General features: G+C 40.8%; 3 protein-coding genes and 1 long non-coding RNA gene across 4 annotated transcripts in view; 2 read left to right on the top strand and 2 right to left on the bottom strand.

The window, feature by feature from the left end:
* Positions 1-2,352: 2,352 nt before the first annotated feature.
* Positions 2,353-4,818, top strand: hmx2 (H6 family homeobox 2). Its single transcript, XM_034152429.1, has 2 exons — positions 2,353-2,822; positions 3,482-4,818. Exons 1-2 carry the CDS (start codon positions 2,555-2,557, stop codon positions 4,027-4,029), a joined length of 816 nt encoding a protein of 271 aa, XP_034008320.1. The 5' UTR covers positions 2,353-2,554; the 3' UTR covers positions 4,030-4,818.
* A 312-nt stretch (positions 4,819-5,130) lies between these two features.
* On the bottom strand, positions 5,131-90,484 carry LOC117499800. The gene is made up of 4 exons (XR_004557725.1): positions 90,430-90,484; positions 89,089-89,131; positions 66,884-66,958; positions 5,131-5,282 (listed from the first exon to the last, which is right to left on the bottom strand). It is a non-coding gene; the product is annotated as an uncharacterized LOC117499800 (long non-coding RNA).
* A 1,592-nt stretch (positions 90,485-92,076) lies between these two features.
* On the top strand, positions 92,077-95,028 carry LOC117499738 (G-protein coupled receptor 26-like). The gene is made up of 3 exons (XM_034152332.1): positions 92,077-92,830; positions 93,721-93,834; positions 94,752-95,028. The coding sequence occupies exons 1-3, from the start codon at positions 92,160-92,162 to the stop codon at positions 95,026-95,028; spliced, it is 1,062 nt and encodes a 353-aa protein (XP_034008223.1). The 5' UTR covers positions 92,077-92,159.
* A 15,274-nt stretch (positions 95,029-110,302) lies between these two features.
* The window catches only part of LOC117499809 (carbohydrate sulfotransferase 15-like), a 13,655-nt gene continuing 5,691 nt past the window's right edge, over positions 110,303-118,266 (bottom strand). The window contains exons 2-8 of the mRNA XM_034152439.1: positions 117,332-117,952; positions 116,124-116,463; positions 113,943-114,080; positions 112,648-112,804; positions 112,311-112,467; positions 110,840-110,987; positions 110,303-110,729 (exon numbers count right to left, since the gene is read on the bottom strand). Coding sequence (XP_034008330.1) covers positions 110,539-110,729; positions 110,840-110,987; positions 112,311-112,467; positions 112,648-112,804; positions 113,943-114,080; positions 116,124-116,463; positions 117,332-117,778 — 1,578 coding nt within the window. The 5' untranslated portion in view covers positions 117,779-117,952 and the 3' untranslated portion in view covers positions 110,303-110,538. The remainder of the gene's footprint in view (positions 110,730-110,839; positions 110,988-112,310; positions 112,468-112,647; positions 112,805-113,942; positions 114,081-116,123; positions 116,464-117,331; positions 117,953-118,266) is intronic.

Genomic DNA, 118,266 nt, shown 5'->3' with positions numbered 1-118,266 from the left:
CGAGGGGCGGTCGATTTTCTTAATTTCTCCCCGAGGAATTGATGAGTCTATCAGGGCAGTAGATTGGAAAGCCATTAAAACTCAATGGTTAGGTTGTTAATTGGAACTTGATGGATAGGAGCCCGTGGATAGGCTGTACTGATCCAATCTTCCTGACTTTGTGTTTTCCAATAAATTACCCAGTTCATTTCCACACTCAGATTACATAAATTGTACACCTCCAGGGCTCGGCTGTGCTTGCGTTTACAACTCTCTCTCTCCCCCTCTCTCTCTCTGCACACATACACACGTGTGCGCGCACGGACGCACACAAACGCCTCCTGAAAAAAGAGCAGGCCCAGCTTTCCTGAATGAAAATCGAAACGTAATCAACGTTTATACTTAGAAAATTTATTGATATCATTTTCTCTGGTAATTTCCTTATTCTAGAGTTGGACACGCCATATATCATAATACACAAGTGTAAAGGGTCTTTGTTTAATATTTATCGAAGCTTGATTCCCGGATCAAAGCGCCTCATAACTTCATCTGTCTTTCTCAGACCTTTCTCTGCTGCTAAAGATCTTGTTCTGTTATTGCGGTAGGGCGGCCATACACCACCTATCATTGTGATAGAGCACGAACTTAGGCCCGCTGCTCGCCGTTTGGGCCTCTCCAGACCCCGGTGTGAAGAGGACACACGAGTAAGATACGAACATTTCCATACTAACACTGATCTGGCCTGCACGACTGGCCTTAAACGCCAACTCTGACACAAAAACAGCGTGTAATCCATTCTGTGCAGCACAATAGCAGCCTGTTATGTCCACTATCTCTGTGATGAACTAATCTCACTTTGCAAAAGTCGTCTGAAAGTGATGAAGGCGGCACCACTGACAAAGGTCTTTGTTTGAAAAGAGCGGCATATAAAATAAACCCATTTAACTGTCATTGCAGATTTCACGCCTTATGTGTAACCACCATAAATCCAGCATCCGCCCTGACTGCCCTCATATATTTGCCCCCCTTCAGGAAAGCCTCCCCTGCGAAAGCGTTTTGTTAAGATCGTTTAGCAGCTGCTGGCCCCGCTGCCATGTCGACGATATTTACGCGTGGATCCAGATGCTTCCGTCTGGCTGCTATGAGGCAGAATCTGATGTCAACATCCTCCTCATCGTCAGCGTACATAGCAGTCTTCTTCTCCCTCTTCCAGCCTGGCTTTAACACCGAATGTCGGTTGTGTGGCTACCGGGAAGGCCGCTGACATGATGATTAAAGCTGACCATTTGTAATGTGTCTGGGGCTCCCTTACAAAGCAGTAAAAGAGGGATAATGTGCCCGAACCGCCAGCTCAAGCCCCGCAGCTGTCCCACAGCCAGACACAACCAGAGAGGCGCGCGCGCGCGCGCGCACACACACACACACACACACACACACACACACACACACACACACACACACACACACACACACACACACACACACACACACACACACACACACACACACACACACACACACACACACACAGCATGGGTGGTGGAGGTGGGAGGAGATGGGATGCGCGCCCCCCTCCGCTCACATACGCGTGCGCGCACTCAGCCCCCACCACCTCCAATCAATTAGTCAATCAATTAGCCGGCCTCCACTCCACGCGCGGTCATCACGAGGCAGATTAGCTCAGTAATGATCAAATTAATTCTTAATCGCTGATAATGGACGCCGAATGAGTTTATTATTTTCAGGAAAAATTAGTTGGGCCTCTGTATTAGTTCCAAGGCTGTACGTAGGTTTTTACCGTCAGCCAGGACAATTTAGCATGCATAGGATGATCAAAAGCTCCTGCATGAGGTCATCCTCAGTTGACTGAAGCGTTTCCTGGTTGTACAGGTTGATTGAAGGATTGTAGACACATTGTCTTTTTTATTGATCAGATAAAAAACGAACGAAATACATTACACAAAATACATTGTTCTGCTTCTATAAATGGGGCATATGACTATGATTGAAAGAAATATTTTTTGAAAAAAAAAAAAAAAAACTTACATTTATAATTAAATGTTCATAAATCTCAACATCAATAGACCAGATCCCACGAAAATTCAGTCCAACATTTAGAAACCTTTGTGTGTAAATTCATAAACACACAGGTTTTATTTAGCCTAACTTAAAACAACATTGTGTATGTTTTTTAATATGCACTCTGACTCTCTCGCTCTCCTCATCCCGTCTCAAGACCTTGACAGGAGTTTGAAATTTCCGGGCTTATGTTGAAGGCTGCCATTGGCCCAGGAGGAGCTTACCTACATGCAAATGAAGCAACGAAACCTTGCTGCCTCTGGTCCAGAGCGTGAGGAGGAGGACCAGGAATACACTCACGTTCCCCGAGCTCTAGAAAAAACACCTTCAACTCCTTCAATGTTAAAACTCCACAATTAAACCTGCTAGAGGGGGGAAAAAACAGAAGACAAAAACCGCTTTCGTAATTTCTACGCACCAATCGTGTAGATACCGATAACGGAATACAAGGGGCAGACAGATTCAGGCAATACCTCAATACTGTTATGAAGCGAGAATGAGTGTCGCAGAAGACAGCGGGAGCAAGTGCTCGTCGGGCCCGATTTCCAGCTTTACCATCCAGTCTATTTTAGGGACGCCGTCCGATGCTCCGCGCTCCGGGAACAAGGAGCTCTCCAAGGGGCCGCTGCCTCCGCCGCGGAGGCGCTCTCTGTCGGTGTCCTCCGAGGAGTGCAGCGGCGGGGAGGACTCCGCGGACTGCTTCTGCTCCGACACGGGTCACAGCGAGCCGTGCACCACGCACCGAGCCCACAACTTCTGTTTAGGTGAGTAATGTTTTACTATTTACAGTACACTTTTTAATTATTAACTTAAAAAGGGAACGACCTATTCAACATAATTTAAATGTCATGCTGCATGCACTTGTAAAATACTTTACTTATTAAAAGGGCATGACAATAGGCCTACATTAGTTTATATTTTTTCTTTTTAAAAACAAGCCTCCTATTTCCAATTTTTTTGCACTTCAGCTACAATTTCATAAGCCCGTGTTTGTGACTGTCACACTCATGCAGCTCATCCTCTGCCACTTGTTTGTGTGCACACTATCATCGCAGCAGCGGAAGAGTGAAAGGTCGAATAATTATCCCTCTGTCTTTCCTCTCATTTCAAATTTAATTGAGGCTGCTAATTGATGAAACATGTTTCTAAAATGGCTGCACTACACGTCGTCAATTGAGCGTTAAATAGAGCGGGATTGTATTAATAGCTGACTGTATACACCGAGCGTCCTCATGCTGAATTGTTTATTTAAAAAGTCATCGGCTTTCAGCTGTCGATTTAGGAAGTCAGAGTTCACACTTGACGAACTCTCAAACTGAGTATGCTGGGGAAATAAGTGATTTTTTTTTTTCAATCGTGTTTTTAAATAAATATGTATTTCTCGGTTATGATATCAACCACCACCTTCTCCTCGCGCTTATAGGTCCCGCTAAAGGACTTCTGTCTGGGAATGAGGGGCTCGCGCGCCGGCCGCACCTGCCCAAGCCTCTGCGGCAGGACTATAAGGAGGAGCAGGAGAGACCGTGCCACCAAATGTCCCCTCTGTCAGAGGAGAGACACACGGACGGGGCTGACAAGCAGGGCAACTCGACCAAGAAGAAGACGCGCACGGTGTTTTCCCGGAGTCAGGTGTACCAGCTGGAGTCCACCTTCGACATGAAGCGGTACCTGAGCAGCTCGGAGAGGGCCTGCTTAGCCTCCAGCCTGCAGCTGACCGAGACTCAGGTCAAGACGTGGTTTCAGAACAGGAGGAACAAATGGAAACGGCAGCTATCAGCTGAACTGGAGGCGGCGAACATGGCCCACGCCTCGGCACAGACACTAGTGGGGATGCCGCTGGTTTTCAGAGATAACTCCTTACTGCGTGTTCCGGTTCCCCGGTCTATCGCCTTCCCGACGCCCCTTTATTACCCGGGGAGCGGCCTGGCAGGGTTACCTTTATACAACCTGTACAACAAGATTGAGTACTGAAAGACTCTGTGTTCACCACTGCAGTAAATTACAAACAAAACAACATTCTTATAAGTGTCTCATAACCCCTGTATATTAATTGTATCACTTTATTTGTTAAGGAAATTCTTATTATGCAGCGTCTCACATGAAAGCAACCAAGCTTCCCTAAATGTATAAAATACACCATGTGTATAATTAATTACAATCTTTTTTGTACTTTTATTTCCTTCTTCTGCTTTAACTGATTACATAATGGAGTTTAACATTCATATCACATTCAAGAAAAAATAGATTCCACATCAAAATGCTTTTACACTGTTTTTATTCAGAATTGGTTCTTCACATGCAAAGCATCAGTCTTTTTATTTCACCTGAAAGGAAAAATATAATTATTCCATTTGAGGAAAAATATCGTTGTTTCTATTGTAATTTAGACCTTCAATAATAATCTTCTCATTCAATAAATTTTTCTATTTCAGTGAAAATTGAGCTTGCTTGGTTTTATTTCTTGTAATGTTTTGTGTAATTTAATGTAACTATTGACAACGTTAGATGTTTAATACAGAAGGGAAACACAAACTAATGTATAATAGGTTTTTTTGTAATATAACTATGATCTCAGATATAATCAGAAATGAAAGTCAGTTTATTTTTCTTGTAGAGCTGCACTAATTTTCAACTAGAGGATGTTACCAAGGCACTTCAAACTAAACACCTCTGCTTTAATCATGACTCAAGTGAGGAAAAAACTTGTAATACTCTGGTGTCAATATGACATTTCTGTTTAACCGTTTACATTGACTCACATATTTTACCTTATACTTGCTATTATTAAATCAAATATTACGGTGTAAGCTTCTTGACAGGTGCATTGTAATTGTATCTGTGAATACAGTGTGAAATGTGATGCATTGTTTTCCTTTTTCAAGCCTCACACTGTAGCTTTCATATTTGTTTGATTCTTAAGTAAATAAGCCAACAAGCAGAATATATCAAGCGGTGTTGTGAACTGCAGATTACGATATAATGCAACAATTTTAAAGCCATACTTTCAGATTCATTTTGAATTTATAAATACAGCTCGCCACTGCTTCACTGAGGCAGATTAAACTGAGCAAGATGCCTTGTAGAGCGACCACATTCAGAGGTAAATAAGACGTAGATGCATTGCAGGGTCGAGAAGAGATGCACACCCTCACAGGCCAATCCTGCCTCTGGGCTGGATCTGCTCTCATTCGAAGTCTGCCTCCTGTGGCTCTCTAGCATCAGGCCTTGGAAGGGGAAACATAATAAAGAGGCATATTGTCAAAGTGCAAGACTTGTGCCGTCATTAATCGAAGCTGTTCTCTTGTCTCCATCTTCTAAATGAAATACTGTATTGGTTACACTTACCATACAAACTATGCCTTTTTATTTCAGAAGCTAGTTTACATTTTCAAAGGTCCAGCTCACATTAAAGTGCAATTTACGGTTTCATAACAATTTAATATATGGAAATACTAAACACAAGCCTGGAGAGAATCGCTCACTCCCAAATGCCCATGTGGTTGATGGGGAGCGATAAAACCGTGTCATTTGCCAGCTTTTCTTGGGTGTCACATCATGTGCAGGGACCACCAACACTCAGCCAAACCCTGCTACCCATCCCACCGTGTGTGCTAATGGCTACATTACCTAGCAGAATCATGACTAGCCAGGCTCTGCTGCCCTGCAGATTATGCCTGACCCAATTTCTGCAACAGCCGCCCTGTGTTTCTGGGAAAATGGATAGCGTTAGACAACAGCAGTGATTTATGGGTAACTCCAGCACCAGCGAAGAGGTGAGGCGCAGGGGGATGAATTTGTGACAGATAAGAGAGGGGGAGAAAAGAGAGATAGAGAGAGGGATGGGGGGCCGTAACGCTTATGAAAAGGAGCAATAGCTTTGGTTGAATGAAGCTGTTTATTAGTTTCCAAGTGGTCATTATGTCATCAGGTGTGACGGCAATGCGCTCCTCTTTTGAATGGATGTTTGCACCCCACTGACTTGTGGGAAATCTGCATGACCTGTCACCTGAGGTTGTTTGATTTACAGGACAAGGGGAGAGAGAGAGATGTGTGGAGATGCGGTGACGAGCAAAGGGGAGAATAAGCGAAAGAGAGGAATCGGTGGAGGAGGGGGTTCGATGTAACTATGTATCACTGCAATGGCAGGTGTGAATTACAAATTTTAATAGCAGGGCAATGAAAATGATTTGAAGTGGTTTAAACTGCAAAGAGACAGCGACTGGCATGGTGATGAAGATTTGTTGAGATGATGTGTTGTGCCTTAGGATTCATCAAACCTGCCTGCTAAGGTGAAAAGCAAGTGTAATTCACTCTGAGGTATAATTTATGATGGGAGTAATGGAAACTGTGGGCTACACAGTGTGGAGAGGGAGAGGGAGAGACAGAGAGCACAGGGCAAATTGATTCTCAGGATAGTTTTTAGAGCATATTTACAGGATCGTAATGAATTATACTAAAACCCCTGGATAACACTTCTTTTACACCTTGAGATAAAATGATGAAAACTAACTTAATAGAAACCCCATTAAATGTAAACCGGCTGCATAAACATTTCCTTTTTTTACATTTATAAATCTCTTCTAATATTTGAAGATCTCTTTTTCTTCATCATTTATTTGGATGAGGGCTTTTCAACTGCCTAACATATTTACAGCTATTTGATTAAAGAGGGCATGTGTGGCTTCTTATTAGAGTGGAGGGTTATGAAGTATAACACCACGAGCAGATGCACAGCCTCGGGTCTGCCTCAAGACAAGAGTTTTAAAAGCGATCGCAATGCATTAAGCCAGACAACTCTCAAGACCTGTTTGCTCCCTAAATGAATTTGAGGGGAGCGTAACAAGGTTTTTGAGGCAGGCCCTGTCATCCGCTGGCTTTACCAGCTTCTGTATTTATGGGTTAATGGTTAAAAAGGAGAGCTTGGACCAGAAGTGATTTTTCATGATTCTGTTTTATATCAACTGGAAATGAAAGAGCTGAAGGGAAATTGTGTTTGTCCCCCCCTCCCCAGCCCCTACTCTTTCTCCTTAACAGCAGTGCATATACTGAACCGGGATAAGCCAATATATAGAAAAGTATATTTAATAAAATATGGTAAAATAATAGATTGCAAATGATTTGGTCAAAAACACATGGATATACAAAGCTTTTACCAGAAATGGATTTCCAATTTTATTTCAGTCTTTAATCAATTTTCTTATGGCTTATTTTGAGATGTTTTTAATGGAAGTTCAAAAACAAGAAACTCTGTAATTGTAACTCCCCAAGAACAATATTTAACCAAAAGTCTAGATAAGGGCTGAAATGCCAAAATGCATTATGCTTCATTGTTAAATTACTAACCTTTTCTTGAAGTGGCCGTTTTGAAGTGCCATTCGCTGTCCAATATGCATCAAACTATTACAGGCTGCAGTACAGCGGGGAAAAGTCGGCTATTACTCTAGAGATAAGTCCATTAGCATTACCTTTGACACTATAATGGATGTGAGATACAATTCTCTGCTCTCCATTTTGTATTTGTAAGGATAATAGGGGGATTATCTTGAAGGCCTTATGCTACACACTGAAGAGTGAGACCACACTGAGGAGAGAGAGCTCTGCAACAGTTGTTTTCACATCCTCCCCTCCCCTCCCTCAGCCCTCCCCCTCTGCTCCAAGACCCTCTCAGAGAGCGGCAGGGAAGATAAAGCATGTCATTATTCTATTAAAGACCTACAATTTTTGTAATGGGACTTGCAGCGGTCGGCAGAAGTGCAGGCAGCTTCTTCAATATCCTGGACATTATTTGCTCGTTTAGTTAAATGATGTTTCTAATTCTCTCATAATTACTTGTAATGAGGCTGTCTCCCTCGTTTTGATGCGGCAACATCTTAATACAGCATGGCATTCTTTTTTAGGGATAATTACCTCTCATGAGGCCGGGCAGCAAGGCTGGGGTTTGTTGTGCGCTGCACACGTGGCAAATTGGCTTGTTTCCTGCCATCTTGTCTTCCTGCAAATTGGTAAATTAAGTTTCTCGGCTGGAGCATTAGAACTGTTACGTTTGCTTTCTCGGGTCCTTCAAATGATTGGCTTCACTGACAGAGAGATGGCTGTGTATTCTGTGTTTTGTCTTATTAACCTTGTAGACTGTTTATCTACAGAGTATACAGTTAGGGGGGCTGAATGTTAGAGCATTACAGAGAAAATCTTAAAGTAAGGGCAATTATTTAGACTTGTATTCCAGATCAGAGCTACTAAAAAAAAATACAGATATTCTTAAAATGACGCATTATTTTTAACAAAAGTAAAAAACATCGAACTAAAACCATATTTGAATGTAATTTACTTCAATGTTAGCTGTACAAATTAGGTTTATTTATTGTAGTGAATTATACAGGTCAGGTCATTTTCCAACCGGCTATTAGGAGCGACTTGAAAGTGGATTTTCGTCATGCTCCAAAAACATAGTTCATTTCATTTCAAAACAGTAATGTTTCTGAGTATTGACTTTGGCCAAGCGAAATGAAAGAACATTTAGCTAATTTATTGTAGTGTAATAGATAACAGTAGTACAATAAAACACTGCCACTGTGTCAACAAAGTCAGTGGAGGACCAGCAAGTCCTTTTTTAATCTTAAAGATTATAAAAACTATTTCTTTATATTTAAAAGTTCAGAAGGTTTCAAAATTCAGAAATCTTTGAACGGATTTCCCCTCTCCTGTTTCCCTTCAGCAGCAGAGTGTCTGAGCTGTCCCTCTGAAATGATCCAGCTGCCGTACTCCAACCGCAGCCGTCGCAGGGTTGGCTGAGGGGTTTTTATTTCTAAGTGCTGATGTGTCGCAGACAGTTTGGCTCTACAAGGGCCTGTTATACGCCGATTAAAGAGAGGGAAGGAGTGCTCCCGCAGGGCCGTCTTGTACATTTACCCTGACCACAAAAAGGTCTAACGTTTATGCCCCGGTGCTGACATGACCTTCAAAACAAGGTCCCACTGCTGCCTGGGTGGATACTGGAACTGTCTGGATGAGACCCGCAGTGAAACTAACAGACAGACAGGAAGAAATCATATCTTTTATATCAGGAATTACCAGTCTGCCATATCCTGTGAAGTTAGGAGATATGGCTTTTATTGGGAAACACAGGAAAGGATAGTTATTTTTCGCACTTATAAGGCTGAATGTGATTGTGATTTCCCAAAAGCTTTTGTCAGTTTCATTGAATGTTGGAACATGATATAATAAGTATATTTTCTCCATTAAAATCACCTAGCTTGAACAAACTGACAACCACAAAGGACCACTAAATAATTAATTACCAAATCCAGTCAGTCATCCAATGGTGGGAGACAAACATATCACTTGCTATTGTTTTTATTAGTGAGAGCACAGACAGAATCTCAAGTGATCCTCTTGTCTTTGCTGGGTCAGTGATCTGTTTGTTATGAGATTTGATATTGAGTTCTTGGTAATATGGAGAGTTGGGATCTCTTTGTAAGGACCAAGTGGTCTCTTTCAGCTGCAGGGGTCTGGTGTATAGAGAGATGATCTGTCACTTCACTCTGAGACTGACTGCTGACCACATAGCCTGCAGCGCAGCAGCATGGAGCACAATGAAAGCAGCACACTATCACCTGACAGCTAATTAGGGTCACTCCACCCTGGAAGGGAATACATTCTCTTTGAGGGAATGAGAGAAAGAAAGCAAGAGTCTCCGAAATCCGTGTGATGTGTCATTCAAAGCCAGCAAGCCAGCCACCTGCGATTTCTTACAGTCAATATGTTGGTTAGTCACTGTAGTAAATTGTTAATGTTGGTAGTAAAAATCTAAAACGATCATGACATCAGTTCAAATATGAAGCGTTTGTTTTTGTCTATGAGTTACCCCATGAGTGAACTAAAATACAAACAATCAAGATCTCAATATTAATTCAGTCCTTTTTAAAAATCTTACAGATCAGAACAACCAATAGTCCCCCAATAGTTAATGCCAATGTGCCGACATGTGTGCGAAATGGACTGTGTGATGTGTGTGGGGTTGGTGTGTGTGTGTGGTGTGGGTGTGTGTAGTGTAGTGTGTGTGTTGTTGTGTGTTCGTGTGTGTGTGTGTGTGTGTGTGTTGTTGTGTGTGTGTGTGTGGTGTGTGTGTGTGTGTGTGTGTGTGTGTGTGTGTGTTGTGTGTGTGTGTGTGTGTGTGTGTGTGTGTGTGTGTGTGTGTGTGTGTGTGTGTGTGTGTGTGTGTGTGCCTATCTGCCTATCCAGCACAGTCTAAGTCTTTGGTTTGTACAGGAGACCTGGGATTTCTTTGAAAACACATTTGTAACCATTAGTTGAGTGTTGGGTTTCATGTGCAGAGTGCATCCTCTGACTGGTGTCAGAGTTTCTGCGAGGCTCTGCAGCAGCCTCTCTTGGAGGGACAGTGCTGAGAGGAGGAGGAGGATGGAGGTGCTGGTGGTTGAGGAGGAGGAGGGGGAGCACTGGAGCCTAGGCGTCCCACCAACAATGCATCCCGGCAGCCAGAGTGTAACCTGATCCCCCCCTCTGGCCCTGGTGTGGCCCGCCACAGCGCACTCCCTCTTGGTCCCCTTTGCACCCCCAAGATGCTTTTAAAGGGATTTGGTCAGCGAGAAAACAGTTCTTCAAAAGAAGCGTCGTCACATTAGAAAGTAATTAGCCTGGCCTGAGGCCAAGGATCCCCTGACCTGACTAATTCTGCACCCTTAAACTATCCGTCTCGGTGCGAGGCGGCTGGTGAGGCACGTTCTCGGTGTACTGGGGAGGAGGATTTTTTTGGCAGGGGAGATTCCCATGGTCCTGCAGGTGAGCAAACCCTACAGAGGTCACCGGGAAAGGTTACTGGGTAATCCATCTGAGTAACGGTCTGCAGGAAGATTCGGAAGATGTCTCACAATACACGTACAGGTGACTGTTGAACCCAACTTTAGTCCAGATTTAAGTGAACAGGGCAAATTATAAAACAGAATAACAGTTGGCAAATATATAACACTACTTACATGTTTTGCAATTACAAAACCAAGATAGATTTGTTTAAAACAAACATTTGGGCTGTAGATACGGTATACATCTTACACTCATAGGGATGCAGACCACCACATTGCTTTTGCAGATCAATGCAAAGAAACCATTTCAGCACTTGGCCACCTGTTCCTCTGAGCCTGCAGGCCCACTGGCCACAACCTTTCCTCTCACTATTAGACAAACTAATCTGATTGGGAAAAAGATGGAGCTGGGGAGGGGCAGAAACTTACAAACCACATGCTGCAGGGTAGGACTCGACACCGCCAGTCCTCTCTTCCAATGTCTCTGATGGTTTAAGAGCTACTGTAGCCTTCAGCATTACCAGGCTAACACACAGTGGGAGGTAGAGTGAAAGAGACAAAAGAGAAAACATGTGAGAATCCCAATGGAACACACAAACACATAGGTTTCAAGCTATTTGAAATTCCCAATTGTATACATTTACAAGATTGTGTTTTCATCCATGTTTCTGACCACATCAACCTTTTCGATGCATAATGATCCTGTAGACTTCTTTATAATCGATATCATGCGCTAAAGAAGACTCACTCCGAAAAGACGTGAGTACTGATGCGGTGAGAAATTGGAGAGTGGGAAGGAAAACATACACTTGTTAAACCAGCAGGACCCAGAAAAGTCACTGAGCAATTGGCCAATTAGGAAGTGGCGCATCATGTCAAACTCATTTGCAAAGGGAAGGCTTAACCCTTAGGGTTCGAAGGTCGGGATCAAAGGGTGTCCCCCATGGGATCGCACAGAGATCCTTGAAGAAACGCTGATCCCTAGCTTTTGTAAAGGAATCTTCTAATTACAATAAATCTCCACTGCAAGGTAAAGACAGCAGTGCTTGGTACAGTGGCTATATGATAGCTCTGTCCTGAGGGCCTGCAGTAGCCTATAGATGTCTGGATAGAAGACTGATAGCAGATAGTGGTTGCCACTAGGGTAGTGGCCTCTCATTTGCTCAGGTCAGAGCCTTAGAGAGTGATCACAGCTTTGACGGCTCAGGCTGACCAGCACCTCTGAGCCTTTATAGCCTCTGGTGTGTAACCGGGTCTTTGACCTTGCCCACAGATTAGTATCAGTATCAGTATTAGTACTGGATTTACCTCCTCTATTCTTAGCCCTCTTTCTTTGATTGTCTTGTTTTCTCACAAAGGCGTGTCACGGTTGGGTTTCTTTGAAAAGATCACCGCTGTTCAAGTGAGGTGTTAGCCTTTTACTAGGAACTTTTGTAACTGGTTTCATGTTGCACTCTGATCTCTTTGGTCAAAATGTTAGACTTTTGAAAAGTGCATTAGATTCGTTTTTATAACTTTTTAATTTGTGTTTAGAAAATCATCTGCACATTAATAATTGTTGATTGAGTAAAATCATTTTCTTTATTAGGTAAAACCAGTAGCAACTTGTGGGAAAGTGCTTTCAAAGGCTGCCTCTTGAGAGGAAAGCAAGATACTGTATATGCCGTGTAGTTTGAACAATTGCCCTTACCTAAAAAAAAAGGAAGATTTCCACCTTGTTGGATGAAAGTTAGTGTACAGAAAACGCTTTTCCCTGACAAGAAAACGCCGCATGAAGACCATGGAGAAAACACGGATTGTATGTTCAACAGTGTTTTCCCTCAACATATTGAATCTCGCTTGCAGAACAACCCTCTTTGTTCCAGCTCTAAGTAAAGCTGTATGACACTCTCTGTGCTTCTCAGCGGTCTCTACTGTTGGCCAAAGGGGGAGGAGAGAGGAAAAGGAGGGGAGACTAGTAGTTTGTCCTTCCTGCAATTAGCATTCACGGTTAGCTAAGCAGAACTAATGCAGCGAATCTCTGAGTTTCACGTTACCTGTCCTCCACCGCCGGAGTACCTGCAGGCCAGATTAAACTGTAGCGAGATGACAAACCCCCTCCTATGTATCCGTTACAGGCCTTTTATTATTAGCGGTGTTATTGGTAATTCCCTATCAATGGCCACGACAGAGGCTAAGGAGGACTTCTAAAAAACAGGATACCGCATGGGTGTGGTATTGATACTGTAATTTTGAAAACAAACAGAGCGAGAATTACGCCTGCATTAGTGTGGTATTGTTTGGCAGCGCTGAAGGAAGGCATAACTCCCAGCGGCACATTTTGATCTGACCCGTTTTAAGTGATGGGCATCCCATGACAACAGTTAGCGCTGTCACATGTCAACAAAAGAGATATCTGCCCTCGAGCATCTCTCCCTTATTGACTTCATTCATATTTCATGCACCCACATCTTTTTTTAGCCAACCAATAAAAGGTTGTCTTCATTCAAATGTTCTGCGCCTCAATTTAAAAATCGTACTTTTTGTGTCTAGCGGGGTCATATCCAGTATGTTCTTCAACATCTAGGTCAAGACTGAATGATCTCATGCCTCCCTTTTCAACTGGGGCCGGATCAGTATGTGGGCTCACCGTGTCACCATTATGGGATGTGGATGAAACTGCAATGATCTCATGAGTGTTAAGTGACACAACGACATGGCCACTTAGTAGTCCTTGTCACGCAGTCACAAGAAAACACCGCACTGTGGTTCCCAGCTCTTTAGGTCCTTGTAATGCTTTGTCACAGACATACATAGGCTACCAATATATAATTGGATTCATAATTATGAACAGGTAAGTAAAATGATATGGTACTCTAGTCGTGTAAAACAAAGGACAATCTATTTCTTCCATATTTACATGCTAATTTGTTGTGTTTGTCCTCAGCTAATCATTATCAGTTCTCTGAAGTGTTGTCTTATCAGTTACAAACAGGTACAAGCAGCGAAAGTGCTCCCGATTGATCCACTAAAGACTCCCACAGTGATGAGGCCACTGTCTAGTCACACAAAGCCCAAGGAAGACACTGCTCTGAATCAATAAGTCTTACTGCTGTGACACTGGCGCTGCTAAAGCCTACACTTCTAGTAGCTCATAACTGTGAATATGAGCAGTGTGAGAAATCATTGAAATAGAAGTGAAACAATACAGCTGCATTGATGATTTTAATTGCACAGGCTGTTTTCAAGAGATTTGAAACCGGCTGTAACCGCTGGAAACATATTTAGAAAATCTGTCTGGATTGTGAAATATGTACTTCATTTTTTACACCTCTGCTTGAACATGCAAATAAAGATTTTCTCACAAATGTATCTCTGCTCTAAAGCAATTCTCCTATCAGCTATCGTAAGATGCTAAAATGTCTGTTTGAAGAAAAATCAATGCTTGGTAATTTCTGGAAAAGGTAGAGGCACATTGTACCATAGTGTTAGAGGACCTTTAATTCAATTATTGACATAATTGTATGTCAGTTTTAATCTACATGGTTTTAGCACACAATTGATAATGTCGCTGGACAGCCAGGCTCCGAAAAACACAGCTATTAGCAAAAGGAATTTTAAAAGGGGAATATCATTGCAATGTATTAGTTTAGTTTAAATCAAAGCCAAACTGAATTGTCTTAGCTAAACAGATATTTTTGACAGGTATTAGTATTTCAGGAATATATTTCAGCTTGAAATCAAGACTGAGGTACAACTCAAAGTGCTCTAATATTTCTGTTTGTATCACCCTGTATCCTTGTTGAACCACAGCTACTTGCCTCTACTTGATGTCCAATCTAAATAAAAAAGATTGTAATATAATAAAGGACCCATAGTCCCTACTTATGCAGTACTTATTGAGTGGAACATTGAGATTTATATAACTCCTCTCAATGAGAGAGAAAAGGAGAGAAAGAGGGAAAGAGAGTTTCTCTATGATTGCGAGGGGGGTTTAAGGTTACCGACTAATTTCCCAGTCGTTACCTGTCGACAGCGCCACATCCGGTCTCCTCAGTGTTTTTCAACAGGGAACAGTACAATCTGTTATACTGTAGTGATCATCAGCTCTTCCTCGACCAATGATTACCAGTAATTACCTGTTTTTCTCTCCCTCCATCCACCCCCCTCCCTCTCTCTCTCTCTCTTCCCCTTTCTCCCTTGAGCTATTACCCTAACTGGCTGTTGTGGAGCAAAGAGGAGGTGTGTAGAGAACAAGGCAGGCTTTTATGGACTCCCCACCAGCGCCACTCCACACCGCTCCATTTTGAAATTATCGGGTCCCCTTGCTTTTGAAGTCTCTGTAAGCGCACCCTCCTATTTACGAGATGGCTATGTACTTAAAGGTCACAGATTGATCAAGAGGTCCTAAAGATGGCCTTTTCCCTGAAAGCACCGCAATACTGTGGCTTCAACAGGCCACATCTGTGGGAGAAAGAGGGAAAATAAAATGCATCACTCCCCCAAAGTCAGGCATATTCAGACGTTAATGCACAATTCCATTTACCCTGGAAAATGCCACAATTGAGAATGGAATTCACAATGAGCACAGCGATTTATCACGGCTTTTTTGTCCATTTCTGTTGGCTCTGGCTTAAGCATATTTTACTTACTGATTACCCACGGGTCAGTTTATGAATGTGTCAGAGTCTAACTTTGTTTGAACATGAGACCTTCAATACATTGTTTTGTCCATTTCGAATAAATACATTTGACACACATACAAAAACAAGAGCAGCAATATTTTAACTGCATCTGCTGGAATAAAACAACCAACCAGATATTTTAAGAGATAGAGGTTATAATAAAGGGCCCCAGTGACAGTACGTTTATTTACTTTTTTGTGTATATTTCTACTTTAAAAATAAATCTTCTAATTTTGAATAAAATTTAAGGCACAAAAAAAAAATTCATATACTTTTACCTGAATGTATGGCAGGTTACTATCTACCACTAAAGCACACCATTTGCTCTGTAACTTATAAAAGATGATTTTCTATATTTGATTGATATATTTTTCTTTTAAAAAGACTCATCACACATGACATCACTCCATTGTTTTTTCAAGGATCGTTTGTGATAAGTTTTGTAATCAGTATTGCTTTCACTTTTCAGATTTTTTCCAGAGGTTTTACTGCTTTTTACTGAGTGAATAAATTGTGATAACATTGGATCAAATTGAGAATGTCCAGCATTGTGTCATTAAAGTGAAAATAAAACAGTTTCTCTTTTCCACGTTTCAGTTATTGAGTGAGGGCACAACATTAGAATTGTGCAAGACGTGATGACTTGTGTCACAATATTATAAGCATAAATATCCCCAAATATTAATTAACCAGGACTAGTACATGACAAATAATACTACCCCTTTATACTGTTCAGTCCCACATTAAAATGTTTAATCATTTGAATCAAAGCCTAATAATGTCGTTTTGTAAATATAGGCTAGTACTTTATAATTTCACCTAAGCTTGTTTTTATCATGACATGAAATATAAAACATTTGTTAAATATTGTTTTATTGCCTTATTAGGATACCATGTTCTAGTTATAATGAGAATGTAATATTGTTTCAAAGGGTAGGTGAATAAGACGGCAAGATCCTTTCTTTTCAACAAATATGAGTGGAATACTGAACGGGGACTTAAGACAGATTGCCTGTATTCAGATGGATATTTGTTTAACTAATGTAATCCCCTGAATCAAAGCGTTTGTCTTGGACTTACTCTCTCAGAACAACAATGTGTCAGCCTCAAACAAAGCTGTACCAAACCACGCCGGCTTCATTCATCATAGGGTCCCAAACTAAACTCGCTCTGTTATTATTATTGATAGTCAGTGCCTTCAGCCTGTCTTATTTATTAGCAAACTGGGGATGAATGGGAGACTGCCAGAACGGCGGCATGCGATGCCAATTTGACCCTTTGTTTTAAAAATATGCACACTGTGAATACCAAGACGGGGCAACTTAGGCAGCAGCACAGACTGAGACATTTTATTAGATTGCATCAACCCGGCCAATAAGATGAAGCATGTCACATTTGACAACACTATAAGAAGAGGGGTCAGAGCGCCAGGACTAATGAAACAGTTTTGAGAGGGGGGGGGGAGCGGAGAGATGGATGTTGTTTTCTACAACATTAACCTTGCAAATAGCTGCCAGAGAGCAACACACACACACACACACACACACACACACAGCACACCACACAGCACACAACACACACACACTACACACACACACACACCACCACACACACACACACACACACACACACACACACACACACACACACACACACACACCACACACACACACACACACACCACACACACACACACACACACACACACACCACACACACACACACACACACACACACACCACACACACACACACACACACACACACACACACACACACACACACACACCTTCCTGATGGTTGACATTAACACCAAGCTAAAAATCTCAATGCATTAAAAAATACCTGTACTCGATGCAGGGAGCTAAGATGAAGTAATATATTTACAAATAAATGAAAATCGTATTAGCATCACAACAGCGCTCGTGGCAAAACACTGGGTGATTTGAAAAGTGTCCCCTCCTGTCTGCTACTGGGGATGACAGATGAGGTGAGGACGATGTGAAGGGATTGGTGTGGAGCAGGCGTGGTGTTGGGGTGTTGGGAGCGAGAGTTAAATCTCTCCAAAATGAGTAATCTTACATAATAATATCCTCATGTGTCTTGATAAGAGCAAACCCTGAACAAGCCGACAGCATCCGTCAGCGCGGTCTATGAAAACTCACTAACAACCTTATGGATCCTGAAGGCAGCTATTGCCCCGGAAAATATGCTCTGTGAACCTCTAATTTGGCAGCTATATCTTCTTTAACGACACCATTACCAGTGGCTATCACCATAACCGCATCCACAGCAACAATCCTCACAAAACCCATAATGTGAAACCAGGTTAAGATGGCTCCCGTGGACTCTTATTGGAGCGCTGCTGTGCTGTTACACACATGAACAGGCTACAAACCACACAACCACAGGCGTTAAATGCTCTCTACTGACTACATTAGCTTTCTGCTATTGTTTTAACTGGGAAGCCATTAACTGACTTGGTCAATAGGTGGGATGGAGAGCCAGTCTGCGAGGTGTTTATAGGTCCCGAGAGTCATGGCGGGGGTGAGAGGGCACGACAGAGCACATCTATCCAAACTCAATGACCTGACAGATCCTCCACTAACGGCTCACACTTCAATCAATTATTGATAAGATAAAAGAGTACTGCTTTTACCCATAACTACAGATAGGATGTGCCCGTATAGCTCCATGTTTGTTTGAGAGTATGTGTTTGAATGTGCAACCGTGTAGGTGTGTGCTAATCAGACAAACTGAATGTGCTCCCTTTTTATTTTTTAACACGCTGTGCGGAAAGAAGCCGCGGATCGGTAAATGGCTCCCTTCGCTAATCATCTCTGCTGTAGCGAGGGAAAAAGGGAGAGATAAATGTTTGAGTGGAGAGGTTGAGGGCGTCTCTTTCAGACCTGCCCCTACTGTCTGCGAATAAAAGCCTGAAAAGGAGCCACAACGACAGGCTAGAAGTGAGTCCAACTGGGCTTTGAAAACGCTGCCTCTTCTCCAGGCCTTGGTGCTAATGCATCTGACTCAAAGGCTTTAAGCCGGCGAGAGAGAGAGAGAGTGGCGGGAAGAAAGAAAAAGAGAGAGAAAAGGGTAGAGAGACAGAGGACTGGTGCTACAGAGGACAAAGAGCTCCAAGGTGTGCACTCGGTATTCAGTAATTGGTAAAAGAAGCTTCATTTCTTACAGTGATTTCCTGTCTTTTTACCGTCTCTGACAATCCTGATGCTTTTAATAGGGGTATGAGTAGGGGCTATTCTGTGCGCCCACACCCCCCTCCTCCCCCCCGAACACCAACCTGTCTGGCTGCTCAGCTCGACCACCCCTCCCGTCTCCTTCTCTCCTCACAAAATGGAAAAAGAAAAAAACCATTAACCATATTCTTTCTGTCGTTCTCTCTCTTTGAATACCTCAAACCCCTTTAGCTTTAATCATTTCTGGATCAGGCTCAGTCCAAATAAGCCAAGCCATTTTCTGCACTCAATTACTCCCTTAACAGCATCAAAAAGAGAAAGGATTCAGGTATAGTGAGGAGAGAAAGAGGGTGAGAGGGAGAAAATTGTGAAGCATCTTCATCCGCCGAAATGCTTTGAATGCTTTGAAAGGCTTTCTTTTTTAATGAAAAACCAGTAATAAGAGATGGTTCTGACTATGACAAAATGTTTACTGTCTGTTCGCTGGCTGTGAGCTCTTCACTCTCCCTAGATAAATCGTTGGAGAGGGAAGGGGTGAATAAAGGCTTGAAGAAATGGGCCTTCTGAAATTACTACATTTTCACCGAAGCCTGCTTTCATTACCAAGGAAAATATATCTGAAGATACTTCACTCCGAAAGGTATTTTAATAATACATTACTTTTTTCTCATAACTACTCTTAACCTTTAAATACAATGCATTTTGGATGAATGCCGCTGCCACGACTTGGTGTTCGGATAATGAGACGTCTGACTCTTATTTACTTGTCTGCGTGAGAAGGTTTCACACCTCGCACTGTCTGGCTCCTATGAGACATGCGTGTTCACTGCAAGCCGGTCCAAACTGTAATATTCTCTGATGGGCCTAAATAAGGGCAATGCCATCCAACGCTTTCTGGGTATTTTATCAAATGTATGCAGAAAGTGCATCTAAATAGGTTGCTCTTTTTCATAGAGTAGCACTCAATCCATAAGCACGGGCTCCGGGCTTGTAAATGCTGCCCTGTTTTTCCTCATTGCCCAAATTGCCCACATTGTTCTAAACGCCCGCCAGTAGATACAAATCAAGTATGAAATGTGTGAACACCAACAGAGGTCAATAAAGCATGTCCACAGTAATATAATGTGATTGATTTTTCTCTGCAGCTCTTTCCATACGGGATTCTGCTGTGTGCACATTGCCGATGATTACACAAAAACTGCTGATGGTTAATCATAATGGCTCAGGGTGAGCACTTTACTTTGGTGCTCCCTCCTTCTCATACCCTGCGCTCATTCCCCCTCTTAGCCAGCCGATGGTCAGTAAGGTCACGGTGACACGCATGCATCCCAAAACGCCATCCAGAGTGGAAGCCACTGTTTGGATGCCGCACCAAGAGCCTCTACTGGCATCGGTATAGTTTCTCTCTACAGTCTCATTATATCAGTAGTGCTACAGTGGGTGTCGGGGTCGAACACAGAGCGAAGGGTGGTTGCTTCTCTAGGGTCCTCAACAGAGAAATAATATCTTTGCCTGCCAGAGGAATGCAAACAGTAAACAGAGAAAGTAAACAGGTAGATGTGAACCTCTTGTGTTGCAATAAATACTCGGGTCTGGACTGCGGAAGGAACAATTCCATGAAGTGTCCACATATTCTGATTGAAGCTTTCATGCTCTGCATAAATAAATCCAAGAGCATGTTATTCTTGCCAAGAGCGTTGCAGTGTCATTAGAAAACTTTGCAATCTTCTGTATTATTTCATATTATTTATGGAGGCAAGAACTTGTCTGTGTGTTGCTAAAAAGATCTCTGCTACAAAAGTCCTTCACCTAATGAAGGCGAATAACAAAAAGTATGTCGTTGAGTAAAGACATCTTGTATTGTGGACTCCAATAGGTTACTTTTGGCATCAAAGTGGGCAAAGAGAAGTCATGCATTTGGGCTTTGAAAAGAAAAAGGCATCTGCAATGTCTCTACAAAGCACCTTTTAAAAACATACTCAAATTATAACTCTGCTCTTTGCTAAGATGATCATTTACAGCACATGAACAAAGCTGCCCGCTAACTAGGGTGTTAATTAAATCTAGATGCCTTTTAATGCATTTAAACACCCACTTTATATTTTCCACTTTTCATCTGTCCACAACACATTTAGACTATTCCCTTATTATCCTCTTTAAAGAAGAAAAATCTGTGCCAAATGAATGTTCACAGAAAAGAACAGAAGCTTTGACTCTTAATGGGCACGTTAGCTCAGCGAAGTCGCTAATGGACGATGCTAATTAACACAAGCTTGGAAGGCCTCACAAAGGAAGTGGATCAATATGTGACGCGGCCCGCTCCGCTCATTCATAGATGTTGGATGATGACATTCGCTCGAAACATGGCACTAGACAAGAGTGCATTGTAGGGGTAGGATGGTGGTAGGAAACGGGGAGGATGAGGACCAAGAGTGTTCTTTTCTTTCATATCCGATGCGTGTTGGCTCAGAAAATACCAAATGCTTTCATAAAGACAGACAACAGGCGAGGGGAAGAGCAATGTGTGCTGGTGGATAAAGGAAAACCAGAGGGCCTCAGTGTCATTGAGTCTGGTTGTACTGGAGGGTTAACAGGTAGTTCCTGGAGACGAAAGTGGTAGAAATACTGTGGAAGAAAAGCCAGTGTACTACAAAATGCTTCATGAAAATGTAACTTGTGAGGAGTGATTCAATGACTACCACAACACACAGTTGTTTATAGGACTATGATTACAAGTAATCAAAGCGTCAATCATTGTATCATCATAATCAACGACTGCGAGGTTAACTACTAGTACAATTAAAAGTTAGCTTTTTGATTGCAAATTCGATTGGGCCACCGGTGTTTTGTGATTTTGCATTTTATTGCGGTAAAGTTGAGCGTTTTTGAAAGACAACCATTTGCTTATTTATGTGAATTCATTGAAATGAATGAGCAGGCACTAATGTCAATCTGAACACAGCCATCCCATCAATGTTTAAATTGTAACTGAGATTTAATTCACTGACAATTCTGTAATAACGCATCCGTTTGAGTATATATTAAAAAACAATGCTGTTGATAAACACTAACAGTGTGGTGCCTTTGACAGGAATATAATAGTTACCAGCAATCACTAGTATAGTTTGGTAGCATAAGTAAAAACCTTTATTTTAGCAAATCAAAACGTTTTATCGATAAACACTTCCATTCAGACCCAACACAAAGATGTTTAATAGTCTGTTAGGTTGGTTATTTCTTAATCACAATGAATCTGTTTCAAATGGCTTAGCTGCAAAACCATGTGACTTTATATGCCTTTGGATTTTAGAACATAATTATCTCTGATAGTAGTAATTTCATCTTGAATTTTAACCAAAAAATATGCAAAGTACAGGTAAATAAGAGCTCTTCAATAGTATGTTATGAGGTCGAACAGAACAAAGCTTGTTGGGCAACTCTGTGCCATTGTAATCTGTAATACTAGTTCCAAAGCCAGAACCTTGGTAGGTGTGGCACGGGCATACAGCCAAAGCAGGCAAGTGAACATTCAAACTCAAACTTCTGAACAGGTAACAGGATCCCCCACAACTTTGGAGGTAATTTGGACACAGCGTGGCACACTTTCTTTGGTGCAATATCCTGCTTTGGACCCCTCCTCCTTCCTTCTCCTCCCCGGAGAGACCCATTGATCCGCTGTCTGGTGAGCACTGTGTCTCCAGTATCAGGATAATTCCAGGAGGGATTGGTTTTCCCTTGTTACCTTGTAGTTGGGAGCCCTGTTCCTGCCCCTTCCTAATTCTCCCTGCCTTCACTTCCCAATGGCACTGGGCACGACCGGCAGACAAGGGTCTCTTTGTCCCGCGTTTCAGGCAGGAAATGGAAGAGAGGTAGCTGAAAGGTCTGAAGATGCGTCTCTTCCTCTATCAACACCAGGAATGAAATAATAACATCTCTAATGTGTTCCATATAAAGGCATGCTATTGTATGTTTTCATCGTGAAAATACAGGCTTTATTTAATACTCCCTAACATGACTCTGGTTTTCTTTTATGTGCATATTCATTACGCTCTTTGTTGAAAATAATTACATCTCCATCCATAATGTCCATCCACTTTGTACCGATTTAAAAAACTTGACCATCATCCTTTTTTTCTACATTTGCTGCCTTTAAAGGTAATTATTGGCCAATGCTTACATGAACAGAAAACATGCTAATTTGACGTTGTCGTTGATGTTAAAATTTAAACATATACCATTTAAAATACTTTGTTTATCACAACTGGCTTATCCAACCAAATTATAATGTGTCCTCTTGAGGAAGCATGTATGAGCACAAACACTGCAATCATAAAAAAAAAAAAAACCTTTCTTATTATTCAACTAAATGAGAATGTAGGCTGTCTGTGACACTGGACATCTCTTTCATGCAGCCCTGCTTCCCTCTTGCCCTGAAATAATGCCACGAGAGCTGCCTCTACAAAAGTTCCCGGCACACAGGCAGTTCTTATTTTCCTTTCATTGTCCATGCTGGACAAGGCAAACAAGCAAACAAGGCTCGAGAGCGCTTCATTTCATTTCCATATAGATGAAAAGTGTGCGATGAAATAAGCAAGTGTCCATTTGTACACAAGGCACAATGGTTTTCATCTTGATGCTTCCGTATTGTTCGAAGTGCTCAATGAATTACCTGAACAAAAACACTCGATAGGATGATATTACCTGCATTGTAATTCTAAAAGGGTACTAATAGATTTTGCCAGTGTCCGAGCACTTGAGATGTGAAAGAGGTTAACGCAACACGGGAGCCGAGATGATAGTGCCCCTCTTCAATCTTATTCACACCAGATGTCATTATTATCACTAACCCACACTTGTGACAACATCCTGTATCTTTTGGGTCTTAGCTGAATTCTGAATCGAGCATATTGTAAAACTTCACAGACTGTTTATACCCAGCATTCAGGATATCTGTACGACCACAGGTAACCTTTTACAGCAGTATAAACCTCAGAAAACAGCTAATAATGTGTGGTTTGTACCTTGCTTGACACAGATGTACATACATTATAAACATCAGTTTAACAAAAAAAAGAAATTGCACAAAATATTGCAACAATTTGAGACTACCATCCCAAGACAAAACAAGCCTGTGTCTTGGTCAAAGGACAAGTTCTTAATATTATAACAATGTCAACCGAGATCCCTTTACCCAAATAAAGTGGCACATATCAATCACTCAAACTTCATTGTTAAGCAACTTTGATACACGTTTTTGCAGTTCAAAGTGATTTTTAAACTGACTGACTGTGTGGGAAAATATGACGGAGGAGAAATAAAAGAAAAGACAATGAGATTACGACTATTTAACAATTTGAGATCAATGCACAAAATGAAATTATAACCCTAACAATGTACATTTGGTGCCGAAACCTAACTATGCCTTAATTACCAACAAAACAATATTTGCATTTCTCCAAAAGTGATTTGTAATGGCTTTGATAGCCACGGATAAATGATGACGCCATGTGGTGCTGGATCAGAAAATGCTTGTATGTGTTGTTAAAAAGGGCGATGACGAAGGTGTATACATTTGAGGGTCTTGTATGTCTGAGACATAGCAACTAAAGTTCTAATGTAGTGGTATAAACAGTGGCATTTGAGGCCTGAGTGGTGGATACATTTGCAAATATCCAATAGAGTAGAATAATGCAACCAAATAAGCACTTAACCAAAAACATTGGAGTACATCTTGATGATGATGATGATGATGTTTCTCAATCCGAAGAAAAAGGCTGACTATTATCTATGAAAGGTGTCTTTAATCTGAAAAAGTTCAGAGTACAGGAACCTATACGGAGCACTGATAGATGCAATGATCAAGGTTTATATTCCTTTGATCTGGACAACCCCAGTTCTTTACCAAACCTCTCAAGACCAGTTCCCGGGATTACACACATCAGCATCTCTCATCTTCTGATGAAAAAGCTTGTGCGGTACACACAGCTAAACAATATTTCACTCCCAGGTTCCAGGTCCCATTTGAAGAGATCACATCGGGACATGAAAGCATTCTTTTTTCCTTATATCCAACCCCACTCATGTTTGCCTGAAGCCTCGATCCTCTGATGGTGGTAAATGAGTTAGCGACAATCCAAGTCTTGGGTTAATGGAGTAGTGAGCTGTTAATGCTGCTCGAGTGGTTGTAACAAAGCACTGAAGAGACATAAAACGCAGAAATCGAAAAAAAAAACACCATACTGTCTTAGACATGTCGGATGATTGGAGATAAGCACAGACAACACATTTGCAAGATACTAGGAACTGAAGAAAGCCAACCTGCGCTTCATCCATTACGACCGAACCCTAAACGTACTTTGGTTTTAGGATCCGAATGTTAACAACAGTTGTTAGTCAGTTGTCATGATTATTGTGGCAATGTCTAATTAAGCATGCCGGGATAAATTATGCTAATGTCACCGTTGAATAACTTTTCTCCTCTCATAAGAGGTTAGTTGTTTTTAATCTCGCCCAATTAGCACATTAAACACAAAGTGCTACAGAACCGAGCAGCACTGGAGCAAATGAGCCCACCAATCTAATTGGGAATTAATGAATGCTTTAAAGTGCTAGCAGCCAGTGCAATTGTAATTCAAAACAAGAGAAAATTAATCACAATAATTTCTGGGAGAGAAAGTTAGCATTAACATAATTGAAGCAGAGAGGATAAAAAGGCCATGGCAGCGTTGGGGAGCTTGACTAATCAGTAATCCACCATGGAGGAAATTGTTTGTTATTCCAATTAATTATCCTCTGTACTTAATCACCTAAATTGCAACCGAAAACAATTTTTATCCTTTTCACAAGCTTTCATATCACAGAAGATAAACTGTCCAAAGGTTGTTGTGGGTGGGTGGGAGACGGGTCACTGAAATGGCTGCAATGGGTGCCAAAGGAGTTTGGGTTGTAACAAACCCCTGTTTAAGCAGCAAGGTTTAGATTTGGAGTATTTTTCTCATTCGCTTCCTTCAAAGAGTTACTGCCTCTCACCATTGTATTGGGTAAGAGACCCATTTTTACACCCCTGGTTCATGAATAAATGGCTTGAAAAATTGGAAATCATTGGCAGTGATACAGTCTGCTGTATATCTTTGTGTTTTACAGTCCCATTGTAGGTATGATAGTCCTGTACAAGTAGAAACATTTATCCTGGACATGGGCATGATTGTAATGATGTTGGGAGAGAATGTATCTGTTGCTTTCAGAGCATCTGTTGCCAATGCAGGCGCAATGGCATTAGCAGCAAAAAGCCATGGAACATTAACCGCTCCCAACAGAACTTCCAGATGGATTTTGTTCTAATGGCATCATTATACGCTAAATTAAAAGGCGAGTAAATGGAAGTGAAAAAATTTAAATGACTGAAAAAAAATCTCTCAAGCTTGAGCTGTCTTTAGTGGAGGGCCTCCGACAGAGAGATTGGGAGCTGAGCCACGCAATGAGTGTTAATCATACGCATATATAAAATAGTAATGAAGGAATGAATAGTACAGTAGGGTGGCAGTACACATTACACTCTGTTATGTTTAACGCACCAGCTGAGACTGAAATGGCTGCTTTGCAGATGATGCGTTCAGCTTACATCTCACTTGTTAACTCTTGAAGAGATTACTAAAGCTAATGTGATGATTTTTATGTAATAATACCCCGTATGATGGTTGACATTGGCTACTCTTTCTCATTGTAAAGTAATGACCATATTTATTGAAAGTTAACTTCAAATTATTATAATTGTTTTAAATCAAAACCTGATATATTTAAACGTATTGAAGCTGTAACCTTTCTTTTAGCTTCAAAATTAGCTTATGTGTTAAATAAAGGTAACAAAATGTAATTATTTGCCTTGTTATTATACCGAATAAGGAAATGCTCTAGAGGGATATGTTTGAACAGATTTCCATTTGCTGGCTTAAAAAAAAGAAGAAATGTACAATATGTCACTCAACTGTACATACTGTAGTGACATTGGCCTACTTATGTTTAGAGTCAGGTCTAACTTTGTAATTATTGAACAAATAATTGTAAAACTCGAGTAGCAGAAATTCAAATAGCTTTACCCTTTGAAATGTTTTACCAATTATTAAATTAATCGGTGTGATAGTACTGTCAACACCAATCATAGATATAGAGCATACAGTACTGTACAAGCATGCAGAGTCAATTGTCTTCAGGACACCAAACAGAACTTAAGGGATAATGTCTTTCAAAGTTTTCAACATAGAGTCTCACTCACTTTCTCCTAGTGACCCACACTGACAGTGCTGCATAGTGCACAGAAACATGAATGCAACTGTGAGCGGAGACTTGGGGTCACCTGGGGTCCTGACCCTGACTGAGACCTTCTGACCCGTGTCTGGGCCTCGACAGACACTCGTGGCCTTAACCTTTACCCTTGGACAAGCTGTTGTGTCCGAAACCATCTCTGAACTCCCTGCTTAAGGTCTGCTCCTCCACTGGATCGATCTAACACAAGGAATGAACTTCAGTGAGGAAAGAGCGAGGTCATCGGCATCCAGGTCATCAGATGTTACGTCTTGTCTCATTTTCTTATTTGGAGAATTCATTCTCTTCAGCTGAACACTTCCTATTTGCAACTCTTAAAGGGCAAGTTGTTGGTTGAGAGACATATAATTACATCAAGCAACACCTGATTTATTTGCTTTCATGCTATCATCGTATTTCTTTGTTAAAATTGCTCTCCAAAAAGAGATTCAACAGAAGTAATTGAGGCTGTGTTTTACACTGGAGGTACAGAGTGTGCTGTTTTGCTGCGGGAAGGGTCGGCAGCACTCACTGTTGTGAAGAGGTATGAAAGAGAGGGAGTTTGAGCTGCTACCCTCTGACCCGATAATTAAAAAGCAGAGATTCGACAAAACGCTATTATCAAAACAACTCTCCTAAACCCATTCAACATGACTTATTTCCTGAACACATAACAGCTAATGTAACTGAGCAACCCTCTGGGTAATGATTGCTACTAATGTGCATATTGTCTACATTTAGCATGTTTTTTCTAATTGTGTGGGTCACTTTTTACTCAGCACTCTCATGTGGCAATGACTGCTATCATTCCCTCTTTATCTCTCCCAATAGGCACATTTCAGGTTTAGTTTTTTCCCTGAACCTTGCATTACAACTCCGCTGCCTCTAACATTAATGTGAATTTAACTTTTACGTAAAAGATAATATTTGAAATATTTGAATTATTTCGCCTTACCTCCTGCTTCTCATCCCCTTTTTATTGTCCTTCTACTATGTTTGTCCGCCTTTACAAAAGCTTCATCAGAGAGTCCAAGCCATCACGGTAATTGGACCCATTTATTTCAAAGGTACATTTAATGGTGTCTCTTATTTTTTAGCAGCGTGCTGAGGATTTAAGTAGATCACAATGCCCCCTTTCTCATGGTTGTTTTTTCTTAATTTTAGAGGTGGTCAATTATTGAATTATTTTCACTTTTTCTTTCATCTGCAACAGACAATACATTTCCCGAAACCTCTTTAGTTAATGATGGAGGTGGCAGTAGGTGTCCATGTGAGTGTGTGTGAGTGTGTGCGTGCGTGTGCGTGTGTGTGTGTGTGTGTCCTGTATAAGCATGCAAACTCAAGTCTGTATTTGTGCATTTCATTATAAGTGTCTTAATGTATTGTGTATACAGTATACTGTAAATATGTAGTTTTCTTATGCAGGTCTGTACTGTATTTAATGCATTTTATGTTTTTATCTTGTGCCTTTACTTTTACGTGTGTGTGTTGAAAGGGCATTTCCATATCTACTGTTCCCACTGCAGCAGAGGGGGGTCGTGCCAGACACCCCTCAATCCTTTTATTACACACCACAAACATCAAAAGCAACGTAAGCAACCAAGGTGGAGAGAAATTACTTTGTGTGTGATTTCTCTGCCTCGGACTCTCATGTCAGCTCTCCCCTTTATGTCAGTAATTGCGGGTGATTATTTTAACTGTGAAAAGGGTAGCAGGTAATAGAGGCTGATTAAATCCAATGGACAGCAGCCCAGACAACCCTTAAGACACAGCCGTGTAATAATAGTGAGAGCCAGCATCACCTACACAGCCCGTCCACTCACCTTATTTTCAGTGACATGAGGCCAGATGCAATTTAATGCATTTATTGTGGTGTTGGTCCCTATATTGACAGCTGTAAACAGTTGTGGTTAAATTGAATCTTGCAGCCCTGCTACGGTTCTCTATGGCAAAGCTTATATTTCAGTGACAGAATGTGCTGGCGTACTCTAAAATGAAAAGAATGCGCTCACACAGACACACACACATGTACAAGGAGATGATAGACTATAATTTGGCAACCACAGACTGACACAACAGGGATTAGTGTCAGTGCCGAGACCTTTCTTTCAAAAAAGCTAATATGAAAACTATCACTGCCAAGAAGCATGAACTCCTCATTTTTCATTCCAAAACAAGACACCTTGTAATCTCAACTCCAGATATCCAGTTAAAAGGCCTGTTGGAACAAGTGCAATACGGTCATAATAGATAGCCAAAAAACACCTTTATGCAAGTTGCCACTGATGTGCTAACTTATGATTAGCACATAATCATAAGTTTATCTTATTTAGGGGTAACGTTTACATGACAGATTACACAGTGGGAAATGTGTCATTGTTCATATGTTTAGTTAATGTAACATGCTGTAAGAGTATGGAAAACATTTTCGCTTTACACTGCAGATAATGTGATTCATTTAAAGGTGGGGTAGGTAAGTTTGAGAAACTGGCTCGAGATACACTTTTTGTTATATTCCATGGAATGCTCTTAACATCCCGATAGCAATGAATATCTTAAGTGCTTTGACAAAAAATCCATTAAAAAATGTCATCTGTGGAAGCCGTAGTACTGTAAAAAGCACGACCAATCATTTTAGCCGGCCCGGCTAAAATAACTGGATGGCCTACCTGCCTGTCAGCCTTCCATCTGTGCACAAACTTATCTCGTGCCCTCATTGGTCATGTGCGCGTTCGTGTGTGTTGGAGGAGGGGCTCTGTAAGGAAGTGGCAGATTTTCGCCGGTTGTGTATTTTCAAATTCTAGCGATCTCGAGCCGGTTTCTCAAACTTACCTACCCCACCTTTAATGACAAGAGATTGATGATGTTTGTGAGTTTAGTTTTATGTATTCTTTTTATTTCAGCAGAGTTCATTGAATCAAAATAAATAAGTAAAGTGTTTTGTGTGAAGCTTCAAATTTGGGTCTAAATATGAAAGTCCACATTTTTGTTTGAATGGTCAGTTGACATTCAGTTTTACTCAGCTGTATTGTTGGTTACAGGGCTTAAAACAGATTGTAACTTCCTCCAAAAGTCCCTCTCAATGTTCAGTTTCCTTTCCTGCATAAATATCCAAAACCTAAAATGCTGAACCCAGTTAGTTTTATCTAAACTCTGACTCGTCGCATCTCTAATGCAAAAGTTTTACACCAAGAACAGTGACATTTCAGTCATCTAGCCTGGAGTTATTTCCGAGGCGTGGGTGACTATTTATTTAGAAAAACTCTCCAGAAATTAAATCACACACTGAGTTTGGAATGAATTCTAAATGTGATCTTTATTGATGAACAGGGCTGGTTGAAACGGCCATGAGCACAAAGAAGTCAGTCTGTTGGTGGTTCCAAGGCTGATATAAATCACATCTCCTCTATGCTATTAACTTTTGGCGCTATAGAGAGGTTAGGAGGGAGGCTGCGACAGGAACATCCCCTACAGAGACCCTTGGTGGATGGGGGACTTTACACCCAAGTAAACAACTCTCCCTGCCCCGAGGGCAGCACCAACAATAGCACATCCATTACAAAGAGTAGAGAAAGAAAGAGGGTGGGAAGCAAGGAAGAAAAGAAACAACAAACATTTATTTACTGTCGCTGGTGTCACTTTTTCAGCCATTTTTTTCATGATTTACGATTGGCTCAGAAAAGCTTGAGGTGAACTGATTGGGTCAGGTAAATTTAAGAAAGAGGTATTGGTCCTGGTGTGAAAGCAGCTCAGAAGTACAAAGAGCTGTAATAAACAAGAGAATAAGAGATTCAACTAAACATCATATTACATGACAAATTGTGAAAAGTCGCTTTGTCAAAATCTTGCAGCACTAGGATACAATAAACAAGAGGGAAAAATGCTCTCGAATATCCCAGGTATTACCTAGAAAGTAAAGACTGCATCAACACCTACTAACCACAAATATATGCTCTTTTACAACAACATCTAACCACAACTATCATTACAGAGAGGGAAAAGCCATCTTGGAAACAAAGTTCTCGTTATTTGTGCAAACAAAACCCCACAGAATTCCTCAATCAAACACAAGTCTTCTCTTTCAAAAAAGGAGAGGCACCTGTCATCTCCTCCGGCTCATGTGAGCTGTGAATTATGTCTCGGCTCCTGTGGGTTTTACGATAATGGGAGTCTGATTATTTTAACTACTGCTGTCCAACGACCACCTTTGCCTGACAAACTCACATTCCAGAAATGTCTGTACATATACCACAACTTCTCTGAATAGCTAAAAAACCACGGTGACATTACATGACAAAACATGGATTAGTCATTAACTGCATGTATTCCTTTGCCTGAATGAGTAGGGGACACCAAACTATATAAGACAACCATGTACATACATTCAGAAACTAACAATAACGTTCTACTGACGTTTCTTCCCTTTTTAATAAAAGGACTTTGATCTTTTCGTCATGCTTGGCGGAGATGTAGTTGTGTCTGGTGGCACAGAGCATGTCTGGGATTGGGTTCAGTAAAAGGTAACCAAGTCTTCCAGCTATGAATTCACCTGGATAACATGACCTGATGCAGCATGTCTCATCTCTGCCTTCAAAGACCAAAGGAATCTTTTTTTATATTAGTTTAAAATGATCTGTAGATCAGGACTCTGGCTTTAAATGTACTTTTGTCTTTTAAATATCTTCTGTAAGTAAATATAACACTCGATTGTTTTACATTATTTCACAATGTATTCTTGTACACTATTGTATCTGTTTTATTGTGTTGCACTGTTGGAGGAGCCTGTGACCTAAGATTGTAATCGACATAACTACACTTCAGCTATGTACGAAGGACAATAAAAGCCTTGAATCTTGAATATTCTTTTACAGACAGGTGTGTAGATGTTTTCTTTTTTATCTTAATCTTCTTCACTGTTTCATTTAAAAGCATGTGTAGACATATAAGAAGATGTGCTTATTTAAAAATGTAATGTTTAAGCAAGAATCCTTATTGGATAATGAAAAGATGCCTGCCCCTATGATTTCACTCGATTATTTCTAGATCATTTTCATCATTCAACGGTATTAGAGAGCAAATTCCACTGCCTGTTTTATACAGTAATGACAAGGCATTCACTTGGGGTCTCTGTTAGAAAAGTGCTTTGTTGTACATTCATTTGTTCATTTATTCAGCAGAACATATAGTAATTGTTTAGATTATAACAGGGGTTGTCCTCTTTTGTCTCAGTTACAGAAAGGAATCTCCTGGACAACTCAAAATCATCTCTTTCGGATAGTTGCAGAGTCTATTTTGTTGCTTTTATTTTCTTTGTGCACCCAAAATAAAACTTTGAAATTAGAAAAATACATGTCATCAGCCACTCTTTATTTTCAACTTTGTGTTGCTACAGCCTTTTCATTAATCTGTTGGCATTTCATTTTGTTTCAGACACAACACCAGTATGTCAAATACCCATTAGAATGACGTTAGCAAGGTGCACGTCTAAAAGGGCTTTATTGAAATTCCAGATAATAGAGTACATTTTTTCATTTTTGACGCCTGAAGAAAATTGATCTATGAGCTAAAGTTGCAGAGAGGATTGGAGAAGTAAAGGCAGAATGGCAGTGGGGAGAAAAGGAATGGAAAGAAGAGGTACAGCAAGTGATTATTGAGAAGACAAAGACCCCGCTGTCCTGGCCCTGACAGCACCCTCTACATCAGGTGCCCCCCATCCCTCCCTCCAAGCTCACCATCCAATTCCATCCAGACAAGGGAATTTCCTCCGACCCAGCACCCACCCATCATCCATTTATCCTTCCATTCTTCCCATTTTTACCCAACGAGTAGAAATAATAACACACAACACAACAACAACCGACAAGTTTGCCGTCGTTCATTTCTTCAACCTCGCATCCAAATCTCAGCTCTTCAGGATGACAGTTCTTTTGATCAGACCTCTCCAGTCGGTCCCAATGGGTGGAAAGAGATATGTCTGAATCACGCAAAGAATGTAACTGGCAGGTTTTGGTGTGGTCTAGCCATTCTGTCTGCCAGCGAATTCCGCACAGTGCGGGCCAACAGTCGAGACGCCGGCGTTAGCGTAAGTATTCGGTGTCGCAGACAAAGCTGGTTTTGCATTACATTAGATTAATCAGACACTTTGAGACAACCGGACAACTCACAATAGAATTACAGATGAAGCGCTTGCTTATAGAGGTTTACATTCTTAAGATAAGCAAGGACAGGAGTTGTTGACTGTGTGCCTAAACATTGTCTGGGTCGCTTCCAAGGGACATGAACTTGATGGCTGACTACTCCATTACCTGTGGATTTCCCCATGCCTTCAATCACAGCTCGGCTGTTGTTATTGAATAAGGTGTTTGTGAGGCGTGAGTCACATGAGAAAGAATTTTGACTCAAACACAAAGTTTAAAAGGTGAAAGCAGAAAGCCATTCAGTAGCGATAGTCAACGGCACAGGCGATCTTTAGAAAGTAACATGTGGTTCTTCATCACTCAGCATGAGGCTAGATGTAGACAGATGTATGCATACTATGGAGTCACATTTCTGCTGTTCTGCTCTGTTAATAGTAGGGATGCTCCGATCGCCAATTTTGGGGCCGATCGCCAGAATCAGTATCTGCCGATACCGATCGCCGATCCGATCGAGTGGGCGGGGCCTAAATGGAAGATTTAAACATTACTTTAAATCTTCCATTTAAAGTGATGTTTAAAACTCAGTTAATGGGGCTCATTCACTGGAGCTTCCACAAACAACAATCAACTTAATTATTACATTCAAATTATGTATATTATTCAAGTTTACATTCACTTTGGATAATAACACGGGAGAAATGAGCAAGCGCTCTCTTTTCCTCTCTCTCCCTCTCTCTCTCTCCCTCTCTCTCTCCCCCTCTCTCTCCCCCGCTCTCCCTCTCCTGACAGCCCGTCAGTATCGTCTCATGCAGTTCGCTGATCCAGTAATGTGTGAGGCCGACAGTGAAGAATAAACATATTTATAACTAGTTTAGCTTGTTCCAGAGGTAGATAAAATAGCTAAGTGTGTTAGGTCTAACTCTTGTGTGTTTCGCTCCGCTCACCGGTCCGTCACAGCGGGTGGAGCTGCAGGATTTCTGCTTCACACACACGTTGCATACCGCTATTTTACTGTCTTTATCGGACACCTTAAAATAATGCCAGACCGGTGAAGCCATTTTGGCGAGCTTGTTTTGCCGCGCACAGAGAAAATTGTCATGTATTTTACGTCATGCGATCGGCCCTCGCGATCGGCATGTTTAGAGAGCACCGATCGATCGGTAGAGAGTGAGTATCGGCAGATCTCGATCGGTGACCGATCGATCGGAGCATCCCTAGTTAATAGACTTCTTTGAGACAAGACTGTTATAAAAATGCATATCTTCTGTGGGAATGCTTGAGACCATCAAATTGTGGATAATTGCATATTTTTCAGGAATAAACAAGTCTTTGTTGCAACGTATTTGCAACAGATCGGTTTACAAATACAGTGTTTTGTACAATGATGTCTTGATATAAGACTTTTTGATGATGTAGATTGAGTCTTTTTCTTTGTTTGTTCAGTTATGGTTCATGTTGGACAATGTGTTGTTGCTGCACTTTCTGTCCTGCAGATAATCTTTGCAACACCAAATGCAAATGTTACAAGCTTTGAAAAAAACTGAGCTAGACTTCTTCAAAAACACAAAACCCTGGTGACATCGTACTAGGATTACTGCCATGAGGTATTTTTTTTAATACCACCGCAGTTAAGATTCCAAGCGAGCTAAGGCTGTACTACAAGGTGGAGTTATAACACTGCAGACTAAAGAGAATTGCCACTTGTGTGTCAAAGAACATCCTGAACAAGCCCAGCTTTTTTTAGTAGCTACCAACAATTGTGATCACAGTTCTTTTAATTCAATTGACCCAAAATGTTTTAAATGTCAGCCAGAAATACTATGTTGCCTTACAATTGATAGTATTGAAGTGCAGACATGTCTTTGTTTGTTGCAGATGAAAGACTTAAGTCACTGCCAAGTTCCCACGGCAGTTTCAAGCACCGGCGCTTCGGCAATCACCTGATCATCGCAACTACACTACGCAAAAGAAGAAGAGAAAAGCACCTGCCAGCAAAAGTGAGCTGACTCTCGAGTTAAGAAAACAAACCAGTGGAAACACGACAGTGTGTCAGATAAAAAAAAAAGTCAATTGTTTGAGATGCTTGATCAATAAGCAGAAAGAACGTTTTTGCCTCACATGACATAACAGAGAAGTTGACCTTTGTGATATAAAATGTAATCACTTTACATTTAGATACAGTTGGGCACTGTAGTTTTCATTAAACTGATATCATATTGTATTATTTGAGTATCATTTTCAGCTGCAGACTTAGTGTACTGGTGAGTAATGTGAGGCGGCAGGATGGTGTAAAGCGTCAACTCAAAATAAACGACGTTACTCATGTTCCTGGTATTGAAGGACATTGTCTCTCCACGCTACAGTGTGACTCACTGATGTGTTTTAATAGTTTTTTGAAAACAATGGAGGTGTTTGGCACAGAGGAATGAGCTTTACCCGGCTTTGGTTACACAGGAAATACTTGTTAGTACTGTAGGATCAATTAATTGTTGGTTTTGGTCTTTTTTGGGGGATTTGTTGACAATAAGAAAAGCATACTATCTCACCGCGATGATCCTTTAAGTAAAAAGGGTTACAAAGATCACTCCAGTGTAATGCAGCTGAGCCACAGGCGGTGTGGAGGTAAAATAAAGTGTTAAAGAAAAATAGCGCATTGGGATATCTTTCCCTGCCAGGAGTTGGGAACCCTCGGGGCACAGACATTGCACAAAGAGTTTTAGCTCACACTTGTGACCCAGTGAGCTATGTGCCCTGCAGCGTGTAACACAAAGGGAACAACACAGGTGATTCTACACATGCTCCTGTCCTGCTTTTTCAACACTTGTACTCTCTGTCTCTGTCACCCTGTGCTACTTAGTGACATCAACCTCTGGCACACTGACAACCAAGTCAAGGTTTCCATTTACAGAGCAACAGCGAACATCCAAGAGGTCTTCTTAACTTACTTTAAAGAGTTCACAGGTTCTGATTAGTACGACTCATGATGGTGTCTACAGTAAGAGACAAAGTGTCATGATCTGTTCTGTTGTAATTGACAAATAGAGCCTTTAATTGACAGACAGATGCTTTCCAGTTCAAGGGGATTTCTTGAACAGCGGTGTCACTTTCTTCTACTCTGAATTTAGTTTCAATTGTACCAATGGACAATACAATGATCTCTGGAGATATGGCGATAAGAGGTCGGGACCTGAAACTGAAACCATGAGCATAGAGTTTCAGGCTTAGGTAATCTTTCACTTTATTTTCATCCTCCACACCCAAACAAACCATCTTCGGATCACTTCCGCAATGTCTTAAATGCTTCCTCAACATTTCCTGATTTGATTGCCAGTTACAAAGCAATGCAGGCAATGACAGGATAACAGTTAACGTGTGAGTGAATGCTCAGATTGTAGAGAAATAATACAGACGGTAGTTGGACTGACAATTGAACTGGCACTGAGTAATGGCACATACTTTGTGTGTGCCGGGGGATGTGTCATCACCTGCATGTTTGCCATTCAATCCACACAGCCTTTTCCTTGTTAATTTACACAATAGCTGAACATGAGCATGCATGGGGCCGCAGTTTTACCTGGAGCCAACAGTGCCGAGTTACAAGTGAACCCAGGTTAGAAAGGTAAAGCCACACCAGCAAGTTCTTAGAAGCAGATAGTTCAAGGAAGGAAATATGTGTGTTATGAAGTCAATGTATTAGAACATCTAAGGTATGTAGTATGACATTAAAGTTGAATTTCAGTCCATCAGGGTTCAAATCTGAAGGTAATGTTACAGAGAAAGGCAGATACGTCACAAAGAAGTGCCCAGAAATGCACTTTATAATTTTAATATCATCATGTATGATGTATAACAACATTACACTGTGTGATATGGACACTGTGTTTTTCCCCTCAAGGCTTTTGTCAGATTTTGGGAAAGACACTGTCTTAATTTAATCCAGGTTTGGGAATTCCCAGAGTATTTACGGCTATCATTACCGTCTGGGCTGTGTTGTGTGATGAGCTACCTGATGCAACCAGACAAACAGAGAGCCTGCACTGACAGCATTAAGGAAACTGAATGAGGCACACACATGGGTGGGCTTTACGTGTACTCACACACAAGCACACAAACACACACAGATTTATACATTTTTGTCGGGCTAAAGCACTCATAGTCCACATTCTACTGCATTGTTTGGTCAAAAGCCATCCACTCCATCCCACACCTGCTCTGCACCACGACTTAGCATGGAGAGCACTGCAAGTCTCTCCACAAACATCTGTTTTCAGCAAAAGCCCCATTAGATGTGTAACGTGCTGTTTGGTGACATGCACCCTTTGGCTTAATCACCAGATTTGCAAAGTTATGACCTCAATCACCGATTCCAACTTTAAAATAGCTCTGCCTTCAGCCCGACTTGGCTAACAGGAAACCATTAAAGCACCACCAATTACCATTCCCATCCATCTACACGGTCCCTATTTTATTTTAATCTGTTTAAGTGCATTTTCTACGCAAGGTTAAAATATGAATCCCCGCCGCCCCCTCCTCTCCTCGACGAGGCAGGGTTTTTCTGGCTTACTTGAGAGCACAATTTACGACTGATTTAATTTAGCCTCCGCAAACATTTCTAATGACATTAGGCCCGGTGCATATACTGACTGCCTCTCCCTCTTATTCCATTAACTCCTAAATCAGGTTTAAAGACCATACTGATGCTGGATGCTATTATGGGTGATTATCAAAACAACAGACAATGGGGCAAAGTGTTTACTAACTGGTTTAGCCATAATTTTGCGTAACCAGGACAGATGGGAACACTACAAATTACAAATCAATCTTTTAAATAATGAAGGACCTCACAGTGTGCTCACTCGGTCACGTTTCTGTCACACGAAACATCACAACATGTTACAGTTTGTACCATTTTCACCTACATTTTGACTGATTGATTAAACAACCCATACATAATGATCCTGGTTTGACTTTGTGCAGATGAGTACAACAAAATAACACCCTTTTTTGAACTGATCTCAAAACAAGCTAAATGATAGACCTTGCTCAGCTGTTATTCATTCATGAACAAAACCTGAAGTGCTCTCTTAGATCACGCCTATTCAGCTTGTTTGACAAGGACTAATGACGGCCGTCCATCTGCATACATGCTTACAGCTGTCTCCCATCCTCATCCAGGTAATGATTGTGTTATTAACCCTGAACCCTTTTTCAAATTGTTATTAACTGCTGAGGGAGAGAATGAGACTCAAACTGTCTCCGCTCACCTGCCACCGAAGCAGCACTGAGGATGGTTTGATCCCGGCTGGCTATCAGTCATTGTCAAAGACAGAGCTAGAGGGATCACATATACACACACAGACCTCTAATCATTTTTTTTTGTACTCAATGTTTTGGTGAAATCTTGATTTCAGGATGTCATATTTGCTCACATCAATAATAATACACAAGTCATCTAAATGCTTCACTTGGTACAACTCCTATCAAGTCTGCATTGACGTTTTTTCTGCATAATGGTCCAACACTGTCATGCTTGTGCTTGTTATCATTTGCTATGATCCCTTAGGCTATATCCCAGCTGTTGAACAAGATTTTCCTGTTGCGTAACTGATTTAGTCACATGCTGTTTAGGGTACATGTATATTTCACATCCAAAATTGAACAGACAACCTCGTACCAATAAGTCTGTCAACTAGAAACAAGGTAAAAAGCAATTGCATTATGCATCAAAGTGTTTTTATTCTAATATCCGAGAGAGAGACAAAAACCCAGCAGAATACTGTGTTGGTTGTGCCTGAGGATCTGAAAGGTTAGAGTTGAGGTGTACAGCCGCAGGTTGGACAGGACCTTGTGGCCTTTCCCAGTGATAGATATGCTAATACCCTCCATTCACTCCACTTCACTCCCTTTATTCCCCCAATTAAAGCAAACGCCAGTGAAACTGTAATTAAGCCGTGTCCAGGCAAAAGACTGCCTGCTGCTTTTAATGAAGCCCCATTGATTCTCCCTTTATTTGCTATTGGTCTCCCTATAACATCCACAGGCCTGATATAAACACAAGTTAAAAGTGCAGCTCTTCCCATCCAGGCTGTACATTGTACTGGACTGTTTAATTAAAAAACAAGTCGATTGCTCTAAGCACATACAGCATTATGGAGAGTTTCATGTGTAAGCTGTTCCCCTTTTGCTCTAGTATGTGTGCAAATGTGGCTGTGTGTGCGCGCGTGTGTGTGTGTGTGTGTGTGGCTGCAAATCACCATCCAGCTGGTCTTTGGGCTAATGAGTAGAACTACTGCTCCCCTCTCACAAATCTGAATGAGTGAGAGCTATACAAGTTTCCAAACAAAAGCAAGGCAGACTCTAGTATTTGTGAAACAGAGATGACCTCGTGTAATCAATACCTTACAGTTTAAAAAAATGCCGAAACCAATTAGCCAGATTGAGCTCTTGCCGTGGGCAAAATGGGTCTGATCCGAAGTCCAATGTGAGCACAATTAAATATAAAAGGTTTGGTCAGGCGGGAGAGCAGAGTCAAACTGTCAATTGACTAGAATCACAGCTGGAGATACTCTGATACGGCAAATGTGTAACTAAACAGTACTTTTAATTTAAAGAAACACAATCTGTAATAAAAAAAAAAAAAAAAGATTTTGGCAGCTAACAGTGAGAAATAAATGTGTTGCAGCTATTGATGCTGATGGCATAGTAGCTTAAACCTGAAATACACAAATGTGGCTAATGCTCTGTAATCTCTGTTGTAGTTTAAATGCAAATACATTTATGAAGTGTTTATTTAGTGTAGTAAAGTGGACTAGGCTTGTGGCAGTGCCAACATTTTCAAGATCACAATAGAATTACAAATTAAAGCAGTAATGAAACCCTTTCCTTTAGTTCGGGACTATATTTATATGAAAAAACATAGAAAAAATATACATGACTGTTTTTTCAATATCTATCAACGAGACATTGCTTCTTTTTTTTTAACCTTTCACATGAGAGTCTTTTGTTGCAGAAAGTACTTGTGTCAACTTGACTGGAAAGCTGTAAGTGTAAGACAGGTGTCACAGTGAACTCTGGGCTTAATTTGAATCTCTTCACGGGAATAGAAGTGAATGTGAGGATTCATTTGAAGAACTTGCTCACGCCTAATGAGTCATTCAAGTCCTGGTGAGATTTTGTAAAAATCTACCAGTGTTGAACAAATGGAAATAATAGTTTTTAACAAAGATATTCACAAAATGTTATGTTTGCTTGTTGACTACAGGTTCAGGAGAAATGCGTATGCAGGCACATACAAAAAAAAACGAAAGCATTGGTTGTTATAAATGACTTAACTTATAACCAGCATTGCAATTAAAAGGTTTGGTAACTATTCAACTTTATTGGATTCAGGAACTTTCAAAATTCCCATTATTTACTGCAAATTCTGTGACATTACAGACTTTAAATATTTTCCATACAAAACTTGCCCCAAGCATTTTGGCTGCCAGTGTACAGCTGTGTTAGGGAGTGAAAACATGTACAGTTCCTCATAGAGGCCGGACTAAAACGTGAATGAGCTGCACAAAGCAGCAATTCTTACTGGCAATAACTAGCCATAGCTTTTTTGATTGTGTGATAATAAATTGTATCTAACTTGAGACCATTTACTTCTAACTTGCAGTCCATTAAATTGAGTCCGACTTCAGGACATATTCAGCTCTTTACTCGTTAATATGTAAATACAGTTGTTTGTTGGCATACCCAGGTGTGTTTTATATTGCCTCAAAATAAATGATCACTTACAGTAACTGTTACAAAGCACCTTATGTGTAATCATTATTTCAGTGTTGTAAATGTGTAATGTTGATTTTTACTGTATAGCTGTCATCACTTTCATTGACCGTATCACAAATTCTTCCTTTCAGCAAACATTTGTATATGCAAATCACTCATACATGTTTGCAAATTTTGCACAACATGTAGTGACTCTCTGTTACTGCCACAGTGTACACTGCATGCCTTCTTCTATGGTGCGTCCTGCTGCATTCAGTAACAGTCAGAATAATAATGAATAACTTTCTCAGACTGTATGACAGAATCACTTGTTTCAGAAAATGTCCCCAAACGGACCAACATTTTGACAAATGCCCTGTTATATTTTAAAATGTTGTCTTTCACTACAGATAGAGGAACTACTACAGTAGGACTATGTAATAGAGCCAAACATATGCAGAGAAAGGTAGTAACAGGGTTAGGAGTATTCAACAAAACGTTTGAGAGTAGATCAGATTAACAGTCAATGTTGTTCTTCTTTTCCTTGAGCAAGTTACTTTAACAATGAGTTATTATTTGAAGCTTGAACCCCAAAGGTAAACCCTTAAACCTTAACAAAGTCGTTTTTCAACCCAAACCCACAACGTTCCCATCATTAACCAAGTAGTTTTACAAATGCTGTGTAAGATCAAATATTGTTTTCAATGACAACAGATTGTCCAAAAATGGCAACAGATCAGAAAACGCATTCCAATTTAGGATTTGATAGAAGATACACAAACACATTTAGTCAAATATAAGTGACCATGTTATACACCGCACAACTTATTGCTGTGGTAGCTCACTGAAGCCCTCTAAAGTACAGACCTTGCAGGCAAATTACTTTACAAATCTAAGGGCCACTCTCAATTTCGACTTATTTTTCTCTGCTTGCACAAAAGTAATGAAGTGTGAATGTGGAAGATACATGCTCAGAGTGCTTTCACCATTATTTTTCTTCTATTTTTTATTCAGTCAACTGGCATGTTAACGAGGCCAATATTAAAAACACATTTCTCAATACGCCGGCCTGTGTGTAGCATTGTAATGGGTATCACATCAGAATTGAAGGCACATTAGTTTAAATGCAGTGCAGAAGCTTCTTGCTCATGCCTCCTATGCCTGAAATATGGACTGAAATTACCCCAAACTAATATCACCCTCTAATGGATTAATAGCAGGATTTGATAAAAAGCTATTATGAAGAGTAAACCAACAACAAAGAAAGATCGGGATGGTGGAGGGAGAGAGAAAAAACCAGATTGGTGCACCAAGCTTAATGGTTTTCCACCTGGGGAAAGAGTAATTTAAACACGTATATTGTGGTCTTATTGAGTACATTTTGTCTCGCTCACCACAGAAAATGGCTCCAGTCTTTTTTCTTTTACCTTGATTAACAAAAGAAACATACAAAAGGAACAGATTTTTTCAAAAGCTGGCATTATATCTACACCATCAACAAGCCCCCCCGTTCACCCCTCCTTTTCCGCCATTTCCCTAGCCCCTTGTCTCCCCTTTCTCTTCACTAAGTAACCACTCTCGTTATATAATTAAAAGCACAAGTAGTTAATGTAACTGTTGTCCTGCAAGCCTGTCTTCCTTTACAACACAGTAAACTGATTTGGGTGCTAGCCAATGTAAAGAATAGGCAGAAATAACAAGCTTAATCCAAATGCAAACCTCGGGAGACAGATATGAAATGCATTTTCAATAACAAGAGGCTGATAATGTACTTTTGTTTCTCTGCAAACAACCCCTCCTCTGCTGTTTTTATCCTCCTTCCCCCCTTTTATCCTCCCTAACAGATCTTCCGATAAATTAACTGCTTTTTAGTTTGCAGCTCCGGTCCCCATTAATCCATATGGGGGGAAAGTGTAGTCAAGTTACACTAGAGAAAAGAGAACTGGTACATTTTAGCGCTGCAATTAAGGCCCATTAGTCTTGGCTTTAATTAGAAGGCTGGAGCGTTGATATTTCAAGTGCTGGTTTGTGCTGGTGTTGTGTTTCCCCGCTGCGTCGCTCGTCTCCGTCCTGGAGTAGGAGTCTGTCTGGCGCGCGTGTCGTTTTATGCATTTTTAGCCCCCTTTCTATTCTGATGCTGTAACTGTTTAAAGTTCAGACTTTTGTCTGCCTGTCATTTCAAAAAGCAGACAGATAACATGTCTAATAAAGGGAGAAGACAAAGAAAAGTGTGAAAGAAGGTTACAAATGTGGTGCAATAGAATAAATTAAATGTGTCTATGTGCGAAATAAAAAACTGTAGCAGAGGTTAAGAGATCCGGAGGATGAGATAGAAAAAAGTGAGTGAGAGATGAGTGAGGAGTTAAAACCTGAAGCCTCAAAGTCAAATTGATCTGCTTGAGGTGCCACATTTAATTGTTAGCCAACAGACAGACATGACATCTTAGCTCCGCTGCTCTCTCCCCGGCCACATTAGCCGACCGCACCGCTTCATGTTCACAGAGTGGAGGCAGACTGTCTGGAGGAGGAGCAACACTCTCCATCCCTCCATCCTGACTCATCACTGACTCTCAGCCCACAACAGGAAAGGTCACAGCAGACCAAAACCATGGGGTGGAATTGACATTTCTCCCTTGGTTTATATGGCAGATTGTCAAATTTATATATAAAGATGTAAAATCTTATCGTACAAATTAAAGGAGAAAAATGCATAGCCACCCTTCTACACGATAAAAGAGCATGTAGCGTTTAAATTAAAAAACATGGGCAGGATGTTTCCACTCAGATACTCTGTCCTGAAACTCCCACCACTCCACTCGTTCACTTTGCCAGGAATAGTTTATTAAAAACAACTGAGCTCATTACATCCAATTAAGTCGTGATTCATCTGTCTAGATAAACAAGCGGTGGCATGGCATTAATGTGATAAACAGTCTGTTAGCCACACACACACACACACACACACACACACACACACACACACACACACACACACACACACACACACACACACACACACACACACACACACACACACACACACACACACACACACACACACACACACACACACACACACACACACACACACACACACACACACACACACACACACACACACACACACACACACACACACACACACACACACACACACACACACACACACACACACACACACACACACACACACACACACACACACACACACACACACACACACACACACACACACACACACACACACACACACACACACACACACACACACACACCTTTGAGAAGAGAAGCTAAAACAAAATGACTTTAAAAAAGATTATCATGATGACACTTTTCAATAAATACTAAAAATGAATAACAGCTCTATTAATGTATCTGCTGTGTTTGGTTGTCAGTTAAACAACTGACTGTAAATAATAACTTGTTTCAAATAGGTGATTATAAGAGCATCATACATTATGGTGTCTTATATCTCAGCTGCATAGGCTGTAAAACATAGAGCCAACATGCATATTATAATTAAGCATGAGTTACTTTGTGCAGGCCAAATGTTTTTTTAAATTAAGTAGTAAATACAGTTATGTATTTTATCTGCAGCTACAGTACATTAATATTCATATATAGTAGTAGATTTCTTTGAACAGAACTTGTTCTAAGTGAAGCTGCTGTATTTCATTAAAGAGGTATCCTTAAATATAGTTAATTCATTAATTAATATTAATTATGTTAATTAATATTAATTAACTGAAACGAGCTCGCCTACTTCTTTGTTATAAATTAACTTCAATATTAATCTCTTTAAGCCCTCGTTATACATTGCTATTTATTACCAGCAGGGTTACATTACATTAGTGGTCAATAATGAAATAATAATTCCTTCTTTCGTCCTTACACTTGGATTAATCAACGCAAATGCCAAACTCTGAATAATTAAACTCACTATGAGTTGGTAACACACAATAAAAGTACGAAGCAGTCCTTTCAGAGCGGTTTTGTATATGACAACTCGCCACAGCGCAGAACCTGTTTGGTAACTGTAACAGAAGTTATTAGATCCTGCCCTCAAACAAAACATCTGTAACCTTTCCTGATTACAACATACCCTTGACACTTCTCTATCGCCCCATGTAAAACTATTTTCCCATAGAGGTTTTATCTTTCCTCTGAATATGTTGTACAATCTAATCAGACTTCAAACCGCGGCGGGCGGCCCCCAGCAGTCGGCTGTCAGTGGTACACGGACCTGTCGTGGCCCTCATGTTGACAGGCCGAGAGGAGGCCCCAGGGGATGAGGGAACCCAAACAACAAGAATCTATGGTGTCTCGGTGTGTGTGTGTACGAGTGTGTGTGTGTTTTCAAACCAATGGGGGGGAGAAAAAAAGGCTTGGTATTATGAAAGAGAAAACTAGTGAAGACCGTCTTAACATTGTTGAAGGACAATGGCAGTAAGGAATATATTTCCTCACTAATAATTAGTGCGAAGATTTTGATTACCGCACAACTGTTTCATATGTCATTTAATATGGCTGTGTGAAAAAAAAAAGTGTCAGAGTCAGGTGTGTCCATTTTTCAGCGGGTGAATCTTTGGCAGCTCTGAGCGAGGCTGAGACCAGAGCTGCTTCATGTCTCTGTCTGTTTACAGGGCAAGCAAATCAAAGATGCGTCTCATTTCAGAGGCTGTAAAAGTGCGCCTGGGGATGGATCAGGTGTCTCTGATACACCCAATCCTCCCCAAGCAGCCTCTACTTACAGGCTACCAATCCATGTATCCTCCAAATGAACACTGCAAACAAGCAGTGTAATTAAGTGTTCTATGGAATAAAGCGTGCTATCTTTTCAAGTAATCTTAAAAATGGCCTCCCCGGTCATCATGACAGGATAATCTGCTTGTGCTTGTTTGAAGAGTGTTGCATTCCTGGCTTATTACAATCTCCACGGAAGCCGGCCAACACCAATTTTGATTTTCTCACAGTGAATATTGTGAAATCCTAATCGACTGAACCTGGAAGATTTCCGGGTTTACCAGCTATGACATTTTAAACTACAGGAGCACAAACAGGGCATATCAGTTTATCATATGCAGCTCTATTAGTCCTTTTAGTGCATCAGAGCTATGGGCTTTTCCCCCTCATTCTATAGAGGGAAGACAACAAAAATCAATGGAGGTTTTCTGTTGAGTTTGCCTTTCAATATTTTGTTTCTTGTGGTGTATTTGTTTCCTGAGTGGTCACAAATAAAGCCCATCTAATCGAAACATCAATTTATTATCTGAACGTGCTCGTTCAAAGAAAAAAAAGAAAAATGGTCTTTACTGGAAATTTCACAGCCTCACATCCGCTGCAGTGGGCCCCCACAAGCTGCCTGAAATAAAATATGACTTATTGTTTCCAATGCACTTTGGATCATCAAACTTCTCTAGGATTTAATTGTGTTGGCAGAAAGTGAAGGAGCTGTTAGTTTGTCTTCAGTTTGAGTGATTTAAAGATGCGTTGGATGAGACAGTAGGGCTAACATCTCCTGACATTTATCCCTCCTGGTTTTCATTTCCAGCCCTCCTGCTAAACATGGCAGGGTGGGAAACAGCAGCATGGACAGGCCCATTACAGACAGCCAAAAGGCCTCCATTTACAAATATTTTTTTGTAAATACCATATCGTGTTCTTAACACAGCAGTTCCCCTGGGCTGTGCAAACAGCCCGGTGAGAGTATGGGTGGATGTCAGTATTGGGGACTGTATCGAACAGCAAGCATCTGGAGGCTGGAGGTGTCTGTCCCATGTTCATGAGGCCAGAGAGGCTCCATGGAGAACGTCCTGGGGGATCCTGCCTTCTGCTGCTTTGAGAGATTAAGAGACGCAAGTGAGGCCTCTTCTCCCCACCACACACACACAGACAGACACACACACAGACACACACAGACACACACACACACACAACACGTGGCGGCTCCCTTTCTCTCCATCTTTTCCTCCCCCTTCTCAATACATACATGGACACACATGGTCTCACACACACACACACACACAGCCACACACTCCCCCTCCTGATTAGCTCATAATGGACGACTGATGTCCCCGAGACCCTCAGGACCTCCCTGGGGAGCCGTCCAACTCTGACCCCTATCTCCAACCAGCACTCCGCCTTCTTAAAACACACTAAATAATCTTTCATTTGACAGGGGCTTGAATGAAATTCAGCTTAGAGCCGCATCATTTGCCCTAGACCATAGAATATTGATAAATGAATCATTGTCGTGCTACACCCCCACCCATTGCTTTTTTCACCGATAGAAGGAAGGAGATGCATATTGTTCTGGTCAGATCATGCGATTATTACTTATATGATTTGGGGCCATAATTAAGTTGCTGCTGCCTCATATGTTCATGGAGAATCCAAGGGCCTTTTTGAATGATTCTTGGCTGTACAGTTAGCACGTTAGTGGTCACCAGCTCAGGGTAAAAGACTTGAATATCAGTTAAAATGCTGTGCTAACTCCAGCACATTCCATGTTGTAATTATCCACAAAAGGCAAATAAACATGCACTCATAAAGCCTGTGCGATTGGGCCCGTGCCACCATGGAGACAACATCCGGCAGATTCATCAGAGCAGGCAATTAATCACCTCACTCTAAAATAAACAAAACAGGGATCCTAAACATGCACCTATTAAATCCGCAAGCGGGGCTGGATGGCTGCTTTTAGATGCGACGTTTACACGTAATTATCTTCTTATATAATTAAGTGCATTCAGTTAACAAGCATCTTGCTAACGGGCCACATTGCTTACCCAAACGAGCGGCGGGCAGCCCAGAACGCTGAGTGAGTGAGTAATTAGAGCTCAGCATGCCGGTGTTAATGGAAGTGATCTAAAAAAATCATCGCTCGAGCCAGAGGGAGGGAGGGAGCGAAGGAAAGGAAAGGGGGAAAAGATCAGCAAAGGTGAGGCAGAAAGGAAGCTTCAGGATTTATGAATATTAATAGAGTGGGTGTAGTCATTGAATTCTTGGTTTGATGACCCCAAATTTCAACACCACTGAAATGAATATCACTCAACGTGAAGCTACATTTTTTCAATTATGTTGTAATACTCTGCACCAACTACTTCAGGATGAGCAAACATGCTGAACCTTAACACTTGAGCTCAAATTGCAATAAAACAAACAGACGACTGATGGCTTTAGCTTAATTTACTTTTTGAAAATAAAGTGCTGAAAATCATGACGAAGAGGACGACTAAGAAGAAAACTAAGCCACAGTCAATATGGGTGTTTTGGGAAACACCATTTTTCCCTTTTTTCTGAACAACCTTGTTTCCCAGAAGTCACATACATTGTTTTCCCAATTACTTTATAGTGACAGAGGTAATATGCAAAACAAATAAAAAGCTGTAATATGTGAATTAGTGAGTTTCAGGGTGCTGGTACAGTAGGTGCTTTTTTCTATTTCTATAGACAGAGCCAGCATGGCGTTTTCCCCTATGCTAAGCTAAGCTAATCATCCCCAGCATTATAATCAATGACAAATATGAGAGCCGTATTGATCATCTCATGATACATTTGGCATGAAAACCCAAAATTAATATTTTTCGCAGTGTTGAGCTATTTCTCTGAGAAATTAAGTGACGGAGAAGTGCGTTTTCCACGAGCTGTTATGGCGATACAGCCTTTCAAAAATAAACAATGGCGACTTACGAGTGTTTTTCACTGATGTGAGCGCTAACACATGCGACACCCAGGTCCTCCCTCTGTTCAACTTTGCTTTGATTACATACTGCACAGCAATGAGCTCATCCAGCCCGGGGCAACATGGAGGACAAGAGAGTGAACTTTGTCACACTCTACTCTGATATATCACTTACTTATCCGTCTGGGAGAGAAATGTATGGACATGTTTGAATCCAGGTGTATTACTGATTAACAAGACCCTACATAGTTGAAGATTTCTGTAGAATACAAATGGGGGATTTTAGATCTGTAGAAGCCAGGGAATATGTTTTCTATTGTCTCATTGGAACACTTAATTGCATTAACAGATTAAAAGCATGCTTCTTGAATATTTCATTTTAACATCTGTATACTGAAGAGCGATTTGTGCTCCCTAAGATCTTAAAAACTCCAAACAGTCTCTCCAGTTCTTAGCCTGCAGCTCCACATCTCAACAATGGAAAAACACCCTTTACATGTCATGTCAATCCTCCCAGTGCTCAACCCCACCACATGACCTCCTAATTCCACACATGAAACCCCAAATACCCTCAAAGTCAACACCACGGTTCGGGTTAATATTCAAGAGTAACCAGGTGGAACCCACAATACAACCGGGCCGGCTAGGGTTCAAAGAGCTGCGCTGAACGGCTGCCAAAACTCCTCACACTGCGCCGATTGCAGCGGCTTATAGTGAAATTATGATACAAACTATGCAGCAAGTGAGTAAGGAATATCAGGTCCCTTTGTCCCGGTGCTTTCTATTGAGTTCAATAAACACTTATGGACTCTAAAGGACTCGAGCTCAAGAAGGGACAATGGCTCCCTTCTGAACTCGACACCAGACCTTTAACAATACAAAAATACTCTATCCTCCAAAGACTAATTGATGTTATTTGCCTTTTGATAAGTCAGAGGTAGGCAGACGTAATAGTAAAGAATATACGCACTGCTTTTGATGGCCGTAACCGGAGAAACTGGAGTACAAAGAAGGAAGGACAACAAAAATTCTCAGCTTTTGGTTCTTATCACCGAAGCTGTGATCATTTGTGTTTTCAGGGCAACAAGAGTGTAATCTGACTAAGGACATACTTTAAAAAGGGAATCGCCGCTGTGTGCTTATAGGACTTGGAACCGCCGTCCTCTGGCCTGTGAGCATATTGGTTATTGATATTCTCTCTCTGTGTCACACACACTGCATCTGGCCTCCGAACACAACAGCTGAAAAAGCCCTCAGAGCCAGAGTGAAACAAATACATTTGCACTTTTTTCTTTGGCAGCAGGAGCTGGCAGGTGAAATCGGTGGCTGTGTAGCGTGATGACTTGGCTGCAGTGCCATCTGCTGGTGATAGAGTGCGGGGCTGAGACGACCACACTGGAAGCAGGAGGTGGATGGAAATAACAGCAGAACGCGCAAAACGATTCATGCTTTTGCTAAAGAAGTTTCAGATTTTCAATGTCTTTTCTCTTACAGTCAACCTGCCTTAAAGGTAGCGTACTTTTAGAATTGTGTCGCCAAGATCATATCACCCACACATGCTGAAATAGTGCATATGCCATCAGGGACTAAAAGGGAAGGGGTTGCGGTAGAGATATGTGAATCACAAAAGGATATAAACTTTAGTAAACTGCTCGCCCTCCAGGGAACCAGTGTAGTTTAAACTTCACCAAACCACAATACATGGGGAACTGCAACACAAAGCACCATTTAAAAAGGCCTTTCAATGCGGATGACAAGTCTAATTGAGCCCAGTGATGCACCTGGCAGTGAAAAGTAGTCTTTCAGTCATGTGACCCCCCCACTTACACAATTCATGCTCTGTCTATGCATAATACAACATGAATCCCTCAAAAAAGAAAAAAACACCCAAATTTGGCTTCATAGGAAGACTGATGACATATTCCTTGTGATAAACAAATCATCAAAAATTAAAAGGGAAAGACTCAAGCCACTGCCATTTATAAGATTTTTTTTTTTTTAGTATCTTTATTATCTCTCGGTCAAAAGGATTACGAATGTTCTCCTCAAAGACCTGCAATACATCAATGAGCACCACAATGAAATGGGATGTTAAGGCTGTGATGACATCATACAGCAAGCCTCGGGGACAAATATAGATCATGTTTATCTTCAACAGATGATTCATTTGTGACATGGTAAAGAGATCTCCACTGACTGTTAAGGAAATGGCTCTGCAATCAACTGATCTACTGTCGGACGATCAACTCCAATGCTGCTATGGTTAGTTTAAAAAAGTCCAAAATTCAGCTTTTAATGTTGCTTTCTTTTCTAATATTTTAAATAGATGTTTGCACATGTTCTGTCTCGGGTTGTTGGCGAGACAAAATTGTGCATTGATTAACAATTAAACAACCAAGCTGAGAAAACTTAAACTACAAAAATAGATGAGGGACAAAAACCAACGCTATAATGCAATCTTTCTTTTACCTTTTTTTTCACATCATGCCTCCCTCCTCATCCCCCAAACCCTTGGGAAGCAGCACTCCAAGGTCTTTCATTTGAGCTTGTATTATGCCCCTGTATCTCTGCTCATTTTTCATCCGCATTGCATTAAGTATTGATATTGATTTCTTGTAAATGGTGGCGAAATGGATGGCTCGCACTTTTTTGTGTTATTGTTCTGCAGCACTTGTAGGTAATTTATTATGGCTGAAGGTCCGGTGAGGCCTCCCAGTTCTGTGCCCCTCCTCCTGATGGAGCGTGCCAACCTGACTAACAAAACACAACAAGCACTGAAAGGCCACTCATGAGGAGAATGAAGCATGGAGAAGGTGTGTATGCACACTAGCACCAGCGTGCACATGCATGCGCATTGTATCCCTCTCACCCTCAGCATCGCTCACATTCATGGTCCACCATAAACCAGCACACATAAGAGGGTCCCTTGGAAAACACACTGCAATAAACTGAAAAACGCTAACTTTAAAGGCATTTCTCAATCTTATCATGAGAGTTGTGCAGTGGGCAACTATTTTATTTCTCCTTTCCTACTATTTTTGAATATTATTCTTTTTAGTGCTGTAGCAGCACTTGTACTGAAATCCATTCCCAGTTTTGTGACAAAGCGTGGCCTTCTTGACAAACTGGAGTGGTTTACTTGCATTGTCATCCTGGCCAATTTCTTTTCCCTGCTGCCGCAGCCCCAGCAGTCTATTTGCATTTCAATAGCCTCTCTGTCTGCCTCTATATTGCCTGATATTATGTCTGCCTTGTATGAATTTGAATTCAATGTCTGCATCTGCTGTTCCACTCCCAAGCAGTCCTCGTAAAAGGTGAAACGTGAAATAAGACTTGCAAGCAAAAGGCATTGATGGTGTGTGATGATGTAAACCAAGACAAACACATTATGTGGGCTTGTGTATGAATTCCCTTTAATAAAAAATCTGTTTACATGCATGTTCTGTTTTTGTATAAAACTGCAACAGAGCCACCCCATTATATAAGATGATTGTGTGATTTTCATGATCCTTAATAGAACTGTTATTACCCCCACACCAACCATTAAGAATGTAAGTTGCAATGTACAGCATGTGCTCACAATACAGAGAGTAAGATCTGCGCTGAGGTAAAGAAAAAAGGCGCTGCGGTAAAACCGATACGTCCCGTTTACCGTCTCTGTCACCACAAACGGCAGCATTTGGCCACAAACCCTGGCTGGTGCCACAGAGTCGGACACCATTGGTCACATGACCCCCACCAGAGTCCCACAGAGGTCCCTCAGGTATCCCAGAATCCCCTCCTCTCTTTCTCTCGCTCTCCTACAGCATGGGATATATGGGATGTCAGAAGGCCACAGGCAGCTGCTCTGAGAGCCAGGAGTATTTACTGGAATTTCTGCTTTTAAAATATAAAAAGCACCAATGGCTGATTCATCTCCTTTCATGGGATATTAGGAGGATGATGTTAAGAGGAAAATATCAGTCGAGCAGCACATCCTGTGCTCCCTCTGGATAATTGTGTTTTAAATTTCACCTAGGGACCACAGTGCTAAAACCAATCATTTTTCCCACAAAAAATGATTTTTTTGTTGTACTCTGATAATATTCTTATTATCTGATATTCAAATAAAACTCTACCCATGGTTCATTTTTAGAGAAAGGCATGTTTCCGCCCCTCCTCTTAATGTTAACCTCTGCCAAATGTAGCTTCTGTTCAGAAACAATTAATGCCAACCAGTGTTCGGGTGCGCAGGCAGGCTAACAGCTGTGTTTGGGCCACTTGTTGTGCCTCCAGCACAGATAATTACAGCAATCCAAAAGCGGAGCAGCCGCTCCGGGAGTTTAATAATGTACAAGTAGTCGCTATCTCTTTATAGATCATGTTACTGCAGCACTCACTGACGTGTAATTTAGATCAATCAAAAAAGATGGCAGGGCTATGAAACCAGTGCCTTTGATAATAGTTGGCAGGTAGTAGTCACCCCCTGTTGTCGAAGCATCTGATATAAAAGGCTTCATTCCGCCCTCCATCAAGGGGCCTGGTGTGCTAGGATGTGTAACCCAGGCAACAGATACATAAAGCATTATGGGACTTGATTTAATTTGTCTAAATGGGAGCTGGAGTATCTTGGTTCTCAGTTCGAATATCCCTGTTAACCACCACTACAATGTAATGGGCCCCTCAACTTGGGAGCTGCTGATTGTGTCCTGCTGGTATAGGAGGCGTTCCACTATATGCTGTTTTCTGACTGTGTGTGTATATATGTGCAAGCATGCTGCAGGCACACAGCCACAAACACAGATACATACACACAGCATGATAGCATATTTATACAAGTAAAAAGAGAACGTTGGTACAATCAACCATTTACCAAACTTAAATCTTGGCAAATGTCTCACTTGGCAACAAATATAGCCATAGAGTAGAAGTGTAAATATGCTTTAATGATCCTGGCAGGGCTTTGTTTTTCTTGAAGTCCCCACCAGCTGCCTTAACATAGTTTGGGGTCAATCATTGAACTTGAAGCCACAGCTTAATTCAGCATTATTTAGATTTATTTGTACAAAAGTCACTATAGGTAAGGGATTGTGCGGTAAAGTCCTTTGCTGGATTTGATACATTGTGTATTTTCATACCTCCCTGGTTCGACCCATTTTGAAAAACTATTTGAGCCAAGACAATTTAACCGGTAATACCTGGGTATCATTTCCCTCCTTTGCATGGGACTCTCCTTGCCTTTGGCTTGTTTTAAACTATCTGAACAGTTCATGTAGCTTCCTCTCCTTGTCCTACTTCCAACTTCCCCCTCCTCCCTCCTTCCTCGCTTTCAACCCACGGGTCTTTGTTTTAAATGGCAATTCATCCCATTCGTCCGCTCAGCCACATTAAACATCAATTTCCTCACCGAGCACACATTACGACCCAATAGAAGAAATAAAATCTCAGCCATTTATTGTGCAACTCCCTCCTCCCTTTTCTGGCACCGCTATCCACCACTGGCACCCTCATCAAAGCAGCCCACATCCAACAACACGAGAGCAGCTACACAACAAAGCCGATGCCATTCGACTTCCTCTTAAGTCGTTTTATACTTACTGCAAAACAGTAACGATTTCAAGGGCCTTTGAATTCCGGGTTTATAAAACATGCATGAGGTGTTCAGTAAACAATGCCCAATGGTCTTATTCCTTTTAAATAAAACTATTTCCATGAGATGTAAGAGAGACTTTAATATTGCCTTAAATATTAAAAGAGAGAACTGAGCCTCATCAATTTTTCATTTATTGGGCCCGCGTGTAAGGAGTCATCAATCTCAAAAGAAATTACTGACATTTTCATTTCAAATAAAAAAGGGTACACTTTATCCAGCGGTAATAGGGATTGCCACTCTTACACAGGGAGCATTAAATGGCTTCTGGAGTGCTGAAAATGAGAAAATCTTATTTTTTTGTCTCAGAACAGATTGTGGTTTTTAACCTTGTGAAGCAAACATGCATGAAATTGCTAAATAAAATGCAACATATTACCCTGCTAACACTCTTTTTTTCAGGGGGAATGCAGTTCATTACAAATCAATAATAGTCTACCTTAACAAGTGCATATTCCCCTTTTCCAACAAGCCCTGACTCACTGAAGTAATAACCACCTGGTTGTTTTGCTGCTCGTAGATATTGATATCCCGTGACATAAATTCATTGTTTGATGTCATTGCTGTTATGATATATTGTTATAAATGTCTCCATCATTACAGCGGCTCTTAGCCTGCTTGCCTTTAGGCTAGCGGTTTGTAATTACTGCACAATAAACAAATGGTTTGGGTAATGGACGGGAAAAGGGTCTGGGGCCTACAGGCACTGGGAGAGGATTATGGGGAAGGTGTCCCACTTTTCACCCCCAAAAACCCCTCAACCCTCACTACAAGGCCTGTCCCACGTCCCACCACAACTCCCCCTATGGAATCACCCCGGCTGAATTATTAATCACTGAGCGGTGTTGATATATCATCAAACGTGTACATACATTGCAGAGGGGGAAATAAGGCTTACAGTAGGCCAGGATTTATAACAAAAGCTTGACATATGCTGCTAATTCACCTTGACAACGCTGTCACTTCCTGCTCGGTGAAAAATCGTCCAACAAAAGAAGAGTTTGTATTCTGCCTCACTGCCAGGCACTTCCCGACGCACACTGCTCCACCCATAATGGATGAATATTTGTTTATAATTTCTGTACACAAGTCTGGTTGTCAGTCCCCTGCTCACCCCGCGCGCTGCTGTCTCATTTGCATAGGTAGATTGAGACGCCGCGAGCGTAACGAGGTCGGCCTGCGTGTTGGTGATGGAGGACGCTGATGAATAGACCTCTCTCCCCATCATGGCACCTTTGTAAATGTTTGATTAGTTTTGAATGGATTACTGTTAGATTATCGGGTTTGGGGCCCAAACCTAGACATGGCTCTGCTACTCGGAGACAGTCCCTTACGGGTGTCCCGTGACAGAGCGGTGGCTGCGTGTTGACAAAGAGCAAGAAGGGAGGAGGGCGGAGGCCATGCTTGTTTATATGAAGTTGTCAAAATGTTTGATAATGTTGTTCCTCCCCATTGTTAGACCTAATATTTGGAAAACCTTTGTAAAATAAATGGCTGAAGCATCGTGAGGTTAGAGTTGACACAGTATAGAAAGACAGAAATAAAAAGACTTATAGGAATGATCTGATTTTTTCAATCTGCAAACTTTTATTGAGTCTTATTCAATACTCTAAAAGCTTCCTTGTTCCATTGCTCTCATATTGGCTCGGCATTCCAGGGATATTTAACGGGTTGGTGGGAATCTCATCGCCAGACAGCCATAAATTTCCTGCGGCTGCTGTAAGACGCTCTTATATTGCTTGTGTGGCAATCAGACTGGTGATTATATGGGTAATGAAACATGTGCCTCCTCCCGGTGTCTGCCCCTGTCTCTTCCCATCTCTTTTTCTAACTTTTCTTTCTCTCGCTGGTTAAAGCCAGTGATGGATGGGGCGTAACTATTAGAGGGAGCAGTAACCCATCCGTTCCAGGGCCTATTATGCACAGTTGGATGCTGGGTAAAGGGGGTATGAGCCGTGGAACAGTGACACTGTAGCGTGGCTGCCTCACGGGTTAACGCCAACCCCGCCGCCCACCCCTGACGCCCCCCCCCCCCCGCTCCAATCCGTTTGCTCGAAAAACCTGTCTTGATAGCGCCGCTGCCATCATTGTGCTCCCACTCTTTCAATCTGTTTAGCTTCCTGTTGTGACCTTTCATACAGTCAAATATATTAGCGAGTGGTGCACTCTCATTAAAACAGTGCATTAACCAAAAGACTCTTTGGAGTCTAAATGACAGCCGAAGGAACTGAAAGCTAATAGCCGTGGGCAGTTGGGGAAACTTAACTCATGAATCAGGGCGCTAATGCCAGAGCAGCAAGCCTGGAGCGCTGTAAGCGTATGGCACAATCTCCCTCGCCTCCCCCTTCACTCTCCCTCTCCCTTTCTTGATCTCCTTCATTTTCCTCAGTGACTCCTTTTCCCTCTCACTCTCTCCTTCTCCCCCTCTAACTGCTACTTATCTCTCATATTCACTATGTTCACATTCCACTTCTCTCCGACACTTTTCTCTCACTCATCCTTCCCCTGTCCTGCTTTCTTATTTGTTCATTTCATTCTCTGTTCATTTCATTCTCCGTTCCCCTGTTGTATTGTATTTCGTTGGTGCCATCATTTCTACTTTCTGCCTCCCTGCTCTTACAGTTCTTTCCCCCCCGAACTCTTTATCCTCTCTTATTGTTTTCAAAGAGGGGAAAAGAAAAATAAGTATAGAGAGCTTAAGAGAAATGAAGATGGAGGAAAGAAAGACAGAGCTAGTATACGAGAGAGAGGGAGAAGACCAAAGGAGGAGAGACTAAAAGCTCATTACTTTCCCCTTGATGGGAGAAAATGAGTGAGGGGGCAATAATAAAGCTTGAATTTTTCAATACTGTTAAAAATGGGGCTCTGACAGCTCACCGCCAGTGCAAGGGACAGGCGCCGACAACGCATGGTGAGCCACCGAATTAGCAATACCATACATCATAAAATCTAATTAAATCAAGGAGCAGAATCAAATTAGTTTTCTGTGACTCAAACCGCCCGCCAAAAGGGCTCTATTAAATGAACTGTAGAGAGGGAATTAAATAATTCACAGTGAGGGATTTTGCATTTATACAAAAATTGTGCACTTAATTGTCCGTGCTATATTACAGATTTGGCCTTATGTTAACAATGAGCCTAAAGCACACTTACTCGTGCGCACTGGGCACACATTAGGGCCTACATGGTCGACAAGGCTTCAAACTAAGGGGATATTAGAGTAACCATTGGCTCAATAGCACTAGTATAGTACAGCATAGGGGTCTAGAGCAGGCAAGGGGTATACTGATTATACTCTAATATGTTAGAATGAAAGACAGTAGCGTTGAAAATAGTGTGAAACAGGGATTTAGATGTGAATATTAGTCAAGACATTACATGTGATGCTTCAAAACTTGTGTTGGGATCTCCAATGTGATGGACTTATTGAGAAATCTACAGGTAGACCATTACACTAAACATGTCAGATGAAGTTCTGTCATGAAAATGGAGCACTTTTGTTACAGCGCTGTGTGAGCGTTCAACCATTCCAGCTATTCTCTTCGTCTCCAACACCTTTTTTTTCTTCCAATCTCTCCATCTCCCGCGCTTCCCTCCCTGGCATCAGAACAGCACAACTTTATTATAGTTGCTGTCAATACAGTAATAATAAAAGAACGCGGAGGGGAGAGACTACCATATTACACTTTTAACGAGAATATAGCAGATGCACATTGAGTGAATATTGAGTTTTAAAACTTGTCGGCATGTGATTTGTGGCCTTGTCAGTACAAATATTTTTCAATGTCAAGGCAGCAAGACGGGGCTGTCACTTCGGCGGTCAGCTGGGACGGGGGGAGGCAAAACACAATGATCTGGCCCTTAATGGAGAACCGCTGGGACTGGCATGGAGGTGATAAAGCACTGTTTAGTTTGCGGCTGCCATATTTCTGCTTGGGGACGCTATTATAAAACACAGTGTTATTTTGTCAGATTTCAATCATGAGGCAGGGTATTTGTCACCTGCTGTCACTTTGTTGGGGCAAGTCGGCCTGACAGTGAAATATGACCTGTCCCAGCCCAACCCCCTGCTCTGGAGAAGACTTGAGTTTGCTGTAGTCAAAAGGTAAAACTAAAACAAATGGTATAATCATTTGCTCCAATTCCTTGTCTCCTTATTTGAGTAGAGGCGAAAAATGTAATGAAAATCACATCCACACAACATATTCATCATTTGTTACACTTTCCTCTTCTTTCTCTCTATCATTATCCAGTTATCCCTTCCGTATTTCCACTTCTGTTATTTTTCAATTCAGTTATACAGTCGCGGGGAGCCATCTTTTAGAGTAATCACAGGGCTTGGCGCATCTTTGTTCAGCAGGAGTGACAGAGTCAAGTATCCTCATAGAGTTAGCCCCAGGGAGCCATGGTTTAATTCCCTCCAATAAAAAGTGCTTTTAAGGTGGGCTTTATTCACGTATGACCTTATTGTGCTTTTGTATAGGCTGGGTATTAAGGTAATTATAGTGTTCACCCTTTCTTAACATCCCCTGTTGATAACAAGAGGTCACAAACGTCCAGTCAGACACAAGAACATCCAGGTGTGGGTCAAAATCAAAGGCCCCTCTGCTCTTGAAGACATACCCCAATTTCTATCTTTAGAGCATTTGTTTATCGCTAATCCCTTTTGCAACATTTTGTGGTCTAACAACACCTTTCTTAATACTTCAGAGAATGCATTCATTTTTGTTTGAGTACGGATCACAGCATGATTTAATTATGTTCAAGCACGCAGTTCAGTGACATATGATGAACATTATGCCTCTGCACGCTTATCCCTGACAGATCCCATGTAGAATGCCATTTCATTTGCTATTTCATTTTCCCTTTCAGCGGTTACATCTTCTATGTCTGAAATGTAGAGGAAAACAAGAACGTTTGTAGACAAGAACTGCGATTTGCTTATTGACATTGAAGTCTGCTATTCAGTTCACTGTACATGTCAGCTACTCAGACACCCCTCGGTAACTTCATTTTCCAATAATATCAGTTTTATTTCCTTGTCGCCCTTGTGTTTGAACGTCATGGCCTCTACCCAAACACAGAACATCTGTAATTCCCAATATTTAAATGGCCTGCTCGCATGCAACATTACTTGAGACTGTTAGTAAATGCTGTTGAAAACTAACTATCAGCCAATATAAAAACATGCAAATAGAAGTTGATATTTAACACTGGCTTCTGTTGGTTGAGAGACAGGGGTGACATTGTGTACTTTCCAAGCCCCTGAAAAAAGCTGTTTTATTTCCTTGCTCTCTCTGCATGCTCAGTCTATGTTGGAACGTTTGACAAACCGCTTTTGTGAATTAACCGAAATATGTAAAGCGTGAAAAACCTTTTCCTTGTTGCCTGCTTTTCATTTCTTTCTGCATTTCTATTCCTTCATGCATTGCTGGATAAGGATCAGACTAAGCACATGTCATGTAACCCCATGCACTGACATGTATGACACAGTGCAAAGCACATACACATGAAGATGAGCATACACATAAGCAAACACACACAACAACCATTAGCTTTGGCTGACACGATAGCCATTAGCACACTGTTTCTAGTTGTCTGTGTTCCATTCCCAAAGAAGCATTTACATAATGTGTGTTTTCCCAAATCGGTGTGAACAACCAGCACTCTGTGTAGGTTTCCTGCTGGCAAATGTTTCAAACTGACCCTGGGAAACGGTCCATTCGCAAACGCTACGCAGTCACATCCATAATGGGCCTTTTACTTGTTTTTGTGTATATGTGTGTGTCCGCAAGCATGCAAATGTGCGATTGAGAGTGTGTGTGTATGAGCAAGTGCACACTTAAGCATTCCTGTGTGTGTCTGCGTGCGTCTACAGCTGATGACTCTGTGCCAGCCGGACGGCTTTTATACGTATTAATATTAATATGTGCCTGAGCTGAAGCCCATCACATCCCTGCCCCCTGGTGCAGAGTGTCCAAGGGCGGCCATTATCATCCCGTTCTGACTGTCAGCGAACCTGGAGGAAAGTAAGGTAGGCATGTGGATTACCATGGCGGGGTCAAACAGTCAGGCCAATGCGGCTCAAATCACCAGTATTGTGGAGGATTCTGTAAAATGTGCTTGGATGACGTCCATCTATTTGTACTGCAATTCAAAATGAAACGCATCCCCTTATAGATACAAGCGTAAGGCCTACACACACATTAACATGCTCTGAAAAATGCACACCTGCCCTGATATACACACACTTACATAAAAAAGGTATACCATATGTGTGCTGTAATAAAAAAAAATCCCTTCATACTGATGTTTATAAGGCACCTTACCATGTATAATCTATGACAAGTACTATTCTTTTCAGACTAAGTTGGTGTCTTGGTCCCGAGGGCAGTATTGATGATAATGTTAACCATGTCCCATAAAATCAATCAATCAATGGAATATTAAATGTATATGTCTGGGAGGTTGTCAGTGGAGCGCTCAGGGGTGAATCTCCAATAGCCTGTCAAGGTTTATTGCCCTTTATGGGGGATCCACCAATGCACTGTTTCTGTGAAAATACACCTGTACAGTATATCAAAGAGGCTGTGACATCAGAGCTACAGACAGAAAGTGAAGACAACCAAACACTCCCCCATCTCCCTCTTTTTTCCTCTCTCTTCTATACACACGGACAGATACGCACCCCACCACTACACACCAAAATAGATGAATTTTGCTCCAACAAAGGCAGTATGGTAATTAAATGTAAGATAAGGCCATTCAGAATGCCCAAGACTGTGCCAGGCAAATATCCTGATCAGCTTAAAATCAACCAAGTGGGACAGAATAACAAAAATCCAAATTGGTTGGTCTAGATCAGCTTGATATGGCTTTCAATATAATACACAACAATGGCCAAAATGAATGGGAATCAAATTACAAGAGCTGTGATATGGCGTGAAACTGCATGGGGGAATTCAAGCACAATCACTTTTCAATGTGGCTTCCAATATTGCAGCCAATCCTCGCACGATTCATATCCGATCACAAATAATGTTTATCACCCTCATATCTCTCTCCCTAATGGAAAAGGCCTAGTGTTGGGGTTTAAGGAGTGCATTCATTTTTAATGAGGTCTGGGCATTGGCCAGAATGAAATGAACAGGCAGAGAGTTTTGGGCCACAGTCTAGCAGCGGCTGGCAGTAAAAGGTCGATCCATTCCTTCTCATTTGACCAGGTTATGTGCGGCTATAAGTTGACAAGTTGTTTATTACATCCAAGCAGCATTTCACTATAATGTAACAGAACTGTTTGGAAAAAGGCGCTAAAGCTGAGTAGATCTTAAAGAAGATTTTTTTTTCCATGCAGGAACTTTCAAAGGCTTGAGCGATGATAAAAAAGATGAAATACTTCAACAAAAGGCAAAATAGTGTTTTTTTATAGTTAAGAAAAGCCTTGGATGTTACTATGCCTTTCTCTATGTGTTAAATATAATCTGTGCTTATATGATATATTGTACATGTTCAGCTGATTTTCAACTAACAAAATGATGTACTTCATGTACTGTGCTGAAAAATAAAGCTATATCACTTGAGCCTTGTAATTCTCTACAGTGTTTATGAGTCAAAAGGACCGTCACATTTCATGTAAAATAACCTCTTACAAAGGAGAAGACACTCATATTTAATATCTAATTCTGGAGGAGATGTATTTCCTGCTTCCCCAGGAAGCATGATTGGTGTGTGACTGCGTGTCGTGACGAGATCACTTGGCGGGGCTGAGGATAAAATGTCGCTTAGGATAATGTGATTGCCCTTAAGGTACAAGGAGGTGAATTATATTCCCTGATTTATAATCTGAAAATTAAAGACTCACTCATTTTCTAATTTAATTCCACCTTCAATGGAACAATGTTCACTCTGAGCCAAATTGGCGAATAATGTTACTAATTCAGATGCAGATGTAATTTCTATTCGGGGGGCTGCGGCGCATGGTGATGAACGAGTCCCGGATGGATCGTTGCCACTCCTATCTCCCCGTCTCGACAATTCCCCAGCAGTTGTGATAATAACCTGAGCAATAAAGGAGGGAGAAGCAGTGCTACCCTGTTCCACTCCTCATACCCCAAGTCATCTGATACTTCATCTAATAGTATTTCTGTCCTTTCCTGTGTCACTCCGTCTTAAAAAGGCAGCTGACATTGCGCTCTTCCACACAGGAAAACAGTCTATGCCGAATGTTATCGATGTAAAACTGCATTAACACGAAGACTCTTAATAACCTGCATAATTACTGCTGCCTTCTGCAATACAAAAAAGTCATTGCAATAAATCTGCTGTTAAAACTTGATTGAATGCAGGGTAAATGTCAAGGTAATTATGAGGCGGTGAGGGTTAAAAGCAACGTTAAATCCTCCCGCAGAGTGGTGACATTCAAGCGAAGCAGGAAGAGATAGCGAGGGAGTCGGGAGGTGAGCGACGGAGAGAGGGCCGAGTTTGTAAATGTATCAACCAATACGAATCCAACACTTCTCACTTGTCACTGCCCTTAAATTTATGGCAGTGCACCATTTGAGATATGACCTCTGTATGACTGGTTTCTTCCTGCACGCTAATGGTTCCATTAAGGACAGAAATCATCATGTAAAACATCATAATGACACAAACACATTCAATCTGCACATGTGAGTGTTGAATTGCAGATTCCTGAATGTAGCTATTTCTATGCTAGCTCACTTGACCTGGCTAGGGAACATTCAACCTCACCACAAAACTCTCTCCAATCCCAAGGTGCAGGAGGTCACCAAATAAACATAAAAGGGGACAAAAGGAAATGTGAACACCTAGTTATTTGCCCGTTTTGCAGCCTACGCGCTATACTGGGGATTAGCGAGGAAGTCTGCTGCCTGCGTTCATTCATCTCAGCGTCAAGCAGCCATACAAGTATTTAGCAGAGGGGCTGGCAGGGGTCAGGTCATTTACTCACCGCTCAGTCTTGGTGAGTAGCTTAAGGGGTCGGGTGACGGGGGGGTTGGCAGCACAGCTGAGAGATTGTGGGTGCTGTGTCGTGTGCCTCCTCTTCAGAGCCTAATGATCTGCCGAGCATAATGACCCCAAGACGACGGGGCCCCTACAAGCCCTGACTAGGCCTCCTCCAGCCCCTGCTCACACTCACTCACTTCAGAAATAATGTGAAAGAAAGGCTTTTTTTTTCCTTGCCGTTTTGTTCTCCCCCTCTGCTATCAACCCAAAGCCACTGTACAAGCCAAGGCTCTATGACAAAAAGCCAATAGAGTTAGCTGCCAAGGCTTGGAGCTCTGAGAGGGATAACTGGCGCAGAAGGTTAAAGCAACAATGTGCTCAGCCCCATTGAGCTGAGTCTTCTGTGTTGCTGCTGAATGTGTGTGTGTGTGTGTGTGTGTGTGTGTGTGTGTGTGTGTGTGTGTGTGTGTGTGTGTGTGTGTGTGTGTGTGTGTGTGTGTGTGTGTGTGTGTGTGTGTGTGTGTGTGTGTGTGTTGTGTGTGTGTGTGTGTGTGTGTGTGTGTGTGTGTGTGTGTGTGTGTGTGGTGTGTGTGTGTGTGTGTGTGTGTGTGTGTGTGTGTGTGTGTGTGTGTGTGTGTGTGTGTGTGTGTGTGTGTGTGTGTTTGTGTGTGTGGTGTGTGTGTGTGTGTGTGTGTGTGTGTGTGTGTGTGTGTGTGTGTGTGTGTGTGTGTGTGTGTGTGTGTGTGTGTGTGTGTGTGTGTGTGTGTGTGTTGCTCAAACTCAGTGTGAATATGAGGTGTCAAGGGTTGTTAAAATGTATATGCTCTGATGCATCTCAAAGAACACCTGTTCACTTGTGTTTTCTGCAGCTACCCAAATAATGAGGACCTCATTTGATTTCAATCAAACCTTAGTTATGACTTTTAGAGTTTAGGAGTAACTCAATGCATGCATTGTGTAGAATTAAAAAAGGTGAAGGGTAAAGCACACACACAGGCTTTGTAATTGCCTCAGTAGAAATGCTAATTTTATGCTTTTTTCATTTTGAAATGGTGAATAAAATGCGGCCATTTGACAGACTGAAGTGAAAAGCAAATGTCTGGATTTTCAGATTACAAATGGCTTTCTCTCGCAGGTAACAATTTCAAGGCTACTGCCTTTCCAGGGAAGGGACACAGCTAAATGAAAGGTGTGATATCCCCTCTCTGCAAACCATAATGGTGCCTTGTTTGAAAATGACAGGTGTACGAATGAGGCCCTCTCTTTTCCTAAGTACGGCAAAGCGTGGTCATTCACTCTGCTTTGTTTTTAGCGTAATAGCCCCATTTACAAAATGTCGGTGAAATTAATGTGGGACAAACGCGGCGGTAACCGAGCCAACTAATTTTTGCTCATTCAACTTGAATTATTAATAGGTGAGAAATATACCATATGCTTTCAGAGGAACGGCATACATTCATTTTATACAGAATTGCTGCTGTTTTGTGAAAAGTATAAGTAGCTTAACTGCTCTTTTCAAAAGGGGTGACTTATATGGAGGCCTTAATGATGTATAAATCAGCCCGTGTAATTACGCTCCCAGCTGCTGCCTTGAGCCGGGCTGAAACTATAGGCCCTCAGCAACAAGACTGGAGCCTTCATCACCTGAATCCCTTTTAATCAAGCAGCACTAGTTTTCTCTCTTCAGATCACATTATTATGAGTTATGAGAGAGAGGGTGTGGGGAGAGACAGAGCGAGTGTATAGAGTGTACAGAGCTGTATGCACTTATATGTGTGAGTGCATTATTATATAAGTGTGTGTGGAAGTGTGTGCGTGGTTTAACTGTGCCTATATGTGTGAATCTGTCAAATGTATCAGTTTTTTTCTATACTACTACAAGCAACCTTTTGTACATATTTCCTCTGTCCGAAAAATATAAAAGAACAAGTTGATTGAAAAACAACATATATCAGTGCTGGTAACTTGATATTCTGTCACTTACTCTAACGCTTCATCACTCTGCTTGCATGCACAGTGTGGTCATTACAGGTTTAGTGTAGGATTTAGCTGAGAAGTACCACCATGTGGTTTTGTCTTGGTGAAGAGATGGGGCACCACCTAGTGCACACTCACAGCCACAGCTTCCTTTCACTGACATTTGTTTTACATTTAAACACAATATATTAAATATAGATAAAGATACCTGCGACAACTTCAGCTCTCACTTTTTGACTGTAGTAAAATGTTGTTTTGGAGATTGTTGCTTTGATGTGAGCCTTTTCCCTCTTTGTGCTGTGCCTTTGCTATAGATGATGGAGTGGGTTTTATATGTATATTTAAGAAAAGAAACCCTCATAAATGAGCTACTTCTTCGTCTCCCCACCTGAAATTCAAAAGTGGAGAAAGGGCTTTAATTGGGAATTGGGCATTTAGTGAACTAATGTTTAACAATTAGATTAGGAAACAATGTGGAAGCGGTCGTGATGTTCAGGAATACAGTATGTTTGATGTCTTTGTTTGCATGACGTTCTTTCTTTGAAAAGCCATATTCTTTGCATATACATGTACTGTGCAAGCTCCATTTGTTTGGCAAAGAAGGAGAGAGAAAGATGCAAAGCACTGTGGTCACAATGGCATGGAATAAATGGCACTGGAGAACAACAAAGGCCAGCCAATGACTAACTGTAAATGTACAACAATGTGTTTTTGAATCATCCCCTTTCCGGGAATAAGGTTAGGTAAATGTTATTTTAATTTGAAATGTGGAGACTGGAAATCTTTCAGTAACCTTTTGTTGTGTGTCACGCTGCATCAGTTATCATTTACATGTGTACCTTGTTCTGAGGTCAGATTAGTCTAGTTCATGCAAATCATTTCTTTATAACCACGACACATATTGACTCATTGTTCTAGTGATTGGAAACAATGTTTGAGTCAACGAGTAAATATCAAGAAACGTATGAGCACGCTGAGTTTGAACAATTATTTGCGACTTACAAGTGTCCATCTTAACAACTCCAACAGGCCTATTTACATATAATTCAGGATTTATATTCAATTATTTACTTATTTGGAGGAAGTAAACTATTTAATATTAATAAACACACAACCACAAAATCTACCACAAGGCTAACTAATGATAAATAGCATCCACACGTGTCCCTTTCCTTAAAAATACGGATGTTTGTAACAAAGGTGGACATCGTAGTAATGAGCAGAGTGAAACCATATTGGGATTAATGAACGAGCGCCTCCTTGTTAATTGTCACATCAAACAAACAGGTCCTAATTGGCAAAGGTTCCAGCTTGGTGCTAAGTGTGTGTGAGGCGCAGAGTGGGCGCTGCCTCTAGATCGCTCTCTTTGTCTGCTTTCATTAGTTGGTCAAGCCCCTACATTAAGAAGCCCACAGTGGAGTCGTGTTTTCTTTGGTGGGTAATGAAACACACACCTGCTACTCTCAGCCAATGAATAGAAACTTGAATCTAATATCACCGTCATGTGGCTTCTATTAGTGTTCACAATGCCTGTGTTTTGTGTTGATTTTATGTTCGCCTGTGTTGCAGTGTGCAGGCTTATTTCTCAATTTTTGCAGCAGTTTTAAGAAAATAAAAAGCGGAAATGAGAGATTTATAGTTATAGAGGAGAATGAAAGAGCAACCAGGAATGGAAAAGATTTGAAGGGATGAAACTTACTTTCAAGCCGAGAGGTCAGTCTTGGGTTCAACTTCTCTCACAATCTGCAGAGTATCCTCGGTGGCCTGCAGCTGCCTGAGGGAAAATAACATTGAAACAAACCATGAGTCATATTTAAGATTTCACATCAGATACATTCTTTAATTTATAAATTAAACTATTAAATTATAGTCATTGATTGTGGTATACAACTGCAAGAAGATGGCACAATCAGGTTTTTTTTTTTTAAAGGGAAAAAAAGGATATTTGAATATGTCTTCAAATACTCTGAAATGTAGTGAACTGGTGATAAACTATTAAAATTAGATTACTTACATTTACTTTGTCAATCTCTATACATGCACACACTCACAAGCAAACACACACACAAACATGCTGCTCCATCTTGAAATGCTAATTTATGATTAGCATCATTATGCAGAGGTGTAATTTCACAAAAGCCTTCCCACAGTGGTGCACAAAAGACTCATTCACCGCCAGAGCTGCTCTGTGTGGGGAAGAATTATGGCACGCAGATGAATTCATTCATGTGGGAAAGGATTTATTCGATAATTATAGACCTTCACAGTTTTAATGCCACTTAATGAGGAGCTTGCATAGTGTGATTCCTACTTGGCCTGACGAATGAATGTTGGTTTTTATTCTGGTGGTTTTTGTTTTGCTCTCTGCAACATCTGTTAGCCTTTCTATGCTGAGAGCTAGCAGAGGCAGTGCTTGTGGGGTCCGATTTTCCTCTCTATGGATTCGACAATAAGTTACATTAAGTACACAATTAACTAAGAGCCTGGTGGTCAGTCATATCAATATTATAATAACAGTAGTAATACAAAAATAAATACCACTACTCCCATTCTACATAGATTACTATCATATACACTTAGTATTCTAAAAGTAATTATTACTTTTTTTTTTACATAATTAAAAGAACAATTTTACAAAAAGAACGTTGTTAATTTACACCTGACATTATGTGCTTTGTTTATTTCTGGTAGCAGCTGGTGATAAACTCAGACTCATGCATCACCCAGTTCAAGGCCGTCGCTCTGACAGCAATGTTTACCATAACGCCAGTCTTAATGCCTCATAGCCATGTTGTTGTGAAGAGGTAATTAAGTTGCCAAAGTTTAATTGCTCAATCACCGGCAGTTAACAAAGAGGCGTCATCGGCCCCCCTATACTTTCCACGTACTATATTTATAATGGCTAACAATTACAGCAAGGGCCCTTTAGCTGGGGTAGCACTAGTAAAAGCTGCTGGCACTAATGAAAAGCTATAATCACTCCACCCACAGCAGTTATTAGTAGCAAATTATGGGTCAGTTGAAGGGCTCGCAGTTATATGCATTAAGATAAATAACGCTGCTGCTTGTGGCAAGTGCAGCAAATGAATGAGTAGCATATGTACCTCTACTTCTAACCATAATTCGTTCTATGACTTTTATTCTTAGGTGTTTTCAAAAGTGTCACTTTATTTAAACAGATCAAGTTTTGTGCTGTTTTTAACATGAACAACATTTTTGTACAGGTTGCGTTAGCTGGAACAAAACTATAGAGATACTCTTAGTCACGTTTGACTGCTGCAGATAAAACAAAACTATATATATATAAATATAAATATAATCAAATATTGTATATATTATATAAATACATATATGATAAAGGTAACATGAATTCTTTATTCACGTTGGCCCAGTTTTTAACCATTAAAAAATAGTTTAATCGACCATCGCACACCAACCCATTTTGTCGAGCACTTTCTCAGTCTTGATGGCCATGCTTGCAGATCAATGCTTTTCTTTTGCAGCCGAACTATGCTTCACAAACTCTCTAATTGCAGCATTGCTATGCAGAGTGGACTATCACCCCTTTCTCCATATCGCCCCCTCATCCCATCTATTCCTTTCTCTCCTTGTCTTGCTGTCAGTCTCTCTCTCTGCCTTTCTGCCTCGCCCTGTTCGGTTGCTCGGCCAGGCCCGCTGGAATGCTGCATCTCTTTGATCACGTCTTCATTATCGGTGACTCTGTGATACTCGGCTGTCTGAGGCTATGGGGGCTATCTGAGGGAGAAGCGTGGCCTCCATGTGCAAGAGGCCTCTCCACACAAGACTGAACAATTGCCAGGCATCCCGCCCCCATTAATGAGAAGCATCCCCATCCACTGCGGTCCCCAGGCAGGCTCCACCAGGTGGAATGCTCGGCCCCTGTCACTCACAGCATTGCTGAGGGCTATTAGCAATTCATTAAGTGACGGACTGACCGCCTAGCTGTATCAATTAGGAGATAGTTGATATGTCTGTTATTGTCAGCCTCTGCTTGAGATTGCGCTGCTATTCATTCAATGTCTGCTTTTGGTTTTGTGTCGAGGAAGAACTGATGCATTTGTAGTTTCTGTGTGCTTGTGTGTGGTCTGGGCAATGGCAATGGTGGTCAATAAGCTTAAGATTATAAAGACTCAACTAATGAAAGGATACATACTGATCAACATATTGGAACACATTAATCTCTTTGCAGCATCGATTAAATACATGTATTAATATTTTTAAAACAAAGAACAGTTTTTGGTTTTGGTTCCTGAAGTTATCACAAAAAAAGGAAAAAAGGAAAATTGTTGCCATCTGGAGGTAAAATTAAGTATTGTCAGAATCAAATGTATTTGACATATAACGAACATCAGTTACTTTTGATGCAGGTAAACTATAGTTACAGTTTAATCTCAAACTGCCTTTGTTTTATTAAATTCAAAACTCTCTCTCTGTAACTGTCATTTCAGGTAAACAGGTAGTTTGGGCTTTCCATAGGACCAACTGGCAACCGAAGGGCAGTAAATCGGTTATTTTATGTATTCATGAATGAACAGGAACAAGAAATAAACAGCAAGTATGCCCACATCTAAAGCAATTACTGTTAATATTTTAACAAGGTGTAATACAGTATAAATAAAATTTGTTTAACAGCCAACATGCTTGTTAGCCTGGCTAATATATAAAATGTCCCCAAAGAGTTGACCGTTGTTTGGCATCAGCTAGGCAAATCTCAGGCAAATTCCCCTTGTTGTTCAAAAACTCTATTCCTCATTTCACAATATGCTTTGAGATAAGAGCATCCTTCTTTGCATGGATATCTGATCAGTCCATATGTAGATTCAAACTGAGATGACCTCCATCACTCTTGTCACATAATAAAGAAGCGCTCTATGAAAAAAAAGGATACAAGCGTTGAAAGTAGCCGTGCACATGTATATTGACACACCTAGGCCTTATTTGCATTAAAAACAGCGGTAGTCAGAGTTGACATCCCCTCCCTTTTATTCTCCTTTATGTGACATTCAGCTTTGGCTGTGCTTTCAGTGTCACACCAAACATGCCTGTGACTTTGCATGCTGAACTTAGGCTTATGTTACATTTGCTAAACGGCTAAAAGTAATGGCGTTAAACTTGGAATATAGGATATGTGCTGTATGTTATGTTAAATTATTTCTTATCTATATTCTTGATTTTGTGTTTCCTTTGCCCCCTGGCTGATTTAAAAATTGCTCCACATGTTAAATACATTTGTAATTTAAATGTTAAGTGTGAACACCTGTCCCCATAAAAAAAATCAAGTTCAACTATCTTTGTTATTTAATGCATGGAAAGCAGCCATTATCAATCTACTGGTAAAATATACTTGTAAATCTTGTGAGTGTACATTAAAATAAATAATAGTAGTAATAGTAACATGTTTAAAGGTTAAAAATAGTTATACAATCCTTTGCAATCCAAAAAAAGTATGCAGATACAGCATGTCATACCTCATTGGGTTCAGTCTGCAGTGTAAAACCACTTGGGTAGGTGACAGCAGAACACAATCAAAAACTGCATTCTGATCAGAACGATAAAGGAAAAAGCAACAAAAGACATGCTGATGATAATAATGCCAATTATCACATTTTGCTCAGGGGTCAGAGGCAGCAGCATTAAACCAAGTCACCATTACATGATGAATGGCTGAACAAAACTCTTTTCTCTCCTGTGAAATTGTTTGGAGGCCATTAGCAATGCAGTGTAATGCCAATGATTGACGTTGCTGTCTACTTAGCATTGACAAGAGATGTGTGTGTGTATGGGGAGGGGTTAGAAGGCTGCTGGGGGGGGGGGGGCAGTGCAGGGGATTGATCGGGGTCTGCGTTGTTGCCAAACGGGGGGCGAGGGTGTATTGGCGCGTAGACAATGAGCCTCGGCCAGCGCTGAAAGGCCCATTCTGCGGATCCCTGTTAGCTGTCTATTATCCACGGTCTCCAGGGGGCTGCTAAATAGAGGGCATGTGTTAGGCAGACATTTATCATGTAATTACAGCACTAGGATCCGTTTCTGATGGTGTGTGATGATTACTAATAATTACTGTGCATTTCACGCCTCCAAAGGGCCCAGATGGGGTCCCAGGGCGTCAATACAATGGAAGGGAGGAGGGCAGGGGGAAAAAAGAGGGAGGAAAATGTAAGGAAATAGAAAGACAGATGAAGAGAAAGTGAGGAGCGATAGTGTCTCGCCGTAACCATTTAGAGGTGCTCATTAGCTAAATGAATTGAACCATATGTGTCCAATTCCTAATTAACTGCACGAATGAAAAAAGAGCAAAGGAAAATAAAGGAAGGGAAACAAAACAAATTGAACACACATATTTATTATTGTGATTGTTTTACACAGCACTAGACTTTTTTTATCCACTTTAAAATGTTCCACCTAAATATGCATGTATATGTATATGCTGAATCTTTACATACAGAAAAGCCCAGGAAATAGGGAATATAGTCCTTTTCAAATGCCAGAAGACAAGTATGCCTTTATGTTTTTATAGGGTAAAGATTGTGAGATCTCTAGAAATGTACAAGAAATCCAATCAAACAGTAAACTAAGCAACAAAAGTAGAGGTAACAACACAGTTTGATATGTGCTTTCCAGTAGGCGCCCACCTATAACCGTGTCGCTTTGTTTCATAAGCAGTATACACATTTACACTGCAAAAAAATAATAGCAAGGTTTCCTGTGGCTTGATTTGTGGTACCATGACTGATATACAAAAAGGTACTCAAAATGTTTCATAGCTATAGCAGGGACTAAACGAATGGGCTGAGACCGGGGTTTAAATAAAAAAGAGAAACACCCTCTTATGAAAGCAGCCATCTTGCCTCTGTCAAAGTGGGGGAATGAGTCTGTGCGATATTGGAACCAATGCCGGTGAAATACAGTGGCTCACTGTTATATTTCTGCCCTCTACAGGAATCCGGATAAATCAAGGAGGTCAAGCTGCCACTGCTGTGATGTAGTAAGGAAGCATAGGGATGGGTTATGCCGTAGTGTGTGTGTGTGTGTGTGTGTGTGTGTGTGTGTGTGTGTGTGTGTGTGTGTGTGTGTGTGTGTGTGTGTGTGTGTGTGTGTGTGTGTGTGTGTGTGTGTGTGTGTGTGTGTGTGTGTGTGTGTGTGTGTGTGTGTGTGTGTGTGTGTGTGTACAGGGGTTGAGTAGCTGTGCATCACCGAGACCTGCAGCCATGAACTGAAAAGGACAGATCAACAGCGCCAGTACGCCATTTCCCTGAATGCTGCAGTCAAGTTTCCATTCTCTGAGCAACCTTTAGGGTTAATTTTACCTGAAGCCCCCTGTGCCCCCCATGAATACTCACATAAACCTGAACAACAAAATGAGGGGTCCTGTTTATGTCCATTCGGGGGGCCCCTAGTAAAAACTAGAAGGTCTCCACCTGGTCAAGGTGAGCTCAAATGAAACCCATTGACAAGCAGGGTTTTACCTGCAGCACAAAAGCCATCCAAATCAATATGGGTGGGTGGGGAGGGGAGAGGTGGGGTGGAGGGGGGGTCGATTGGGGAAGATGAGGACAGTGCTGTTTAATAGAAACAAATTGCTCTCCACTTCCCAGTGACACAGATAGCAGACCATTTGTGCCTGCTGGCCTTTGTTGGGAACAACAGAAAGGAAATGTACTCATCCTGGCCGGGGATAAAGTTCGGGCTTTTTGTTACACGCCAGTTACCTTAGCCTCCGTGCCCACCCCCTTGAACAAGCACAGCGGTTAAGTAGTTCAGGTGCTTGCTACATTCTGTTAGATTAAAGGTCCCTGCTTTTGGCCCGAGTTGAATTGCCTCAGCTGGAGTTGAAGGGAGAGGAGGGTGGGGAGGGGGGCTGCGAAGTTGTAGAACCATGGCACATGAATGGACATCTTGTGCGTGCTCAGAGAGGCGAAACGCTTTGGGACAGCCGGACGGCCCCTCTCTACACCAAGAACCTGAAAGAAAGTCTGTAGGGTGGGTTGGTGAGGATGTGTGGAGAGGAAGGAGGGGGGGTGTAGCCCAGCCCCTACTCACCCTCACTCCTTTGCTCACTCTATATCTTCACCGACATTTTCCCCCGGTTAGTGGAAAGCTGTACATTTGTTTACAACAAGGAGCAGCACAGGTGGGTAGAATCTCAAAGGCCTTTTTGAAAGCTTGAAACACACATACTGTTGCCCCTATGGAACATGGACCTAAAGAAAATGGACACAATGCACACAGGACATGAAGGAGGGGTCTATGTAACTGTGCGCCAATGTGCACCTGTGCTAGCCATTCACTAATACAGAGCGGCAGTGGATTCAGGGTTCGGAGAGGAGTGGGTTGAACCCCTGAGGACATAGAACAAAAGGTGATTGACATCTGACACACTGCAGGTTTAACTTACACACCAGATATTGATTGGCAGTTGTGCGTTTGATTCCTCTAGATTATACAGCTGTGTTCAGAGACGGCCCTGAATGGATTAATGTTTGATTTTTAAAGATAAGATTGTAATCTATGGTTTGGGTCGTGTGTACTGTAAGGGTGTGTAAACAGTCAGTTATTAAAATCTCTGTCTCCATGTCACATGTTCTGTTATTCTCTTTCTACAGCCATGTCTCTCAGATCAAGCAGAGATTGGTCAAGCAGAAATGCAAAACAGTGTCTGAGCATGTCTGACTTCCACAAACTCATTCCCAAGGTACGGGGTCAAGTACAAGAGTCAAAGGTGAAGTCTGCCCCACAGGTTTAGGTTCCAGTCTGTGGGGAAATACTGACACAAAAACATGTGTGCATGGGAAGGAGTTGTCTTAATGATCCTAGAAATTACTTCCTGAGCTTTATGCTGGCTTAAATTGAACTTAAGTCTCATGTTCAAATGCAGTGAGACCATAATGATTAAATATACAGATATTTAAATGTTTTGACTTCTACCAATCTCCAAACTCTGTGACAATCAAATGCACAAAAATAACAAATACATCCCTTTTGGATGATTAGATCACGTGACAGGATTGCTAGAAGGTCAGGGTGCCGTATCACTTTATAGAACAAACCACATGCCTCTGTCTGTGTGACATGAAGTAAATGTTCAGTAATCCACATCTTAATCTTGTGCCGCGCTCAGCGCAGCTTAAAGAAACTGATACTCCTGTGACTACTTTAGCGGCTGATTGTGTTACCTTTACAATTCGGCTTCCCCTCCTTCCTGTTTTGTACCCTTGGAATGCCCCGATAAAAGTATCCCCACTGTGGCTTTCCACCTGCACAGAGGAGGATATGGCAGTGGTCTGGGGTCAGAATTAATATGCAGCCCCATGGGGAATCCACACAATATCACCCTCTTACACAGGTAAAAAGGTAATATTGATGAAATTAGACGATTATTTTGGAAAATACCATTACGTGAATACCTGTAAAGTGTAGCGCTTAGCAGCTAAGGAAACATATCTCCTTCAGAAGTTGGTGGAAACCAAAACCAGAACTAAAAAAGGAGAAAAATAATAAATGTATGTCCGTGAGGCAGAAACACTATTCCAAATGTTAATATTGCAAGTCAACACTATTCAAAAAGTGAAACAGGAGGCCCTGTGTTTTTGATGGTATATTTCGATATGATGCTGTGAAATATAATAGGCTTTTAGTGACTGGCTGTAAAAATGTAAATACATAACCCATATTGGTTATTAGGACTGTTGTGAAAATCCATGTTGACCTGGTCAGTTGATAAAAAGAAACTACAATCTGAAATTAATATTTGCTCTAGTACATTATTATACCAATAAAGTGTTATGCATGGTTTGTATGGATCCGTTATGTTTATTTATTGTGTTCCTTTCTGTAAAGCACTTTGAATTGCCTCGGTGTCTGAAAATGTGCAATATAAATAAACGTACCTTACCTTATAACGTCCAAGTTAAATCATGAATCATTTAAAAGAAAGTGAGAAAACACAAGTGTTTTGACATCTGTTAAGCTTTCTTTAAAACATACTATAGAAATCATGTGTTTTGTTTTGAAGTCTAGAACATGTTTTGTGTTACTTTCTATACAATAACAAGGTTTCATATGCAAAGACTGTGGTTGTCAGCAGACGGTAACATATTTCTTTTCTTCCTCTAAGTTCTGTTTCACTCTGTGCAGGGGGGAGGCAATTTATCTGTCATGGCTTCTAAAAGAGGCAGCTCACTTCCCCCCCCCCGCCCCCATTACACTGACAGCAGCCTTATTACCCACAAGGGAAACCGACCGCCACATGAATTTGGCCACTGTTCACCTCTGGGGCCAGGGCAAGACTCTTTTTACAATAGCGCCAATGACGATGAGATTTTCTTTTCAGTTATTAATTTGATAAATATATTAATTATGACCTGGGGATGACAGTCAAATCAGATTGTCAGGCGCCCAGTCGTGGGCCCCCACCCTCCACTTTGGTGATAAGTTCTCTCAGGTTTCTATAGCTGTCATCCATTGGGCTTGGACTTCTTATCAGCACTGGGTCCATTCTAGGGATAATTTCCTGTGTGTCGTAATTAAATGGTGGCTCTCTCATGGCGAGCGACTCCCATTTTAAAGCAGGAACCTCTTAATGTTTGTTTTTGTGGGGATTATCTAGGGTGGGGCACACCCTTGATGGGGTCAACATGATGACAGTTTGATACGTCTATGGTGCTTTCTGTACCTCTTTTAGAATAGTTCATATGCCAAAAAAGGGAAGTACAATGAAAAAAGATGAATTTGACAGCCCTATTTAGTAAATCATTATGCTGACATTTTGGACAGGACAATGGTGTATTGAAAGTTGAAGTTTGTAGAATATTTTCTATTTGCCTGGATCTTTTTTCTAAATGGATACAGGGAGCCACATATCAAAAGGTGGCTGCTTTTGAAATAGCCCTCTACCTTGCAATATTGTTGGCAAAGTACCTCTTTCGAAAAAGTTGCCTTCTTTATTGTAATCAGATTTTTATTTTTTCTAAAGGAACCACAGTGTTTAAACCCCATGGACAGTCGAGAAAGTCCAAGACATCCAGTATCTGCTGGGTCACACCAGTGTGTCTGGACAAAGATGGGTTCACTGCAGAAAGGTTGTTGGTATAAGCAATGATGGAAAGCCCAACAATGAAATGTGCCAGTCTGTTTGACTGAACCAAAGGAAGCCATTTGAGAGGAAAGCAAACCCAATGGCCAAGGAAGTAATGTAAGACAAACTGCTGTCAAGGGACTGGGGGAACCACTTAAGAATAAGACAAGGTGGCAAGAGGAAGTACTGGAACCATGAGCTGGTCAGGTGCTGTAGAGTGACTGGTGCAATGAGCAGGAGGAACAAAATATATGCACAATAATCAAGCTCAGAAAACTGGTTTATGGCCCCAAGTATGATCTCACACCTAAGGGTTCATCATCAACGTTACCTAAAAACATATTTAACCAAAGTTGCTTGATGATGAGCCAAGATTTGTCCTCAACAGATTCACTGGAAACGTGAAGTCTGATATCAGGTTTCTCAGACATTGGGGTGTTTAGAAACATGGGAAGAGGACTGAAGAAGATTGAGATACAAGAACCCTGGCATAAGGCCAGAAGGTGAACCCCCCCAGTTGCTCTCACGAGAGTGTTAGGATGCTCCAAGGAAGCTGTTTTGATAATCAGTTATCGCCTCATGCTACGTTACATACATGGATCATTTTTTGCTGACCTTGAAAGTGTCCTGTTGTGCTCAATTCTTGAAAAGTCTTAAGGATGAACAATGAATTGCTCTTTTAAAAAGGTTTTACCATTATTGTATCATATCTCTGACAGAATGGTCTAAAAATGACAATATCGTATTTTACAATTATTTCTTCAACAATATATCGGCAAACAAACCCGGTTACTCTGAGTCACCGTCCTAATTCAAAAATGCAGACTGTGTGGGGTCTATTTTTGGACTGATTATCCTGTAACCACATCAGTTACTGGCAACAGGACCCAAATAGAGACACACAATGACTCACACTGGTGAGCAAATCAGGACATCACTAAAGGACCAAAACTTATAGAAAGAAATATAAAAAAAATATTTATAAAAGAAAATTCATCAAATTCATAAAGTAAATAAAAGGGGGAATACTATATAACACATGATTTATCAACTCATATTGAAACTAAATACTCCTATATTTGAACAATTTAGACAAAGAAGCCCCACGGCCAGGTTTTATAAAAAATTCAACAACAAACCATTCCTGATACACACGTAGGAAGCAGGCATGAGATGCAGTGCTAGTGGAAAGGGAGATGCGAGGCTGAGCTTCCCATGTAAAGCGGCGCGCTGCTGGAAGCATCACATCTTCCCCCGTGCCACTGGGCCTTGTCTGACAGCCGTCTGGACTTTAAAAAGGGGTGATAACTTAATTTCTACTCATGTCAACACTGCTGCAGGGGCCAAGAGGAAACTGTGGGCCTATTGTGTGTCTGTCATATCATCCTGCATTTTGTGGCCCCAAGAATGAAAAATATTTAAGTGGCTTTGATGTCCTGGATCTTGTTGAACTGCTCTGATGGTCTGAAAGCATTTGAGTTTTTTTGCTGCTCATCTACCTTGGGTCCTTGTAAATAGTCAGAAATTGTTTGTGGGTGGAAATGCGCTGCTTGCTTGTTGTGTGTTAAACTTTCAGGACGACTTTCAAACAGCCAACAATAATGCCACGTATCCTAGCTGAAGCAAACACAAGTGCAGGGCTTACACTGGAACAACCCTGAGCTTGAGGGCGTTGACAGCAGCTTCTATCTGCCAATCTCCCTGTGGATATTGTTGCAGTACTGGCAGACAGACAGCCAGGGCTTGTGGGCTGACAGATCCCCTCTGTCAGCAGGTTATCATTTCCAATTAAACCCTTTCATCTAAACGTACAGTCAACTCCTTGGCAAGCCAAAAAAATGACCTGAATAAGACGTTATTAGTCTATTTCAACAGGTCCCCATTTTTTTCAACCTCCGCTCTGTAACTGGGGAGGGGGGTTGGGCAATCTTTTAAAGCATTACGGTTCTAGATTCTTCAGCTATCTTGATGCAAATAGCTCAGAACTTCAGCCGTCTGCGGTGGTCACGTTCTGTTTAGAGATAAACTTTCAAAATTGCGCTGGATTGACACACCGGCATGTCCTCTCTAACATGTGTACCAGCACAAGGGCCTTTTTGTCTTAGCTTTGTTCTGTCAGGGCCCACTGTGGACAGCGCTGTTCCTATCCACTATGCAGGAGACACGAAGGAATGCACGCGGAGCTCAGTAACTGTCTGTTGAAAAAGGCCTCACAACGTCTCATTTCCTTTAATAAGATGGCCTCTAAGGCATCCGGATGGACCAACTAAATACAGATTAACCCCTCAGCATCATCAGCAGTCACTCAATCAACATGACTGACTCACTCGTGCATTGGTGTGTGTGTGAAAGCATACTTAAAACACACAACTTGCACTACTTGAGACTATACAGTCTGCAGTCTTGAAAATACTGACATTTTCAAAAGGGCATTTATATATGGTTCAGTAGTAGAGTTCATGAGCACTTAATGTGTCCATGTCACCAAAAGACAACTTGGTTTAAGAAATGCCTCAACTGGAAGTTATCTAAAACCCAGTTTTTAATATACATTATCATTGAAGGCCACATTATTCCTTATTTCAAGTTTACGCTTAAGTGAAATGTATGATTAACCTTCACTAATATCAAGATGGTATCAGTGCATAATATTTGGGAAGCCAAACCACCGCAACAGACAAATAAAGCAGCTCTATCACCATACGAGAACAAAAATATTCGTCATCAACTTTTTTAAGATTCTTGCTTGCTGGAATATTTTTCGAAAGGCAACTACTGAGTGACTAAGGTCAGAGAACTCCAGTCTCTTGCTCTAAAGTCGGACTTGCTACACATACATCTCCCCACACCAACACACAAGGAGACTATTGCCACGCCAGAAACGGAAAATTGGCATGTCATCTAATACGTGAGATGCAAATTTGTCAAATATTGACATCATTCCTATAGGACACATTTAGAAGGTCCCAAACACATATCCAATCAGCTTCAGGGCAAAACAAGCTGCAGTGCCGCTCAGCTATAACCTATACACTAACCTGTAGATCCTGGCCAACGGCTTTGGCATGAGAGTTTGCTTTGCGCTTCGTCTAGTTTTACAAAGAGGGGTTTTAAGTGCAACTCAATTCACAATTTCCTCTTTTAGCTCTACAGTGAGATACACTCTCCGAAATGTAGCCCCGCTAACCCACACCAACTTCCTGCTCAAAGACACAAAAGTGTACACTATGAAAGCAGTCAGGAATCCAGATAAGTAAAGAATTAAACCCAATTTGATTGACCCCTTTCCTTCTGCTTAATCTGCTTTAATCAGACAATGATACTTTATTTATCCACAGCGGGGGTAGAGTGGTCCATTGGTGGGATGGAGAGGTTGCACTTTTAAGCATTTAGAATCATTCAGAAAGTAATCCTTGCAGAGAAAGGAAAGTTGAGAAAGGGAAAGAAAGTGTAAACAGGAAAAGAAAAGGTAATAAAGGGGGGGAGACTGAGAGGAGGAATGGAGGAAGGAGAGAGAGATTGAGCAAAACAGAGGGAGTGTTATCGGGGCACCTGTACCCGAGGTAAAGAAACACCTTCAGAAATACTAGGATAATCCTCTTGGTTTTAATGGTTTTCAAATGCTATGAAAGATTAGGTAAACAGCGCATTTGATTAATGGGAAAAGAAGTCAATTGGCCATGGAGCGTGAAGCAGCACACAATGCTTCTTTCATTGCAGTGCTGCTGAGAGCAGAGATGCTCACAGGGTTGTCTTGGCACGAACACAATTGTGTTCATCTCTCCCGAGGAGAGTGAGCAGTCTCAAACTTTTTCAAGATGTGGAAACTTGAGTGTGCATGAGGAAGAATTAATGTGCAGAAATGCACACACGGAGAAGTTTAAGGGGATAAGGAAATGGATGGAGGGTGATTAGGATTGATACAATTCCGGTTTGGATAACAGGACATCATTTAATGCTAAATACTTGACTTACTCATCCCTGAAAGTCTGTAATAACACTCATGAAAAACTGGATCTCTGCCGCCTCCCCTCCTGATGCCACTCTCTCTCCTCTCTGCAGGTAAAGGTCAGCTAGTCCAGGTGCTTGCCCTCCACTTGACTCCTTTCCAGCAGACTGTGGCTAAAGCAGAATCTGCAGTGACCCATTCTAACTCAATGTCATCTATGCATGATCAAATCCCCCCAAAACAGCTTAGCTGTGCCGAGCCAAGGCCTCGGGTCTAGGGCATTAGTCATATGGCAGTCAGAACAGTGGAGGAGGGGACGGGCAGATTAGACTGAGAAGCTCAAAGTGTTTGTCATCTGTAAGGTCTTGAGGAGAAACCAGAAACGGTTGATGCAACTCACTTAATCCAAACACTAAATAAAATGTGGTAACCCTACATCAGTTTGTATTTAGCACACTGTTATACAGTATGTGTATATCCTGTATTATCATTGGACCAAAATCAAACATCGCCAGACAAGAATGTGATTATTGGACTATTCAAACATGTATAACTGTCCAATGCCAATGTTTGTGAAATACTGTCTTTCAACAATATCCTCTGGTCTGGTAAGAAAATCAGAAACAGGTTTATTATCAGGTAGGTTGACACGTACGAGGAATTTGACTCGGTGTTGTGGTGCAAACATCAAATGTAAAACACAGATAGAAAACTATTTAAAGAAAACTATAATAACATTACAAAATATAGTCAAATATAGCAGTATTTACATTGAAATAGAGACAGACTGTGGTTACATTTTATGAAAAATAAAAACGTTTGGCATATTAGTATCACTAAGAGCCAAACTTCCCTAAGGCCTAAGAATGTGTTATGGTTGGACTAAGTGACTTTTTATTTTACTAAACTGTTTAGCCTCTTACTTTTTTGTCTGTGTCTTGCCACACACACACACACACACACACACACACACACACACACACACACACACACACACACACACACACACACACACACACACACACACACACACACACACACACACACACACACACACACACACACACACACACACACACACACACACACACACACACACACACACACACACACACACACCACACACACACACACACACACACACACACACACACACACACACACACACACACACACACACACACACACACACACACACACACACACACACACACACTTTAAGGTCACTCTTTCAAGGTCACAATGCCTGTTTAAGAATGTATTTGAGTCGGAAGCAGGTTAATTGCTAAACACAGTCAAGGTATTTTGTTTTTTTGGGACTCTTGACCTCGACCCATGGCACATTCTTTACTGACTCCAAGGGATCAGAACCAAAAGTTAACCACGAAAAGACCAGTAGCGCATTAACTACTTATTGACTTTGACAAGTGATGTGTCTAATTGAGTGCGTTTAAAAGAGAAGACAGCTCAATATTATAACCGCTTCTTCAATGCTCATATGTGGAAGAAAGGTTTATTTTTCCTACATACATCAAATGCTAACAATTAAACAGCTATGACTCAACAAGCCTCCGGATACCGGAGAATCCACAGTGGATACTAATCCCTCTTCATAGCCAGAGGCAGCACAAGCAGCATAAGCTCTCCTGTCCTCCCTGCTATCACCTCTCCATTTGCTGCCATGCCATCCCTACGGCGCTTTCAGCCACTCTCCTTCTCTTTCTCCTTTCCTCTCTTTCCATCCGCTAATCCTCTTTAAGGACATTACCTGCTAATATATCCAGTCAGAAGGTATAAAAGCCCAGCTATCTCTTTACTGCCATCGGCAGCACGCTAAATAGGCCATTAATGGGGAAAGGCAAAAGGGGGATATCGTGGTTTTGACCCCTAATACCAATCAGATCCTGGTCTAGCCGAGTGGCTGTCTGAGGTGTAGCATGTGTCGGGTCACAAGGAGCCGAGGGAGAGGAAGGGGATGACGGTAAAAGAGCCAAAGTGTGGTTGGCCTTCAGTGTATGAGACCAAAAGATTGAATGCTTTCTGCGACATTTCTTGCGAGGGGTTTGTTAAAAGCACATAGGTTTCAAACACAAGCGATGAGGGACTAGCACCAGAGCCAACATTCTTTTTAAAACTATTTTAAATCACAATTTTATTTACACCAACATCCTAGATGTCAAAGCCAAATAGGGCAAATTCAGACACTGGTGCCCCCACATGGCAAAGAGTGTCTACTGTTAGAAAAATCTTAACTTCAATACAAAGCAGTCATGTACACCAATGTTAGTTAGCTGCATATGGAACACATAGTCCATCTGTGATAAATGTATTCAAACAAATAGAGATAAATATTAAAAGGGTAAAATATTAGTCAAACCATCTCTCTTTAGACTGAAGTCCTTATGTTGGTGTTAAGTAAGAAAGTGGATTTTGCTCTGACTCTTTATATTATATATACATTGTTATTATATCTTCACAAGTATGAAAAACACAGTAGGAGTTTTACTCCCCCAGAAACATAAGCCAGTAACAAAGTTGTTATTGAACAGTTTTGCCACCGTTTGAGAAAAACAAACAAACAAGAGGTTGTTCTCTGTTCCTGCTCATAGCCGGTTAACCTGCAGACCTCCCTGACCTGTCGGTGTCGTTGACTTGGCCCCGAGGCAGGGCAGCTGTTCATTTAACTGGTAATTGAGTGCCACTGACATCACTTTAATGAGACAGCACTAATGAGTGCTGACAGCTCAGACAGCACACAGCCATCAGCTCACCTCCAGCAGGTTCAGCTGGCCGAGGGTACAGAGAGCAGAGAGTGCCATCCTCTGGTTAACACAGGAAATGACCACTAGGACCAGATGTGCTTCAACAAATACATTCCCCCTGTCATTTCCTGTCTTTGTAATCTGTTAATATCAAGTGTTAGGTAGAGGGATGTTGCATTTCAATGATCACATGTGGAAATCAATCATTGTAATCATTATGAAAACAATTAAATAGCCATAACATCAACAGTTGAGTATAATAATAATTTAGCTACTTAATAACAATTTGAAAATTAAATCATATTAAATTGTTGCATTTATTATTAACTACAACTATAACATCTCTTAAAGTTAATATTTAAAAGCAGTTATTTATTGTACATCTTTTCACATCCACTAGAGGGAAGCATCATATCAAAAGTCTTTAGCTGGTTCAATACTACATAAAGATTAAAAAGAAATGACAAATTAATTTGTTACTGCCAACATGAATGGCTGATATCTTTATTTCTGTCACATAATAACGAACTGATATAATTGAGAAAGTGGTAAAAACATAATTTAAAGATTTTTCTCCTGCTGTCAGCGTGTCCTTAAAAAGCTGCATGTGAGTGTAATGAAATGTAGCAGCAGCAGTCAACACTGAGAGGGGAGCTAGGGACGGACAGATCCACCCACCCACAGACTGTAATTATTGGAGCCACTGCCACAATGGTTCAGGAGATAGAGCTGGACTAATCAGACAGTAGGCTCCTCCAGTCAGCATGTCAAGTGTCAAAATACTGAACCCCAAATTGATCCCAAAGGCATAGCCAGCCCTGTGAAAAATGAGGATTAGATACAGCTCAAAGGGACCTTTTATCCATCAGTGTTGTATGTGAATGTGTACATGTTGGCAAGTGGTGTAAAAGAGCTTTAAGTGAACCAAGCGAAGGGGTTGCAGTGACTTCCTTCCACCACGCTGAGGCCTCAAACTGAGATTTCAATGAGGTGTGATGAGTCAGTGAACCAGCAACAGCCATTCGTTCAAATGTATTCTCACGCTTCCTTCATGACTTTTTGGTATTCAATGTTCAGAGGTAAGGAAGATAGTGAGTTGAGATGTTTGGTATGAAGTGACTGCTGAACAGCGTGCGGTATTCCCAATGGCCAGTCCACCCCTGGCTGCAACATTATTAAGGTTTCAAGTTCTCTCTCTGTCTAAGTCAGGGGTGGGGAATCTCCGGCCCCCGGGACGTATACGGCCCGCGAGACCATTTGGTACGGCCCTCGAGGTAATTTATAAACACACGCAAAAAATAAAAAGAAATTAAAGAAATCTAGACCGCAAACAAATTAAACAAGCGAGTACCTGTTTTTCCTGGCCAAGGTCAGGGTCGTCCTTGAACACAACACAAGCCTAACGTGTCATCACGTGGTATAGGTCTCGTCTGACAGGGGTGCAGTTCTGACAGAGCACCAGAACGTCGCTCCGGCACTTCCAAAAATTGCAGTACCCATAAGGAGCCGTACACATGCTGCAGTTTTTGCGTGGCTGTGTCTTTAGTTGTAAGCCAAGTGGCGATATGTTCATCTGTCATACTGATCATACAGTATATCTGGATTAAGAGGTTGCTTTTTCTTTGCACAGCATGAAATAAAGGCGAAATGAATGGGCTGTGATTTTTGTATTTTTAAGCAGAGGTCAATCATTTGTACAGCCCTCGGAGGATGTTGGAAAAATTGAAATGGCCCTTGAGAGGAAAAAGGTTCCCCACCCCTGGTCTAAGTACTAGCTGTACGAATACGCCCCATTAGGTTATCCTCTTTCCCCACTTAATCCCCTTACTTCTAGTGCTGTGTAGACTAGAAAACATCCTTCCACATCAACAAATGAAGGCGGCAAACTATTTTATTCCTAAAAGTGTACAACCAAGCCCAAACAGAGCAGAGCATTTGCCTCTCACAAGACTGTTTGTGCCGTCACCTAGCTGGGAAAAGAAAAGACGTTGACAGGTGATGGATTTAAGTCATTTATAGCCTGATGATTTGGCCGACTTAAAGGAAGTGGAGCATATAATAAGCCTTGTTATCGGAGATATAGTAACCCCCTGGGGAGGGCAGCCAGCTCAGCCATGGATAGAAAGGTTGATATGTTAATTTAAGGGTCAGAAGTCAGTCCAGTTTTTCTGAGGTGTTTTATTTTAATGTAAGTTTGAAATTAACAATTCCACACCTACATTATAAAAGCTTGGGCTCAGACAAGCTAAATTATACATTAGAATAATATAGTATGCGTGTTCATTATTAAAAAGGGACCCATAGAGAGCAACTGATTTAGTTGCAATACAAAATGAATAACCTTGTTTGTGTGCTACTACTACTACTAGTAGTTTGACTTCACAGACTATGCACACAACATAACTGAAATGCAGAAACATTGGCTACTTGCATGCTTAAGATGTATCTGTTGCTCCTCTGAGTCACCAGATCAACGTATGAAAGCATGAATCATGACACGGACGAGCAGATGGGCCAAGTATGTGAGAACGGGGAACCTTGTTCTACAGAAGTGAGACGGCTGTCCAAGCACTAAACAAACAAAGAATAATGTGAAAAGACAGCCTCTGAAATTGTGCACGAGCCAGTTGGGGATGCAGCCAGGCGTGTGTTTATTCAGCCACAGGCACGAGTCATCTATTGCTAGCAATGCCCTGCATCATGAACACTGTACGCAGTATTTGCTTTAACACGCTCATGAGGATGTTTTTCCAACTTGTTCCTTTTTCGAATCAGGAGATACAGATATATTGTCCTTGTAGAAATTAATTCCCACAATAATCTAAGTTTAGGGACCCACACATAAACACCATTATAGAAGCAATAATGTGGGAATAAATGTCAGTTTCAGGAAAATGCAGCACATACACAAGCATTTAATGACCGAACACACATGCCCAGTTTATGAAGGTCCTGACGTGCAGGATGACCTCTCGTTAAGACTCCCACTTCATTAAACTAAATAACTACATTCAGTTGCTTACTGTCATGCTTGTGTACAGCTAGAGATGTCACGTGATCGGGGATCGGAGCCGATCACGTGATTTTCAAAAGATCGGAATCGGGAGAAAAAAATCGGGGATCGGAATTTTTTATTTATTTTTTTTTTTAATAATTTTTTTTTTTTATTTAATGTTACAAAACAAAAATGACCATGTTCACGTCTTAAAGTCATCCTGAGGCCTTAGTTTTGGTTTAAAATTACACAACATCATGTATGTGTTGCTTCTTTTGGGCTTGTTTTCATAGACCTGGTTGCTTATTTCTCTCAAATCTGGCAACAGAGTGGGCAGGGCGCAGTGTCTAATAGTAGCAGTAAGCTAACAAGAGGCTACGTTCAGCTGGTGACTCGGGAGTCGGGACAGAGAAAATGTCAGGAGTTTGGAAGTATTATAAAATTGAAAGCGAAGGCAGTGTAACAGCCAGATGCAATGTTTGCAAGGCGGAGGTTCCGCGTGGTGGAAAGAACAGAGCTACGTTCAACACGACCAATCTAATACGCCACCTGAGAAACAAACACCAACAACAACACAACGAGTACACAGCGGCCATTCAGGTAACGGCACTGAAATAACTAACACTTTCAGAGACTTTTAAAAAGGAAAGAGAAACTGCCCCAGAACAGTGAAAAGGCCAAAAAAATAACAGCCAAGATAGCTGAATTCATCGCGTTGGATGACCAGCCGTTATCTGTGGTGGAGAACGTGGGGTTTTAAGGGACAACTTGAATGCTTTTCTCCTTTTTTTTTCTCTTAATGCATTGCATAAAGATCGGATCGGGAAAAATCGGTATCGGCAGATTGTCAAAATCAAATGATCGGAATCGGATCGGGAGCAAAAAAAGGTGATCGGGACATCCCTATGTACAGCAATGTCACACTCATTACCAGAAAAAGGACATCAAAGCAGATGGGAGAACACGATTAACTGAGCCTTGAATCGCTGCAAGAATGTATGTACAGCCGAGATACAACCAGCAATTTGAGGCTCAGCCAACAGAAAAAGACACAGCCTTCAGATCTACAGTAAATACAAGATGAAAGTTATTTTGTATATAATGAGAAGAACACCGAGTGTAGGAAGTAAGCTGTTTACATGTATATAAGAGTGATTCTGTAAAAGGAAGAAAAACCCACATAAAGCACCAGAACTATGATATTGCTTTGTTTGCAGAACTTGCAACTGATAACAACTTGATTGTGAGACCAGGCTCAAATTGTTAAATTGTCTCAACTTTATGCTGCTTGTCCTTATGCTTGTTATCCCTGACCCATGGAAAAGTGAACCCTCTCCCATGTCAATGTTTAAGGAACAAACACAAACAGCCTTGCTTTCAGCTCGACCACCCTCTATTTTCAGTTTATTCAAACAGTTTTGAAAAGGCTTTATAATACAAAACAAGGTTGGGGTGTCATCTCTCTTCAACAACGTTTACAGTACCAGCAGCTGTTTTCAACTAAAATATTCTAATTCTAATGTCGTGAATAAAAAGTTAGCAACTATAGAAGATAAACATAGTGGAAGATGTAGGAGCTAGAGTAAAATATTTTTCAGGTGCTGATGGTGCGCAAAACACGCTATAAAGGAGACATACATTCATCATAAAATCCCCTGAAACACGAGCCCATATGAATGACAAAGTTCCTCAATGTTTGCTACATGAAGGTAAAAAAAGGCAATGTTTTTCCCACGTTCACCAAAACAAATGTATGGGGGAATATAGTTCATCAGAAATGTTCTGCTGCCACCAAGCAGCAACATAATTCTAATTCAGTCTGAATTAGTTCATAGAAAATCCCTCGACTACTCCAAATCCCCAGGGTAAAAGGGCCAAAAATTAGCCAGACCATAGTGAATTGTTTTCAAATGTATCACTTTAGATATTAGATGCACTGCTCAAAATGTACTACTGGAAATGAATACACAGAGGTTGCACATAAATAGAGATGTATCACCATAGCAAACAGCCAGCAGCACATGGCCTGCATGCATAAGCCATAACTGCCAATAATTCATATTCATCGTTGAATTGAATATGAACCGCAAAAGCAGAAGCCAGCAGAAGCCAAAAACAGCCCAAACTAGCTCACTGGCATCCCTTAGCAACAAACACATGTACTGAGCCAGAACGCAATACGTCATTATCAATTAATGAAAGCTACGCAGCACAGCAGCATACACTTAGCAGCAAACAATAGTTTATAATCTAGTTTAATTTTCCTAATCTTTCAAGTGGAACAGTTATAAAAATGGTTTGTTTTTTTAAGTGTATAAATTAATTTACAATTACTTCTGGGTTTACTGAGATAAAAATTGAATTTCTGGAAATGTAAATAATTAAAACACGTAACTAGTGTCTGCAGAGCCTTTTGGAGGATTATACATATGGCTGTGTGTGTCTGTAACCTTTCACCTCATTAACTCAAAGTCGGAGAGCAAATTAAGTTGAACTTTATACTATCTATGGGAGGACTGCAGAGACTCAACGATGTGTAAAAAAAAAAACACCCAATGTAGTTTCCCTGTTCCTTTACTTTGTGGAAAGGGCAGAAGTAAAAGGGCCTCTCTCTCTCTGGAATTAATTAGAAAATCTGTACAGCCATTATTGGCAATTTGTCATTACTGACAATTTATAGGATGGCTAGACAGCTGCACACGTGACCACTGTTACAACAGATAGACTGGTTTCTCTTATCCTTGTAGCCAGACCGAGAAGAAATCTCTTTCCATCAAACACTATAGATCATATCCATGATTTCGTCCTGGAACTAATCTGAGACCAATCACTTTTTGCATATGAGTAATTTTAACTTTCATCTTTTCCTGGTGGTACCATTGGGCATGTTAATTGAAATCTTTGGAGCTGAAAATCTATAGTGGTCTGTGACAGTGGTAAATGAGTCTATCCTGTATTTGAAGTAAGGTGGGAGCTTTTTAACTAATGTAATGCCCATATACCTCCGTCTTCACTAAAAGTCTAATTTTGTGATTTCAGTTTTGTTTAGCACCCTCTACTATCACAGAACATTACAGTGATTACAGGACTAAAACAAAATACTTACTGCTGCTCCCATCATCAAGGTGGTCTCAGACATGACACCTGATCTGGAACAAATACAACATGCTTTTATAATCTATATGGCAATTCCCAGTAAATGTACAACACTATTCACTGCTTGCTTGACAATTAATAAACAGTCTGGCAAAGAAATGTATGCATCCTATCATCTGGCATCTTGTTTGTTGTTGTTGTGGGTTTTTTTTAAATTGGGAAAAGTATTTTAGCAGCGTTTTCACTAAACAGCACAGTTACTGAAACCACTGAAGCTCTATTTGCTATTGCACACAGGGCATGTCTAAAAGTGGGAATCATATTATCTTTAAAGAGCAGAGTCATATGAAGTATGCTTAGAGCATCACACTTTAGAACAGTTGTTTAGCTATCAGCAAGGATACTCTGAAGGATGAATGTGCAACAGAGCCATATGATTTGTTATTATCTGTGGCATAGATGTTCCCAATGTTGGCAGTGAAAAATTAATACACTTAATTGGTCTCTTTTAGTGTCATTACTGAGGAGTTTTGGATGTATTTTATTTGAATATTTAAATAGAAAATAATACAAAATAAAAATACAAAAATATTATTTGCATTGGCTTTCATTTTACAGCGACTCATATACCATGTTCCATTAAAATACCATATGATGTGAAGAAGCAATACAATCCCATTGGAAGAGGAATGTTCTTTGTGTCTAGTGTAGCCTAGTTATATTAAGATATTCATGTTATATAAATATCTATTTTTAAAACTTTTGTAGCACAAAACTGTGTTATGTTACAAATGTAATACAGTGATGATCCCTTATTGTTAAACGCTAGGATTGGGTGTGGAAACCCTGAAAACTACACTTATTGACATACTGAGCCATTTCACATTTTCCACACAGGTGATGCATCTTCTGTGCACATACCTTATCGTGGAGTCAGACGCTGACCAGCTCCATGTTTGTATGCGCTCAAATTAGCTAGCTGTTTGGCTACTCTAGCCGGCATGTTTACGAAACTTCACCACGTTGTGTGAACGTGCAGCGTTCATGGACGGTAATCTTGTCAGAAAGACGCTTAAACTCCTGAAAGTCTATGGTTGAACAGCAGGCTAGCATCCCCTCCGACAAACACGTGTGTAGCGTCTTTTTTGACAAGCAGTTAGCCATTTTTTGCCCGGAGAAGCACTAGTTTAATCTGAGACTGTTTGCTAGTGGTTTGGTTGAACAATATCCTCGCGTTGAGATGTTAAATCTCACATTTTGATAAAAAGGCAGTATTTTAAATGTGTGCTGAAGATAATACACTTTGTTCAGAGTGAACTCACTAACTATCTTATTTTAAACAAACACTTACTCGTGCAAATCAGCCAATCAAGACACCTGCGTCACCGGTCAAATTGTCTCTTACACTGTCATTGCGCATGCGCAGTTCTTCCACATTGACATTGCAGCGGCCCCTTGAGCCAAGCGCGTTAAAAACAACATTTATTTTAGACACTATCAAAATAATGATAACTAATAAAATACTTTATGCCATGCATTAATACAGAATTGTGTTAAGTAATGAATTAGGTAGTACTGCTAAGTATCACTAAAACAAAAACAATTCTGGCAGCAGGTACAGGGCTTTGGCTAGTTCAGCGGCCATTTATCTGCAACACATTTAGTTCATAAAAGCCCACTTATGTTGCGCATGTTATGTAATATTTTTAATAAAGGACTTATACAAAACGCTTTTACCACAACTGCCTATTTATGTCTTATGGCCCCTAGCCTACGATATAGTCCTCAATTTCACTGACACACACTCTCACTCTCACACTCACTCTCTCACAAACACACACACACACACACACACACACACACACACACACTAGTATCAGCATGTGTTTAGGTCATGGGCCAGAAAACCACAGTATGACCTGCCTGCTGGGGGCTGTACTATTTATTTATTTTTATTTATTTATTTAATCGTGTATTTGAATAGGGACAATGCACATTAATGAACACTTAAGACAAATAATGCTTCAAGTGTAAATATGCCGGATTTGTGATTATGCAGTCCATGTAAACATTTATAAAAAAGCACATACTTTTAAAAGACTTAAAATTGTCAAAACTCAAGAAATTGTGTTTATCAAGGATGGTACAGTGGAGCGAAACCTTTATCTAAATGTTTGGTGATTAGTTTTGACACCCATTTCTCAGCTATCTTAGATAGCTGAGAAATTATATCTTACTCATAATGTAATGTAACCAGTGGCGGTGGTGCTGCAGTAGCTAATGAGCTGGATGGGGAACTCCAGCTTCATTGCATCCTTTTAAATCACCATATAAGGCTTTGAACGTTGCACTGATGAGGCTCTGGGTCTCCCTGTCTGTCGCAATGATATCTGAGCTGTGGATTAAACTGTAAGTGTTTGCTGCTGGGACGTATTGCAGTATAAAGTGACGATAGTTATTCTTTGTATCCAGACACTGACTTGCCATGAGCTTGATCTAGGTTACAGTGTATTATTTGCACGCTTTACATCAAACTGCTGTGTTCAACGTGATGTTCGTGACATCAGCCTACCAGATACGCAATCATGCGTCGTGCTTCTATTTATTGCACTAACAAGCTATTTTTAAACAGGGGTGCATCAGTGATTTTTACTCTGACAGAGAAGACAATATAAATAGATACAGAGATCGTAGTACTTTCATGTCCTTTTCAGAGATGCCATCGTGTCAATGCGCAATTGCGCAGCCAGGGAACCCTGAGCTGTGAGACCAGAGGCAACAGAGGGGCTTCAAGATCACTGCAGCGCCACACAAAAACTCCTGCTGAACCCCATTCCCATGAAACAGACTTCCAAATATCCTCTTTGTGATCTGGTGAGCATCCTCTATGAATTCCCTGAGATTGCATCGTGGAGGCTGTTTGGGGTACCGCTTCAATTATTGAAGACATTAGGAGCCTGGGGAGGGTAAGCATGGCTATGTATAGGACACAAATATGTTGTGACTGCAACTCACGATGACAGTTCGCATCAGGACTGCGGATGTTCTCATGAAAAGTCTGGATATTTTAGAGGAAGCACGATGGACGCGGCGGACATAGTTGCTTCCGTTTTGGTTTTGGGGATTATTATCGTATCGTTGCTGTCCAACGTTGTGGTGCTGATCTGCTTTCTTTACGACCCGGAGATCCGCAAACAGGTACCTGGTCTGTTCATTCTCAACCTGACGTTTTGCAACCTGTTGCTAAGCGTGTCCAACATGCCACTAACTCTGATCGGGCTCATCACCACGGGCCATCCCGGAGGCAGCGACTTCTGCCAAATTGTGGGTTTCCTCGACACTTTTCTCACCACTAACTCCATGCTCAGCATGGCAGCTCTCAGCATCGATAGATGGGTGGCGGTGGTGTTCCCTTTGAGCTACCACTCAAGAATACGGCACCGGGATGCAGTGTTAGCGTTGGCATACACGTGGATACACTCGCTTTGCTTCTCCACGGTGGCCACCTGTCGCTCCTGGGTTGGGTACCATCACCTTTACGCATCGTGCACTCTCTGCAATGTCAGGGCGAGGGCAGCCGGGACGCAGTTCATCATCTTTACCGTGGCTTTGCACTCTCTCACTTTCCTCCTCACGCTGATCGTGCTGTGTGTAACCTACCTGAAAGTGCTGAAAGTTGCACGGTTTCACTGTAAACGCATAGACGTGATCACCATGCAGACGTTGTTGCTGCTTGTGGATATTCACCCCAGGTAAACAATCACTAGAAATCGATGAAGTGTAATACATTTTACCTTTGCCTTTACTTTTTGTCCCGTGAATCCTTTCAGAAGGAACATATTGATACTTTGCCAAAATCAGAACATGCAGACATAATGTGTGCTCAAGAGACACATAGTGACCAACAGCAGAGGATGTTGTTGTCATTTCTCTTATTTAACTAGTAAACAGTGCTCAGTGGATTAGTTAATAGATTGAAAAATAAGCATTTTGATAATCCATTCATCTAACAAAAAAACATTTTCTGTCCCTTCTAGCTTCATTCAAAATATATCCTTTTGGGGGAAGTTTGTTAGACAAATGATCAGAGAAATGTCACCCCAGATTATTGCACTGCAAATTATTCATTATATTAAATCAAAAGGTTATTTTAATTATTGTATTTTAATTATTGTACAATTTAACTATAATCAAAGTGTTTGGTTATGTATGTTATTTGCATTCATATACTGTCAATATACTTTTAACTTCTTTAAAACACAGAATATATGCATACAACTTTCTGGGGCATCCCTCTTCAGGCTACACATGAATATACAAAGTGCTCCACTGATGATGGTTGAACTTTACATTAGCATGTCCCATTAAGGTCAGCAAGACCTTCCTCATTGTTTTGCACTTCAATCATTTGCCATCCATCTTGATTCAGTCAAATAATTAAACTTTGAATTGCTCTTTCACATTTACATAATTGATATCTGTGCAGTGTGAAATTCAGTGTAATCATCAGAGATAACAGGGCAGAGTTCACCGCTTTCTTCACGTCCATCCCACATGTTTTTCTCCATGGACTGCTTCATTATGTTTGCATGTCTCTGATCATGCCTCCTGGGTAGATAATGGTGCATGTGTGCTTTGGCAGTGTTCGCCAGAAATGCTTGGATGAGCAGAGGCAGAGGAGGCAGAGGGCCATCAAGAAGATCAGTACTTTCATCGGCACATTTGTGGTGTGTTTCACCCCCTATGTCATTACAAGGTGAGCAGACATGTATAATATTGTTACTATGTGTTTGTTTTGTGCCTGAGTTTTTTTTACAAACAGCCTCAAGGGGATTTAACTAGAATAATTCTGCACATTTTGTCTTTCATCTATGAATAATCTTTGCTTTTTCAGCTTCAAAAATAACTCTCCCAGGATTTTTTTTATTCGATTTGAAAGAGTGACTGGGTTTCACTTACCTTGTTCTTGCTAATGTGCTTGTCTTATCGTCTGAAAACAGAAGGTGATAATGATTTTCTATGCTGTCTTGTTATCTTGTAAAATGTTTAACTGCCTCCTTTTCATAATCTCACAGTTTCTTGGTTCTACACACGTTTCTAATCCTTGTCACTGAGTCTTCAGAACTGGGTAAATACACGGGAGGGAGAGAGGCAGGGAAAGAGGAAGATAGCAAATGAGTCAGAGATGGTATCACTGGCTCTCATTAGTATTAGTCCCAGTATTAGCGGTGGCAACCTGTCAGAAGCTGTTAGAATTGTGCTTTGGAAATAAAAAGGAAGCGCATTAGGAACTGTGTGGTGGTGAGACATGTTAGACTTAAGGAGATCACGCTAATTAAGAAGATGGATTAAAGCCATAACAAAGCTCCTGTAGCTTTTCACGTTGTCCTTAATTTGATTTAGGACTTAAGATGTGTCAGGCACTGAAATTGGTGTGAAGGGATTTTAACAAGGAAGAAGTCCAGAATCTAACACCACTCAGTTCAGATTTCCCACAGAAGTGTTGACATTTCATTGAAGTGAAATTACTTTTACACAATATCACAGAACTGGGGGAGGGTGACGGTCATTTGCTTTAGCAGTCTTCCACACCACTTGCACTTATCTGAGAAAAGGCTTGCATGGATATAGTGTTTGACTTTATTTTTCTCTTTTTGTCTTTATTTGAGGTAGAATTGTAGAGCTCTTCTCCCCGTGGCCTATAAGTCCTCACTGGGGCGTGCTGTCCAAATGTTTGGCCTACAGCAAGGCAGCCAGCGACCCATTTGTCTACTCTCTGCTGCGTCACCAGTACAGGAAGACCTGCAACCTGCTGGCTAACAAAGTCCTCAAGAGGAGTCCACTCAACTCCTCCTCCCTCAGGATGGAGAACACTGCAGCGCGGTGCCAAAACAACTCCAACACAACCAACAACATCCAACCTACTGCCAACAAACCAGTGTGCCCGTGAAGGTCACAGAGACACTATACCGGGCTAAATGGGTCTTTGATGTTAGATGTTACTTTAAGTTTAACTCAGTTCATGAGACAATCAACATAATTTATCTATTTTGATGGTGTAACATCAGGGCACACTATTACCAAATTATTTGTTAAAGGTCCCATGTCATGGCCATTTCCATTGATCATAATTCCATTGTTGAGGTCTACTAGAATAGATTTATATTGTGCAATTTTTCAAACTCACATTGGTTTCTCATACAGCATCTCTGTAAACTACGTGTATTCACTGAATTTCACTCTCTGCCTTTAACGGCTCGTTGGAGCTCCAATAGCTCCAGCCCCCACCCTCCCTGTGAGCACAGTGTGCTCTGATTGGTCGGGACGTTGTGAATCGCGCTGAGCGGAGGTGTGGTTTCCTGGTTTAGCGATACACAGCGAAACACAGCGAAACTCATCCTGAGCACACACAAACTCACAGCCGAAGTAAAAACAATAAGTGTGGCTTGATATTGAGTAAGAAAAAGGTTGATAAACGCTGTGAGAATGGGTCTGCAGAGAGAATTTCGCCGCGATCCCAACTGTCTGTTATCAGCCTGCAGCCAGGGAGGAGAAATCAGCAGAGCTGCCTGCACTGAGTGTGTGTGTGTGAGGAAGTCCGTGGATTGGTCAATTTGGACCAATCAGCGGGGGCTTAACGTAACGGCTCCGCGGACGTAACGTAACGGCTCCACGGATTGGTCCATTTGGTTCCGGGTACCACATGACCGTATCGCGTCATAGCTCTGGGCGTGGCTACTGGGTATCCAGACGTCACGATGCCCAGGAAGAACATGAGAAATCTCCAACGAGGCGTTTTGGGGAGGTCTTTTCTGTGTTAGAGTTTTACTCCCTACAGGGTGTACTTTGAGGGTTTTTGACTCTGCAGACCGTTTACATGCATAACAACCTCCATAACATACAAGGGGACGGGTAATAACCGGAAAAGCATGACATGGGACCTTTAAAGGAAAAGACCTTCAACATTAAGTATTTTTCTTATTGTCAACAAATACAATGAAAAGATAAAAAACCACCAACACGACGTTCCCAGCAGCCTGTGGCAAACCAAGCTAATGTGTTCCTACAGAAGATATCATTCTTTAAAAATAGGTCATAAATAAATATTGGGTATGAAAAAGGCAAAACATTTAGCTGTTCACACAGTTATTTTAAAACCGTTCTTTAAAACAGTAGTAAAAGGGACTTTGTAGAAAATGGGCATTGATATTTACAGCAGCAGGACTGTGTACAGAATATTAACACTAAATAAACTGCAATGCCCAGCATGCAAGGAACAAGGAAGTAATATATATACGGTAATATAGAATACCCTTTAAAGAAGTATAGATGGACCATTTTCTAGGACGTATTTGTAGATTGTAATAAAGTGTAATACTGTCCGCAAAGATTGAACGTTTCTAATGAGATAATTTTGTAGCATACTGGTAAATGTGTTTCAAATACTTTGTGTACCATGTAAAGTAACCCTTTGGTGACTCATTTGCTAATTATGTCTTTAAAGACTCGATCCAGATGTTAACAGGAGTGTAGCCCCATCTCCAAATGTCAGGACACAGGAGCTTGTTACCCCTGAATATTTTAGCAGGTCTTAACTATTACCATTCTCTGATGCTTAACGGTTAGATCAAATCAGTACGGCATTACCACGTGAATAAACCCAAGAGTATTTTCATTACCTCAAGTATATAAGGATATTCACATCAGATAAACAATGTTTTACATCCCACCTGAACAGAATGGCTGAATATTTAAATTCAAGTGTAACCTCTGACCTCAATGTTGATTCTCTGGCTGGATAAAGGGAATGGATACTATAAAATAGATGGTCATTTAGTCATGTTTTATGCGCCGCACTGATGGTTTAATTGAAATTACTGTCTGTCGTAGCTGTGAGGCCTGAGTTCTAAAGTGCCTTTTAAACTATGAGCTCTCTGATTTAATCCAAGCACAACAGACCAAACCTTCACATCATGTTGTTTTCTTGCTATTCTGTACTGTGGTTGAGAGTGATGATTTAGTGTGTCATGCAGTTTGGTCATATTGTAAGAAAGTTATAGGTAATGTTTATTTTGTAATACTGCCTCATTGTACTGTTGCATCGGGCAAAACAGGGTGAATATTATTTGAATGTTGTAGCAACTATTCAGTGATGTGTAATTAACATTCCAGCTCATGCCGTGTGAGCGGCTGTGCGATGTCTGGGGTGTAGAAATTATACATTTTGACAAAACTGGCAGATCAGGATGTTGTGTTTTGATTTTACTGTGACAGTGAAGCCTTTAAAAGGCTTATATTTATTTTTGTCAAAACTAAATACATTTGTGATTATATTGCAATAAATGCTGTGCATTTTGACATTTTAAAACCCTACGACTGTCTTTTATACATTTATTAATTGTTGCTATATGACTTCTAACAATGCATAGACAGTTCAGCTTATTTTTACTTAAACAATGCTTTCCAAAAGACAATGTACCAAATCTTAACACCTTCATCCTCCCACGCTGATTAAGTCAAGGAAAGGAATAATTCATTTGAAAATAATTTAAGATGTGATCCACCCACCACTGCTGCTGTTGACATGGCACCAGAACAAAGACTGTTCACAAAAGCATTGGAGCTTCAAGTTAAAGGCTTTTTTTAATAGTAGAGCTCTTATAGGGAGTGTGATACAAAGAAAATGAGCCAAGAAAAAGCGAGGAAAGTAGGCATTACCTAACCAAGTTGGTGCAGCTGGGAAAATACGAAAAGAATATAGAAATCTGCATCCTCCATCCTCCTCATTTTCTTCATAAACCACATTTCTATCCTCTATCCAACACAACCACTCTGTTTAAACCGCTGTCACCATTTAGCCACTTTGATAAAACCGCCTGAAGGAATACTCATTCTGTCTTCATCAAAAACGTGAGACAATTATGACTTGTCACGCATCAAAGATTTCTCATTATTCACCAAGGAAGGCAAAAGCTGCATTTGTTATATCACCGTATTCTGTAGTGCTCGCCAATCAAGGGCAATCAGTGGACTGTCTTCACAAAGTTTGGAAGGATCCCCAGTCTGGAGGTGTGTGCTCATTTCATCTCCTTGGGCGACTCAGTGAGTGGGTGAGGCAGACACAAACCTGCCATACACAAAACACCCTGCACAGACCTTTTGATTAAACCACAGCGCGTAGGAAGAACAAGAAAGCAGACGAAAAAGGCATGGAAGACGAGTGCGATGGCTGACTTAATACAACCCCCATGGCGGAGAAAGTGTGTTTTCTCCCAGACTCGTAACGGTAGTCCCTGCAAAACATCACAGGCTGTCAAATGTCTCAGTTGATATTTGATATGCTATCTGTTGTGTTTCATGAGCTATATTTGCACAATTATATGAACAAAACCCTATTTTCTTCTTTACCATTGAATATATTAAATAACATGCAATGCTGCCACAAAGACTCAGTGCAGCCACTGTCTTTATGTCAAATACAGACTTTCTGGACAAAAAGAAAGATACTAGTGTCTCTAAAGGATGGATGAGGAAATAACTGGCTACAGTTCAGATGCAAACCTCAGACAATACACACAAACATTTCCTGGCTGGAACATTAAATAATTAAATGGGCATTTCTGATAAGTATTTTTTAAATATCTGCGTTGAAAGTAAGTGGCTGTCAAATTAACATCCAGATTAACTGGACCCACCCATGCACGGCAACTTCTTTTAATTAGTGGCAGCAACACTGAACTGCATAAGTAATGAATCCTCCATAACTCACTGAGAAAACAAAACTGATTTATCTTATTTTAATTTCTTAATGCCAGCAAAAGAGCAAACAAGGCGTCTCACTGCACGCACTCTTAGGTTTGCTCATTAATCATATGAATACATAGCAGGTGTTCAAACATCAGTCGCTGTTCAAACATCACAAATCACTTGATCACAGCATCATGGTTTCATTTATTCTCAGTCTCTCGTTTTCTTCATCCTTATCCTCTGACAGGCCTGTCTACAGTATAACTCTGCCAGGGGACCGACTGCAGGCATGAAATGCGAATCATGGGAACGTTGGAGCCAGATGTCACCGTATTCCCGACCCTTCTAGCAAGGACTTGCTGTACTCACTGGGAAAATTAAAAAAGAACATCTATTTCTGTTCAGGAATGCTGTGTTTGTTTTTGCGAGGGTTGTTTTCTTTGTCATAAACGTATTTTAACCAATGTTTCCATGGTATCACAGCCTTCAAGGGAAAATCTCCAACCTCTGATTTAGCATTTGGAGGAGCCTAAAGGACTTTAGATAAACAGCTTTGATTATAGTCATTGATCCAACATGTTTTAAAAAAGCTTTGAAAAGCACAATTGTGTCAATTATCGAAAAGATAAGAACAAAACCTGATTCACAGGCAAATCCACCATAAGGGTAAGGGTCTGCTCCAAGGCTCCATGTCACAGCAAAAACATGCCTGCATAAAATTACATTGTAATCCGTCCAATAGTCGTTAAGCCATTTCCTTCCTTACTACAAATGCCAGCCTGCTGTTGGCTGATGACACTAAGGGAGGGATCAGTGGATAACCAAAGAGATTGGGATTCATCCTTTGGGGAACATGGATATATGCTCCAGATGTATTGGCAATTCACTCAATACTGTAGATCTTAAAGTGCACCTATCATGCTTTTTTTTCATGTTTTAGGCAATAGCATGGGAAAGATAAATAAAAAAACATGTCTATGAAGTGTTTTGCTCAAAATACCAAACAGATCACCCATTCTAGCCATGCCTCATATCCCTCTATTTCACTTCCTGTTTCAAAAGTGCTGATTTTGGGTATAAAGCTTTAAAAAAATAAAAAATTGATAACAAATAAAAAAAGGAGGGGGGTTGATGCGGAACCCGGCAGCTACGGTCTAAACTAAATACTGCGGTGATGAAACGCCATATCATGGATTATCAAGGATTATTTCTGAAACAGTATGGAGCTCAAAGGCTTTCTCTCTTGCCGGTTATACCACAAGGTGAGTTCCTTTTTATTTCCTGCTTCTTCACACACATGCTCTCCAGTACAGGTTAGCTCTGAGTGTTAGCGATGCTAATGTAAACACCGACCTATTACGTACAAAACAGTCGGCATTGTTTCTGATAGCAACTATCTGATAGGGCCGTGGGTCCACATTTCCGATATTACGTCATATCGGACGCAAATCTGGATCAGCTCCGTTGTACCCCCGTTTTAGAGATTTGGGTACGGAGGAAAAGAGAGAGGGTTTTGTTTTCTGACGCTGCGTGAGTTCCCTGACATACCGGGGACACATATTTATGTATAAAAGACATCAAAAAGTGCATTTTACATGATAGGTCTCCTTTAAGATATTTCACCAAAAAACTAAAATGGCATCCTCAAGGTGTCGCAGGAGAAAAGGTCAGGGGGTCAATTGAGACGGTACAGGCTTCATCCTCTGGGGGCTGTCTCTATACAATTTCATGGCAGTTCATCATAGTTGTTAAGGTATTTGTATCGATCCGTGCTATACGTAGCTAAACATCTAAATGATTAATTTGGGTTTTGATGACGTTGGTTAAAAAAATGACCAGAGTCAGAAAAGTATACCCAATTTCACTTAATTAATACATTTGCTTTGGAGCAAAGGTTCTCCCAAAAAATATACACCAGTAACACTAAAGCACATTAACCCTGGTTGGGACCATTTCTTTATCCTACAGATTTGTCAGTAAAATTCAGAATCAAGCACATTAACTTGTGGTAGACACATACACTTAAGTGTATGTAATTTATCTGAGTCATCCTGATCTCCATTCAAGCAGCAATCAGCTGGCAGCACTCTGCACACCCTAAGCACCGCACTGTTCCAGATTTAAAGCATTTAAGTCCCTTAAGAGCCTAATCGAATATGGCCTTTACGTGAGTAGATTAGTGCCGAGCCATAAGATCTATAAGATCCACTTTCCAGGCAATTGGTTAAGAATGATCAGCAGACTCTAAAAGTAAAATATATGCTTTGAAAGATATAGAGGTTTTGCATACATGGTAGATATAAAAGTCTTCAAATTTAGTAACTGTTTTGACTGTACGTTTTGTGTGAGTTTGACACAAGAGACAGATAGTGAGGGATAAAGAAAGACAGAAAGTGTAGGAAAGGCTTTACAGAGACACATTACTTACAAAAAATATACAATCACAGAGTCCTTTTCCTACAGCTGTATAATGGCTTTCAGTTCAGAGACACTGGCTGTGCCTAAAAGTGTAGCTTCACTTCTTATATCAAATCCACAGCAGAGCAATGCCGCTTTGCATCCAACAAGAGCGAAAATCCAGAGGAGGATAATCAGCAACATGTTGTAGGATAAAAAATGCTTAATTTCTTTGTAATCTTATCCCTAATCAAAATGTACGACACATAGGCAAGGCAGGCAAGGCAGGCAAGGCAGGCAAGGCAGGCAAGGCAGGCAAGGCAGGCAAGGCAGGCAAGGCAGGCATGGCAGGCAAGGCAGGCAAGGCAGGCAAGGCAGGCAAGGCAGGCAAGCAAGGCAAGCAAGGCGGGCAAGGCGGGCAAGCAAGGCAAGCAAGGCGGGCAAGGCGGGCAAGGCGGGCAAGGCGGGCAAGGCAGGCAAGCAAGGCAAGCAAGGCGGGCAAGGCGGGCAAGGCAGGCAAGGCAGGCACGTTTATTTATATAGCACCTTTCAGCACACGGCAATTCAAAGTGCTTTACAAAATAAAATAAAATACATTTAAAAAGAAATACAGCAGAAACACATTATAAAATGGCATTTAAAAACAGGCATTAAAGAGCAAAGATAATAAAATAAACACAACAGGTATAGAATACATGGATAAAAGCCATACTGCAGTGTGAATATGAACAGCTCAATCAAAAGCAGCGGCAAAAAGATATGTTTTCAGTCTGGATTTGAAAGTAGTAAGAGTTGCAGCGGACCTGCAGGATTCAGGGAGTTTGTTCCAGATAGTCGGGGCATAATAGCTAAAAGCTGCTTCTCCATTTTTAGTTCTTATTCTTGGAACAGAGAGCAGACCCGTCCCAGAAGACCTGAGACTCCTGGATGGTTCATAGTTATGCAGGAGATCGTTAATATAATTTGATCCTAAACCATTCAGTGCTTTAAAAACCAGCAGCAGTAATTTATAATCAATTATTTGACAGACTACCTACATAGAAGGTGTAACCATTTCGTTTTAACACCAAGTGAATCAATTGGCATTCTTGCTACATCATGAGTGCTTATAGAGAAAACTCAAGAGTACTAATTGGTATCCTGCATGATCACATTTACTAGGCCTAGTGTATTGTAGTAATGTTACGGTTCCTGCTGCCGACAGTAATTTAGAGCATGACGTATGTGGTGTCACTCTTCACAGTGAGTCATCTCCAACCATCTGTTAAATTATCTGAAGACGCAGTAACTGGAGAAAGTTATAGTGAATTAGTAATTTGGAAGTACAACAGATAGTTCCCAGTTAAACTTTTGATTGGTATCCAATAATTAAAGCACCATGAGGAGACATTTTTGAAAGAATGTTTAATTTATTAAGGGGTTTATGTAGATTAGCTGAAAGGAATTTAGACACAAACTAATGACGAATGCATGAAAAATTGTCTATCTTTTATTTTCATATCATATATGCTGAAATAGGTTTAGGAAGAATAATCTTCACAGTTTCTTGCATCTCCGTCAGGCTTTGCGTGGGTGGCAGAATGATAAATATTCTGCTGAAGTAGAATACACAGAGGGATGAATAAATGCATATATTAGAATTTGTTAAGGTAAAAAAAAAGATTCCCTCTGTAAAAACAAAATCTGTTCATTCCTAGATGAGTTATTTAAAACAAATATGTCACTGTGATGTAAGCCACAATGTGAAAATGTTATATGAAGGCTTAGGGAGTACAAAACAGCTGCATCTGAACACATTGTTAAAAAAATCTCATATCAAACTTAGTGCCACAAATGCTGTCTTGTCTTTTCTGACCTTCATTTCTCCAGTTAGCATGCTGACCATGTTTACCAGTGCTGCCCGGTATACAAGGCACGTATTCACACAGCCGCCTCCGACTTCATTGATGCAGCGCTGCAGCAGACTCTCAACTTGGCAAAATCAATTTACTTGTCTAAACAGTGTAACAGTGACATTAAATCCCTTTATTTTGCCCAACATCTAAAAGAAACATTTTAAAATACACAGCTTAATTTGTGAAATCCAATACGTGGAGTAATTAGTAGCCTACTACCTTGATACCATTACTATACTTCTACCCATACACAGCCACTTTCCCCAACATCAAATGAACACGGCGTTGTACCTTTGCCTTGTGTGCCTTGTGACATTTAGCTATAATACTCTTTGATAGACCTCAGGCTTTAAGCTGATGCTATGAGACGCATCTGACCGGTGATTCCACCTTTTTCATTACTCTGCTGTCAGCTGGGTGTGATCAAAAGTTGGCAAAAAGACCCACTCTGACATGAGGTACCATTAGAAAACCCATCAGACAATAATTGAGACCAAAGAGGGGCACGTCTAAACTGACACTGGGAGGACAAATCCTTTTTTAAGGTGTGTTAGAGCTCAGACGGTTGAAGGTAAAGCAGAGGAGAAGACACCACTCAGGTTGTTATGTTATAACAAATGATATTCGCCACTTCATGCGATAGTAGGAGTAAAAAATATCAACAGAATATATTCTGAATGGCAAATGTCATGTGAGGGGAGAGTGACGTTCAAATGCAGCAGGATGTGATTTTAGCTCAGCGACCATATATGTCTCTTTCCAGCCTTGCTCCACTCAGTCAATACCTTCAACCACAGAGGAAATCTGAAAGAGAAAGGTAAGGAGGAGCCATTATAAGAAACGGAGAGAATTCAATGGGAAGGGATTGGAAATCTATCAGGAAGACGGAGAACAAAACTGATTCATGCAATTATTGTTTCAGCCAGCAAAGAGCCTGTGGCTTAGGGAAAATCCATCAAGTCATTTCGTCAGACCTCAGCAGTGAAAAGATCCGGAGACATTGCATCTACTTTCTGGTTACACTTGAACAAGCCCCTCTCACAGAGGTCAACCGAACAAGCAGGGTCAAGTCCTGTGAAAAGGAGAATGATTTCTCGCCAAAAATAACCAATGGAGACCTGGGACTGCAGATGCCTTTCCTGCAATAATCAGGGAGGATATATTAAGAGAAATGGTAAAGGTGTCAGGGTGTCAGGGTGCAGACCCAGAAGCAGTACAAACAGGGAGGCAGGTGTGGGGATGCAAACAGAAGGTGAGCTTTTATTCAATGAAAAGCTGGTATAACATAAAAAACGGCAGGGGCAGGCGAGGAGGAACAAAAGGGAAAGTAACAAAACAAAACTAGAAGAAACCGGGAACACTCAGGAGACACAGGGAAGACCAGGGAAATCCAGACATGACATCAGAACACAAAACCCCATGAAAAACCCATAAGACAATCAAACAGGAGAGAAGGGAATTTAAAAAATGAAACAGGAAACTATTCACACACAAAACTAAAATCATGACAAAGGTACCTATATCCTGCATTTTTTAAGTGTATATTGTTGTCAAGAAACACTGAAAGGCTAAGGTTGATCTGTAGAAGCAGAGTTTTCATCCCTTGTGCAACCAAGTGTGCTCTGTCGCTTCACAGCAGAGAGATCCAGTGGCCTGGGGCTCTCGTGTTCAACAGGGTCTGCATGGATTTTCCTCTGAGTGCTGTAGTTTCCTCCCACAGACCAGAGACATGCAGCTCAGGTGAACTGGAAACTGTAGGTGTGATTGCTTTGTCTATGTGTCAGCCTTGTGAGAGTGCCAACCTGGAGGGAGGACACGCTGCCTCTCGCCCATTGTGTGCCAGGAAAGGCTACAGAACAGGTGTGGGCACAGATAATAAAGAGATCCAACCAATTTCAAGTTTGAAAACATCACCCAGTGCTAAAGAAACATTTATTGTGTGACTATCTTTCTTTTTTTTCCGTTTTGGTGCATATTTTTTGCCATCTTCCATTTTGGTCTACGAGGAAAACTCAGATTATCATGTTACTCCAAAGATGAATTTCAATATTATTGGACATGATTTTCCTGTAGCATCCCCATTAGGGAGACATGGCAGAAATCCACCCTATAAATGTTAAATGGATAATCATAACATTTGGTAAATACACAATTTAGTGATCCCCTTGATGCTTTGTTTGGCGTCACTAAATCTTAAATGTGAACTTGTCTTGTGTTTATGTCCGAATAGCAACAAAAAACGGCTGGTATCCTTCTCAACCTTATCTGTACTCTCTTAAGCAATAAACATATTCGTATGAATGTCCCCCCAATGTGCTATTCACAACCTCGGAGGTGGACATATTTCTGGAAGCTCAAACTTCACATGTTGTGATTTGCTGATGTTTTCCAAAATGGCATTGAAGCTCATTTGTGGGAGGACATTTTTTTTGCAAGTTTCTCTTTCTTACAGAAGACATTTTCTGTAGGGAGATTTAAATATGTTATATGCAAAATATTATCAGACTTGACAACTGTGGCCCAACCCTGAAGAATAATACACAAATAACCAAGTTGTCATGGTTTCAGGGCCATGTAACCTTTGATGTGCGTGTCTGTGTGTGTGTGAAAGAAGAGTTGTACATTTGAAGATTTGGGTTTAGAAGTCAAAGTGAGAAGAAATTTGCCAAAATGCCACTTAAACACATGTTTATATACCTCAAAAGCAGCAAGGCAATTGTATACATTTTAGGTATGATTCAGATCTTCTATCAGGTTAACATTTGAAAGGGTTTAAAGGATCCAGGGATCAAACATTAACCATGTCCATCATGAAGGGATGTTCATGTTTCGTATGGTTTCTCTTGCTTGAGTATCTTCATTTTCTTATATTTACTGTAGCACATTGACTTCGAACAAACTGTTTCCTGGAACTACTTTGAGGTGTAATAATATTAAGTCCTCCTATTTTCAGTCACTACTTAGCCCTCTAAAGACGGCAGTGTCTTCTATCTATCCTCGAGTGTTAAAGCACAGCAACACTTGCCACATCGACCTTTAATTAAATCTTCCAGAGTCACTCACTGCTGTGCCCTCGCGAACGTCACAATATCATCATCACGGCGCAGTAACATGCATATAGCACGTGTGTAATTATTTGCATCACTGCCGTGGAAAAATAATTATTCACCAAAATGGTTTAATGCTTCAGTTCAACTATTGCCTTAATCTACAGTGTTTTTTAAAGATGGAAAACACGGGCAAAAGAAAGAAGTGATAAGCATGAGCAATTATGAAACATTAGCACTTAGTCACAAAGAGTTCAAAACAATTCAGCTTTGGCCAGTGAGACTGTTATTGATTATTTGCCTGTGTATTGGTAAAGCATAAATACGTGTTAACATACGTGTGGCAATAGTGTCTTTTTACAGATTGTCCTTCATATAGTGTAGCATATGTACTTGTCTTTGTTACAAAAACAATTCACAAAAGTGTTGCCTTTTTCCATTTTAGCAGGATGAAATAAACAGAGCCCTAGCAGCGGGCCTCTCTATTGTGCAATCAAATGAGATAGCCGGATGAGTTTCCTTTCACTGAAATTGAAGTCATAGTAGAGTTCAACCATGAATGATTGCCTCTGCTCGGCCCCAGAAGTACACAGAGATTTGTCTCCATCATTCTTTCACTCTGTCTCCGCGAGCATGAAGCCAGACATGTCGCCTTCAGATGCAGCCGACTGTTGTTGCTGCTGCAGGGTCAGCGTGAGGAAACTGCTGTGCACATGATGCACATCTGCAACACAAGGCTGGTTCAACAGGGGTTAGATGTTTGCGTTCTACTCTGTATAAAAGATTAAGACGCACACATTCCTAACTATCTGTGTATATTAACAACAAAGAAAGACTGTGGTGATAATCCTGGAGCTGTTCCATATATAGAAACACTCCTGGGACAGCAACAAACATGTGTTTCACCTTTTCATATTCAATGATGTCCTGCATTCAAATGACATTTCCTTGAATGTAATATTTAGATTGGATTAATAGTTTTGCCTTTTTAACAATAGTTTTCCTTCTTTTTTTTCTGATATCAAACAATAATCAATCAAGGAATAATCTGTATATGTAGCACATCATTTTGTACATCTAATATATCTAAAAGATTCTGAAATACTGAAATGTGGTATATTTTGTGGATTTGTCCTGTCTTAGCTAGTGAGGGTTTTGTTGTTAATGCTAGCTGCAGTCTTGTGTTGGCTCACAATGTCCTGCTATAAACTAAACATGTTTTCTTTTTCTTTGAGCAGAAAAGTTACCTGTTCAGTTGGCAGTGTAAGTGCACGTCACCTTTTTGACCTAAACACACACACACTGGTTCAAAGAGTTTTTGTTCCCTATTGGATTACAGCCAGCCAGTGATTATGTCAAGTTAAGTGGTGCCCCTTTAATAGCAGCCTTCTGTCAAAACTGTAAAAATGGGTCATGATCATGTTTTAAAAATGACCATATGAATCTCCAAATGTTTGTGACGTTTCAGTTATGAGACTGATTCACAATCAGGTCTGATTGGAGTAGAGTGAGAGCATCCTATAATTGGATTAATAGGGCTGAGTATCCCTCTGAATGATAATGACAGATGTCTGCAATTTGCTGATCTACGTACAGCTGACAACTAAATTGCAGAAGCTTGATACGTTAATGTGCTACCTGAAAATACCTGTTTTGTACAATGTGAATTTGGTTGTATATTCTTAAAATGCTCACAAATGTTTACATCATTGTCGGCAAGGGACTTTTTAAACTTTCATTGAAGAAGCAACAGTTTGAAAGAGGAAAATTAAGAACTCATAAAAAACGATGATGCAAAAACAGCATAGCAACAGCATCATTTGTTCCTACCTTGTCTGCAAAACATATTTTCCAGTAAGTGCAGACTTTTGTGGTTGAAGTGGACATGTCTGCAGATAAGTGGGTTGTTTTTCGCTCATCACTAATGTAGACTTGGACTGAAGTATTTAGTCTTTTTGTATTTCTTTTCAAGTTTGCTCTGTTGAAACCCAAAGCCAAGCAAGATTTTTAAAAACAACAACATGTTGCTCTTACTTTGAACCGCTACCTGTAACAAATATTTTCAGGCGGGAAGATTTTATTTCAGTTAATACATTTAGTTGGCATTATATGATTCTGGTAATGTGTTTTATTGTCAGTTCCCTGGTGTGAAAATGTGAACATGTGTGTGAAAAGGAATAAAGGGTGATCAGTGGACCCTTACATCATTTTCCTGAAATACATCCACACAAATGTGCACCCATGTTTGCACAATAGGATGTCTAACCTCCTTGATAAAATGAAGGAATGTCTAAAGACACTTCATCGGTTTCTTCCGCCTTTGAAAATCCTGGAGAGGAGTAACATCAATATCTCATGAAGAGGGCAATCAGCCAGGACTGACTACCTTTCTCTCTCTGCGGCTCCTTATCCGTGAGACCAATCACATTGTAAATGCACATAATTAAAGCGCTAAAAAAAGGTGACTTTCTGGCACAGAGCCCTCCTTAATCTCTTATCTTTGATTTCCTTTCCTCAATAAGTGCATGTTGACAATGACTGAGGGACATTTTTACTTGTAATGGAAATGTCGTTAATAGGAAATCAACCTTTCAAGTGAGGCACAGTAAAGGGTTGAATAATGATAAATCAGTATAAGTGTTTACATGTAAAGATCTGTTTAAGAAAAGACAGATCTGACGGCACACTTTAAGTAATGTAGTCATTAAAACAAGCAGTTTATCATATAACACACAATCGTCTGTAAAAAGGAGTGTTTGGGATTATAGGCGAGAGAAAATGAAGCTAAAATAGTATTTTTTTCTCAGCTCCTACAGGATGCAAAGGCCTTGGCATTCAGAATAATTATTTCCTCTTCCCAGTCTGCACCCCTTTGTTTGGCATTTGGTATTGTATTCCGCTTTACACCCCTCCCACCCCTATATTATCCACGTAGGCTAGATCTAGACTTACACTATACTGAGACCAGACAAACACACCTCGGATGCAAATGTACTTCTTATTAAATTCCATTATCGCAATAAATCTTGTCAATTTGCCTGCATTTATTTGCATGTCGCTCTTTATGTCATGGCCCTCAGGCGGATTTATGAGAAACATATTACAAAATTATCTAAGCAAATGACTTTCCGGAAAGTTTCATGAAAGCTCTTTAAAAGCAATGCTTGTATAAGTATGACACATAAGATTTTCCTATTGTATCCTAAAAAAAGGACTAAATCATCAGGTTGAGAAATGAGATCATAGATTACGGATACAATTCTTTTGTTATCAATGGAATCAACTAAATTAAAACATCTTGCATAGATAATATTTCAGTTAAAAAGCAGGTTCCCACAACCCAACGCTCTCATAATCATTATATATTAAAGCTCTGCCCTTTCATCAGATATTTTATGGTGCATCTGTATACAAATATGGATTTATTGGCACATTATGGGAACCTATGTAAGAAGAGGTTGCATCAATTTTTTTACTTTGTCCATTTGATATTCTGTCTAAATATTTTAGACTGATTGTAAATACAGTTATGGAGGAATTTGAATTCCTGATAGTCGGGTAATCAGGTCCCAACTGTTTCTTTTGGTTAGATTATACTGTATTCGTGTTGTGTACTATACATGTTTGTATATCTGATGATGTGTACACTGGCCCTAAACACATTTTACCTTCATAACTGAGAAAACAAAATATGATTTATAATTCTTAGTGGCTGTTTTGACTTGTATTGTATTTGACATTTAACAGTGTGAGATATCATGGCAGGAAAAAGTGTGTTTGGATTATGAGTTAGTGAAGTTTTGTGTTTTGCTGCCCTCTTGTGATTATTCCTAGAACATGATGTCTACATTATCGGGTTTTTAAAATGCTTTTTTGATGACTGTGGACAAACCAGCCCTGTGAAATCACTTTAATAATATGTATCCCTTTCATACGACTCTAGATAATTTTTCTTAGATGCAATGACAAACAAAGTAACAAGTAAACTTTTTCTGAGGATCTTTCTTGTTAAATGTAATCCCATGATCATGATCACATGATATTCAACCTGGTATTTTAAGCCATAACTGAAACTCCAGAATTGAAGATTTGTGAATTTGTGGTGCATTTGGAATGGATTTTCTACACAACCAAAGCATCAAATTAAAACACAAATGAATCTTATTTTATTATCATCTTCTTGTCACTCACATTCTTTCAAGATCAAATAAATATCACAACTAAAACCCATACACTAAATCAGACCTTCATTTAACTCGATATACAACTATGCACTGTGTTTGAGTTCTCCAGCTGTACATTACCTTATAAAGTCCTGCTTTACCTCTTTTCTGTTTGCTAATTCACAACCATCAACTAATGGTCCATGCTCCTTCAGGTGTTACTCCAGAGGAAGGCTTTATTGTCCAACACACTGGCCAGTTTATGATTGAAGGGTTTGTGAAATTCCCTGAGAAAGTCTCTGGTGGCTGGAAGCATAGGACCCAGGTTCCTGTCTGCTGTCCTCCGGGTGTTAGAGAGGGGCCGTCTGGTGAGCGCTGCCTCCCCCTGCTGCGACATAGGGCCTGCAGGGAGGATAACAGAGACCTTAACAATACTGATGTGAAGGCGTGAGGCAGAGACAACCACATGGAAAAACTGCCTGAAAGATAAAAGGTGCTTTTTGGATACGTACCTACACTCAAGAAATCAAAGACTTTCTTGATTGTCACTTCAAGGTTGGCTGCGTAGTCCTCGAGTCGAAGAACTAGAATCTGCTCTCTGTTGAAAACTGTCAGCCAGTCCAGCAAGAAGATGATGTACAACCCTAAATGTAGCCTCACCTATGGGGGAAAAAAGTAACATTGTGAGTCTCTTGTAGTGAGAATGTTTGGTAAACTGTTGTTTCCAATATCAAAAGTGAATTTCAATGTCAAATGTTGTATAAACATAAAAAATAAGTCCTTTAAGTGTTGTGTGGTGAGGGAAAAGTCAACAGCAGACGCACATGTGTCCGTCAAAATAATGTAAACAATATTAGTTGAGAAATTGGATTTTGAGAATATAGCTTGGTGAAATTATAAGCTTTTGATTTGTCAACAAAGCTAATGAAAACACAAAATGCATATTATTTAATGCGCATAAGTGTCTTTAAATCTTTAAGTGTCAAACAAATTTGACTAAAAATAATATATATTCAGTAAAGTGACACCAAATACTTTTATGTTTTACTCACACTTAAAGGATTTTAAATTCACTCTTGTTGTTTAAATTCCTGACACAGACACTCAGAGTCCTCAAGAGGGCAGCAAAGTGCCACACCAGACTAAAAATAAATTGTTGTGGATTTTGAAAGCTTCATCTTCAACTCATCCATAACAGTAAACAAAGTCATGCAAACAAAGAGAACGTAAGGGTGTTTTCTGAATGTTTTTGTTAGATTTGATGGATTCTGTTTCTGTTCCAATGGTTTCAGGTCGAGATGATTGCTGCTTTTTACTGTAGTAAATCTGCCTGGATAACGGTGCTGTCACAGACATGTTGTGATTAGGGGTGACACCGACAGCGCTCATAACTCAGCTTCCTCCTGAGGGAGCGCTGCCGGATAGGATATAAACTGAGGTGACTCTGGTCAGCTAGTAGGTTGTATTTTCTCCTGTACAGAAGGAGAGTGCCGTAAATGTAATTTAAAACCACTCCACTTCATACAGACACACTTGCCTTTCTGGAAATAGATTTACCATTAGACCTGCTGTTACTATGATGAAGCCATGGAAAGGAGGACGACTTGTTTTCTGCCTATCCCTTTATTGGTGGAACAAAGAGATAACTTTATCCTAACTCAAACTACTGCCACACTTACTACTGTACACCAATGACAGGTAAATAGGCAGGCAAGTGTACTCAATTGGAAACATTTCAGGAACATTCAGAAAAGAGATGGACAGATTTTATGATTTAGTTTGGAATTTGGAGAAAAACTGACTATTTTTGAAGTATTTGGATGCATTTACTTTCGTTTCTTAAAAAAAATAAATGTATTTCTATGTGGATATAGAAAGAAAAATTTAGATTTTGTTAGCTTTCAATAATGACTTAAGGTATTTATAGTATTTATATGCAAACTGATATTCAAACAGTGAAAAGTGAGAATCCTTTCAGCTAACCGGCATAGAGTAGGAGAGGCTGGTGTGGTAGACGCAGGAACGAAGTGACCTCTCAGACAGGCAGGACTGAAACAGATGTACAGAGTCCACGACCTTCTGATGGAAGTCCTCTGCTGACTTGTTGGCCATCTTGAAGTACAGGTAGTCCGAATAAAGTCTGGGAACAGAAGGAAACAGAGTTGTCAGCCAGTTGGAACTTCGAAAGGACATTTTACTGGATGGACAAAATGTGTTATGATTTAAAACAAATATCCTCTGAAGGAAAATCTTTTAGAAGGAATCCAAAATGGAAAATCACATCTGAATATACACAGGCAGATGGATTTCTCCACAGCACCTTTCTACTGGATCTCTAAGCATGATGAGGATCTTGGCGCCAGGCTGGATTGTGTGGATGAAGTCCTGGGCCAGGAAGGGGGGCTCGGTCCCCTCCCTGTCTGAGGGAAGGTAGCTCCAGGCCTGGTTGTCCCACATCGTGGAAGCACTGGCTTCACCTGTGAGGACATTGGCAGTCTGAGCATCACCTCGGGTCAAAAACAGTTCATTTAAAATGCAAGAAGGGCTGACATTTAGGCATAAAACAGCAAAGTTGAGATTGAATGTTGAACACATGAGGGTAATAAATTGACTACGATTTGGGAGCCGGGCCAGGCCTCAGATAACCTGCTAATCTACTTCTACAGACACCCTTTTCCCCTCACTCATCCATTTTCCTTACTACCTCATCTCTACCCTCATCCCTTTATCCCTCCCTACCTCTCTTGGACCCTTCATCCCTCCATCCTTCATAAATTCATCCCTCGCTCCCTACATCCCTTCACTTTAAAAGAAATATTGTTGAGGTCCTTGCAAGTGAAGCCTTACTTATCTGAAAAAACGATGCCCTTCAAATGAACGCTTAAAATGATTTGTGACCGGGCAGTTGCACCTTTTAGATTTTTTTTAATGAATTAATATATTATCAGTACCAATACAAATACATAACACAGTTTGATTTACTTCAGAAACCAAGGCAAAGAAGCACATTTTTAAAGAACACCTACAAAACTAAGTTAATATAAGAGATTGACCCTCATAAAATCAATACTACTCGACTCTGAAAAAAAGTCATTGTTTATTCGGGGTTATTATCTAGTGTCTCTCGGGGCCAGGCCCAGAGTTTGTGTGAAGCTCATTTATAATCACAGATGCATGAAGAGTGAATAAAGGTTGTTGTGGAAGAAACGGGTGTTTGAAATTCCTAGACCACAGAATATCTTTAATAACGTGTGCGTCACTGAAGTGCTCCTGTGGTCAGAGACACTTATGAGAAGGGAATAAAGGGAAGGAAAACAAGAGACACCTGTGATTTGAATCATGGTCAGAATCCAAGTGTTCGGCAGTTCAAATGTCCTCAGAAGAAAGAAATGAAGGCTTTAAAGGTTATTCCATCCACACAATGGACAGTAATAACCACACACACACACACACACACACACACACACACACACACACACACACACACACACACACACACACACACACACACACACACACACACACACACACACACACACACACACACACACACACACACACACACACACACACACACACACACACACACACACACACACACACACACACACACACCTGTTATTAGTGTGCGGTGGTCTCCAGATGAATTTCCACTGATTCCTTCTTGGATGTTTTGGGCAGCCAAGTCAAACAGATCCAGGTAATCTTCCACAGGAAAACTTTCCTGGAAGCCATCTTTGAAACGAATATAACCTGAACCCCAAAAAACACCAACATAAAAAGTGTTATTATGCACACTTTTATAGACATCAAAGCATTTTACTACGTTTCGCAAAATGATTACATGCACAAACAATTAATATTCAGCCACTGCATACAGGAAATGTTATTTGAATAATAATATTTCCTGTATGCAATATTAGAATAGAGACAACTAACAGTAACTCAAATTAAAAGCTCTCTAGAGGGAATACAATGTTTGCAGATTTGTATTATGAAGCATCTGCAGTGCAGTTTATCTGTGTTTTCTCATAGTATTGATTTAGAATATACAGTTATAAATTTGGTTCTCTTTCTTTTCTTTTGATTATGGATTCTGAATCAAGATTTAATGCTTCAAACCACAGAGTTTTTTTTAATAAATGGTCTAATGTCCATGTTCCAGTCAGGATTTCGTCCAAACCACAGCACTGAGACTGCTCTTGTAAAGGTCTTCAATGACATCCACTTAAACACAGACAGTGGCAGAACTTCAGTGTTAGTATTATTAGATCTCAGTGCTGCGTTTGACACTGTTGACCACAACATATTACTAGACCGACTAGAAAACTGGGTGGGACTTTCGGCAACAGTTCTAAATTGGTTTGAGTCCTACTTAAAGGACAGAAAAAACTTTGTTTCTATAGGTAAATACACATCTGAGTTGACAAATATGACATGTGGGGTACCTCAAGGCTCCATCTTGGGGCCTCTTCTCTTTAACATCTACATGCTACCACTGGCTCAGATAATGAAAAACAACAAAATAAGTTACCATAGCTATGCGGATGACACACAAATTTACGTAACAATTTCACCAGGAGATTATGCTCCAATTCAAACACTGAGTAAGTGCATTGAACAAATCAATGACTGGATGTGTCAGAACTTTCTCCAATTAAACAAAGATAAAACTGAGGTAATGGTTTTTGGAGCCAAGGCAGAACGTATAAAAGTTAGCGCTGAGCTTCAGTCTGCAATGTTCAAAACAACAGATAAAGCCAGAAATCTAGGTGTAGTCATGGACTCTGACCTGAGTTTCAACAGTCACATTAAAACAGTTACTAAATCAGCCTACTATCACCTAAAGAACAGGATTTGGAAAAACTTGTCCATGCTTTTATCTTCAGTAGACTCGACTACTGCAATGGTGTCTTTACAGGTCTCACTAAAAAATATATTAGAAAGCTGCAGCTAATTCAGAACGCCGCTGCTCGAGTCCTCACTAACACTAAGAAAGTGGATCACATCACTCCTGTTCTGAAGTCCTTACACTGGCTTCCTGTGTGTCAAAGAATAGATTTCAAAATATTGTTGCTGGTTTATAAAGCTTTGAATGGTTTAGGCCCAAAATACATGTCTGACCTACTGCTAAATTATGAACCATCCAGAACTCTCAGGTCTTCAGGGACTGGTCAGCTTTCTGTCCCCAGAGTCAGAACTAAACATGGTAAAGCAGCGTTCAGTTATTATGCTCCAAATATCTGGAACAAACTCCCAGAAACCTGCAGGTCCGCTGCAACTCTTACTACTTTTAAATCCAGGCTGAAGACTTTTCTTTTTGCCGCTGCTTTTAATTGAACTATTTACATCTTAAACTGCACTGTAACTTTTATCCATGTATTTTTTCTTTTAATGTTTATTTTATTATCTTTTCTTTTTAATGACTGATTTTAAATGCCATTTTCTTAATGTCTTCCATTTTTGTAAAGCACTTTGAATTGCCTTGTGTTGAAAGGTGCTATATAAATAAACTTGCCTTGCCTTGCCTTGCCTTGCCTTGCCTTGCCTTGCCTTGCCTTGCCTTGCCTTGCCTTGCCTAATGAACAGCATCCTAACAGGACCAAACCTGATTGAATACCAAAACAGTTGCTTCTTTTATTCAATTAATGTACTAAACTTTACAGTGTATGTTATGCTATCTTTTTCCTTTTTTTTGATTAATTGAACAAACAGTTAGACCTGTCTTTCAATCTACTAGCTTCCACCATCATCCTCAACATATTATGAAACACCCTCCCCCTCCTGATGACTTACCGAAGCGTTTCCTGGTCCACCAGTGCGGCTCCTTCATGGTGTTGAACTTGACCTCTGGGTGCAGCAGTAGCCTGTGGAACAAGTCCGTCGTGCCGCACTTCGGCTGTCCGATGATGTAGAAGTACGGTAAGCAGCGTAGGCGAAACACTTTGCTTCCGCTGTGAAATAAGTGCTGCTGGAAGTTAGTCCTCAGGTGGTCACACACAGTCTTGAAGGTCTTTGAGCGCCGAGTGAAGAGGTTCCTCCGGTACAGATCAGTGCTGCGTTCACTGGAGAACTCCTCATACCAGCAAGGGCTCTTAATGCCCGGCAGGAAGTGGCGAGGAATTACAGAGAACAGCTGCGGAGAGGAAAACAACTAAATTAAGGCACCATACTGTAAAACACACAATCAGGATTGGGAGAAGTATTTTCTGAAGTTATCTAAAAGGTGACATTTTTCATGATCGTGAAGATGGCGTCTTACACAGCGCATTCTATTTTCTTTAGAAGCGTCTTTGAATCATGTAATTTAAACTATCCGTCAGCAGCAACAAGTTTTCATTAAAAGTATCAAAACATTCATAATGAAATGCCAAATTACATGATTTTGCAGCTTTTAGTTGCATTAGGTTGCTTTGAAAGACTCAACATTACATATTCAGGCATTAAAAACGAATTGGTAGCTTGACTTAATGACTCACTTGTGTGGCTATCTCCGTTATTGTAATTTCAGTGTTAATGTCAGAGTTGCCTTAGCCATACAGACTGTCAAATGATGGGGGGTAATGTGGAGAAGCATGATGAGAACATACACTAAAACATAGGAGAATTACAGCACATTAGCACATAGTAAACACACTCAGTGGGTCCTGAGCAACACATGAAACGTGATATTTACCCAACAGCTGTACGAACTTTGGCTCTAAGTGTAATCAACACCTCTGTCAGTCTCAACTAACACTGCTCATTATGAGCTTCACCAAATAGGCATTTACTGCAGGGTTAACTCTACGCTGTTTGTTATTTGTGCGTCTCTTACAGTTCATTTTCTTCAACAAAAAAATGATTAACATTTTCCATTGTAGCCTTAATGATCATTTACCAGCGTGTTTTTGAGAGAAAACATTGCATAATCGCAGCGTGGAACCATAACAAAAACATCCCTTATTTTAGTTGGCTCACTTTTCTACAGCTAAATGAGTCAGACCAATTTTCCACAGACTTACATTGGAGTCCGTTCCAATGACATCCTTTTCATCAGGCACCTTCCTGGGTGTGTATTCCAGTTTAGAGCTGATATTCTTCACCAGCAGTTTCATGGCTATTAAATCATTTCCAGAGGGAGCTTCGGCTGCTGCTGTGCTTGTCAGGACGACCACAGGTCTGAGCTGATAGGGTGAGGGGGTGAGCAAAAGTCCCTTCCTGTCCCACGTTAGGATGTAGGAAGCCGTGATGAGGAAGGTCAGAGTCAAGCCCATCAGGAAGCTAACCACTTTCACTTTCGAGATGCTCCTCAGGTTTCTCAGCGACCACTTGATATCCAGATTTGTATTCACGTCAAACGATGTCCTGACGGGCCTTTTCCCATAGTTCTCAGCCATGGGCAAGCTGTGGAGGCTGTGAGTGTAGTCCGTGTGGGTGTTGCTCCCATATTTGCAGTCCGATAGTGACATACTGACATAGAAGCGGAGTAGGCATGTAAAAGAGGAGATTTATTCCCTCAAAGAGCTCAGGTTTCACCTACAGGAGGTTTCATGTCCTGATGTGTCCATTCTTCAAAGGTTTCAATCTGCAGCTCATCATTTGTCTTCATTTCTTTCTGGCTCTGCAGTCTTCAGGAGGGCCTCCTGCAAATCAGAAACAGTTGTGAAAAACGTCAGGCTTCCTACACAAACATGAGCAGTGTAGCTTCCTTTGAATTATTTCAGTCATCTACCATAATTCCTAGAGAGGTGGTGTAAAGATGTTTTAATATTAGGGTATTTTAGGGAGCTTAATTCCCCTCGGAGGCATCAGTACAGTAGGTACATTTGCAGCTATATTCAGAAGCATGCAAGATGTTTGAGGTCAGCTGCAGAGTGTGTGTGGTCTTGCTGAATGGAGATCCCTTGCTTTATGATGAGGGCTATATAGCACACGCAAGGACAAGCTCTATTAAGAG

The sequence above is a fragment of the Trematomus bernacchii genome, unplaced genomic scaffold (genome assembly GCF_902827165.1).
Source record: "Trematomus bernacchii unplaced genomic scaffold, fTreBer1.1, whole genome shotgun sequence".
Taxonomy (NCBI): Eukaryota; Metazoa; Chordata; class Actinopteri; order Perciformes; family Nototheniidae; genus Trematomus; species Trematomus bernacchii.
This window is presented reverse-complemented; position numbering and strand designations above follow the sequence as displayed.

Bases quoted from the DNA above. Each gene is read 5' to 3' on its own strand.
- hmx2 (XM_034152429.1), top strand. From the start codon at position 2,555: ATGAGTGTCGCAGAAGACAGCGGGAGCAAGTGCTCGTCGGGCCCGATT. The intron at 2,823-3,481 runs GTGAGTAATGTT...TCGCGCTTATAG, and splicing joins AGCCCACAACTTCTGTTTAG to GTCCCGCTAAAGGACTTCTG.
- LOC117499738 (XM_034152332.1), top strand. From the start codon at position 92,160: ATGGACGCGGCGGACATAGTTGCTTCCGTTTTGGTTTTGGGGATTATT. The intron at 92,831-93,720 runs GTAAACAATCAC...GTGCTTTGGCAG, and splicing joins CTTGTGGATATTCACCCCAG to TGTTCGCCAGAAATGCTTGG. The intron at 93,835-94,751 runs GTGAGCAGACAT...TATTTGAGGTAG, and splicing joins ACCCCCTATGTCATTACAAG to AATTGTAGAGCTCTTCTCCC.